Source organism: Syngnathus typhle, linkage group LG4, assembly GCF_033458585.1.
Source record: "Syngnathus typhle isolate RoL2023-S1 ecotype Sweden linkage group LG4, RoL_Styp_1.0, whole genome shotgun sequence".
In the NCBI taxonomy this organism is placed as follows: Eukaryota; Metazoa; Chordata; class Actinopteri; order Syngnathiformes; family Syngnathidae; genus Syngnathus; species Syngnathus typhle.
The window spans coordinates 5,625,716-5,747,611 of record NC_083741.1 but is presented as its reverse complement, the minus strand read 5'-3'; the positions used below and the strand labels follow the sequence as shown (position 1 = coordinate 5,747,611).

The 121,896-nt window shown below is 44.2% G+C and overlaps 1 protein-coding gene and 2 long non-coding RNA genes across 13 annotated transcripts; 2 read left to right on the top strand and 1 right to left on the bottom strand.

Annotated features, from left to right (window-relative positions):
* Window positions 1–277: 277 nt before the first annotated feature.
* Window positions 278–44,633, bottom strand: LOC133152900 (zinc finger protein basonuclin-1-like). 6 transcript variants are annotated; one of them, XM_061276866.1, is made up of 6 exons: window positions 39,170–39,307; window positions 37,422–37,500; window positions 34,969–37,079; window positions 29,755–29,857; window positions 24,957–25,192; window positions 278–4,641 (listed from the first exon to the last, which is right to left on the bottom strand). In XM_061276866.1, the coding sequence occupies exons 5-6, from the start codon at window positions 25,164–25,166 to the stop codon at window positions 2,617–2,619; spliced, it is 2,235 nt and encodes a 744-aa protein (XP_061132850.1). In that variant the 5' UTR covers window positions 25,167–25,192; window positions 29,755–29,857; window positions 34,969–37,079; window positions 37,422–37,500; window positions 39,170–39,307; the 3' UTR covers window positions 278–2,616. The 6 variants fall into 6 exon arrangements, with proteins under 6 accessions (XP_061132850.1, XP_061132851.1, XP_061132849.1 ...); XM_061276870.1 differs by lacking the exons at window positions 34,969–37,079; window positions 37,422–37,500; window positions 39,170–39,307 and adding an exon at window positions 43,719–44,633 and having other exon boundaries at window positions 279–833; window positions 4,063–4,154; window positions 4,241–4,641; XM_061276867.1 differs by lacking the exons at window positions 34,969–37,079; window positions 37,422–37,500; window positions 39,170–39,307 and adding an exon at window positions 43,719–44,633 and having other exon boundaries at window positions 278–4,286; window positions 4,557–4,641.
* LOC133152901 (uncharacterized) lies at window positions 39,344–43,264 on the top strand. Its single transcript, XR_009714202.1, has 2 exons — window positions 39,344–39,459; window positions 40,279–43,264. It is a non-coding gene; the product is annotated as an uncharacterized LOC133152901 (long non-coding RNA).
* Window positions 44,634–54,772: 10,139 nt separating the features above from the next.
* On the top strand, window positions 54,773–76,885 carry LOC133153183 (uncharacterized). Of its 6 annotated transcripts, XR_009714267.1 has the most exons (4): window positions 54,773–63,538; window positions 72,054–72,129; window positions 72,203–73,039; window positions 73,275–75,896. It is a non-coding gene; the product is annotated as an uncharacterized LOC133153183 (long non-coding RNA). The 6 variants fall into 6 exon arrangements; XR_009714263.1 differs by having other exon boundaries at window positions 72,054–73,039; window positions 73,275–75,895; XR_009714265.1 differs by lacking the exon at window positions 54,773–63,538 and having other exon boundaries at window positions 63,554–72,129; window positions 73,275–75,895.
* The last annotated feature ends 45,011 nt before the right edge of the window (window positions 76,886–121,896 follow it).

The window sequence follows — 121,896 nt, the reverse complement described above, 5'->3', positions numbered from 1 at the left end:
TCGTCCGTCCGTGTCTTCCATGTCTTGGACAAGTTGCTGGAGTCAAAAACACAGCGTCTGTGGAGCTTTTAGCTCGTCCATGCTGACGGTAGCTTGTCTTACAATACTAAGCGTTGCTAACTGTTAGTGCTGCACGTCTTCTCCAGTCAAAACAACTCGACACAACTCACCAAAAAAGTCAGGCAAAATCCTCTGTCGCTGTCACCAAGTTATAGTGTATGTGATTATAATAAGAAAACACGTCCAGCTTGTTGCGTTGTGCCAACTTGGTCAGCATTTATTGTACTAACAATTTTACAGTGTCAATTAATTCTCTCTTATTATTGCTTCAACTCTCTATATCAGTACGCATACATTTGGTACAAGTGATAACAACATTATATCATACTGTTATAGTGAGTGGAAAATTATTAATAACAATGACAAAAATATGAACAAGGAAATTAAGCTTCAAAAAAGTTAAATTAAGATACTTAACGACAATAAAAAAGTAATAAAGAAAGTTAATGATAAGTAAGTAATAATGAGAATGAATGAAAAGTAAATAATAAAAATGAATAGAACAAAATGTAATAAGGAGTAAAAAGGAGAATAAAACAAGTGTGGAGTTTACATGTTCTCTCCGTGTCTGCGTGGGTTTTTCCCGGGAACTCCGATTTTCTTCCACATCCCAAAAAACTTGCATAGTAGGCCGATTGAGAACTCCAAATTGCCCGTATGAGTGTGAGAGCAGATTGTTGTTTGTCTCTGCGATTGGCTGGCCACCGGTTCAGGGTGTCCCCCGCCTCCTACCCGATGACTGCTGGGATAGGCTCCAGCACGCCTGCGACCCCCTTGGGGACAAGCGGTACAGAAAATGGATGGTATTGTCATTATCATTATTATGTGATTGTGTCTGGCATTTTATTTGATTGATTCGATGGTTTGTGTTTGTTTGCATGTGGAGAAGCATTAGACTACCGAACACTTACTCACTTTGCATTGTCTCCAAACATGCATTCAGTCAAGAGCACATTATTTTGATTAAATTGCTTTTGTTGTATTTATTAAAATCAGAATGCAAAAGCACATACTTAGAAGTATCTGGTTACATGAACCAGACACGTCACTTGACAACGATCAATGACTTTTCCCACTCTGCATGTTAATTAGGTTTATATTTACAGGATAACATAGACTATTTTTCAAATGGATCTCTATAGAATTCACTTCTCATGAAAACTCCACAATCCAGTAATTAGGGCCGCATTAGACTTCACCGGGCCACTTTTACTCTTTTCAGGTAATGCATTGTGGCTTTGTCAGAAGTCTGGACAAGAGAATCAGCGTAATTTGAAAGTGCACAAGCCAGGTGTGTAAAAAAAAAAAAAATCCTTTAAGCACATATAGGAGAATTTTCAAACATTTATACTCCAAAATATATAAAACGGATTTGTTTTCAATTTTCCTTCACGTCAACTCAACTCCCTCTCAGCTCTTTGTCTATAACTTGGGATTCAATCTCATATCTGTCTGTAGCAGTATATTTAAAGAAACAAAGCGAGCCAACATTCATGCACTTATGTGATGGAATTGAATCATAAAATAATGTCAGTGCTATAATTTCCCCCCGAAAAAAAGATTTAATGGTATTTTAGAACAGATGAGCAGTGCACTTACTGAGGCCCGCTTTTTGGGCGGAGTCTGCTTGATTTGACACATCAGCCTGACTATGTCACAGAAGGAAAAGATCACAATTTCCCCCATTGGTAATCATTGTAAAGACTATCGCTTAAAATGTGCAAAAACAGCTGTCAGAAAAATGTATATGGACATCTCTACTTCTGACTACTTCAACAGATCACAAGGATTAGTCTCTCTGTTGCTGATTTAAGAGCAATAAATGAGGTCTTTCTTTGCTATTTTGAGAGCACCGGACTTTCAGCGAGGAGGCCAACCCTTCAGCTGAGTGTGCCGTTTAAAGCACCTCCTTTTCGGATAGACGACGGAGGTGGTAGCCCATATGTGGACTTCAGGGGAAATGTAAGTCTAATGAGCCCTTATCAATTTTAATTGAACATGTAACGATGTATGAACAATTCATCTTACATAAAGCGTCTCAGAACATGTCGTATTTGCGTATTTGCCAAAATAAATGGATAAAATAGAAAATGATAACTTGCTAAAACATGCTAACTTTTTTCATTTTCCTGATAAAAAGATACATAAACTGGGCTAGTTAATGACAAATGAACCATCCTCGCTTTCCCCTCCCTTCAAGGAACATATACATAACATAACATAACATAACCTATACTGTAGAAAACATTTAAGGGACACATATAAATGATAATTAATATAAAAAAAACAATGTGTGTCACACAATGTTGTTAGAGTGTACAGAGATGTGTCAGATCACATGGACCGGATGGATGATAATTTCAGAAACAAATGTTTAACTATAGAAAAAATTATTACCCCTACTTTGCTCACCACTCCACTTATGTATGAATCACAGCTGGCTTACGCTATTGTTAATATGCACTCAGTTAACAATTTCATGAATATGAAGCTACCGTACTGCACCACTTCCATTGCATGATTCAAAGCACTCGTCTACGTCCATTTATTTTATATTCACGCAAGATGCAGGCTTCTCTTTTTCTCACTGATCTGGCTCCTGCACAAGGGAAATATTGCACTGCAGCAGTGCATTGCACATGTACATCTTCTTATGGTGCACATTTTCGTAGTACAGCAGACACTGTCAAGGTTCTTAAAAGTCTTACCATAGATTTCATAGTGGGGTATCTTATCCTGACAATCTACACAGCCCTCAGATGCTTCCTTCTTGTGGTCTAAAAGAGCATTCTCATTTGTCAGCCAATGCCCACTGCATTGTCGCTTTGAAATTTGTTCATCTTCATATTTTGTATTTCTATACTCTTTGCCATCGATTTCCTCATTAAAGCTGAGTTCCTGACTGTCCAACTGATTGTTACAAAGGCTCTTGATCGAAGTGTTTTTTAAAGAAGAGGATGAACTAATGGTAGTTACTGTTTTTACTTGCTGTATGGTGTCATCCTTATGCTTTTCTATGGTCTGGTCTGACAAATACTTTTTACCTTTCCTTTCTTGAGCTTCATAAAAATATATTTCTTTCTCTTCGTGCTCAAACTTAGCCCCCATGAAAATAATTTCCTTTTTTGCTCTATGACAACCACGCGCTTCTTTATCTGGGTCCAGCAAAGGAATGTTCTTTTCAAAGTTAGTCCCCTTATTAGTCTGCTCATTTTGCTCCAACATCCCCTTTTCTATCTTTATGGGCATACTTGACTTTCGAGACTTTTTTTTTGGTATGGGGTCAGCATTACAGATGTCATGAACAGTAGTATGTTTTACAGACACCGAGGGTGACAGTAGGGGGAGTGAGGGTAGTATTCCTGTAGCATGGGCAATTTCTGCTGGTGTAACAAGGCTGCGATAGAAAGGCAGGACTGGCTGTACTGCCTTTAAATTGGGAAACAGAATGCCACGCTGGCCTGTACTGGGGAAAGAGCTCTTGTGTATCTTTAGGCCACTATCCACTTGCTCCACCGTGTAGCTATATAATGATCTGTGACGTTTTGCAGAGCAAGTTGGAATGGATGTGACTTGCTCAGACATTTTCTCTCCAGGATAGTATTCTTCAGCAGATAAAATGTTCTGTATGTATTTTTGTCTGTTGTTGCGATTCAAGGACATGTGAAGTCGTGGGTTAGGATTTGCACTGTGGCGGTTGCGACTGCGCAGTGAGCTAAATACCATATTGCATCCCTCAATTGTACACTTGTGCTTTATCTTAAGGTGCACTGCATTGTAATGGATTTTAAGTGTGCCTTTGTCATAGAATGTCTTCTCACAGGCATTGCAAAATACACGACCCTTCTTCAGAGCTCCTCCACCCCTACTTCCTATTGAAATCCCCAATCCAGTGTGCCCATTGCGCATCCTACCAAAGGCTGACATTTGAATCACATCAGAGATCATGGAGGGTGGGGGGAGGGCATCAGAGTAGTTGTCACTGGTTGAAAAATCTCCCACCTCAATCTTTGTTGTTGAGGAAAGACATTCCACCTGGTTGTCTTGAAGAGCAGTGAATGTGACAGAGTTGATACCGATATGGCTGCTGTCTGCTGAAGATGGAATTTGGGGGATTTTCTCATTAGCAATGTTGTCTTGCGCTTGATCACCTTGCCTTTGACTCTGGTGCTTTACTGACCCTTGGCATGACTCCTGGTGTTGCTCATGAAGCTGCTGGCATGAACCTGTTGGACAGCCAAGACATTGAGCTGGAAGAGAATTTAAGAGCTGGAAAGGCAATATGAAGGCCATGCTTTTAATAAGTTTCTCAAAGTGGTGCATGTTGTTGCCTTTCTGCTTCTCTGCTTTGGTTGTAGACAAGATAGCAGAAGAGCATGGCGTGTTTCGCTCAATGAATGTATGAATATCTGAGATGGTCCGAGTGCTGGGAACTAATACTGCTTGACCCTCCTTGTCTTGTAGAGCCATGAGTTCCACGATGGATTTGGTCTCACCAAAGCGCAGAAACTGCTGCAGGGTTGCAATCTCCTCCTCAAATGTCATAATAGCCCATCGATCCAGTACCTTTCCTGCTACATCCTACAGACAGAACAGGGGAAATAGAATAACAAAGTTATAAAAGTTACACGGAAAGGGTTCTTGGGTTGATAGATTAGTTTGATCCTATGCTTATGTTGGAATGTAACCTGTAATAATTAACCAAACGTATCCTGTCTTAACAAAGTAGTAGAACAAAGTGCTAAGATCCTTTGAACTGATTTGCAAGAATCCAAAGTCAGACTTCGATTGATAAATAAAAATCATATTAACATATATAACTACCGTAATTTTCGGACTAAAACTCGCTCCGGAATATAGGTCGCATTAGCCATAAAATGCACAATAACAAGAAAAAAAACATATATAAGTCGCTCCGGAGTATAAGTCGCATTTTGGGGGGGAAATTTATTTGACAAAATCCAACACCAAGAACAGACATGAACGAGCAACAACAGGCTATACGATAGGTATGCTAAGGGGACATAAACACAAGCGAAGAGCTGAGAACGGGCCTGACATTCAGAGTTATTAAAACAAACTATGACATAAATAACATGTTTATAAAACCATCTGTGTCACTCCAATTCATGAAATCCATCGATCGTCCTTTGTCAACAATGGGTGCGCGCCGCTGACGGCGCTAGCAAGTCAAACTATTCCACAGGCCCATATAATGATGTATAATTAAATATCAAATAACTATTATATAAGCAATAATATTATCAAACCATCTGTGCACTCTAAATCATTACATCCATCGATCAAATTCCTCGTCCTTTGTCAACAACGCCGCGCGTGCGCCCTGACGTCAGCCTCGTCGTTATTCCACAGATCTAGTATATACCGTTTTTTTCCATGTATAATGTACAAAAAATATATATTTTTATTTATTTATTTTTATTTATCCGGATATGATACGGAGGCCGGCATTACAGATGCGCTTTCTTCTCTGCTGTTCACTTCAAACACGCTCCATAGGAACACAATGCTCTCGTATCAGACGCTTGCTTGATCACCTGCTCGTTTGCTGTCACAATGTACCCTACACAAATCCGAAACATTTCTTCGCTATCGAGTTTGCTAGCGCATGCGCAGTGATACTGACCGGAAGAATAACATCCGGTTGTTCCCAAAGATGATCTTTTTTCTGAAAATTTTTACGTTTACGGACTCAAGTAGGAGTCAAAATTTGGGTGCGTAATATACATGGGTACAGGCTTTTTTCAAGCATCGACATGTCATTTTTAGGGTGCGTATTATACATGGGGGCGCATTATACATGGAAAAAAACGGTACTTACAAGTATAGTTGACCACTTCACATGTTATTTTTAGTATAGTTGATCACTTCACATGCTTTGATATCTTTATCTTGAACATATTCAAAACATGAAAAATAGAGAGAAAAAATCAAATAAAGTAATTAACACTTTAAAGCGCCATATCCTCTGGACATGCCCTCTGTCACCAGGATGACATAAAGGACGAGAAATTTGATCGATGGATTTAATGATTTGGAGTGACAAATGGTTTGATAATATTGTTGTTTATGTGATAGTTATTTAAAATATAGTTTATATATCGTTGTATGGGCCTGTGGAATAATTTGAACTGCGGCGACGCACACGGGATTGTTGACAAAGGACGATCGATGGATTTAATGAATTGGAGTGACACAAATGGTTTTATAAACGTGTTATTTATGTGATAGTTTTTTTTAAATAACTGAATGTTACGTCAGACCCATTCTCAGCTCCTCGTTTGTGTTTGTCACGTTAGCATACCGTATCGTTTAGCCTGTTGTTGCTCGTTCATGTCTGTTCTTGATGTTGGATTTTGTCGAATAAATTGCCCCCCAAATTACGACTTATACTCCTGAGCGACTTATATGTGTTTTTTTTTCCACAATTTTGGGCATTTTATGGCTGGTGCGACTTATACTCCGGTGCGACTTGTAGTCCGAAAATTACGGTAAGTAAGAAGAGAAAACCAAAATTTTGTAGAATTGTACGGGAAATTTAAAGGCAAAATTCTGAAATATTTGAAACGTGGCAATTTTGGTAATGTTGAAAATCCTCCCCAACATGAATTGAATAACCTAAATTATGTGAATTCCAAATGAGAAAGACGTAAACGTGAAATCTAGAATGTTCCATTAAGAATGAATGGGGAAAATTTGGGGGCAAAACCGTAAATTTTTCGAATGGAGGAAAAAAATGGAAGCGCTCCTCGCGTGAATATTTGGAATATGTTAAAAGGGGAATGAAGTGAATCGGATGAATTATGTGGAAGTAGTTAAGGGACAGAAAAGTGAGGAGAATACTGTAAAATAGAAAAAGAAGAAGAAAGTGAATTGTTGTTATTGTGTGAAGGCCTTCGCCTTCACACAGTAAAAACAATAAAAGTGGGCAGCAACTACGGTGCGGACCCTCACCGCTAAGAAACTAATCTTTGCTTTCGTGGCAGCAAATAAAATAGACTTGTGGCAATAAATTCATATTTTAAGTAGGACTCCGGAAATGTTCTTTTAAATGCAGCTTTCCTTTCTTAGAAGTGGTAGCCTCTTCTTCAGACTCTTCATTGTTTTTTTTTCCCTTTCCGAAGAAGCTTTCCAAACGTCTCTGTTTCTTGCTAATTTTTGCTTGCCTCGCGGGCTCGACTCGGGTGACATGTCACGTGACAGAGATGAGCGTCTTGTGTCAAGAGACACAGCGACGAATGTAATTGGGAGAGAATTGCCAAATTTTTTATATTTTTCAAAATAAATTCTTACTCATTTTTGCTAGCTTTGCGAGCTCGACTGGGGAAACATGTCACGTGACCGGGACAAGCGTCTTGACCAGAATGAATTGATCGTAGATAAAAAAATATATATATATATATTTCGTCCTGTGCGGCTTGGCGGCACGGTACCAAGTGACCCACGGACGGGGGGTTGGGGACACCTGATATAAACAACATCTAAAGGTTATTCCATAAAAGGTTATGGCCTTTAGAAGGTAGTAAAGCATTGATATTCAAAAAACGTTTTTGGAAAACAAATGCATTAAAAACAGCATTAAAAAAAACAGTTCACCAAAAAACTACTATCAGTGATTCTCATTAAATACGACACTGTTATTATGAATAACAGTTTCCATCACTTTTGCGCCTGCAGGTCAGATTTATGAAATATGTTTATATTAGGAGGCAAAATCACATAAAACGGCAAACATTCTGACCAAATACATCTAAACAAAGTAATAAAAAAACTCAAAACGGCAACACGGTGACGGATATCTGAAAATCAGAGCAGAGTTTTAACTCACAAACGCCTGGTGACGGAGGTGAGGAAACGGGAAACACTTCCTTTAAGTTGGCTTTAAGAACTTTAAAAGTTAAGATTAGTCACAAACAGTGACTGTTTGTGTCAATGTCCTTGACCATCCTGCATTGTTTGAAAATGAATGATTGATTGAAATTATATTCAAAATGCTTTTTTTTTTTTACACCAAACTTGAGAAACTCCCCTTCATTTTCAGTGGGAACAGTGTTGTTCGTCTCCCTTTTTTGCTAGTGCGTCATAGTCTGGAGTAAAATTTGTTGTGGCAATTCTTAGGATAGAGCCGAGGTGTTGGTCCGTTAACCTAGATCTGTGACGGGTTGATGTTGATGTTCACGTGGCTAAACGTCACGTCACGTAGGTCGAGCGAAATTGTCCACTCTTTTTTAAACACTCGGCACTCAGTGTCCGCCTTTCTTTTCCTTGGGCCACTGATTTTAATCGAAGGATTCCAGGGGAAGATTTGTGGGTGGCTTTAGCGTAAAACTGTATCTGAAAGCTCAGCGCGCGACTTACGAGAATGCTGACGTCACAGCCACACTCTAAATTCGGCACTGATAGAAATAGAGCGCGGAGTGCGCCGTGTCCGCACTACTGATTACGTACACGCACTTGTGAGTGTGCACCGAGCTTTCTGACACGGCTTCCGGTAACAAATGTGCGGGCGGGCGGTTCCCCATCTACTGGGGAAACGTAGTCATTGCAGGGAAAATTACCGAAAAGAAAGTTTAATAATACAATTTATTCAGGGTTGGCAGGGCGGATTAAACGGCCCTGTCGGCCGTAGTTTGCCCATGTCTGCACTAGATGGTGCTTTGCTAAAGGGAATGTCAACACAGTCAATGAGGTAAAGTCCAACTCCCTTTCTGTATGAAAGTGATACGCTTTGACTTCTTGGTCCAGCAACCCCACTCATTTTTATATGGTCATAAACTTTCTTTAATTTAATTTGTATTGCGATAAACCAGTCAATGAGGTATACAGTTAAACTTTATATACAAAATATGCACAATCACTAATGAGCCCTCAGTAAACAATCGCATTTCTCAAATTATCTCTTATAAAAGTGATCGGAACCGACTAAAGTTCGATCTAACACATTGGTACTAGGGGTGTAAATCGCGGGTTTTGTCACGATACGATATCATATCGATACAAAGAACTACGATACGATATTTGTCAATATCTTAAAGCCTGCAGCGATTCATTCACGATATATCGCGATATAGTGCTCTACGATCGATATTTTTTTTTTTTTAAATAAAAAATATAGAACAATATCCTGATTTATAACAATTCATACGCAAAATCAACAAGGTACTGCAAACTATTTAGGAAATTACAAGAGTATTGTAGTATACAAAGTGCTTATTTTAACACTGAACTTTGATGTCGTGTTTTTTCTTTAGATGTGCGGCGAGATTTGTGCTCCCTGAATATTTGATCACCGCATGGCAGGATTTACAAACTGCACGTGTCTTGTCCGTTGAGCCATCTTTTCTTTGGAATCCAAAGTGCCTCCAAACGAATGACTTGAAGCCTAAAGGGGAGCAAATTTCCTCGTCTTTTTGGACACTAGCCATAGCACCAGCCCGCGTACTAGTTCTCAACTCCCCTTTCACGTGCCTGCTCTGCTCACAACACAACAACGCCGCGCACTGCTCCCGGAAAGAGGAAGCAAGCAACAATGAACCGGATTTCAAAATAAAGTCGCGTCTAATGTCCGAGGTCAAACACGGCGATATAAATCGATGTTTACGTTTAGCATCGATGCCAATAAATCGTAGAGCATTATATCGATTAATCGATGTGTATCGATGAATCGTTACACCCCTAATTGGTACTGCTTACTTATGATTCCCTTCCATATCGATCCGTAAATTTACTTGAAACATTACTGTTAATGCTGCTCTGTAGCAGCCTATTTTGAAATGATGGAGCCTCGTGCGTATAGCAGCTATCATCATAGCATTAGCAACCCGCAAACTCCCATGAGCCTCAGCTCGTAGACTCCCATGAGCCTCAGCAAAGTGTCATGGCGGCCCTCTGTAAACAATCACGTTTCTCAAACTGTCTCCCATAAAAGTGATCAGAACCGACTAAAGACTGATTTAACACATTGGTGCTGCTTATTTATGATTGCGTTGCATATTGATCCGTAAACGCACTCGAAAACATGAATGGAACAGCATATTTTGAAATGTGATACCCTCGCGGGTACAACAGCTTTTCAGTGATGCCCTCTGACCACACTTGCCATAATGCTAAGAAGTAATGCGACCTTGTCATTTACTAGTCGTACCAAAACGTACTGAAACATTTTGGCAGAGCGCTGTGTACAACTAGTATGGATCAACAAATTCATCAATTGATCAATATATAAGGCGCTCTGCATGATAAGGCGCACTGTTTTTATGAGTAGATTTTAAGTTTTTAAGTGCGCCTAATAGTGTGGAAAGTACGGTAAGTCTGCAACACAGCAAGCGAAAAATATAGAACATAAGCTTGACATGCTAAAACTAAAATTGGTAAACTAATGTGAAATGCAGTCACGAAAAACAGTACAGTCTGAATAGTGTGTCTAGAATTGTGTTAGGCTAGCGAGAAAGTAAAACACATTAAAATACCTAAAATACACATATAGTGGCGCCTCGGTTTTCGAACGTCACGGTTCTCAAACAAATCGGTATTCGAACAAAAAATTTGAGATTTTTTTTTGCTTCGGAAGTCGGACGAAATTCGGTTGTCGAACCTCACTCGATGAGCCGAGAGGACCCGCATGCCAACTGACTCCATTCGTTATTACATTCTCGTTACTCTGAGGATTCAATCAACTCTAATCATGCCTCCAAAGGAAGCAAGTGAGAGCACTAAAGCCATCCTAAAACACAAAGACGCTCCTAAAGCAATGCGACAGTGAGCGCCCGGCGCGCTGCGGTTGCACTATCGGACCAAATTAAGCTCACTGCGCACTGAGGTCTACTTAAAATCTGGAAAGTCCATTAGGACTTTAAAGATATTTTCTAAATTTTAGCGACCGCTCTGTCACAATAATGCGACCAGCGCAGTGCAGTTGCGCGGTCGGCGGCACGCTACGGTTGCGCGTTCGGCGGTGCGCTGCAGTTGCGCGATCGGACAAAATTAAGCTCCCTGCGCACTGAGGTCCACTTAAATTTTGGAAAGTACATCAGGAAGCAAGTGAGAGCAGTAAAGCCATCCTAAAACAAAATCTGGAAAGTCCATTAGGACTTTAAACTATTTGTAATGGGATGACATGATTCGGAATTCAAACAATTCACTTCTCTAACAGCCTTCTGGAACGGATTGTGGTTGAAAACCGAGGCTCCACTGTACTATATTGTTCAGGGTCACCTCTGTAAATGCGTTGACAGGGAAGCCTTTATTGCATGACTTAGCATGTCAATATGGCGCTGCCTTCAATCCAAAGTATCATTAACTTTTATTCAAAGCCGGCACTACTTTACAGACACGTGTTTGCAGAACTCCATAATGCACATGTTTACCAGAACTTTTACCATGGACATCAAACATTAGTTCTGTTAGGTTTGTTCCCAGTTCTTTGTCTTTAATGCTCAATATGCTAAGAGAAATTACCAAGAGGCAGCCTTCACAGTTTAACTATTGTCAAGTGGCATGGTGGTACGAGATGGTGTAAAATCAGGTATTGAATTTGGCCCAGGCACACTGGCTATCCCAAAACATGTAGTAGTTCAAAATTCCACCAGGTGATGGTGTTAAAGCTTGACATAGGGGTGACCTGATGGAAATTAACAAATCTAATTAATTAAATAGTTAGCAATTGGGAGGATACGACCTGTTCAAACACGTAGCAACGCACAATTTTGGAATATGAGTTTGCTATGCCATAATTTTCAGATGCAACAGCTTGAGCAATATCAATATATGTGTTTAAGTTGGAGGAACCCATTATTGTGTTAAGTACTATTATGTGTTGAGATTGATCTTTGTTAGACAAGATATGTGATTCTTGTTGCAATGTTTTGTCCAACCTGTATTTAACATTGGTGTTCCATCCATACCTGAATGTATTAAGTTGATAGGAGACATTAAGGTCTAATAGTAAAAGAAAGAACGAGCAAAACAGGAAACATCTGCAGCCGGTGGTTGCTACTTGAAGCAAGGTTGCCAAGACAACCAGTGGTGCACCTACATATTACGATGAGGTAATGCCAGAAGCCTATAAATATGTTGCCCGGACACAGAGCGGGCGCGCTTCTTCCTAGTCAGAGCGATGGCCGTGACGCTGCCCGGAGTAAACGAACGAAGATGGATTTTTCATTATTTTTGAGATTGAACCAAACTCTACTAAGATGAATTTCCAGAGTCTTCGAATTGGACTTTGTCAAATTTTAAGCCTCGAGGAAGGCAGAGGAGACAGCCGCCCCGGGCAGAAAGGGGAAGTCGGCAATTTTACTTTTTTGGCTAGGCTCCTCACGGACAGACCTTTACTCTTTTTTAAACTCATTTCTGAGGCGCTTTTTGTTTGCTTTTCCCAGTCTTTTTCCCTCGTTTTGACGCGCTTTTGGTTTTTGCCTTTTGTCCCTCATCTTGAGGCGCTTTTTGTTTTTGTGCGGTCTTCCGCTTGAGAGAATAAAACACCTCTTGTTGGAACTTTGCATTCGAGTCCTCTCCCTGCTCCAAACCTGACAGAACACACTGGCCAGTCATGGATTCGGCAGAGTCGGAGCTGCTGGCCACCACAGTACGCTCCCAGGCGTCGCAGCTTGCCCAACACCAGAAGCAAGTAGATGCCCTGGGTGTTGGTGTCCAAGGGATTGTGAAGACTCAGGAAGACTTCAGAGAGGCAGTGGCCGCCCAGGTGGGAACACTGAGCAGGCAAATGCAAGACGTTCTCACGCTTCTGACCGCGGTACCAGCAGCGACGCCCAGTCCACCAGCTGCTTCCCCGGTGGATCGTCCTGGTCCCGCTCCCATGGCGATGGGCGTCAGACTGGCCCCCCCGGAACGATACTCTGGTGAACCCGGGCTCAGCAGAGCCTTTATCACTGAGTGTGAGATGCAGTTCGAGCGGTCCCCAGCCGACTTTCCCACGGAACGCTCCCGGGTGGCGTATATGGTCTCGTACCTGACGGGAAGGGCCTGGGCGTGGGCGACTGCAGAATGGGCCAGGGATTCCGCTATCTGTCATTCCCTCTCCTCTTTCATCGAGGCCCTGCGCACGGTGTTCGATCCGGTCTCCTCGGACCGAGAGAAGGCGCGGAAGCTGTGCCAGCTGACCCAGGGTCGAGAGACGGTCAGCGACTACGCGATCCGCTTCCGCACTCTGGCCTGGGAATGCGGGTGGAACTCGACGGCCCTGTATGATGTTTTTCTCAAGGGCCTTTCCGGACCCATCCAGGACCAACTCATCCCCCTCGACCTCCCCGCTGACCTCGACGCTCTCATCGTGCTGGCTATCCGCACGGACAACAGATAGCAGGACTGGAAGAAGCAGCGCGCAAGCCGGAGCGCGACCGCCTTCTCCCGCGTGTCAGTGGTCACCCCTCGAGACGCACCGCTAAAGGCCGAACACGGCTCTACTACCGCCTGGGACTGAACCTATGCAGCTTGGCCGGGGCAAGTTGAGCGAGGAGGAAAGGCAGCGCCGATGCCAGGAAGGCAGATGCTACTATTGCGGTGCGCAAGGACATATCCTCCTCTCCTGCCCGGTGAGGAAGAACCTGACAGTGAGCACCTTCTCCGTTGTCCAGCAGAAGGGTCGGGCCCTACCCATCGGCACACTTACCTGCCTAGGAAAGGTCACTAAACTTGGTGTGTTAATAGACTCCGGGGCTGATGAGAGTTTGATTAACTGGGCGTTTGCTCTGAGATTAGGGGTAAAGACCGAACTGCTAGATACGACCGTGAAGGCCAAGGTGCTCAATGGTCAAGCACTTTTTGATATATCCCTGGTAACTGAACCCCTCTCGCTGTCTTTCGGGAATCATCATGAAAAGTAAGACTGCATGTAGTAACCTCCCCCATGAATCCGCTTATCCTCGGGTATCCGTGGCTAAAACGCCACAACCCAACCATGGACTGGGAGTCCGGGGAGATAAGGGGATGGGGACCCCATTGCCAAGTGTCATGTATCGAACCTAACCCCCCGATAAACCTTACACGTGGTTCTAACCCCGACTCTGTTTCTCCTGTCCCAGACCCCGAAACCCCAGCTCTGACCGGAGTTCCCGTATGTTACCATCAACTCGCGGAGGTATTCAGCAAAGTCAAGCCTACCTCTCTACAGCCCCACCGTCCTTACGACGGCGCCATTGATCCTTTGCCCGGCGCCACAATACCCAAGGGGAGACTTTATTCCCTTTCGGGCCCCGAAAAGAAGGCTCTAAATAATTATATTGACGCGTCACTTAAAGCGGGGTTGATCAGACCGTCGTCATCCCCTGCGGGTGCCGGTTTCTTCTTTGTGGGCAAAAAAGACGGTACCCTACGCCCCTCCATAGACTACAGTCCCCTCAATCAGATCACAATTAAGAATCGATATCCCCTTCCATTCATGTCAGCTGTATTCGATCAATTGCCGGGTGTTCACCAAGCTAGATTTGCGCAACGCGTACCACCTCGTGCGCATTCGGGAGGGCGATGAATGGAAGACGGGATTCAACACTCCCAGAGGACACTTTGAGTACCTCATAATGCCGTTTGGCCTCACCAATGCACCCGCCATTTTATAGCCCATGATTAATGACGTACTGAGAGACTTTTTAGATCATTTTGTTTATGTGTATTTGGATGATATCCTGATCTATTCACCGGATTTGGAGACCCATGAGTCTCATGTTAAGACGGTACTGCAACGCCTCCTTGATCATCAGCTTTACGTAAAAGCCGAAAAGAGCGAGTTCCACCCTAATACTGTATCTTTCCTTGGCTTCATCATAGCCCCTGGCAAAGTACAGATGGACCCGGCAAAAGTAAGCGCGGTGACACAATGGCCTATACCTGATAGCCGCAAAAAAGTGCAGCAATTTCTTGGCTTTGGTAACTTTTATAGGTGGTTCATCAGAGGCTTCAGCGCCACAGCGGCTCCACTGCATGCTCTAACTTCCCCAACGGTTCCGTTCTGTTGGACGGTGAAGGCGGAAGCCGCCTTCCAGGAGTTGAAGAGGCGATTCAGCTCCGCCCCGATCCTCACGCTGCCCGACCCATCTCGTCAGTTCGTGGTGGAGGTTGACGCCTCCAGTCAGGGAATCGGCGCCGTCTTGTCACAAAGGGCCCAGGCAGACAACAAGCTTCATCCGTGCGCGTTTCTGTCCCGACGGCTGACGTCCGCCGAACAGAATTATGATGTGAGGGATCGAGAATTGTTGGCGGTCAAACAGGCCGTCGAAGAATGGAGACACTGGCTGGAGGGAGCCCAGCAACCCTTCTTGGTTTGGACTGACCACAAGAACCTACAATATATCAAGAAAGCTAAAAGACTAAATTCACGCTAGGCTCGTTGGTCCCTCTTCTTTAATCGATTCAATTTCACCTTGTCTTACAGACCGGGGGCCAAAAACATCAAGCCCGATGCGCTATTGCGCATCTACAGTCCAGATTCGGCGGCCAAGGAGCCCGAAGCCATTCTCCCCCCTCACTGTGTGGTGCGAGCAGTAACCTGGCCCATAGAAGGCCTGGTGAAGCAGGCCAACAGCGACGAACCACCCCCTAGGGGATGCCCAGAGAATCGATTGTTTGTTCTCCCCAGGCTGCGTTCCCAAGTTGTCCACTGGGTACACACCTCTCGGCTCGCCTGTCATCCGGGCGCGCGAAGCACAACAGAGATTCTGGTGGCCTTCCATGGGGGCAGACGTCAGGGAGTACGTTGCAGCCTGCTCCGTCTGTGCGCGGAATAAGAACACCCCCGGCGCCCATGTGGGTCTGCTGCAACCCCTCCCCATTCCCTCTCGACCATGGGCCGACATCTCGGTGGATTTTGTCACGGGGCTTCCTGCGTCAAAGGGGGAGACGACGATACTCACCGTGGTGGACCGGTTTTCCAAGATGGCTCACTTCATTGCCCTGCCCAAGTTGCCTTCGGCTAAGCGAATGGCAGAAGTCCTCATGGACCACGTTTTCAGAATACCGTTTTTTCCCGTGTATAGTGCGCAAAATTTAACTAATTTATTGTCCTAAAATCTGGGGTGCGCATTATACATGGGTACAAAAAAGTTTTAATTTTTTTTTTTTTTTTTTTTAAGTCCCAATGATCGTCACACACGCAGGGAGGCAATGGGTCCCATTTTTATAGTCTTTGGTATGGTCTTAACTAGGCTGGATGTAATTTTTTTTGTTGGCGTTGATTTCTCCGACTGCCCGTAAACGCACCACCGCGCACGGGAAAGAGGCGGCTCTGTATGGGAGAGACGTTGAAGAGGAATAAAAACACCCTTGGAAACCAAAACTTGCCCCTCGTCGTGACTGGGAGCCGCAACAAATGTTTCGGATTTGTGTAGGGTACATTGTGAGACAGCAAACGAGCAGGTGATCGAGCAAGCCTTGTCTGATACGAGAGCATTGCGGTCGCATGGAGCGTGTTTGAAGTGAACAGCAGAGAAGAAAGGAACAAGGCAAAGTGTTGTGAAATAAAATATTACCTGTAATACGGATTTAGGTAGAAAACTGAACTCTCGCTCTTTATATAGCTGACGTGTCTTGCGCATCCGTTCTGCGCATCTGTAATGGCGGCCTCCGTATGATATCCGGTTTGCGTGTGTGCGAGAGCGAGAGAGAGCGAGGGAGAGAGCGCGAGAGAGAACGCTCAACCGTAGCGCGCCGCCGACCGCCCAACTGCACCGCGCTGGTCGATTAGTGTGACAGAGCCGTCGCTGAAATTTAGAAGATATTTTTAAAGTCCTGATGTACTTTCTAAAATTTAAGTGGACCTCAGTGCGCACTGCGCAAGGAGCTTAATTTGGTGCGGTCGCGCAACCGCAGCGCGCCGGGCGCTCACTGTCGCATTGCTTAAAGAGCGCCTTTGTGTTTTAGGATGAACAGCAGAGACCAAAGGAACAAGGCAAAGTGTTGTGAAATAAAACATTATCTGTAATACGCATTTTGTTATTTGCTGATTGAAACTGCTAATTAAACTGTGAATTGAAACTAATAGGAAGAAAACAACTCTCGCTCTTTATATAGCTGACGTGTCTTGCGCATCCGTTCTGTGCATTTTATTTCACAACACTTTGCCTTGTTCCTTTCTTCTCTGCTGTTCACTTCAAACACGCTCCATGCGACCGCAATGCTCTCGTATCAGACAAGGCTTGCTCGATCACCTGCTCGTTTGCTGTCTCACAATGTACCCTACACAAATCCGAAACATTTGTTGCGGCTCCGAGTCACGACGAGGGGCAAGTTTTGGTTTCCAAGGGTGTTTTTATTCCTCTTCAACGTCTCTCCCATACAGAGCCGCCTCTTTCCCGTGCGCGGTGGTGCGTTTAAGGGCAGTCGGAGAAATCAACGCCAACAAAAGAAATTACATCCAGCCTAGTTAAGACCATACCAAAGACTATAAAAATGGGACCCATTGCCTCCCTGCGTGTGTGACGATCATTGGGACTTAAAAAAAAAAATAAAAAATTTAAAAAAATTCATAAAAATTGGGTGCGTATTATACATGGGTACAAGCTTTTTTCCAGCATCAGCATGCCATTTTTAGGGGTGCGTACTATACATGGGGGCGCACTATACACAGAAAAAAACGGTACACGGATTTCCGGGGGACGTCGTTTCTGATGGGGGTCCCCAATTTGTGTCCAGGTTTTGGAAAGAGTTTTGCAAGCTCATAGGGGCCACCGTGAGCCTCACTTCAGGCTATCACCGGAGGCGAACAGCCAGGCAGAGCACATAAACCAGCAGCTGAAAACAGGCCTCCGCTGCTTAGTGACCCAGAACCCCTCCTCATGGAGCAAGAATCTCACGTGGGTGGAATACGCCCATAATTCCCTGCCTACCACGGCTACCGGGATGTCTCCCTTCATGTGCGTATTTGGCTACCAGCCCCCAGTCTTCCCCGATAGTGAGCCGGAGGTGTCCGTTACCTCGGCGCGCGCCTTAGTGAGTCGCTGTCGTCGCATCTGGGCGGCGGCACGAGCCACGCTGGTCCGTCAAGGCGATAGGGTCAAGAGGATGGCCGACCGGAGGCAACGACCGGCGCCCGTCTTCCGGCGGGGCCAACAGGTCTGGCTGTCCACCCGGGACCTTCCCCTCCAGGTGGGCTCCAGGAAGTTGGCTCCCCGTTTTGTGGGTCCGTTCCCCATCTCCAAAGTCGTTAGTCCAGCCGCTGTACGACTCCGCCTGCCCCGGTCTCTTGCCCTGCATCCCACCTTCCACGTCGGGAAAATTAAGCCAGCCAGGGAGAGTGGGATGGTGCCGGCTCCCGCGCCGCCTCCGCGGATAGTGGGGGGTGGGCCTGCTTACACGGTCAAGGAGCTGTTGGACGTGCGCAGGAAGGGACGGGGCTGGCAGTTCCTGGTAGACTGGGAGGGTTATGGGCCAGAGGAGCGGCAATGGGTGCCACGAAGTTATATCTTGGATCCCGGACTGTTTGATGACTTCTACGCGGCTCACCCCGATGCTCTTGGCCCGTCTGGGATCCGGCCCTAGAGGAGGGGGTGTTATGTCATGCTGTCGTGTTTTGTGGGTTGTTTTTTGTCTTGTCCTATCCTTCGTATTGTCACTTCTTGTTTTATTTTTGTAACTCTCCTCTCGTTTCAGTTCGTGGGTCCTTCCTCTGCGCGTCAGGCCACTTGACTTCCCTGATCCCAACTGTGTGCACCTGTGTCGTTGGCCCTAATTGTCTGCACCTGTGTCCTCCTCCTTCTGTGTGTGTATATAGCCTGCGTCTTCCCCTTGTCTTGTGCCAGTGCGTCTTGCCCCGTCATGAACACTAGCGATCACATATGTCACAGCAATACCCGGAGAGTTATAGATAGAAGATACCCGTTGCCCAGCGTGAGCTCTGTGTTTTTTGTTTAGTTAGTTTTTTTTGCCATAGTTTTCCGTCATTTTTGAGGCGCTTTTTGTTTGCTGTTTCCAGCCTTTTTCCCTAGTTTTGAGGTGCTTTTGGTTTTTGCCTTTTGTCCCTCATCTTCAGGCGCTTTTTGTTTTTGTGCGGTCTTCCGGTTGAGAGAATAAAACACCTTGTTGGAACTCTGCATTTGAGTCCTCTCCCTGCTCCAAGCCTGACATTTTAACATTCGTTCTGAATAATCATTAAACACTAGTAAAACACAGTGTTCTGTGGCTTGCACGAGAGATTCTTAAACATTGTTGAACAAGGAGGGGGAAATGTTTCTATACAAAAACTTGGGCGGCAAAGAACAGTAGCTCTGATCATGTTGGGAAAGAACAAAACCTTATTAGGCATCAACATTGAATTCATAATCAGATGAGGAGAAAGCATGAACTGCCCAGGGACTAACAAATAAGGTATTTGGAATCACCAATGTTGAAAGATGTGGCTCGAATGACGTTTGCAGGAATGGACACTGTCCAAGAGACTAGCAGTATAGCAGAAGTCGTGTGAAAAAGGACAAGACCAACAGCCTCCACCTTCATAGAATTGTAGAGAGAGTAGGCAAACCTATATATTGTAAGGATTGCCTGAATTAGTATCCACTTTTGTAAACCTATTTCTGAATGCAGATTGTAATAATACAGTAGAATGAAATTTAACTGAATCTTGTGTAAGTTTAATTTGTGTCAGGGTGAATTTTCCTTAAAGGCATTACAGACGATCCAAGAGCTCAGTAACAAGTCTATTTGTCTATTTTTTTAATACTGCGCACGTGCAGGTCCCTCCTCCCCACCCTTCCCACGCATGCACACACACATACATATAGACACACACACATACTACCTCTACTAACGAACACCTATACATACAAACTTCACCAGATACAAACCGAAGAATAACCCTAACCCCCATTTTCTTTGCTCGGCCATTCCCTGTTCATCTCGGCGCATTAGCAGTATAAAAAAACAAGTAGTGTCGTCGAATATGTCTCCGAAGACAATCAATCTGAAACTCGAAATCAAAAAGAAGCATAGCCAAGGCATGTGTATCGTTGAGCTCATGAGGGACTATGACCGGTGCCACAGGAGGTGCCCCAGTGATCAATACCAGTATCATGGGAGCGTGCACACGTTGAGATTGAGCAAAAGGCGGAAGCTGTTGCCATGCGGCAGACAATACCAGGTTGTTTTCAATAAGTTCATTTACTTTTATTAGGTTCTCACTCGCGTTTTGTGCGAGGTGTGTTCAATGACCACTCACACAGTCGGAAAACTCATCAATAGCACCAAAAAGTACTAAAAGAGTACGTAAGCACATTGAAGCGAGTACGTGGAAGCATAAAATAATTTCCGTTTTCTGTCTTCTCAGAGATATTTTTAGCAAGTGTAGAAAAGTCAGGTGGTCAAAAATGTAGAGACGCTTATATTTTATAAGGTTTGAAAAAGCAAACAAAAAGGCGTTTTGTTTTTTTGTGTGTTTTACACAGACTAATACAGTGGTTCCCAAAGTGGGCGGTACCGCCCCCCTGGGGATCTGGGGGGGCGGTGAGGAAGAAAGGGGCGGTAGGGGGGCGGCAGTCCGAAGTCAGAAGTTTGAACGTTTGTTTGACGATTTGTACACAACACGTGCAGCAGGACGAGTCAGTGGACGACGCATCAGGGTCCGGTTACCACACGCCGCTCAAATTGCAGCATACCTAATATCAAGAAAGAGGTGTTTGTTTCCATATGTGTCTGGGGGGGGGGGGGGGGATTCCGCTAGGAATTCACTGGGGAGCCAAGGGGGCGCTAGCCTGCAAAAGTTTGGGAACAATTGGACTAATAGGACAAAAAGTGTGACTTTTGGGATAGTCCAGCACGCATTATTTGCTTTTAAACTGATTTCACTGGGAAACCTTGCTTCCACTTACAAACGCGTCTACTCACAGCGCCGAATGCAGAGACAATTAAGGTTCGTAGGTAGAGGTACCCCTCCGTGAGTCGTCACCTTATCGTGGTGGAGGGGTTTGCGTGCCCCTATGATCCTAGGAGCCATGTTGTCTGGGGCTTCATACCCCTGGTAGGGTCACCCATGGCAAATGGGTCCTAGGTGAGGGGCCAGACAAAGCACGGCTCACATTAGCCCCTTATGATTAAAAACATAAATGGATCTCGTTTTCCCTTGCCCGGACGCGGGTCACCGGGGCCCCCCTCTGGAGCCAGGCCTGGTGGCCAGGCCTTCGCCCATGGGGCCCGGGGTATACTTATCGCCCCCCCGGCTGGGCGCCTGCACTTTGGGGTTCACCCCGGTGAACGAGAGGGTAGCCTCCCGCCGCCTTCGGGTGGGGGGACGGGTCCTGACTGTTGTTTGTGTCTATGCACCAAACGGCAGCTCAGAGTACCCACCCTTCTTGGAGTCCCTGGAGGAAGTGCTGGAGAGCGCTCCTTCTGGGGACTCCATCGTTCTACTGGGTGACTTCAATGATCACGTGGGCAATGACAGTGAGATCTGGAAGGGCGTGATTGGGAGGAACGGCCCCCCGATCTGAACCCGAGCGGTGTTCTATTATTGGACTTCTGTGCTCGACACGGATTTTCTATAATGAACATCATGTGCAAACATAAGGGTGTCCATGTGTGGACTTGGCACCAGGACACCCTAGGCCGCAGTTCGATGATCAACTTTGTAGTCGTGTCATCGGATTTGTGGCCGCATGTTTTGGACACTCGGGACGAAGAGAGGGGCGGAGCTGTCAACTGATCACCCCTTGGTGGTGGGTTGGCTCCGATGGTGGGGGAAGATGCCGGTCCGACCTGGCAGACCCAAACGTTCTGTGAGGGTCTGCTGGGAACGTCTGGCGGAATCCCCTGTCAGGAAGAGCTTCAACTCCCACCTCCAGCAGAGCTTTTCCCACGTCCCGGGGGAGGCGGGGGACATTGAGTCTGAGTGGACCTTGTTCCGCACCTCCATTGTTGAGGTGGCGGACCGGAGCTGTGGCCGTAAGGTCATTGGTGCCTGTCGTGGCGGCAATCCCCGAACCCGCTGGTGGACACCGGCGGTAAAGGATGTCGTCAAGCTGAAGAAGGAGTCCTATCGGGCCGTTTTAGCCTGCGGGACTCCGGAGGCAGCTGACAGGTACCGGGTGCGGTTGCTGAGGCAAAAACCCGGGCGTGGGAGGAGTTTGGCGAGGCCATGGAGAATGACTTCCGGACGGCTTCGAGGAAATTCTGGTCCGCAATCCGGCGTGTCAGGAGGGGGAAGCAGTGCAACGTCAACACTGTTTAAAGTGGAGATGGCGTGCTGCTGACCTCGACTCGAGACATCGTGTGTCGATGGGGAGAATACTTCGAAAACCTCCTCAATTCCACCTACACGGCTTCCATTGTGGAAGCAGGGCCTGGGGACTCTGAGGCGGACTCTCCAATCTCTCGGGTCGAAGTCACTGAGGTAGTTAAAAAACTCCTCGGTGGCAAGGCCCCGGGGGTGGATGAGATCCGCCTGGATTTCTTAAGGGCTCTGGATGTTGTGGGGCTGTCATGGCTGACACGTCTCTACAACATCGCGTGGACATCGGGGACAGTGACTCTGGATTGGCAAACTGGGGTGGTGGTTCCCCTCTTTAAGAAGGGGGACCGGAGGGTGTGATCCAATTACAGGGGAATTACACTCCTCAGCCTCCCTAGTAAGGTCTATTCAGGGGTGCTGGAGAGGAGGGTCCGTCGGGAGGTCGAACCTCGGATTCAGGAGGAACAGTGTGGCTTTCGTCCTGGCCATGGAACAGTGGCCCAGCTCTTCACCCACAGCAGGATCCTCAAGGGTGCATGGGAGTTCACCCAACCAGTCCACATTTGTTTTGTGGACTTGGAGAAGGCGTTCGACCGTGTCCCTCGGGAGGTTCTGTGGGGGGTGCTTCGGGAGTACGGGGTACCGAGCCAACTGATAAGGGCGGTTCGGTCCCTGTATCACCGATGCCAGAGTTTGGTCCACATTTCCGGCAGTAAGTCGGATTCGTTCCCAGTGAGGGTTGGATTCCGCCAAGGCTGCCCTTTGTCAGATTCTTTTCAGAATTTTTATGGACAGAATTTCTAGGCCCAGCCGAGGCGTTGAGGGTGTCCGGTTTGGGGACCTCAGCATCGAGTCTCTGCCTTTTGCAGACGACGTGGTGCTATTGGCTTCTTCAGGCCGTGATCTCCAGCTCTCACTGGAGCGGTTCGCAGCTGAGTGTGAAGCGGTCGGGATGAGGGTCAGCACCTCCAAATCCAACTCCATGGTCCTCGATCAGAAAAGGGTGGAATGCCCTACCCAGATCGGGGATGAGATCCTGCCCCAAGTGGAGGAGTTTAAGTATCTTGGGGTCTTGTTCACGAGTGAGGGGGGGATGGAGCGCGAGATCGACAGGCGGATCGGTGCAGCGTCGGCAGTAATGCGGATGCTGTACCGGTCCGTCGTAGTAAAGAGAGAGCTGAGCCAAAGGCAAAGCTCTCAATTTACCGGTCAATTTACGCTCCTACCCTCACCTCTGGTCACGAGCTATGGGTCTTGACCGAAAGAACGAGATCCCGGACACAAGCGACCGAATTGAGTTTTCTCCGCAGGATGTCCGAGCTCTCCCTTAGAGATAGGGTGAGAAGTTCGGTCATCCGGGAGAGACTCGGAGTAGAGTCGCTACTCCTCCACGTTCAGAGGAGCCAGATGAGGTGGCTCGGTCATCTCATTAGGATGCCTCCTGGACGCCTCCCTGGGGAGGTGTTCCGGGCATGTGCTACCGGTAGGAGACCCCGGGGACGACCCAGGACGCGCTGGAGAGACTATGTCTCTCAGCTGGCCTGGGAACCCCTTGGGATCCCCCGGGATGAGCTAGATGAAGTGGCTGGGGAGAGGGAAGTCTGGGAGTCCCTCCTGAAGCTGCTGGCCCCGTGACCCGACCCGGGATAAGCGGAAGAGGATGGATGGATGGATGGATGGATGGATGGATGGATGGATGGATGGATGGATGGATGGATGGAGAGGTACCACTCGATATATGTATATTACCTTATTGAAGATTTATTAAATTTTCAGGTTTGTCTTTTCCCCCCCTAATAACTGGCCCTGAAAAACTGGACAAATGACGGAATTATAATGTCAGTCCTAAATTCGTGTGTTGAGAACACAAGAGTGTTCTATAAATTCACGGCAAAAACTGGAGTGTTAAAATCTACTATTTATCAGGTGGTTCGCGAAGGCAGCAGCTTTAGCAGGAAATCCCAAACTTTCCTATCCACTCCTTCCAACTCTGCCGGAAAGACCCCATGGCATTCCCAGGCCAGACATAGTCGAGCCAGCGTGTCATGTGTCCTTTCCGGAGTCTACTGCTGGTGGGACAAGCTCGGAACACCTCACCAGGAAGGCGTCCAGAAGGTACAGTAATCAGATGCTTGAGCCACCTCATCTGGCTCCTCTCAATGCAGAGGAGCAGCAGCTAGACTAAGTCCCTCCTGAATGACCAAACTTCTCAACCCATCTCTAAGGAAGGGCCTGGACTACCTTCCAAGGAAATCCATTTTGTTTGCTTGGATCTGGGATGTTTCTGCGATGACCCAGAGCTTGTGATCATAGGTAAGGGTAGGAACAAAACAGTGACCGCTAAATCGAGAGGATTTTGAGCTGGGGTAAAAAGGAAAATTCTTTTGAGTCAGCTCCTTCTTCACCACAACTGAAGTGTAGAAGGTACATGACAGCTGCACCAATCCGCCTGTCATCCCACACTCCATCCTGCCTTAATTCGACTGAATACTACAAAATATGAAAATAATTGATACAATTAACAAATGGCATGAATGAACAAAAAAGAGAAGCAAGAGAGATGATTGTATGTCGCATGCAAGTGTGTGTGTTTGTAGAATCGTCACTTTACAGACCACAAAATCCATTATTAGTCTTACTGAACAAAAGGGGAAACAAGTTAAGTTTAAAAGTAAAATCATGTAAGCAAGTGTAAGTCACTTGTGTTTACCTGCAGTACATATCCTCGTATGTAGTCCTGTAGTGTCCAGTCAAGTGCATTGAGGATCCTGATAACCTCTTCTTGTTTGAGAACAGAGAGAAGGCGGTCCAAAAGGATCTTAAGGCGTATGGGAATAGCGTGGGTCCCATACAGCATCAAGCTGCAGATGTCAAACACCACGTTGGTATGCACAATCTCCACCTGGCCATGCTGATACATGTCCTGCACCTTCAATTTACTAAGAGCTAGAACATAAAAATGGGTGGGGTTGGTAATGAGGGAGTCACATTCCCCAAAAGTTAAATTTGTAGTACAGTACCACAAAGTGAAAACAAAACACTTGTTACATTTGTTATTCATTTTTGACCAACGGGATTGTGAACTATCACAAATAAATGCATAAATGTTTACTAAAATATTGTTAAATTTGTATATTTGTACAGCCAAAATATGTTTTACAGCCCAGGAAGTTTATACAACTGTTATCTGTCGACTGTCAGTAATGTGTGCAGTGTTGTACCTGAACACGTTAAATGAATGAAAGTTCATCAACTTGGTAGGTCATATTTTGGTTCAAGTGAAGGTAGCGCATTTTTGCTTTGTGGACGGTTTTGTTTTTGTGAACGCGCTCATTCAAGGGTATTGAAGGGCAGTTCATTTTCTTAAAGGGTGCCATGTTTTCTCTTCTTATGTAGACTTAGATTTAGACCTCCTAAAAAAGGTGTAAATAAAGCTTAATTGGGCAGGGTAAAACTATTTGGCAGCACCGGCCACAAACAGTCGGATGGTGCGTGCGTCATCAAAATGTGACGTGTGCTTAGAGGAGCGAAGAAAGCGTGATGACACTTCAATCGATGTAAACCAGGGGTCTCAAACTCCAGTCCTCGTGGGCCGCATTCCTACATGTTTTCCAAGTGTCCCTCGTTAAACACACCTGATTCAAATGATCAGTTCATCCTCACGTTCTGCAGGAGCCTGATAATTGAATCAGTTGTGTTTAACGAGGGAATCTTGGAAAACATGTAGGAATGCGGCCCCCAAGGACTGGAGTATGAGACCCCTGATGTAAACTCAGTCGTGTGACAAGCATCCCCACTTGCACTTTCTTGGCAAAAGGCAACGGATGAGGTATCGTGAGAGTTTAGGATTCTATGAGAGCATTTAGGATTTTTATGATAGGTTGTCGTGCTCTCATTGGCGTTGAACCACAAATTACTCTTAGTGTTTTTTGTTGTTTTAGTAACTTATTTGGGCTTTGTGTCACGACTCGTCCCTGGTTTTATACGTAAATTGTCATGGTTTCTGTCCACATCTGTGTACTCGCCCCTCCTTTCCTGTGTCAACTCACAATCAATGTTCTAATCACCTGCCTCTTGTTACCTGTCTCTTATTTAAGTCCTGTCTGTGTGTCACTCCCCTGTCGGATCATTGTTAATGTCATGATGTATTTTTGGTTCCTGTCTTTAGTAATGTCACCCTGTCTTTTCTTTTCACGTCTTTTTCGGTCAGTCCCGTTGTTGGTTTTTGTTAGTGAGTTATGTCAGTTTACCGAGTCTGTATTTTGAGTTCCGCCAATAAACCCTGGTCCAAGCTGCACTTGGTCGCCCTGCTCCATTTCCATTCCCACCCGTGACACTTTACACCTTTACCTTTGCAGTTTTATATCACACATTCTAAAGGTTTTCTGGTTCTTTGAGGCAACAAGTTAGAAAATAATAAATTCACAGAACATGAAAAGTTAGTTATAGCAAATATAATGTTATTTTAAATGTTTTGCACATCCTTTGTTTCCTGCCTCAGTCTGACATCTACGGCAGATTGTTTGCACATTCTGGGCCACAGTAATATTTTTGTATTTGTTTTCTCTAGTAAACTGTAGGGTGATCGCAGCACCTGGTACTAGTGTGAATGGAATGAGTTAAAACAATGAGAAAATGCCGATATGCTATAGGGTATAAGCTCACAGCAACTTTTTTATTTGGGGGAAGAAAACAACTATGAACTTTTCGATTTTGAAACGGTGAACTTGAAAAAATTCAGTTATGAACTATGAATTGAACAAGCTCATTCTAAAATTTGTGAACTGAACTTTGAACTTGTTCATGTAGAAACTGAACTTTCCCAACACTGGATGTTCGTATTATTTAACACATTTTACTCTACATAATTTGGTACAAATGTCCTGTTCAAGGAGAGGGCAAAATATTTTTAGAATGTGCAAATTCAAATAATGTAAGTGGAACCTTAAGTAAAGAATGTCCTTTGTTTCATTAGTTTAATATATTTGGATTCTGGGCATGAATCTGTAGAAATTCTGATTTAGTGAGAAGTTGAGAGCTTTAAATGGTTACAAATTGAATCAGTCAAAAATGTCGAAATTAGATTTAAAAAAAAAAGAAAAATCTAGTTTAAATTGGAGGTAAAATAATTAAAATAGGGGGACAGAAAAGAAATCATACCATATATTTTTGAAAATTCATTTAAAACTAGAGCTCCACACAGCTTTAAAGGGCCCTTGCAACATTGGGGTGCTGACACTTTGAGGTACATTGGTACATTATTGTTGGTCTTTGGCTGTTTACACGCACCACCAAATTTTAGTAGATATACATGTAACGTAGAACTGGGGCTGCTAACAAATTTTAGGGGACACGGCTTGAGCCATTTTTTTTTTAATCGCATGATAAACTAATAACATATTGATGATTTTGCTTGCCCTGATGTGTGCAAAGTTTAATGAGTTTTTGTGCATGTTTACATAGACCATCAAATTTAATGTTTCAGAGACTTCTGAACCCTAACCCAATATAAAGTAGATCTTGTCGACCTGCGAGGAGAAAAACAGTAAAGAATAAAACATTTGTCTCCTGTAACCAGTGACACCACCAGGACAATGATATATAAGTTTATAGATGTCCTTCAGGCCTAAACTGTCATTTAATGTGCAAAATTTGACAAGATAGGATCCTGTGGGTAATGTTACAGCAAAGTCAAAGCTGTTTCTGCTCCACATTGATCCTGGAGGCTAACTTTCCACCACACACACTACAAGCGGCCACGCCCTCGCGCTAATCAGCGCTCATCGCTGTCACCTGTTCCTTATTACCCGCTCATCTGTATATTTAAATACCGGTCTCCCGTCACTCCTGGTCAGTTTGTCTGTGTTTCTATCCGTTCCTGCTTGCTAGATTTCTCACAACTGATCTCCGTTACTGAACCCTGTCTGGCTCGACCATGATTGATCCAGACCCTGCCTGACACGACCATGATTGCCTGTACCCGACTGTGAGTTTGCTGTGCCTTGCTTGACCCGACGACGTTTGTTCCTCTCTCCGGATATCCCCTGTTTGCCTGCCCAACTGCCTGCCCTGATATTTGCTGCCAGTCAATCTACCTGACTTTCTGCCTGTCTGCCTTCGACCCCGTGAACACCTAGCCGTGTCCTGACACCTGTCACCACCCAATTCCACCTTTTCCTTGACCACTGTCCAGACTCTCCTTCCGTCTCGGTCCTGTTTTCCCGTTGCTGCTACCCTGCCCAGAACTTCATTCTCCCACTTTCCTTTTCCTTTCCTACTAAACTTAAGTTTATGCTGCATCTGGTTGTCCTGCCCTGTTCGTGACAAAAGCCATACTGAATTTTAAAGTAAATTCAAAATGGCTGCCTTCCTGTTTGTTGAGCTTAAAGCCTTTTTGTAGGTCTTGGGCTGTCACATATACCACCAATTTTTCATAGAGCTAGTTCAAAAGTATAACCTAAGCTGGAATCGAATAATTGCAATTCCATTCATTTTAATGGGAAATATTACCTCGATTCATGAACATTTCAGGTTACAAATGAGCTCGTGGACCCAATTTAGCAACTTGATGTTACACTGTCATTAAAATGTAATTCAACTGACAGCAGGGCCCAACACAGAGCAAACTATGCATTTTCTGAATACACTCTTACTTTTACTGACTACATACTCCGGACTATAAGCCGCTACTTTTTGCACAAGCTTTGAACGGCTGCGGTTTGTAGTTTGGTGCGGCATATCTATGGTTGTGGACCGCTGTTGTGCGGCACCGTTTTGCTGGACAGAGGGATATGTGACCAGACACAGGGTCACTTGGGAGAAGAGCGGCGTGGCGATCGCATGTTGTGCTTAGTGCTTCACGATTGGCACGAACAAGAAACAGAACGAGATTAAGACGAACATTACCAGAGAAAGTAACCTTTCATAAACAAACCATCATTATGGGAGACAAAAGAAAATAGGGCTGCTGCATTTACTGTAGAGGTTTCCTCTGGCCACTAGACAGCACTGGGCTATTTTTGATGACATCTTGCTGCGTCACCCTTTTCAGTATTTTTTTTTTCCGGGTCATGTCTTCTCCGGAGCTTTATGTGTACCTTGAATTGCATTGCCAAGTTTACCCCTGTAAGTGGTCCTAATTTATTTATTATTAGTTGTATGTTGCTCGTGTTCCCTGCACATTAAGTCTCTTATAGTTGTCGCTGAGGTTATGCATGTTTGCATGTTTGCAGAGCTCCTTCATCCTTTTGCGTCCCCAAAGAACCATCTCTTTCCTGACAATCCTCTTTGTGTATATTCTATTACAAATGATAATTCAACAATAAAACACCTGTGGCTTGTATATGAATAAAACAAGAATTTCCCCTAATTTTAGCTGGTGCATTTTATCATCTGGTGCGGTTTATAGTCCAGAGATTACAGTACTGTCAATTAGGAATGGCCTGTCATCCATTTTCAGAGCTGTGGAACTCCAAGTCAATTGTATGAGAAAGCATTTCAGATCTTACCATGTGCAACCCAGCCATGCTTGCAGTTTTCACACTGACGTCTTTTCTGGTTTCCAGGCTTAAAGTTGTCACAGTTGCAATTCAACAAAGTGCAACAGATAGCCTACCAAACAAAGTATAAATGTCAAGGTTCAGAATGTTTTAAAAATGATCATTTTTCATGTGAACAGTAAAAACAGAGCAGTAAACATTTAGGTAAATATCTCATCTTAGCAATTTTAATCTTTTTAATTTTTAGCTCTGGCTTGTGTTCACCTTCTTTTAACTATGGTCAAGTAAAAAAAAAAAACTTCTCATCTCTCAGTAACAAAATTCATCAGTGAACAGCTAAAAAAATGTCCAATTCGGCTAATCCAAAACAATTCTGATGCTGCTTACTTTGTCACAATATACATCTCAAACAGGTGCACCAGAATGTTCAACAGGCAGAAACATACACCTTCTGAGATGCCCGCACACGCACACGAACAGACACAACCCCAACACACATGCATGGCGGCTGCTGGTCATTCAAAGAGAGGAAGGTAATTATTTTCCCAAGCCCACATTATAAATGTCTTTTTGCTTCATTAATTTCTACCCCCTCTTATCGTATTGGATGTTTTTGCTACTGAAGCCAGGCCTGCAGGTGGGGCTCGAAGGTGAGTGTCTGTTGGCCGGGCCTGCACACATGGAGTCCGACCAGGCAGCCTAAAAAGGAAACATGGGTCTTCCCCTTCAATGGGCCTAGTGAATTAGGCGCATAGTGGGCTAGGTGGCCGCCAAAGGCGAGGACTTTGGGGGTCCAATCCCCGATGACAGAAACTGGCTCTCGAGACATGGAATGTCACCTCGCGGGCAGGGAAGGATCCCAGGCTTGGGTGTGAGAAAGATAAAGTCCGACTAGACATAGTTAACACACAGTTTGGGCTGTGGTACGAGTCCTTTAAAGAGGGGTTGGACTTTTCCAAAAAGGAGTGCTGGAGAGTGATCTGGGGACTCCATCTTTCTACAAGGTGACTTCACTCACTTGGGCAATGCTAGTGAGACCTGGAGAGGTGTGATTAGGAGGAACGGGCCCCCCAGTCTGAACCCAAGTGGTGTTCTCTTGTTGGACTTCTGTGCTCATCCAAATTGTCCAGAATGAACACTCTTATTGAAGCATAAGTGTGTCCTTATGTGCACTTGGCACCTGGACACCCGAGGTCCTAATATCAAAAAGCTCTGGATGTTGTGGGGTTGTTCTGGTTGACACGCCTCTACAACATCCCGCGGACATCGGGAACAGTGAGTGTGGATTGGCAAACCAGGGTGGTAACACTAACCCTTTTTAAGAAGGGGGACAATTCATGGGTGCTGGAGAGGGTCTATCAGGATGTCGAATACTGAACCCACTGGTAAGGGTAGTTCTGTCCCTGTACCACCAATGTCAGAGTTTTGTCCACATTTATGGCAGTAAGCCAGATTTGTTTCTGGTACAGGTTTGAATCCGTCAAGGCTGCACTTTATCACTGATTCTGTTAAAACAAATTTATGGACAGAATTTCAAGGTGTAGCCGAGGCGTTGAGGGGCGGCCTCAGTATCGCATCTCTGCGTTTTGCAGACGATGTGGTGCTGTTGGCTTCTACAAATTGGGATCTCTCACTGGACTGGTTCGCAGCCGAGTGTAAAGTGGTCGGGATGAAAATCAGCACCTCTAAATCTGAGACCATCGTCCTCAATCTGGAATAAAGGGAATGAGATTTTGCTTCAAGTGGAGGAGTTTCAAGTTCAAATCTTGAGGCCTTGTTCACAAGTGAGGGTAGAGAATGCAGCAGGATATCGGATTGGTTCAATGTCTGCTGTGATGCGGACTCTGTATGAGTTGTGAAGGAGCTCAACTGAAAGGCAAAGCTCTCGATTTACCAGTAGATCTACGTATGTTCCCACCCTCACCTACTGTCACAAGCTGTGGGTCATGAGCAAAAGAACACGTTCCTAGATACAAGCGGCCGAAATGGGTTTCTGACGCAGTGTGTCCGCGCTCTCCCTTTGAGATAGGTTGAGAAGCTCGGTCATCCGTGACAGACTCAGAGTCAAGCCACCGCTCTTCCGAGTTGAGACGAGCCAAATGAGGTGGCGCAGGCACCTGATTATTACGCCTCCATGGTGAGGTGTCCGGGCATGTTCCTTAGGTAGGAGACCCCGGAGATGACCCAGGACACGCTGGAGAGACTATGTCCCTCAGCTGGTCTGGGAATGCCTTGGGATGCCCCGGGATCAGCTGAATGAAGTGGCTGGGGAGAGGGAAGCCTGGGCTTCCCTGCTGAAGCTGCTGCCCCCGCAACTTGACCCCGGATTATTGGTAGACAATGGATAAATGAATGGATGGATAATATTCTCCCCCATGTTTCATCCACAAAATGGTTGGATGGATAGATTTATACCCTATGGCCTATCCCTGCTGACTCCAGGCAGTAGGCAAAGGGTTGCCAGCTAATCGCAGGGTACACATGGACGAACAACCCTTCGCACCCACACTGACGGAAAATTTAGAGTGTTCAATCGGCCTACCGTGCATGTTCTTAAATTAAAGATTAAAGTCCCAATGATCGTCACACACACACCTGGGTGTGGTGAAATTTGTCCTCTGCATTTAACCCATCCCCGTGTGATTTTAATCCATCCCCTGGGGGAGAGGGGAGCAGTGAGCAGCAGCCGTGCCGCGCTCGGGAATCAGTTGGTTATCTAAGCCCCCAATTCCAACCCTTAATGCTGAGTGCCAAGCAGGGAGGCAATGGGTCCCATTTTTATAGTCTTTGGTATGACCCGGCCGGGGTTTGAACCCACAACCTTCCAGTCTCAGGGCGGACACTCTACCACTAGGCCACTGAGCTGGTGGGAGATAATTAAACTACTACTTGGAGCAAACCCCTGTAGGCATGGGGAGAACATGCAAACTCCGCACAGGAAGGCAGTAGCCAAACCGACAACCTCTATATCTATACTATTCCTTTTCAAGAAAATGACCCGGTCGAAAACATTCATGTTATTTGCCATTATGTGCAGCTTAGTTTAGTTGTATTTTCCAGCATTTAAATATGTCTATGGCAGTGATTCTTAACCTTGTTATGCCGAACCCCACCAGTTTCGTATGCACATTTTTTTTAAATTCAAGACACAGAATGTAATTATTGTTTTAAATGTTGGTGCACAAAATGAGCTGTGCGTGAACATCACCTTCTTCAAAGAACAAAACCAACAGAATTCATGAATTGCCCTGTTTTGTGATCAGGTAAGCAACTTCGTACGATCCTGTGAGGATTGGTTTGTTAACAGCAATAAATCCAAGAGCAGGCAGAGTGGCCCTTTTCATTGAATTTGGCTCTCTTCACCTTGAATTCAACAAGTGTTGTGTTCATGTATTCTGTGTTTCCATGCAGCTTCAAAAAGTGCTCCTTTAGTTTAGCCGGTCCGAGAAAATAGTTGCTCAACTTGGCTTTGCAAATCATGCAAATAGGACGCTCACTCCCGTCACATTCCATGTGAATCTGTGTTGTATACATATTCATCTGACTACTTTCTTCTTTTGGCTGACATAGTTAGTATGGAATAAAATATTACAGAAATCACATGACTTACTACCACGACAGTCACACGTTGACTACTGAGCGCACTAAAGTCCCTGCAGCACTGATTGACCAAGCGTCTTCTCTCTCCGCCTGTTGGCCAGCTGATGGGCCGTCCGCGCTAAACCTCAAGGGTCACCACTACGATCACCAAGTTATAATCCTAAAGTTAATCAATGTACTTTGTTTTTGTAAACCCATTAAATATTAAATACTGTACTAATGTCACATAATTTTTAACTTAAGGGAACCAGCTACCAAAGATCTGTTTATGGTAAGTGCACTCTTTACAATATCATAAGCAGAAATGTTAATTTAATTGTCCCATCTTCCTATACCTGTACTTTTTCTCATTTTTAAGAAGATCTGAACCTTTGAAACATTACAAACTTAATCATTCTATTATATTACAGTGTGACAAAAAAGTACCGTATTGGCCCAAATATAAAACGACCCTGATTATTAGACGACCCCATCTTTTTCAAGACTCAAGTTTGAAAAAGACTTTTTGAACACCAAATTTAATTTTTATACAGAAAATAATTACAGTACATCTGAAACAAACAATTATAACAATATTTTCGAGAGAAAAAGCATGTTATTTTGCCTCATTCAAATCATGCAAAAACTGTATCACATCTTAATATCTGAACATTTAAATATGTAAACTAAAGTGCAATCACATTTTTAAATGAATGGCTTCTGGTTTTTGAAATGTAAATAAACCTATCTTCTGTGATAAAACAAACAAATTGCAATAACTGCATTAACCAACAAAGTGAAGTCTAACTAACTGTAGTCTTGAAACAAATTTGAATAAGGAAAAGCATTGCAATAAAATAATGCAAACTGCTACCGCTATTGTTGGGGAGCCTGAGGACTGTATAGGGAGTTGGCTTGGATGTTATGCTCTTTTCGCCCCCGGGTGTCGGTCAGAACACAAGAGGGAAGACGTGGTTCAGTTTTGATTGCTTTACTGAATTGTTGGCAAAAAAGTAACAGGCACTGTGGCTCATAGGGGCATACAGGCAAACTGGCAAAAGGGTATAGGCACACGTTTGGTCATAAGGATCTGAGAGCACGTGTGTGTAGTGTACATGGGTGAGTCTTAGGGTGTGTGAATTTGATTATTGTATGAAGCGTGTGAAGTGTGTGTGTGTGTTAACATTAACAAAGCAGCCTATTTTGACATGAAATAGCCTTGTGCGTAAAGCAGCTATAATTATAGCATTACCCACCCGCAAACTCCCATGAGCCTCAGCTCGCAGACCCCCATGAGCCTCAGCAAAGTGTAAACAATCGCGTTTCTCAAACGATCTCCTATAAAATGATTGGAACTGATTAAAGTTCAATCTAACGCATTGGTACTACTTACCTATGTTTCCCTTCCATATCGATCCGTAGATTTACTCGAAACCTGAACAGAGCAGCCTATTTTGACATGAAATAGCCTCTCGCGTATAGCAGCTATCGTTATAGCATTAGCCATCCGCAATTTCCTATGAGCCTCAGCTCGCAATCTCCCATGAGCCTCAGCAAAGTGTAAACAATCGCGTTTCTCAAACGAGCTACTATAAAATGATCAGAACTGACTAAAGTTCGATCTAACGCATTGGTACTACTTACCTATGTTTCCCTTCCATATCGATCCGTAGATTTACTCGAAACATGAACAGAGCAGCCTATTTTGACATGAAATAGCCTCGCGCGTATAGCAGCTATCGTTATAGCATTAGCCATCCGCAATTTCCTATGAGCCTCAGCTCGCAATCTCCCATGAGCCTCAGCAAAGTGTAAACAATCGCGTTTCTCAAACGAGCTCCTATAAAATGATCAGAACTGACTAAAGTTCGATCTAACGCATTGGTACTACTTACCTATGTTTCCCTTCCATATCGACCCGTGGATTTACTCGAAACATGAACAGAGCAGCCTATTTTGACATGAAATAGCCTCGCGCGTATAGCAGCTATCGTTATAGCATTAGCCATCCGCAAAAACCCATGAGCCTCAGCAAAGTGTAAACAATCGCGTTTCTCAAATGAGCTCCTATAAAATGATCAGAACTGACTAAAGTTCGATCTAACGCATTGGTACTACTTACCTATGTTTCCCTTCCATATCGATCCGTGGATTTACTCGAAACATGAACAGAGCAGCCTATTTTGACATGAAATAGCCTCGCGCGTATAGCAGCTATCGTTATAGCATTAGCCATCCGCAAAAACCCATGAGTCTCAGCTCGCAATCTCCCATGAGCCTCAGCAAAGTGTAAACAATCGCGTTTCTCAAACGAGCTCCTATAAAATGATCAGAACTGACTAAAGTTCGATCTAACGCATTGGTACTACTTACCTATGTTTCCCTTCCATATCGATCCGTAGATTTACTCGAAACATGAACAGAGCAGCCTATTTTGACATGAAATAGCCTCGCGCGTATAGCAGCTATCGTTATAGCATTAGCCATCCGCAATTTCCTATGAGCCTCAGCAAAGTGTAAACAATCGCGTTTCTCAAACGAGCTCCTAGAAAATGATCAGAACTGACTAAAGTTCGATCTAACGCATTGGTACTACTTACCTATGTTTCCCTTCCATATCGATCCGTAGATTTACTCGAAACATGAACAGAGCAGCCTATTTTGACATGAAATAGCCTCGCGCGTATAGCAGCTATTCGGTGACGCCCCCTGACTACAGTTACCGTAATGTTGGGAAGCGATGCAACCTTGTAATTTACTAGTCGTACTAAAACGTACTAAAACATTTTGGCAGAGCACTGTGTACAACCAGTATGGATCAATAAATTCATCACTTGATCCATATATAAGGCGCACCGGACTATAAGGCGCACTGTTGACTTTTGATAAAAATTTAGGTTTTAAGGTGTGCCTTATAGGGCGGAAAATACGGTAAATTTACGGATCGATATGGAAGGGAAACATAGGTAAGAAGTACCAGTGTTAGATCGAACTTTAGTCAGTTCTGATCATTTTATAGGCGATTGTTTGAGAAACGCGATTGTTCACAGAGGGCTCATTGGTTATTGGCTAGTGGATGCATACCCCAACCCTAGTCAACCTCAGTTTGTTGCAGTGTAGCTTCTATTTTATGCGCCTTTTAATCCGGTGCGCCCTATGAAATAATTTCTAAAATAAAAAATTCAATGAGGGTGCGCCTTTTCATCCAGTGCGCCTTTTGGTGCGAAAAATATGGTAATTACTTCAAATTAGGGCATAAAATATAGTATATGTATAGGTCGGTTTTAAATGACAATAATTGAAGGTAAAACGCAGAGGTTACACCAGTTGAATAGTTTTTAGATTGATTGACGCCGAAATATTGACCGTGACGGATTACCTCAATTTTATTTTTTTTGTTAATTACGTTTTTTTCTTTTTCAGTCTAGGTTACCTTTCAAGTATTAAATAATAAAATAAAATACTGTGTATCATAGTGCATATAGCATTTAAGTATAAAAAATAATAATACTGTGCTTATTTACCAACCAATTGCAGTATATACTAGCCTTCATCAAGTATTAAATAATGACGTGAACCATGCATATGAATAGAGTAACTTCCCAATCTAATTTCTTTGCTTGATGTGAAGTCAGGATCATATTTTGTGCACTTCTGAAAAGCATCCTTTATTGTTGGATGGGTATGATGATGCGCTGGCTTGGCTCTGGTCTGTCCTCCCCGTTGAAGTCCTCATCTGGCTGATACTGTGAAAACTTTTCGAACATTGAGACTTAATTTAGTAGGTATACCTTATTGACTGTAGAAAAACAGCAGAGGCTGTACTAACACATGCACACGTATAGATTGCAAGCAGTAATTTACAGACGTATTGTGGTGAACAATGTTGGGAAACATTGATTTTAAAAAGTAATGTTACATATAGTCACTACGTTTTCAAAAATGTAACTGAGTTAATAACTGAATTACTTTATAACAAAAGTTACTCGTTACCAGAGAAGGTTACTATTTGCGTTAGTTAAAAAAAAAATGTACACGTTGTGTGCATGTTTTTGCCGTTAACCTCAATAAATTTGAAATAATGTTTATATCGTCACCTTGAAAATGTTTTCATCAGCTTGCTCCTGTCCTTGCATTTCTGCCTCTTCTCCGTTTGTGTTGTGTGTGACTAGTGTGCTACGAGAAACAAAAAAAAATAAATAGTGTGCTTCGCCACGCATATTGAAACACTGACACGTGTTAAAACACTGGCCTTAACCAGTTGCTTACTGACTTGAGTTAACCCGGAAACTCCTCACTTGTCTTGGCTAGGATCCGCTCGAATTACTGTTAGTTTATTGAATCGCTGTTCATTTATTCAATCACTGTTTATTCACTGTTAGTTTATTCAATCAATAACATCAACGGCGTTGTTGGGACAGGGAAAGTAATTATTTTATCCCCTTACTGAGAAAACAACACCATTGCCTAACGCTGTTTTTTTTTAACACAGTTCTTTGCACCACTGATGGTGAAACTGTTTTTGTGATGTCCTATTTAAAAAATTTGAATGACAAAAGGATAATGAATGATAGTCTATTACAACTGGATGCACGCACACACGCACACACACACACAATCAAAACAACTAATAACGTTTGATAACATGCATTATTTCAGGGTTGTTTAACGTTACGTTAAGCGATTCAGGAAATGGTTGCCTGGCAACGTTACCTAATTATTATGCTATACCAGGGGTGGCCAACCCGCGGCTCGCAAGCCGCATGCGGCTCCTTGCTTGGTTTCATGCGGCTCCTTTACGTTCCCCCTGCACCCTGCAGCACAACAACCCCACACCCAGTCACCCCCCCCATCCCCTTGCACAGGGACTCTGATCACTAGTCATCCCCCGCCCCAGTGGAATCACCCCCTCACCCCCCCATCCTGTATTACCTGCATAGACTGTCCATATCTGCACATAATTACTGCATTCCTATCCTATATTTGTATTCATCACTCTTACTCCCCTTGTACATATCTGTTCATATCTGGTTACTGACACTATGTTGCATATTTATAACCCTATATTTATAATTTGCATTCTAGAACCGCCTGCAAATATCTGCTCTACTGCACCTTATTGTACACACTTAGCTAGTCATATCCGTACTCGTCCCTCATGTATAATATCCCGCATAGAATAACACACCTCATATTTACCTGATTGCACTTTACCTATTGCTCAGTATTACTTTTTACTCTGCATTTTACTGGTTTTTGCACTTCTGGTTGGTTGTCAAAGTTCTTTTCGCTGTACTGTACTTGTGCTGTACAATGACAATAAATTTGAATCTAATCTAATCTAAATGTCAACATTTGTGGGGGTTTTTCGTGGGTGTTAGTTCATGTGTGCTTGTGTATGATGTGTCTCTTTGCGGTAACACAAAATAATGCGGTGCTTAGTCTCTGACTGGTTGGGGGGTAGTTCATGTGTATGATGTGGCTCATTGTGGTAACACAGTAAAAATTGTGGTTCTTAGTCTGGTTGGCCACCCCTGTGCTATATATATATATATATATATATATATATATATATATATATATATATATATATATATATATATATATATATATATATATATATATATATATATATATATATATATATATATATATATATATATACACACACACACACACACACACACACACACACACACACACACACACACACACACACACACACACACACGATGCTGGACATAAAGTTAACGGTACATCGCCAAGCAGCTCATAAAGGCTAAACTTGTAGCAATGTTATTAAATGTGGGCAACAACGGTAACACAGGAATCAAAATGCACTCACCTTGAATTCTTTGTACAAGTCTGGATGTTGTTCTTTTAGATCAGAAAGATTAATGTCAGTGCGGCCCGCAAGATTGATATAAATGACACTTGACGTGTGCGGAGCTGAATGAACCAATCACGGTGAGGTATATGGCTCTGGGGGTCCGGACATCGCCTTGCTCAATGCTCACTTATTCATTTCTCCAGTCAGCTGGGCGGAGGAGAAACCGTGAAGCCGCTGACTCAGCTCGGCGCCCACAGTCCTCCAATTAATTGAAGGCGCGTCGCGAGTGAAACTTAAACTTAACAGTAAGTGCATTTACATTACACTTGAGAAATTCGGTTAACTGTCGTTATCCGATACGATCTGCCCCTTTCTCCGATAACGATCGGAGAGCGAAAGTGCGCATGCGCCACAGCCCTGCGCAACTGAAAGTTAAAGTTAAACCCGAGACTGACTCCAAGTGGAATCACATATTACAGAGCCCCAAAGATGTCTCTTTTAAAGCCTGCAGTGAAAAGAAACGTCGGTGATGCGCACAGACAATTTCAGGAAAAGTGGGGAGTGCAATATTTCTTTGTTGAGCACAGAGGCACCCGACGTGTCATTTTTGCACTGAAAAAGTTGCGGTGCACAAGGAATACAATTTGAAACGTCATTATACAACTAGACATGCTGAGGAGTACGAAAAATACCAGCGAGATGAGAGAGGATTGGCTCTCTCATCTCCCTGGTATTTTCGCTTGCCAGTCTTACAAAACGTTTGCTGAGGCAACACGATTTCTTTACGAAAGCAACCACAGAGAATAATGCAGCAGTCGAAGCTAGCTACGTCGTTAGTGAGAATATTGCTAAAGCAGGATTTTTTATTTATTTATTTATTTTATTAATTTTTTAATTTATTTAATTTATTATTTTGTGTTTAAAAAATAAAAATATTTGAGAACATTGGAATGTTTTAGCAGCGCTTTTCTCGTCAGTCAATATGTGGTTTCTTCAGTCGTCTGTATCTGCTGTATGATCATTATTTTATTATTACAGATTTTATTCATTTTTCATTTATTTATTTAATTCATTATTTTGTGTTAAAAATAAAGATATTTGAGAACATTGGAATGTTTTATCAGCGCTTTTCTTGTGGAAATCCTGATGCGGCCCAGCCTCACCCAGACTCTGCCTCCACTGGCCCCGAGGTAAATTGAATTTGAGACCCCTGTTTTAGATGTTTCGCTCAGTTGGATGTGTTTCCCTTCTTGTCTAGAAAGGCTGACGGCATCTTTCGCATACAGATATTTGAAAATTAACGATTAATCGCCGTTCATCAACCCCAAATGCAAAGTACCCTAAATGCACAATACCTTACTGTTTGGTGTTTTTATTTTCAACAAATGGAGGTGCTGCTATTGATGCAGTTGTAGATGACGCCAATGCGCGTGCCACTGCCATGTTGCATGCTGTGAGAGCACATGTAGCAGGGAACCACGTCATCAGACGCTGTGTGGGTTGCTAGATAACCGCTCATTTACACCCCCCTGAACAAAACAAAAAAGGCAGCCTCATCTCCCGCCTTCCTTTGTTACCAATGTTACTTCGGGCATTGCCGAAAAGGCAGTACCGTCATTTTTTAGAAAATTGCCTTCGACTTGGTACCAAAGTATCGGTTCTCATTACAACCTAGTGGCGAGAAGGAAAAAATTGTTGACGTGACCACAGAAAATCTTATAAATTAACAATGGTAAATATGAAACTTTTTTAAATTTATGTAAGTGAAGGGTTGCCATATTGGCCAGGGCCAGCCTTGCAAAATAACCACAATGTTCTCTACGCCAAATGTTTAGTGTTTCTTTTACACGTTTGTGATAGACTGATATATTAATTTTTCAAGGCCGATACTGATTAGTAACTGGGCCCAATAACTGATGTTTGGAGCCAATATTTTTTTGCGGTACAGGGAACATTTTGCCATTAACATTTTTAATTATTCAAACGACTTAATTTCCTGTAAAAGCACATGTAAATGTTTGTTTAATACAATACAATTCAATCCGTAGAGAAGATACCAACTTTTAATTGTAACACAAAGCACTGGGAGCTGCAAAGCTCAGCAGCATGTCTTATAAAGTTAAATGAAACTGTAACAAATGAATAACTCCCTAAAATGTTCCAGTCCAACTTAAGTTTTAAAACATTCAATACAAGTTAAATTTTAATCTCTCAATTACAACTATTATCTTTGAATGAAGTACACAAACAATTTATCCCCAAAGCAGCTACTGGCCAACAGGTCACCAGTGTGATGTGCATTTAGACATCTTAACATCTCAAGTAACCTATTCATGATTATTTATCAGACTTCAGATTAATATTAAAAATAAAAGTCGATGCAAACATGAACCTAAATGTGGCGTATTCGCCCCGATAGGCTGATTATCTATGACTAACATTGCAGCATTTGCATTGGGGCTATGTGGAGTTTCCATGTTTTCCCTGAGTCTGTGTTGGTTATCTCTGGGTTCTGCGGTTTTCTCCCACATTCTAAAAATATGCATGGCAGTGTGCTGGCATCCATTTCGCATTCCATTTCTCATCTAAAGGTCAGCTAGGATCGGCTCCAGCACACCTGGAACTTTAGTGAGGCTAAGTGGTACAGAGAATAAGATAAGCATGACAATATTACAATTTACAGGTACCAAACATATATTCATTTTTAGTTCACTTCGAGATGATATAAAATTGGATTGTAGCTATTTTCCTAGAAAAATTAAAAGCCCGATTCAATAGAAGTTAATGGAATAAATGGTTAAGAATAATAAAAAGGAAATATTCGAATGTGTATTAAAAACCTTTCCTGAATGTAAATTAGATGCATGCGTCTGGCATCAAAACGTAGCGATCCGGCTATTTAAACGGTCATGTGGTCAGTTTGTATGAATTGATATGGTCACTTTTTCAACATCATATTTTGATGGGTAGTAATTAATAACTTGAATTTTCTTTTTAATATAGTGTAAACAAAATTATTTTGGTTAAACAGTATGTATATTGTGCATATCCATAATTTAATTTCAAATAACACAATGACTGCTATAGAATTTCATTTCTCTTCTAAAAGTCAGCTAGGATAGGCTCCAGCACACCTGGAACTTTAGTGAGGCTAAATGGTACAGAGAATGGATAGATGAGATTATGAGCATGACAGTTTTCCAATGTACAAGTACCAAACATGTATGCATTTTAGTTCACTTTGAGATGATAGATAAATTGGATTGTAGCTATGATTATTAACGTATGACAAAATACATTCAAATATAGAGATTGTTCTAGATAAATTTAAAGCCCGCTTAAATGGACGTTAATGCAATAAATGGGTAAGAATAATAAAAAGGAAATATTGGAATGTGTATTAAAAAAACTTTCCTGAATGTAAATCAGATGCGTGCATCTGGCATCAAAGGGTAGCGATCCGGTTATCTAAATTGTCATGTGGTCAGTTTATATGAATTGATATGGTAACTTTTTCAACAACATATTTTGATATGTAGTAGTTAATATCCAAATCTCTTTTTAACATAGTATAAACAAAATATTTTTGGTAAAAGCAGTGTGTATATTGTGCATATCCATAAGTTAATTTATTGACTGCTATAGAATTTCATTTCTCATCGAAAATTCAGCTAGGATAGGCTCCAGCACACCTGGAACTTTAGTGAGGCTAAGTGGTACAGAGAATGGATAAATGAGATCATGAGCATTACAGTGTTACAATGTACAAGTACCACTCCTGTGTGCATTTTTAGTTGACTTTGAGATGATGAGAAATTCGATTGTAGCTATGATTATTAACCTATAACAAAATACATTTAAATATAAAGATTGTTCTAGATCAGCGGCTCTTAACCTGGGTTTGATCAAACCCTAGTGGTTCGGCAAAGCCTCCACAGGTCCGAACACACCTGATTTATCGTGTAAATATGTGATGACGCATATCTAAACTGGTCTCTCAAACGCAACAGCAGAAGTCACACTTATTTGCAGGTATGTAATTTGTTTTCAGTTCATGCATTGTGTTGGTTTTGTACTTTGAACAAGGTGATGTTCATGCTTGGCTCATTTTGTGCGCCAGTAAAAAACAATGATGTCTTGAATTTGAAAAAAAAAAATTTTCTTTTTAATTAAAGAGGGGTTCAGTGAATGCGCATATGAAACTGGTGGGGTTTGGTACCTCCAACAAAGTTAAGAACCACTGTTCTAGATAAATTAAAGTCCCGCTTAAATGGACATTAATGGAATAAATGGTTAAGAATAATAAAAAGGAAATATTGGAATGTGTATTTAAAACTTTTCCTGAATGTAAATTAAATGCGTGCGTCTGGCATCAACATTCATGCCAGAATTTAGAATTTCAAATAGGGATAAAAATTAATGAATGTGGCAAATGTACTCATACATCCAAAAAAGCCAAGTTGTACCTGTCAGGGATCTACACAGTTTTACTTCAGTTTACCTTTATCAAACTTGCTTCACTGCAGTGTGGGAATAAAATGAATTTATGAAATTATCATCTTACCTCAGCCATCTTCATTATCTTCAGTCAGAAGTTCCCAAGGGTATCTTCCCTGTGAGTCCTGAAAACAACTGCTCCCAACTTCCTTGTTCGCACAAGTACTAATGCAAAAATTCCATCACACCACACTCAGCAGTTTCTCCCGCTACAATAACCACGTATTCTCTCTCTCTCTCTCTCTCTCTCTCTCTCTCTCTCTCTCTCTGTCTCTCTGTCTCTCTCTCTGTCTCTCTCTCTGTCTCTCTCTCTCTGTCTCTCTCTCTCTGTCTCTCTCTCTCTGTCTCTCTCTCTCTGTCTCTCTCTCTCTCTGTCTCTCTCTCTCGCTCTCTCTCTCGCATGCACACACACACACACGCACTGACACAGGCACACACCCTCTTAGAGTCACACGGCAGTCCCCTCACAGCTGGCTGGAAGAGGGCATGAAACTCATCTTTCACAGATATTTGATCAAAAGGTACCACAAATGCTTGAGGCTCTTCTAATGCAGTCAGAGTTACGGTTATTAGGTTCATATTGGGAGGAGGTGGATATGAACAAGCTCCAGTGAGCTTAAACTGCTGTACCACAGAGTTCTTATCAAATTTGACTCCTGCATTCCTGCTCTGCATAATTGTGCTGTTGGTTCAGATCTACGCCGTTTGTATTCACACCTGAAGCGAACCGCACCAGAATTTGTTTGGAAGCGAACCATTTTTGTGGTCTAAATCCGGTTCTTTAATCCGCACCAGGATTTCAAGATTCAAGAGTTTTTACTCGCCATGTTTGAGCGTGCCAAACAAGGAATTTGACTTCGGTAAATCACACCTTCTGTTCAAATTTTAGGTGACTAACAACACTCAGGACATGTGAAAAATGGCAAATATTCTCAAACATCCCCTGATCTTAAACTCCCAAAAGGGCAAGGAAAAACTCAAAACTCCAGCTAAGGGAAATGAGAAACCTTGAGAAGAGACCACAGATGGGAAAGTCCCTCTTCCAGAATGACCAGGCTGCAATGGATGCAGAGAGGACACATAGTACAAACAGTGTAGACAAATTCAAAAAAGGTGTGGAGAGCAGGATGTTATTGCACAGTAATGACTCTGAGACTCTAAGAGTGGTGTGAATTCATCAGAGCAACAGCCTGGGGGAAGAAGCTGTCTCTGTGTCTGCTGGTTTTGGCTTACCGAGCTCTATCACACCGTCCGGAGGGGAGTAGTTCAAACAGACTGCAACCTGGGTGAGAAGGGTCTGTAGAGATGTTCCTTGCACGTTTCCTGGCCCTGGACAGGTACAAGTCTTGGATAGATGGGAGGTTGATTCTAATTATCTTTTCTGCAGTCGTGATTGTTCGTTGCAGTCTGTGCTTGTCTTGTTTGGAGGCCGATCCAAACCAGACAGTGATGGAGGTGCAGAGGACAGACTGGATGATGACAGTGTAGAAGGGCTTCAGAAGCTCTCTCGGCAGGTTGAACTTCTTGAGCTGTCTCAGGAAGTACAGCCTGCTGGGCCTTCTTCCGGACAGAGTCTATGTGGCCGGTCTTTTTCAGGTCCTGAGAGATTGTGGTTCCCAGGAACTTGAAGGTGTCTGTGGAGAGAATAGTATTACTGCGGATAGTGAGGGGTAAAAGTGGTGAAAGGTCACGCCTGAAGTCCACTGTCATCTCCACGGTCTTGAGCGGGTTCAGCTTCAGGTGGTTTTGGCTGCACCAGTGGACCAGCCGCTCCACCTCCTGTCTGTACGCAGTCTCATCACCGTCCTGGATCAGTCCGATGAGTGGTGTCGTCTGCATAGTTCAGGAGCTTCACAGGAGAGTCATCTGAGGAGAAATCGGTGGTGTAGAGAGAGAAGAGCAGTGAGGAGAGGACGCACCCCTGAGGGGCTCCAGTATTGGTGTTCCGGGAGTCAGATGTGATGCCCCCCAGCCTCACACGCTGTTTCCTGTTGGTCAGGAAGCTGGTGATCCACTGACAGGTGGAGGCAGGCACCGCAAGCTGGATGAGCTTCTGTTGGAGGATGTCAGGAGCGATGGTGTTGAACACCGAGCTGAAGTCCACGAACAGAATCCTGGCGTACGTTCCTGGGGTGTCCAGGTGGTGCAGGATGTAGTGCAGTTGCATGTTGACCGCATCATCCACTGACCTGTTTGCCCGGTAGGCAAACTGGAGGGGGTCAAGCGGGGGACCCGTGACATCCTTCAGGTGGTTCAGCACTAACCTCTCAAAAGATTTCATGACCACAGATGTCAGTGCGACAGGTTTATAGTCATTCAAACCTGTTATGGCGGGCTTCTTGGCCACTGGAATGATGGTGGAGCTCTTGAAGCACGAGGGCACCTCACACAGCTCCAGAGAACGGTTGAAGATCTGTGCAAAGGTGGGCGCCAGCTCCTCAGCGCAGATTTTCAAGCAGGAAGGTGACACGCCGTCTGGGCCCGGTGCCTTCGTGGTCTTTTGTCTCCGGAACATCTGGCACACTTCCTCCTCGCGGATCTGGAGTGCGGGCGCGGCCTCTGCAAGAGAGAGAGTGTGGACAGAGCAGTTGTGGGGAGAGGTGAGTATGTAGATTGTGCTCCAGGAAGTCCCGTTGTGTGGGAGGACCGATCAAACCTGCAGTAGAACCTGTTTAGCTGGTTAGCAAGCCTTGGGCTGTCCACAGTTCGTTTCTTGAAGCCCGTGATGCTCTGCAGACCTTTCCACACTGTTGAGGGATCAGGATTGGCAGAGAGGTGTCTCTTCAGGCTCTCTCCGTAACACCTTCTGGCTTTCCTGACCTCTTGGTTCAGTGTGTTTCTGGTCTACTTGAACAGGTCGCGGTCACCGCTCCTGTAGGCCTCCTCCTTGACTTTGCGCAGCCTCCTGAGGTTCGGTGTAAACCAAGGTTTGTCTTTTACGACGTTGTGTAAACAAAGCAACTTTGATTGCTTCCTCTGCAGCTAGTCAATCAGTTCAAAAGATCTTAGCACTTTGTTCTACTACTTTTGTTAAGACAGGACAAGCTAGTTTAAGTGTTACAGGTTACATTCCAACATAATCATACGATCAAGATAATCTGTAAACCCTAACATATCCCTCCTGTTTTATCATATGATTATGTCAACCCCGATCAATCAAACATAAGTAAGAAAATACTACAATGACAGCAATAATTTCCAGTGAAGATGAGGTTTTCCCTCAATACTCCAGTCCGAATTTTGTGTGTGAGTGAAAAGCCTGCGGCTAGATTACTGCAGGAAAAGAGTCACACGGTCCCTCTGCCTTAGGCGACCAGAATGCTATCAATAAAAAAAGAAAAAGAAAAACACAGAAACAGTATATCTTTGTATCCATCACTTGTAAGGCATTTTCGATGGTCAAATCATCAAGTTTCTGTAGAACATGCTCAGCTAAAGATCTACGCAATCCACGTTTCGCAGCACATTATAGTCATCACATCCGTCATGTCTGAGAAGTTGTATATGCACTTGTGCAGCACAACAAGCACAGGTGTCACCATTTTTCTTCCAGCAATGTTCAGTGCTGTGGGGGTAGTCAGCAAGACTTGGAATGGTCCCTCCCACCATGGCTGGCCCAGTTTGTTCTTTATGATGACCTTTATGTCGTTCGTCTCAGTCTCCTGGCTTGGGGCGGTTGTTGACCTGTGGGGAAGAAAGATCAGGCGGCAGTAAATTTGCATTTGACACATCTTTCAGTTTGAGTGCTCTGATCATGCCAAGGACTATTCTTCATCTGTTCTTTGCAGCTCTTGTAGTCAATTTTATTGCCCTTTTGAACTGGGCAGATAGGAGTGTTTGCGAGAAGAGTTTGAGCACTTCCTAATGATTTCTCCTAACCAAAGACCATTTATGACAGGGGCTATCCCATTTATTGCCTCCTGTTTTAAAGGAGATTCTCTGGTCTTGGTCGGATCTGGGCTGGGGGAATGGGTGTTAAGTCCTGTAGCAAATGGTTCCTTTGATCAGTCAAACAAATGTTGATTAGCCAGGGAAGCGCCTAAGCACGTGCCCTTCCAAACACATACACCACTTCCTAATAGCTTCTTTAGTAATTTTTCAATAATCTTCCAATTGTGTACAGCAAAAGTTTGAAAAGAGCGAGAAAATTTTAACTTAATGGTATGATGCCAAGCGGCTCGGTGTCGCACTGGGTAACACGTCCGCCTCACAGTTAGGAGGGTGCGGGTTCGATTCCACCTCCGGCCCTCCCTCTGTGGAGTTTGCATGTTCTCCCGGGCCCGCGTGGATTTTCTCCGGGCACTCCGATTTCCTCCCACATCCCAAAAACATGCTTGGTAGGCCGATTGAGCACTCCAAATTGTCCCTAGGTGTGAGTGTGAGTGCGTATGGTTGTTTGTCTCTGTGTGCCTTGCGATTGGCTGGCAACCGGTTCAGGGTGTCCCCCGCCTACTGCCCGATGACGGCTGGGATAGGCACCAGCATGCCCGCGACCCCCGTGGGGACTAAGCGGTACAGAAAATGGATGGATGGATGGTATGACACCAAATGTATTAGAGAATCCATATGTTCTAAAGTGTTGTATTTTTACTATCTTTCACTATCTGTCCTACTCACTGCCTCCTCCTGAGGCTTGGCAACGCCCATGCCTCACACCTTGGCAAACGTTTTTGGAAGATGTGTTCTTTACTACGTGATTCTATATATCATCATTTAATTTGACTTTCTTTCCAAAACAATTCTCAATTTCCCAGTTCGCACATCTTCTGCATGTGTTACTGGTTCTCCAGTTTTTAATAATCAGAATTTTTTCTTTGTTTTTAAATCAATTATTCCTATTAAATGTAGCATTACAATGTCTTAAATTCACAATTTTTCTTCTTCCAATTCCTGAAAGCATGGTCTGTCGTTTTCTTTTTTTATTTTCTTTTTTTTTTTTTAATTACTCATGAGGGCTCTACACTTAACATGCACTAGTGTGGATCAGTTTCTGCTCGCAAACAGATTTCTGTCTTTTCCTCTCATTTTTATCTTTCAGAATCGTTTCTGTTCTGCGGAGCAAATTGGATAGACCACGGTCTACCAAATTTCTTTACACTAAACGTTTAGCCAATTTCATCATTTTAACACATACGCACACACATGCACAGCTCTCGCGCGCGGAAGGTAGGTCCCAGCACCAATGATTCGTCACAGGCTGGCGATTTCCTGTAGTCGATCATGAGCTGGTTCCTCCCACGCACACAAGGACAGCACATACTAATTTCTTATGTATCTTCTAGAAGCAATTTGCATTTATTTTTTAAGTCCTTTTAGACACCTGCAGGTGGAGAGTCATTCATCGCTGTGCGTACAGTGATGATCAAATGAGGTCTCACTCAGGCCCCTTGCAGGAGCATTTTTATTGAGAGAAACAGAGTGGGGGTGAGAGTGGACAGGATGGGGTTGAAGCCCCTGGCCTGCTGATCAAAGCATAGCAGGGGGTCTTTTACAACGTTGTGTAAACAAAGCAACTTTGATTGCTTCCTCTGCAGCTAGTCAATCAGTTCAGTTCAGGTTAATTGTTACAGGTTACATTCCAACATAATCATACGATCAAGATAATCTGTAAACCCTAACACTAGCGACCATTCTCATTTTCAAACAATGCAGGATGCTCAAGGACATTGATGCACCACCTGTTTGCGACTAATCTTAACCTGTAAAGTTCTTAAAGGCTTACTTTAAGGAAGTGTTTCCCGTTTCCTCACCTCTGTTACCAGGTGTTTGTGAGTTAAAACTCAGCTCTGATTTTCAGATACCCCTCACCGTGTTGCCGTTTTGATTACTTTATTTGGATGTATGCTTTCACCGATTCTTCAAGATGATATATTGGTCAGAATGTTTGCCGTTTGATGTGGTCTCATAAGATAAACATCTTTCATTAATCTGACCTGCAGGCACTGAAGTGATGGAGACTGTGATTCATAATAACAGTGTCGTATTTTATGAGAATCATAATAAATGCATTTGTTTTCAAAAAACATTTTTTGAATATCCATGCTTTACTATCTACCAATGGCCAAAACCTTTTATGCAATGACCTTTACAGGTCGTTTATATTACTTCACACAAACACTACATCCATCTGCTCCTGGTTCGGCCCTCCGGTCCAAATTTAGAACTCAGTTCGGCCCGCAAGTCAAAAAGTTTGCCCACCCCTGGACTAATCCAATCCAATTTGGGACCACATACCGTATTTTTCCGACTATAAGTCGTGTTTTCTTTCATAGATTGGGTGGAGTGGCGACTTATACTCAGGAGCGACTCATATGTGAAATTATTCACAAATTTTCAAAAATCTGCAATGTAGTGAAACAACGGTAAACGAAACGCAATGTAGCAAGGGATTACACACGGCGGTTGTTTACATAAAGGACAAAGGATTCGATCACGGAATTTAATGACTTGGAGTGACAGAGATTGTTTGATAAAATTGTTGTTTATAATTATATGAGTCTGTGGAATAATTTGAACTGCAACTGACAACTCCGACGTCAGCGGCGCAGCGTACACGTGGCGTTGTTTACATAAAAGACGAAGATTTTGATCAATGGATTTAATGTTTTGGAGTGACACAGATGGTTTGATAATATTGTTGTTTATATAATAGGAATTTGCTATATACAGTCAAACCTTGGTTTTCGACCACAATCCGTTCCAGAAGGCGGTTCGAGAAGCCAATCGGTCGAATTCCGAATCTATTTTTCTCATTACAAGTAATGGAAAAGAATTTAATCCGCTCCAAGACCAAAAAAAATGCCTTTTTTAAGCATTTTTTGCGTTGCGCAATTTGTCCGATCGCGCAACTGCAGCGCACCGCCGAACGCACAACCGTAGCGCGTCGCCGACCGCGCAACTGCACCGCGCTGGTCGTATTATTGTGACAGAGCCGTCGCTGAAATTTAGAAAATATTATAATATAGTCCTAATGTACTTTTCAAAATGTAAGTGGACCTAAGTGCGCAGGAAGCTTAATTTGGTCCGATTGCGCAAACGCAGCGCGCCATGCGCTCACTGTCGCATTGCTTTAAGAGCGTCTTTGTGTTTTAGGATGGCTTTACTGCTCCCACTTGCTTTCTTTGGAGGCATGATTAGGGGTTAATACAATCCTCAAAGTAACGAAAATACAATAACAACGGAGTCAGTCGGCATCCGGGCCGCGCTGTCTGGTTTTCTCGGGTCCTCCCGGCTCATCTCGCGAGGTTTGACCTCCGATTTTTGTTCGATAACCGAAGTAAAAAAATCTGAATTGTTCGAGAACCGGAACGTTCAAAAACCGAGGTTTGACTGTACTTTATATATCGTTTTTATGGGCCTGTGGAATAATTTAAACTGCAGCTGACGAGTCTGACGTCAGCGGCGCACACTCGGCGTTGATTCCATAAAGGCCGATCGATGGATTTAATGATTTGGAGTGACACAGATAGTTTGATAATATTAATAGGAATTTGATATATACTTTATATATCGTTATATAGGCCTGTGGATTAATTTGAACTGCAACTGACGAGTCCGATGGATTTAATGATTTGGAGTGACACAGATGGTTTGATAATATTGTTCTTTATATAATAGGAATTTGATATATACTTTATATATCATTATATGGGCCTATGGAATAATTTGAACTGCAACTGACGAGTCCGACGTCAGTGGCGGACACGCGGCGTTGATTCCTTAAAGGACGATCAATCGATGTGATAATTTGCAGTGACACCGATGGTTTGATAATATTGTTGTTTATATAATATGAATTTGACGTCTACTTTATATATCATTATATGGGCCTGTGGAATAATTTGAACTGCAACCGACGAGTCGGACGTCAGCGGCGCGGCGCACACGCGGCGTTGATTCCATAAATGACGATCGATGGATTTAATGATTTGCAGTGACACAGATGGTTTGATAATATTGTTGTTTATATAATAGTTATTTGATATATAATTTATATATTGTTATAAGGGCCTGTGGAATAATTTGAACGGCAACTGACGACGAGTCCGGCGGCGCGGCGCACACGCAGCATTGTTTACATAGTGAGTGACACAGATGCTTTGATAAAGGTGTTATTTATGTTATAGTTACCGTTTTTTTCCGTGTATAATGCGCAAAATTTAACTAATTTATTGTCCTAAAATCTGGGGTGCACATCTTCGTTTGTGTTTACGTCACGTTAGCATACCGTATCTAAACGATACTGTTGTTGCTAGTTCATGTCTGTTCTTGGTGTCGGATTTTGTCGAATACATTTTCTGCAAAATGCGACTTATACTCTGGTGCGACTTCTATATGTTTTTTTCACTTTATTGTGTGTGCATTTTATGGCTAATGCGACGTATTTTCCGGAGCAATTTATAATCCGAAAAATACGGTATGTTTACATTATAATAGCAAACAGTATTCTGTAGGCCTTGATCAATAAGTGAAAATGCTCAAAATCGGCTTTGATTTTTGGGGTTGTCTTTTCTGAAAATGCTTGGTATTTAAAGAGTTAATAAGTAGAATAGAATTTTCTGTTTGGAAAAAAATACATTTTACATGGGCAATACATATCAGAATAGTGCAGCTCTATCTGTGCGGGTTTTGTATTGTTTTGATTGACTGACCAACCGACTATTATACAGCACTTCCATTTAAGTGCTTCTCAAATAGTGGGGCGCGTTGCGATACCAAGGGGGGCGCGTGTGACACCAGGGAACATACTTTTCTTTTGGCTGTACTAAATTAAAGGGTAATTAGACATCCAATGCAGTAGGTGGGAGTGGCGGTATCACTGGATAGGCAAGGAATAGTCGCTCTACAGCAATGGTTCCCAAACTTTTGGAGGCTGGCGCCCCCTTGGCTCCCCAGTGAATTCCTAGCGCCCCCCCACACACACACAGACACATATGGAAACAAACACCTCTTTCTTGATATTTGGTATGCTGCAATTTGAAAAGAGAAAGGTTAAACACAAATGTGTATTTCACAAATAAAACCCAATTTAGTAAACCAATTTATTTTCTAGCAGTTTTAACTGTTTCAGCAACATAGAATGGTAAATAAACATTCCACCAGTAACCTTCATTGTCTCACACTTAATATTAATGGGATGGATGTGCTTGGTGCAGGGACATAAGCTTCTCAACATCAGGCTGAAACTCACTAAGAAGAAGTCGTAGATCCCCGCGGTCAGTAACCGAAAGTCGGTTTCTTTGCTTGGAAAGAAGCAAGGCGACTGCACTGAAGCCCCGTTCTACTAAATATGATGTTGGGAAGGCAATAAAGTACATCTGACTGGGCCAGAGCGGCGTGTGGTAACCAGACCCTGATGCGTCGTCCACTGACTCGTCCTGCTGCACGTGTTGTGTACAAATCGTCAAACAAACGTTCAAACTTCTGACTTCGGACTGCCGCCCCCCTACCGCCCCTTTCTTCCTCACCGCCCCCCCAGATCTTTCCACCGCCCCCAGGGGGGCAGTACCGCCCACTCTGGGAACCACTGCTCTACAGTGTAGAGGAGTGTATGGAACAGCACAGAGCAGGCAATAAAAAGTGCAGTGGGACACCATGGAAAAAAATTTAACAGGGTTGAAAAGAAGGGCGGAGAGAGACTGAGATAAGAGAATTGAGAGTCACACGAAAGCTAAGACAAGGAAATATGACGAAGCATACGTAGCACTCGGCTTCAGTGCGACTACGATGGGAGACGAGGAAAGACCGGTGTGTATACTGTGCTTTACAATGTTGGCAGCGGACAGTACAAAGCCAAATAAATTAAGGCGGCACTTATAAAGTCATTGCACCCTAATCACGCTGATAAGATGCTTAAGGTTTTTCAGCAAAAACGGGCTGAATATTGCCAACAATCATCCCACTTTGTGAATGCTACTTCAGTCAATCAGCAAGCACTGTAAGCATCATATTAAGCAGTGTAGCCAGAGCTGCACGCAGCAGCAGGAGTCAGTGTTTCAGCAGTGGGAGCAGGGTCTGTGATGATCGCGGGGCCGGCTATTTGGCACGAGGCCCGGCAAAGCCGCGGGTCCGGTGATGCTGGGGTGGAGCCCTTTGGCGGCCGCGAGTCTGATGGCGCCGGGAGGCACTCCGATGGCGGCCGCGGGTCCCGCGTCACGGCAGTGAAGTCCGATCGCGGCCGCGAAGCCGCTGGCGCAAGAAGCACTCCGATGGTGGCCGAAGATCCGGCGTCGCGGCAGCGAAGTCCGATGACGGTTGCGGAGCCAATGGCGCCCGGGGGAACTCCGATGGCGGCCGTGAGTCCGGCGTCGCTGGAGCAAGATCCGATGGCGGCTGCAAGCCCATGGCGCTGGAACATACTTGGACGACGGACATGGATTGGGCGTCGCTGACGGGCGCTGGTGGTGGAGGAAGGTCCAAGCCCTGGTTGCTGTGATGGTCGGATCATTCTGTCACAAATCAGAGTGGAAATGGAGCAGGGCGACCAAGTGCAGCTTGGACCAGGGTTTATTGGCGGAACTCAAAATACTGACTCGGTAAACTGACATAACTCTCTAACAAAGCCAACAACAGGACTGACCAAAAAAGACGTGAAACAAAAAGACAGGGTGAGATTATGTACCAATGACAGCAACAAGACAACAGGAACCGAAAATACATCATGACATTAACAATGATCCGACAGGGAGTGACACACAGACAGGACTTAAATACAAGACAGCTAACAAGAGGCAGGTGAGAATGATCACACTAATCATGGGCACACAGGAGGGGAGGGGCGAACACACGGACAGAAACCACGGACATGATCGGGGACGAGTCGTTACACCTGAACTAATGTTGCTGATTACTTTGGCTTGAATATCGTTTATTGCTGTTATTTAATTTAATATTATGTATGTTTATTATTATTTTATTGTTTTTTCCAGCATAAAATGGCATGAATGTTTATAGTTTAAATAATTATAAATTATTTTTAATTTCAGGCAAAGTGATGCACATTGAATCTGTTCTGTGACAGACTAAAAAACAATGTTATTAATAGTAGTTATTCTTTTATTGTAAGTTGATCTTTCTTTTTATTTATATTTTGTTTTCTTTAATGTTAATAACATGGGGGGGGCGAAATCTTTTCTTCTTCCTAGGGGGGTATCACAGAAATTTATTGAGAAGCACTGATTTAAGCTATGGAAGCATGCACTCTTGTGTGAATTAACATTACATGTATCCTCCAAGCGTTGGCCTGTTTTTCTTCACTGCACTTCAGCTGTTATGTCCTTATTCCTTACATAATGTCTGTGCCAAGCTGTGGCTACTGTATCAAATAGTGGCGTAAGTTGTCTTTGTGTTTCCAAAAAAGCACAATATAAATGTTGTGCAGTATTATTATGATGTTTATCTCATATTCCACAACATTATTCAATTATTACACTCTCACTGGGTCACTGTAAATAAAATTGACAGCAGAAACTTAAAAATGACTGTTTTAATTTAAGTATGAATTCATCTTTATTGACAAACTTTCATATTTTAGGCAGCTATTGTTATTAAAGATTATAAAACCAGCTGGTAACTCATGATTGTGTAGATAGTAGAGTCATGCAACAGTACATTTATGATTGGGTTCAAAAAAGAGTACCTTGAAACAAGAAAAAAAGCAGAGAGCACTTTCAATGTGTAGCAAAAGATTGCTCGTTTATGTGGGAGGTACAGGGCTTTCAGAGATTGCTTTTATATATAACAGCACAAGTGTAAGTCAAAATAGCTACTGAGTGCTCTTCAAATATTAACACCGTACTAAAGGTTATTTGTGCCTAATACGGATACATTTTCAATCTACTTATGTGGTAGAGTGTGACCACATGTAAAATACCCATTGGTAAGCTCAAAACCACAAAAAGTTAAATAAATTCTTGACTCGATTTAAACAATTTTTTTTAATGCTAAAACATATTACCTACCCAACTGACTTTGTGTGTGTGTGTGTGTGTGCGTGTGTGCGTGTGTGCGTGTGCGTGCGTGCGTGTGTGTGAAGGGTGGTATAATCATGTTTCAGTGAAGCTACATGAAAAATGTACACCTGTATTGGAGATTCAACAGTATTTTTGGAATACTTGGGTGGGGGGGTGCAAAAAGTATTATCCATTTATTCATTCATTCATTCATCTTCCGAAGAGCTTATCCTCATGAGTGTCACAGGTGTGCTGGAGCCTGTCACAGGTGTGCTGGAGCCTGTCCCAGCGGTCTTTGGTGGGGTAGACCCTTAACTACTCGCCAGCCAATTGAAGTGCATACAGATAAACAGTTACAATCACATCTATGGACAATTTACAGCAGACATGTCCAAAGTCCAGCCCTCGGGCCAAATGCGCCCCGTGTCTAAATTTAAACTGGCCCAAAGCATTGTATCAAATCAATAATAAGTGGCCCGCTGGCACTGTCGCGGGAACCTGCACGCCCCAGAGCGAGCCACAGAAATGACACTCGTCCTAACGGGAACGCGCACATGACCCAGCGCTCATGATCGGTTGCGAGCGTGTCTCCTCCGTCCCTTCCCAGTTCACGTGCACACAAGTGTCCATTTGCAAGATAATCAGTGACACAGACACTTCCTCATTCAAATGTCCACACTCTAAGGCGCCGCTAAAATCAGAGATGCTGCATAGGGAAAGGCAAAAAAAAAAAAAAAACCACGGACTACTGGAGAGAACTGTCTACTTCGTATTAACTCTTCACACTACTACGCATCTGCGCTGCACACTCGCAGTGATCGCAAACAACTATTAAACTAAGACTATGGATTATTTTGTGAATGAATTCAATGCGACATTGTTAAATGCCATTGACTCTGTGGCGCCGTTACGTCTGAAAACTCGCCGTAGAGTGCCTACTCCGTGGTTCACAGATGAAACACGTACGCTTAAGCAATTATGTAGAAAGCATGAGCGCAGATGGCGTCTAACCAAACTTGAGGTTTTCCATCAGGCATGGCAGGATAGCCTCCTGAAATATAAAGATGCGCTTATCTTAGCAAAAACTCGGTATTTTTCGCAAGTTATTAATCTCAATAAAAACAATCCGAAACACCTATTTGATACAGTGGCAAAGCTGACTCTGCGCCACCCGACCCCCGATAGTTCCTTCCACTCAGCTGTTCATGAAATTTTTTGCTCAAAAGATTGAATCCATTAGGGATGAGATCAAGAATACCATTCCAATCGCTCGGTCGAGCCCGCCGTTTACCAACGCTGATGATCATGCAACAACCCTCTCAACTTTTAAAAGCGTGTCTCTTGAAAGGCTTACACAATTGGTTAGTGCGGCTAAACAAACAACATGTTTTCTCGACCCTCATCCAGCTAAACTACTTAAAGAATTATCTCAAATTTTTAGGAAACCGCTATCATTAAACCGTTACTTAAGCGACCAAATCTTGACCCGGACTGTCTCCGTATGTATAGGCCAGTTTCAAACCTCCCATTCATAGCAAAACTTCTTGAAAAAGTAGTAGCGCAGCAGCTTACTGATTACATGGTCGCCAATAACACTTTTCAGTCTGGTTTTAGAGCTAATCATTCCACTGAGACAGCACTTGCTAAAGAGACTAACGATCTCCTCATAGCTACGGATTCAAACACTTCGTCTGTACTGTTACTACTCGATCTTAGTGCTGCCTTCGACACTGTAGACTTCGATATTTTATTAGGGCGTCTTAAAAGTTGTGTTGGTATTTCAGGGTCAGCACTAGGCTGGTTCCATTCCTATCTATCAAACAGGACGCACTGAGTGGTCCATGGTAATGTGTCCTCGGAGCTCTATAATGTTACGTGTGGTGTCCCACAGGGATCGGTTCTCGGACCAATTCTTTTTAATATTTATATGATTCCGCTTGGGGACATAATATGTAAATATAATATTAGTTTTCAATGCTATGCGGATGACACCCAATTATATATGCCGTTATCGATGACAGATCCGCGGGATTGTTGTAATCTTGAGGTGTGCCTTGCGGAGATCAAGCAATGGATGTCTCTCAACTTCCTTCGTCTTAACCCAGATAAAACTGAGATGTTGATAATTGGTCCAACTCGTTATCAACACTTATTCAAGGAAACCGCTGTAACTATAGATAACCGTACTATCACTCAAAGCGATACTGTAACTAATCTCGGGGTAATATTTGACCAAACTCTCTCCTTTCAAAAGCACATTAAGAATATAACCAGAATTGCGTTTTTTCACCTTCGTAATATTGCAAAGATTCGTCCGATCCTCTCGACCGGTGATGCGGAAACTATTATACATGCGTTCGTCACGTCGCGCCTGGACTACTGTAATGTACTATTTTCGGGTCTTCCTAAGTCCCGCATCAAAAGTCTACAGTTAGTACAAAATGCTGCTGCAAGGCTGCTCTCTCGGACAAGAAAATTTGATCACATTACCCCAATACTAGCCAACTTATATTGGCTCCCGGTCCATTTAAGATGTGACTTCAAGGTTCTTCTATTAACCTATAAATCACTGCATGGCTTAGCGCCTTCATATCTCGTCGACCTAGTTGTTCCTTATGTTCCGTCTCGTAACCTTCGTTCGCAAAACGCTACCCTTTTAGCGACACCGAGGGCCAAGAAAATGTCTGCAGGCTCTAGAGCATTTTCTATTCGGGCTCCAGAGCTTTGGAATGCCCTACCAATGGATATTAGGACTGCTACCTCAGTAGAAACATTTAAGACGCGTTTAAAGACACATTTCTATGACATGGCCTTTAACTAACCTGTAGTGGCCGATTCGGCTGGAGTTTGTTTTCTTTCCCTCTCCACCCCCTCCCCGGCCGGGGAGGTGGTTAGGTGGCACCCATGCTGACAGCGGCTATCTGGATTCTCGTGGGCCAATTCAGGATGGGGGAACTGCAGCTCAACCTCCTCGAAGACACTGCCAGGACAATTGAGGGCTCCTTCGGCAGCCTTCTGCTCTGACATGGACATCCACTTTTTATTTCATTGACTTTCATGTTGTATCATTTGTGCCCTCTCTGCATCCATTTCAACCTGGTGATCCTGAAAGGGGGATCTTTCCATCTGTGGTCCCTTCTCAAGGTTTCTCATTTTCCCCCGGTAGGGGTTTTTCCTTGCCCTTTTGGGAGCTTAAGATCAGGGGATGCTTTGAGAATAATTGTCAATTTCTGTCTATGTGAAGCCCTTTGAGACTGCTTGTGATTTAGGGCTATACAAATAAACTTGACTTGACTTGACTTGATTATGAAGTAATTTGTTGTGTATGATAAAATGGAAAATTATTTCGTTTGGATTAAAAATCTGATATCAAATCAATTTTCATTTGCCAAGTTTGAGCATGCCAAACAAGGAATTTGACTCCGGTACATCTCGTTCTCTGTACAACATTTAGGTAGCTAACAACATTCAGGACGACATGTGCAAAAATTGACAATTATTCTCAAACATCCCCTGATCTTAAACTCCCAGGAGAGCAAGGAAACACTCAAAACTCCTACTAGGGGAAATGAGAAACCTTGAGAAGAGACCACAGATGGGAGGATCCGTCTTCCAGGATGACCAGGCTGCAATGGATGCAGAGAGGACACATAGTACAAATAATATAGACAATTCAAAGATGAAGCGTCGAGAGCAGGATGCTCTGCTGCCCCTGTGCCTCTCCGCCGACAGCGTGAGGAGGATGCTTGCCGCTAGCAACATCCGTAAGGCGGCGGGCCCTGACAACATCCCGGGTCGAGCGCTGAAGGACTGCGCTGGTGAGCTGTCTTCACAGACATCTTTAACACTTCCCTGCAGCAGGCCATCGTCTCATCGTGTTTCAAAGCTGCCACCATCGTACCTGTGCCGAAGAAACCTGCTCCGTCCTGCTTCAATGAGTACCGCCCCGTGGCACTTACGCCCATCATCATGAAGTGCTTTGAGCGGCTTGTCATGGAGCACATCCGTTCCGTTCTCCCCCCCACCATTGACCCCTTCCAGTTTGCGTACCGAGCCAAGCGGTCCACTGAGGATGCCATCTGCTCTGCCCTCCACTCGGCCCTCACCCACCTGGAGAGAAGGGACTCGTATGTGAGATTGCTGTTTGTGGACTTCAGCCCTGCCTTCAACACCATTGTGCCACAACGTCTCATCAGCAAACTTGACAAGCTGGGCCTCAGTACCTATCTCTGCAACTGGCTACTGGACTTCCTCTGTCAGAGGCCACAGGTAGTACGTGTTGGCGAAAAAATCTCCGCCAGCATCACGCTGAGCACGGGGGCCCCCCCAAGGCTGCGTGCTCAGTCCGCTGCTCTTCACCCTCCTGATGCATGACTGCACTGCAACCTACAGCGACAACCGTATAGTGAAGTTTGCTGACGACACGACTCTGGTGGGTCTCATCACCAAGGGAGACGAGACTCAGTACAGGCTGGAGGTTGACCTTCTGACCAGGTGGTGCAGGGACAACAACCTCCTGCTGAACGTCGCCAAGACCAAGGAGGTTGTTGTTGACTTCCGGAAGGGTCACACCCAACACCTGCCGCTGTCCATCGACGGTGCTGTGGTGGAGAGAGTGAGCAGCGCCAGGTTCCTGGGGGTGCACATCAGTGAGGATCTCTCCTGGTGCACCAACACCGCATCACTGGCGAAGAAGGCCCAGCGCCGCCTGTACTTCCTGCGGAAACTCAGGCGAGCGAGCGCTCCTCCGGGCGTCATGACTACATTTTACCGTGGCACCATTGAGAGCGTCCTCTCCAGCTGTATTGCTGTTTGGGGTGGCGGCTGCACTGACTACAACTTGAAGGCCCTGCAGCGCATAGTGAACACAGCTGGTAAGATTATTGGTGCTTCACTCCCCTCCTTGAAATACATTTACATCTCCCATCTCACCCGCAAGGCGACCACGATTGTGAGTGACGTGAGTCACCCCGCTCACTCTTTGTTTGAGCTTCTGCCCTCTGGGAAGAGGTATCGGAGCCTGCATTCCCGCACCACCAGACTCAACACCAGCTTCATACTCCAGGCTGTTAGGATCCTGAACTCGCTTCCCCTTTCTGTGTAGCGTCCTGTACTTTTGCGCTACGCTTACTGTCTGCTGTAGGCACACTGGCTTCGTTTTGCTCCTCTTATTTATTGTGTTATCTGTTTATTTATTATTTATTATTTATTCATCATTCTTATTATTTATTGTTTATGCCTTCTTGTTTTTATATTGTGTCGTTTACTTGTATGTCTATCGTGTAATATGTCTCGTCAGCGTGGGATAGAGAAAACGTAATTTCGGTTTCTTTGTGTGTCTTGACGTGAAGAGATTGAGAATAAAGCTGACTTTGACTTTTTTGACTTTGAAATCCACCCAGGCATGGGGAGAACATGCTAGCTCCATATAGGAAGGCTGGAGCGGGAATCAAACAACAACAACCTCTGCACTGTGAGGTGGACATGGTAACCAACCACTGTGCCACCCCTCCCTATTGTCATTGTGTTATAAATGCTCAACCGTGTCCTTCTTAATTTAGTCCATTTGATTCAGTATGGTACTGTTTAGCATCCACAAGAGATCTCTTTGACCCTGCTCTAAATGTATTGCTATTTAATTATAAATTTATTTTCAAATAGACTAGACCACTGGTGTCAGACTCGCGGACCAACTGCGACCCCCGGGACGATAATTTGCGGCCCCGTCTTAATATGAAAGCTTCACGTTAGTGCGGCCCGCAAGATTGATATGAATGACACTTGTTGTGTGCAGAGCTGAATGAACCAATCATTGGGAAGTATATGGCTCTGGAGGGCAGAAGATCGGCCGGACTGTCCAGTGCCTCGCTCACTTATTCATGTATTCCTCCAGTCAGCTGCACGGAGGAGAAGCCGTGAAGCCGCTCGGAGGGCAATCGGAGAGCGAAAGTGCGCATGCGCCACAGCCCCGCGCAACTGAAAGTTAAAGTTAAACCTGAGACCTACTCCAAGTGGAATCACATATTACATAGCCCTGTAGTGTTTTGTACTCACGCAAGGTACAAAATGTATAAGGACGACGACATCCAAAACTAATCTTTTAATGAAGATTGCGGGAGCAGGAAAACATGCTGCATTCAGGAAGGCGTATGCTTCCAACATCCGGCTACGTCACTACGTGCTGCGTAGTCCTGATGCTACGGACCAATCAGGACAAGACATTTGGTAGATACCCAATACGATAGGCTAACGTTACTGGACTGGCAGTCTGGACATATTCTAAGAGAATATTACAAGCCCCAAAGATGTCTCTCTCAAAACCTACAGTCAAGAGTAAGGTCTGTGATGAGCTCAGACAATTTCAGGAAAAGTGGGGAGTGCAATATTGGTTGACCACCCGACGTGTCTTATTTGCACTGAAAAGATTGCGGTGCACAAGGAATAACATTTGAAACCCCATTATACAACTAGACATTCTGAGGATACAAAAAATACCAGGAAGATGAGAGAGCCAACCAGGTTGCCAGTCTTAAAACATGTCTACTGAGGCAACAAAATTTCTTTAAGAAAGCAACCAAGGAGAATAATGCAGCAATCGAAGCTAGCTACGCCATTAGTGAGATGATTCCTAAAGCAGGAAAGCCATTCACAGAAGGTGAATTTGTCAAAGAGTTGTCAAGTGGCATGGTGGCACAAGATGGTGTAAAATTGGGTATCGAATTTGGCCCAGGCACATTGGCTATCCCAAAACATGTAGTAGTTCCAAAATTTCACCAGGAGATGGTGTAAAAGCTTGACACCTGATGGAAATTAACAAATCTAACTAATTAAATTGTTAGCAATTGGGAAGACACGCCCTGTTCAAACACGTAGCAACGCACAATTTTGGAATATGAGTTTGCTATGCCATAATTTTAAGATGTAACAGTTTGAGCAATATTAATATATATGTTTAAGTTAGAAGAACACATTATTATGGTTAAGTATGATTATGTGTTAAGATTGATCTTTACTAGACAAGATACCGTAATTTTCGGACTATAAGTCTCACCGAAGTATAAGTCGCACCAGCCATAAAATGCCCATAAAAGTGAAAAAGAAAAACATATATATGTATATAAGTCGCTCCTGAGTATAAGTCGACCCCCCACCCAAACTATGAAAAAAAAACGCGACTTATAGTCCGAAAATTACGGTATATGTTATTGCATGTTGGAATGTTTTGTCCAACCTGTATTTAACGTTGGTGTTCCATCCATACCTGAATGTATCAAGTTGAGAGGAGACATCAAGGACTAATCGTGAAAGAACGAGCAAAACAGGAAACAGCTGCATCCGGTGGCGGAGTACAGTCATGCGCAGTGGTTGCTGCTTTGAGCACGGTTGCCAAGACAACCAGTGGTTTCCAGGTGACCTAGACAGGGATCAGCTAAGGAACATTCTCGAAACTTCCAGAAATTTCCACAAAGGCCACCTCACGTGCCAATGAGGTAATTCCGATGAGGTAATGCCAGAAGCCTATAAATATGTTGTCCTGACACAGAGCGAGGCGGTTCTTCCTAGTCAGGGCGATGGCCATGACGCTGCCTGGAGTAAAGAACGTCGTTTAGACGAAGATGGATTTTTCATTCTTTTTGAGATTGGACCAAAATCTACTAAAATGAATTTCCAGAGTCTTCGAATTGGACTTTGTCAAATTTTAAGCTTCGAATTGGACTTTGTCAAATTGTAAGCTTCGAGGAAGGCAGAGGAGACAGTCGCTTCGGGCAGAAAGGGGAAGACGCCAATGTCACGGTGTTGGCTAAGCTCCTCGTGGCCAGACCATTCTTCTTTTTTAAACAGAATTCGGATTTTGGAACAAAGGAGAGCCGATCACTTGACTTGTTAAACCAAATAGGATTTTAGACCTTTTGTCTCCTCTTTTGTTCTGAGACGGGTGAGTGGAATTCATTAATGTAATTTCGACTTGTATTTCTTTTTCTTTTTTTTGCTTATTCATTAAATTATTTCTTAAACCTTAATTTGGTTATCAATTATTTCGTATTAACTATGTTGAGCATGGTTTTATATGCAGTAATTAGAATTTTTAATTTTCTTAATTTCCCTATCATAGTCATTCTTTCAATCCGTTCAATTATTTTTAAAGTGAAGACAGCTTTAATCCTTAACATCAGGAATTGTCAGATCTGGTTCGAAGTAGTTATCTTGAGCTCACCTGCAGCGAGTGCGCTCTAGTAAATCAACGAATCCCTTCGGTCTTACTAAAGACAGATAGATTTATCCGAGCGATAACAAATGCTTCAAATCAAAAAAGGGGAAGGAGCCGCTGGTAAAAAGGGCGCGGTCATCTTGATTCTGGGCCTCGAGTGGTTACTCTGCACTGGTTTCAGAGTGACTTTAAAGGGATTGGCGTCCTAAAAAGAATAAATGAATTCTATCCGAATTGACATCTTAGAGGCGGTTAGACTCGGACGAATCTTTCCCCGCCCCGACCAGGAAACTCTCGTCGCCCTATGAGGGCTGCGTTACAGCAGCGGGGTCGAAGAGGAGTTTAACCCTTTAAACGGAGGGTTGGGTCACTTACGGTCGATAAGTGCAAATTTGTCAAAGTGCATATTGCAGGCTGCACATATTGTTTGTCCTGAAAAGAAAGGTCAGTTTAACAACATCAGCCTTTCTGACAACACTGTGGCAGAGCGCATTTCTGACCTGTCAAGTGACATATATGATCAACTGTGAAAGCAGAATGTTTATATATAAGTAACTCTCGATGAGACCACAGACATCACAGACACTGCCCAGCCGGCAATAAATGTCCGTGGTGTTGATGACAATTTTGAAGTGATGGAGGAGTTGCTCACAGTAATTTCAATGCATGGCCAGACCACCGCTAAGGAATTTTTTCACCAGCTTTGTGATGCCATTGAGAATGTTACATGTCTTATGCGTTGCATTCGATTGCTTACATCAGGGGTGTCCAAACGTTTTGCAAGGAGGGCCAGATTTGATAAAGTGAAGGGGCCCGGGGGCCAATAGTTTTTTGGGACATTTTCTAACTACAAAAATTTCATGCAAATACACATTGTTATAAAACAAATTTCATTGTCCCAATTGTCTTTATTTTTTAAATGACAAAATAACCAAATATAAGCCACTCAGGCAGATGTGAACAACTCTAAAAACACAAATTCTGCCTTTCATTCATATCTGAAGTCAGATAACATTGAACAAACTGTATGAAAGACCTTAAATTTACATGAGTTTAAAATTACTTTTGCCTAATGAACATTCTATACAGGAGTTATAAGTAATGCACAGTTGTCTGTTATTATTAAACCAAGTGAATTTTGCTCTTGTCATTTTTCGGACTATAAGTTGCGTTTTTTTCATAGTTTGGGGGGGCGACTTATACTGAGGAGCGACTTATATGTGAATGTTTTCACAAATTTCCAAAATTCAAAAAAAAAAAAAAAAAGGTGAAACCGCGATAAACGAACCGCTGTGTAGCAAGGGATTACTCTAATTTTAATTTCAAGTGACGTCAGCAGCGCGGCGCGGCGGTTGTTTACATAAAGGACAAAGATTGATCACGGGATGACGAAGATGACGAAGGGCCCCACCTACTACCGGCATCATTAGCGGCTTTGTTTGTAAGTGACACGGAGTACGAAGAATTTGAAGGATTTAATGATTTGGAGTGACACAGGAGGTTTGAAAAACGAGCATGGCTTTTACACACGCCCGGTTCTACTCTACGGAGCTCTCTTTCACCTTCGTGGATGGAAGTCGGGGGCCGGCGCTCGGCCGGGTGGCTGTCCGGGGGCGGTGGATGGGGCTCGGACATGGCTTTTACGCACGCCCGGTCCTACTCTACGGAGCTCTCTTTCACCTCTGTGGATGGAAGTCGGGGGTCGGCGCGCGGCCGGGTGGCTGGCTGGCGACGGTGGATGGGGCTCGGACATGGCTTTTACGCACGCCTGGTCCTATTCTATGGAGCTCTCTTCAACCTCCGTGGCTGGAAGTTCCACCTCTGGGGATGGAAGTCCATGCCGCCACACACCTGGAAGTCGACGCCAGTGCTTGAGGCTGTGTGGCGGTGAAGTATTTATGTTATACTTATTTGATATATTTTATTTTATGTAGCAACTTGTATATATTTTTATCGTTACAGTTCAGTAGTTGTTGGCTCGTTGAACTCTTGTTTTTTAAATAAAGAGCCGTTTACCAAACCCACGTCTTTCCTTGTACTTTGTTAACGCTATAATATAGTTATATACTAGATCTGTGGAATAACGACGAGGTTGACGTCAGGGTGAACGCGCGGCGTTGTTGACAAAGGACGAGGAATTTGATCGATGGATTTAAGGATTTGGAGTGACACAGATGGTTTGATAATATTATTGCTTATATAATAGTTATTTGATATATAATTTATATATAGTTATATGGGCCTCTGGAATATTTTGAATTGCATGCGCTCTCATCTTGCGCGCACCCGGCTGGCATTGTTGACATAAAGGGAGATCGATGGATTTAATGATTTGGAGCGACAGATGGTTTAATAAAATTATTGCTTATATAATAGTTATTTTATATATAATTTATTTATCTTTATATGGGCCTGTGGAATATTTTGAAGTGCAACCGCCGTCAGCGGCGAGCACCCGGCCGACATTGTTGACATAAAGGACGATCGATGGATTTAATGAATTGGAGTGACACAGATGGTTTTATAAACGTGTTATTTATGTAATAGTTATTTGAATAATTCTGAATGTTACGTCAGACCCATTCTCAGCTCTTTGTTTGTGTTTGTCACATTAGCATACCTATCGTTTAGCCTGTTGATGCTCGTTCATGCATCATGCAACACCAAAATTCTTGGTGTTGGATTTTGTCAAATAAATTTCCCCTAAACTGCGATTTATACTCCGGAGCGACTTATAAAAAAATATATATATATATATATATTTTTTTTCATGTTATTGTGGATTTTATGGCTAATGCGACCTATATTCCGGAGCGACTTTTCGTCTGATAAATACGGTAGTTTGTGTCACGTCTACAGGTTCATAACATCAACAGTATTAACATGGCCACTTCGTAATATTTAATATTAAGTAATATTTACTTTTCATTTAATTTTGACTCAGCCCCGTGTGAAGAATAGCTGTTGTGATGCCAGTTCAGCTTGGAGCTGCTTCACGTCATCAGCGCGGTCACTCCCTGTTAGCTTGTCGTATGTGTTAGCATGTTTAGTTTGATAGTGTCTCTTTAGGTTGAAATCCTTAAACAAGGCAACCGACTCTTTAGAAATTAGACAAACACAATTGCCTTGATTTTCAGTGAAGAAGTATTGTAATTCCCATTTCTCTTGAAAGCGACGGTCCTCATTGTCAACTTTCCTTGTTTTCTTTGCAGTCGCCATGGCAGAAATGAGCGGAGAGGGGTGGTGCTTCCACCTTTTGGCAATAGGAGGAATTATAGTTTCAAGTTTCATGATTTTTTTTTATTCAGTTTGACAGTGCAGGCGGGCCATGAATAATACATTATAAGACCGAAGCTGCGGGCCGTATGAAATCTGACAGAGGGCCGGATTTGGCCTGCGGGCCGGACTTTTGACATGCCTGCCCTAGGTGCTGTTACACGCCTGCTCACCAGGTAATCAAGTCGATCACCCACACCTGCCAGCTGCTCGTTAGGCGTCCTATTTAAACCCTGCGATCCCATCTCTTCCCTCTCAGTCTGTATATTTTCTCTGTTCATTGTTGATGTAACCTAACACAACTTTGCTGTCTGAGTAGAAAGTGACAAGAGTTCATGTGCAGGTCCATGCTACTCACTACAGTCTCAGCTATCTCGACAGCAAGGATGGCTGCACAGAGTTCGAGTCTGGCGATTGTAGTATCTTTCAAAGGTGTCAGCTTTGCTTTCCCAAGCACAAATCCAATTTCAGAGTGTCCATCTTCGTCGGTCACCTTCAGGTAGGCAGCCGCTGCAATTGCTTTGGTTGACGCATCCGCGAACACACACAACTCTCTCGATCTTACTGCAGAGGTGGGGAGAGATGTATAGCAGCAGGGAATCTGTATGTCTTGAAGGCATTGTATGGAGGACTTCCATCTCTCCCACTTTGCTTAGGGGTGTTCAGGTAATGGTGAGTCACACGCACCATTTCCATGGTTAACTCTCTCAGCAATGATCTCCCTTGTATGGTGACTGATGAGAGAAAGCCGAGTGGGTCAAAGATACCTTTTATGGTTGAGAGCACACCTCTGCATGTGTAGGGCTTGTCGACACTCTGCACTTTAAAGGTGAATGTGTCTGTGACTGTTCCAGGTGATTCCCAGGCTAGACTGTATGGGAATCTCATCAGTGGTAAAGTCCAGCTCTTTGATGCTGCTTGCACGGTCCTCAGGGGGGAATTTAGCCATGAAAGCTGCACTGTTTAATGTAATCTTGTGCAGCTGGAGATGGTTGTAGGAGAGCATCTTCCGTGCCTGCTTCACCGCACTGATGGCCTCTGACTCTGTTACAAAGGACTTAAGGGCATTGTCCACATAAAAGTCGCTGTAAATGAATGCTCTAACATCAGAGCCGAATTCAGATTCTGCTTCTCTTGACGCTCTCCTGAGGCAGTAGATCGCTACGGCGGGAGATGGTGTGTTGCCAAACACGTGCACACGCATCCTGTAGTCGATGATATCTACTGTTGTTGCGGAACCATAGAGACCTCAGGTAGTCTCTGTGCTCCTCCTGGACTACAAAGGAGTAGAATGTGTTGAATGTCTGGAGTCACAGCAATTTTCTCTTTTCTGAACCTGATGAGGACACCTAAAATCAGGGCCATTTAGCGGGACAAAGGATGATGCTAATCTTGTGCCCATTTTAAAAAAATGTGGTGCTATTGTTCCGTTCTTCCGTCACAGTCCAAAAGCAAGAGACCGACTGAAAGATGGACAAAATCTGTGGTTGGTTTTATTTAGGTTCAACTATTGTTTTGGTTAATTTTAATATCAAAAGGTGTATTTATATCTGCAGCTGACATAAGAATGACTGTTACTGGAACCTATTTTATATTAAAAAATGTAAATTTTCACACCCTAGACCAGAATGGGCAAACTACGGCCCGCGGGCCACATCCGGCCCAAGGGGCCGTTTAATCCGCCCCGCCAAACCTGTATAAATTGTAGTATTAAACTTTTTTTTGGGTCATTTTCCTTGTAATTACTATGTTTCCCCAATAGATGGGGAAGCGCCCGCCCACGCATTTACTCCCGAAAGCCGTGTCAGAAAGCTCAGTGCACACTCAAGTGCGTGTACGTATTAAGTAGTACGGACCCGGCCCCACTCTGCGCTCTATTTCCATCAGTGCCGCATTTCGTGTGGGCTGTGACGTCAGCATTCTCGTAATTCGCGCTCTGAGCTTTCAGATACAGTTTTACGATAATGCCACCCACAAACCTTGCCCTGTAATCCTTCCATTAAAATGATTGCCCCGAGGAAAAGAAAGGTCGACACTGAGTGCCGAGTGTTTAAAAAAAGAGTGGACAATTTGGCTCGACATACGAGTGTGAGCAGACGTTCAGCCACATGAACGTCAACCCAGCCCGTCAGATCTTGGTTAACGGACCGACGCCTCGGTTTTATCCTAAGAATTACCACAACAAATTTTACTGCAGACCATGATGCACTTGCAAAAAAAGGAGACAAACAATACTATTGATTTCTTTACTACTTTATTTAGATGTATTTTTTTCACTGATTCTTCAAGATGATGTATTTGGTCAGAATGTTTGCCGTTTGATGTGATTTCGCCTCATTAGATAAACATATTTCATAAATCTGACCTGCAGGCGCTGAAGTGATGCAAACTATTATTCATAATAACAGTGTCGTATATAATGAGAATCACTGATTTTTTAAACTTTTTAATATCCATGCTTTACTACCTACTAAAAGTACAAATCTTTTATGCAATGGCCTTTACATGTCATTTCTATTACTTAGATAGATAGATAGATAGATAGATAGATAGATAGATAGATAGATAGATAGATAGATAGATAGATAGATAGATAGATAGATAGATAGATAGATAGATAGATAGATAGATAGATAGATAGATAGATAGACACTTTATTGTCATTTTGTAAACACTCGGTGCACAAACACTACATCCATCTGCTCCTGGTCTGTCCCCCCGGTCTAAATTTAGAACCAAATTCCGCCCGCCAGTCAAAATGTTTGCCCACCCCTGCCCTAGACCATCACTAACCAAATGCATTTTCACAACATCATGGAACTACAGTGTACCTTACAGTGTAGTTACTACACAAAGGTAAGGATCACAGGTTAAATGTATTGAAGAGAACCTCAATGTTGAATAGACGTCTAGATGTTCAAACGATCACTAGCTATTAGCGCTAATCGGGCTAATCACTATTAGCCATCATTCGAACGTCTACCCAATAAACGTCTAAAAAACTTTCACATATAGCCGTCTAATAGAGGTCTAATAGACGTCTATCCCGTAGACATCTAAAAAACTTTTACATATAGACGTCTTTGCTATAGACGTCTATGGCATAGACGTCTGTATTTATTACACTTTTAAAGCATTTTTAGACGTGTTTTAGCCGAGACGTCTGGGTAGCATATAGACGTCTAATAAACGTCTATTAGACGTCAAAAATGCTGGCAGGGACTTAAGCTATTAGAAGAGGTCACTTGGGAGGTCTCTGCCGACCAGTAAGTTTCCAAAATCATTATTTTGGTGTATTTTCTTCAATTTTCTGCAGGACAACAAATAACTAACCCTGTGGCTCGTGCAGCTTTAGGACTCTCGGACCACTGTCTAGTTCAGCGGTGGGCAAACTACGGCCCGCGGGCCACATAGGGCCCACGGGACCGTTTAATCCGGCCCGCCAACCCTGAACAAATTGTATTATTAAACTTTTTTTTTTTGGTCATTTTGCCTGCAATGACTTCGTTTTCCCAGTAGATGGCGAAGCGCTCGCCTGCGCATTTACTACCGGAAGCCGTGTCAGAAAGCTCGGTGCACACTCACAAGTGCGTGTACGTACTCCGTAGTACGGACTTGGCGCACTCTCGCTCTATTCGTATCAGTCCCGAATTTAGAGCGTGGGCTTTGACGACAGCATTCTTATAATTCGCGCGCTGAGCTTTCAGATGCAGTTTTGCTCTAAAGCCACCCACAAACCTTCCCCTGGAATCCTTCCATTAAAATGAGTGGCCCGAAAAAAAGAAGTGAGTGCCGAATGTTAAAAAAGAGTGGACAATTTGGCTCGACGTACGCGACGTGACGTTCAGCCACATCACCATCAACCCGTCACAGAGCAAGGTAAACGGACCAACACCTCGGATCTCGCCTAAGAATTGCCACAACAAATTTTACTCCAGACTATGACGCACTAGCAAAAAAGGGAGACCAACAACACTGTTCCCACTGAAAATGAACGGGAGGCTCTCAAGTTTATTGTAAAAAAATGCATTTTGAATATGATTTTTACACATAGCAGGGATTGAAACTAGCGACCATTCTCATTTTCAAACAATGCAGGATGCTCAAGGACATTGATGCACCACCTATTTGCGACTAATCTTAACCTGTAAAGTTCTTAAGGCTTACTTTAAGGAGGTGTTTCCCGTTTCCTCACCTCTGTTACCAGGTGTTTGCGAGTTAAAACTCTGCTCTGATTTTCAGATACCCCTCACCGTGTTGCTGTTTTGATTACTTTATTTGGATGTATGCTTTCACCGATTCTTCAAGATGATATATTTGGTCAGAATGTTTGCCGTTTGATGTGATCTCATAAGATAAACATCTTTCATTAATCTGACCTGCAGGCACTGAAGTGATGGAGATTGTTATTCATAATAACAGTGTCGTATTTTATGAGAATCACTGATAGCAGTTTTTTAGTGAATTATTATTTTTTTAATGCTGTTAATAAATGCATTTGTTTTCAAAAAAATTGTTTGGAATATCCATGCTTTACTACCTACTAAAGGCCAAGATCTTTTATGCAATGACCTTTACAGGTCGCTTATATGACTTCACACAACGCCTACGTCCATCTGCTCCTTGTCCGGCCCGCCGGTCCAAATTTAGAACCCAGTTCGGCCCGCGAGTCAAAAAGTTTGCCCACCCCTGGTCTAGTTCATCTGATCCCGGCCTACAGGCAGAAACTAAAAACTTCTAAGCCTGTGGTGAGGACTGTGAGGAACTGGACAGTGGAGTCAAGGCAGTACCTCCAAGCCTGCTTTGACTGCATCGATTGGGGAGTTTTTGAAGCTGCAACTTCAGACCTGCATGAACTCACTGACACTGTCACATCATACATCAGTTTTTGTGAGGATCTGTGTGTGCAGACTAAGACCTTCTGCATGTACAACAACGACAAACTTTGGTTTACACCGAACCTCAGGAGGCTGCGCCTACAGGCCTACAGGAGCGACGACTATTACCTGTTCAAGCAGACCAGAAACACACTGAACCCAGAGGTGAGGAAAGCCAGGAGGTGCTACGGGGAGAGCCTGGAGAGACACTTCTCTGCCAAACCTGATCCCTCAACAGTGTGGAAAGGTCTGCAGAGCATCACGGGCTTCAAGAAACGAACCCCTCCTGTGGAGACCCCAAGGCTTGCTAAACAGATTCTACTGCAGGTTTGATCGGTCCTCCCACACAACGGGACCTCCTGCAGCACAATCTACATACTCACCTCCCCCCACTACTGCTCTGCCCACTCCTCTATCAACGTTGTCACCCACTCTCTCTCTTGCAGAGGCCACGCCCACACTCCAAATCCGCGAGGAGGAAGTGTGCCAGATGTTCCGGAGACAAAAGATCAGGAAGGCACCGGGCCCAGACGGCGTGTCACCTTCCTGCTTGAAAGTCTGCGTTGAGCAGCTGGCGCCCACCTTTGTACGAATCTTCAACCGTTCCCTGGAGCTGTGTTAGGTGCCGTCGTGCTTCAAGAACTCCACCATCGTTCCAGTGGCCAAGAAGCCCGCCATCACAGGTTTGAATGACTGTAGACCTGTCGCACTGACATCTGTGGTCATGAAATCTTTCGAGAGGTTAGTGCTGAACCAACTGAAGGATGTCACGGGCCCCCTGCTTGACCCCCTCCAGTTTGCCTACCGGGCAAACAGGTCGGTGGATGATGCGGTCAACATGGGACCGCACTACATCCTGCACCACCTGGACACCCCAGGAACGTACGCCAGGATCCTGTTTGTGGACTTCAGCTCGGCGTTCAACACCATCGCTCCTGACATCCTCCAACAGAAGCTCATCCAGCTTAAGGTGCCTGCCTCCACCTGTCAGCTTCCTGACCAACAGGAGACAGCGTGTGAGGCTGGGGGGCATCACATCTGACACCCAGACCACCAATACTGGAGCCCCTCAGGGGTGCGTCCTCTCCCCACTGCTCTTCTCTCTCTACACCAGTGCTTCTCAAATAGTGGGGCGCGCTCTCATTGTTACTTCTGTCACGTTTGCGACAGTGCAACATTTTACGACTTACAAGACAAGTTAGGATAGTCACGGTGGGGAGGGGGGGCGCGAATAGTTTTCTTCTTGCTAGGGGGGGGCGTAACAGAAAATAATTGAGAAGCACTGCTCTACACCAACGATTTCTCCTCAGATGACTCTCCTGTGAAGCTCCTGAAGTATGCAGATGACACCACTCTCATCGGACTGATCCTGAGACTGCGTACAGACAGGAGGTGGAGCGGCTGGTCCACTGGTGTAGCCAAAATCACCTGGAGCTGAACCCGCTCAAGACCGTGGAGATGACAGTGGACTTCAGGCGAGACCCTTCACCACTTTTACCCCTCACTATCCACAGTAATACTATTCTCTCCACAGACACCTTCAAGTTCCTGGGAACCACAATTTCTCTGGACCTGAAAGGGACCGGTCACATAGACTCTGTCTGGAAGAAGGCCCAGCAGAGGCTGTACTTCCTGAGACAGCTCAAGAAGTTCAACCTGCCGTGAGAGCTGCTGAAGACCTTCTACACTGCCATCATCCAGTCTGTCCTCTGCACCTCCATCACTGTCTGGTTTGGATCGGCCTCCAAACAAGACAAGCACAGACTGCAACGGACAATCAGGACTGCAGAAAAGATCTTTAGAATCAACCTCCCATCTATCCATTACTTGTACCTGTCCAGGACCAGGAAACGTGCAAGGAACATCTCTACAGACCTTTCTCACCCAGGCTGCAGTCTGTTTGAACTACTCCCCTCCGGACGGCGTTATAGAGCTCTGTACGCCAAAACCAGCAGACACAGAGACAGCTTCTTCCCCCAGGCTGTTGCTCTGAACTCACACCACTCTTAGAGCCAGAGTCATTACTCTGCAATAACATCCTGCTCTCCACACCTTTTTTGAATTGTCTACACTGTTTGTACTATGTGTCCTCTCTGCATCCATTGCAGCCTGGTCATCCTGGAAGAGGGACCCTCCCATCTGTGGTCTCTTCTCAAGGTTTCCCATTTCCCCTAGGTGGAGTTTTGAGTTTTTCCTTCCCCTCTTGGGAGTTTAAGATCAGGGGATGTTTGAGAAGATTTGGGACAACTGGTGGGATTTTAAGAATGCACTTTAATGCACCAGGATTGTACCTTTTGGCTACATGCAACAAGAGATTCTGGTTAAGGTATGTCAAACTTTGGGCAATGTAGGAGCCTAGCGCAAGTAGGCTATGTGAATGTATGAGCGTATGTGTGTGTACTGTAAAGCTCCATAGTATGTATTTATTCAAATTATCGACCATATTCTAATAATCACCCACTGTGTGTTAGCGATGACATAAATAAAAATCATTGATACCTCTAATTATCGCCCATGTTGCTAAAAATTCCCCCCAAATCTTACGTTTTCCTCCGCGACCGCATGCCGACGTCATGGCGCAAGTTTAAATATGACTAATTGACAGAACGTTGAATGTCCCTTTTAAATTGTTTGTCTCCATAAACTATGATACAATTACACTCGTCACTCCGCTACAATATCCTCACACAATTACGTTATCGGGGCGCGCGCTCGAAGAAGACGATCGCGATAACATAACATGACGTGCGCAACATGTGATGTGCGACGGTAACGTGTCGCATCGATGGAACGTCAATTGACGCACCCCGCTGTTAGATTAAAAGGTAGATCAAAACAGCGGCTGTTCCAGCGTTAAGAACACCAGTGAGATGCAGGTATTGCATACAACATAAGGAAAATATACATATTATCGCCCTTTTCAGTGCCCCTTGACGATCGGACAAAAAGTGTTCTCTATTAATCGCCCCCCCTCCTGTTGGACATAAACCTTCTCTAATTATCGCTCTGGCTTTTATGCTTTTTGGTGGGGGCAACTGACGATGGAAGTGCTCAAAATAGTAGTGACAGACTGACAAGTGCAGTTTCGTTCGACTTGAAAAAAAATTGCACAGGTGGCTGAAGATTTATGACGGACCGGTAAATTTACTGATTATCATTATTTTTTTGCATTTTATACTAATGCAAAATAGTTGTTTTAAACTAAACATGTTTATACGTATGTACTGTAAGAAATCAAGAATGCATTTTTTACTACTTAATGTGTTTAGTTTTACCAAGTGTAAAACAAAGTTGTTTAAGGCAATCACATGAGAATTTCTAGTCTACTAAATCCTAGCTTGGGGTGCAGGTGTCATGTGGTTTAGTGTGACACATTGTCTGCTTGGATTTTTTGGGGGAGGAAATAACCAAACCAGAGAAAAACAAGGTAAATATTTCCAATCATCCACAAAAAGTTAACACACGAGGGTTCAGATTTTCAGACTACTAGCATAGTCATAACCACTTTTCACCTCACCTAACAGAGATATGTTAAGGAGAACCTGTTACCGACACTCCCATCAGGTGCTGATGCCAATGAAGCAGTCTCCTGATGCTTACCATTGATATGCAATTTATCTAGCACAACTTGCTACGCAGCCTTTTTCTTGCCATCTTCCAGCATTAAGTGCCTTCAATGCCAATTACTACATTTTTTGTAGTTGTGGTAGTTAGAAAAATCCAACTGTTGTCATCAGAGGTGTGCTGGAGGTCAGATTTATCAGCTCAGTGACTCTTGGTTTCTGTAGACGTGTTTTTGTCAAATCAAGTGTACAAAGCGAATGTAACAGAATAAACCACATAAATCCTGACATTAATCTCTACATGTGGTGTGGTAGGACTATATATAAATACAAGTGCAGTAATTCACAGTTTTTTTAAGGGCTGAATAGGTTTGCTGCAAAAATCGAAGACATCTAGTATTAATTTCTTGGACTGGTTATTGGCTTTGCTAATGCTGCCAATGCCTGTTGTGTTGGCCCTTCAGGGAAAAAAACATGTTTACTCTGACATGTGGTGTGGGAGGACTATATATAAATATATAAATACAAGTGCAGTAGTTCATTTTTTTTTAGGGCTGAATAGGTATGATGCAAAAATCAAAGACATCTAGTATTAATTTCTTGGACTGGTTATTGGCTTTGCTAATGCTGCCAGTGCCTGTTGTGTTGGCCCTTCAGGGAAAAAAACATGTTTTACTCTGAGCCAGATCAAAGCAATGCAACTGGGATCAAAGACCAGCATTGGTAGCTTTGGTTACATCTGTGGTGTTTACATGGATGCTGAAGGCAATTACATCAAATATTACAAACTTTGAAAGATAAATCCAAGTATTTTGTTGTCCCGTTTGAAGTATATCAGTGCATTTAGGGAGCCTGATTTGGTAACAATTTCACAACAATTTAAAAAGCCCTATAAATAGCGCTGTGGGTATCTCGCTAAATAGCTCCATTTGTGTTCATAGTGTCGATGCATGTAGACATAACCAAGCAGGATCAGAACAATTCCATCATTCCTTTTTCAAATGTGGGGAAATATTCGAATAATAATTAAAAGGGATGTATGCTGCATCTTTTTCTAACATCAGATATTATCTTCTCTGTAATCTTCCCAACAGGTCACACAGAGTGGGAGGTGAAGAAGAGGGACTTCAACTTGCCTGCTGTTATGCTATAGGCTCAACACCCACTCAAGCACCGACTCTCCTTTTTACTTTTACCCCTAACCAGGCGTTCCCTCAAATTTTTCAAGTGTCTGTGCAAACACACAAGGTCACTGTGTACACTGTGGACCACTTTGTGCAACACCAGATTAAACAATAAATGAATAAACAAACAAACACCTACCTACCCACCTACCTACATAAATAAATACATAAATACCTACCTACCTACCTACCTACCTACCTACCTACCTACCTGCCTACCTACATACATAAATAAATAAAATATTGTCAAGGCGAACTTTAGCTTGCTCGGTGGGTCGGATTTTGTTTTGTGTGACAGCTCGTTCCTTTTCTGTCGGTCTTTTGCGCTCTCTCGCAATAATGTACCGATCCCCTGTCCCATCTTGAGTCTTTGTACAATTCCAACAGCTTTCAAATGACATTTCTGCTGAATGTGACGCTTGGGGTCATCCAACTTCCATCCCTTCCATATTTTTCCCTCCGTAAACTCGCCCATCACTTTGGCTTCACTACATGTTTTGCAGAGGAGACTTTTCTCATTCGAAAAAATCTCACCCATTTTCACCGTTTCCTCTTGTACTTGCACACACTCCGACAGCCATTCAATCTCACAAGAACTGCCGCACCTCTTATTTATTTTAGCTTGGCCAGTGGATGTGTCGCTGCTCATTCGTTTCGCCACGATTAACTAATTTAGCATTTGCTTCGCTTGAATCCGCCGCACTGTCGTTAGATAGCTAACCTGCGCGGCACGGATCGGCAGAACACATGTTCAAGCACTGTCAATTCTATGATTGGCTATGTAGCATAAGTGAACCATATATCGTTGGCAGGACTCCTTTCAATTCCTGAAAGCACAGAAAGATAATCATTCGTTCCCTTAATTGGATTAGATTACGTCTAACATTAGATATTAATCAATCAGTTAAACAGATTTGTTTTTGTGTGCACAGCATGGAGTTTCTTGTGGGCGAACAGTGCGCAATTGTGCAGCTGCGCATCTTAGAGGGAACACCGCCCCTAACTCAGTGTTTCTCAAACAGTGGGGTGCGCCCCCCTGGGAGGGCGCAGTGCGATACCAAGGGGGGTGGGTGTGACACCAGGGAACATGCTTTTCTTTTGGCTGTACTAGATTAAAGGGTAATTAGACATCCACTGGAGTAGGTCGGAGTGGCGGTATCACTGGAAGAGTTTGCGCAAGGAGTAGTCGCTCTACAGTGTAGAGCAGGTGATAAAAAGTGCAGTGGGACACCATGGAAAAATATTGAACTGGGTTGAACAGAACTGCGGAGAGAGACTGAGATAAGAGAATTGAGAGTCACACAAAATCTAAGACAAGGAAATACGACGAAGCGTACGTAGCACTCGGCTTCTGTGCGACTACGATGGGAGACGAAAGACCGGTGTGTTTACTGTGCCTTACACTTTTGGCAGTGGACAGTATGAAGCCAAATAAATTAAGGCGGCACTTATAAAGTCATTGCACCCCAATCACGCTGATAAGATGCTTAAGGTTTTTCAGTGAAAATGGATGTTGCCAACAATCATCCCACTTTGTGAATGCTACTTCAGTCAATCAGTAAGCACTAAGCATCATATAAAGCAGCGTACCAAATTGCTCAGTGCAAGAAAAAAACACATCATTGCAGAAGAGCTGATACTCAAAAGTCGAAAAAGTCAAAGTCTGCTTTATTGTCAATCTCTTCACATGCCAAGACACAAAGAAATCGAAATTACGTTTCCACTATCCCACGGTGACGAGACATAGTACACGATATACATACAAGTAAAAAACACAAAATAAAAACAAGAAGGCACAAACAATGAATAATAAGAGTGATGAATACATAATAAATAAACAAATAACGCAATAGATATGAGGAGCAAAACGGAGCAAGTGTGCATACAGCAGACAGTAAGCATAGTGCAAAGAACAGGACGCTACGCAGAAAGGGGGAGCGAGTTCAGGATCCTAACACCCTGGAGTATGAAGCTGTTGGAGAGTCTGGTGGTGCGGGAGCGCAGGCTCCTGTACCTCTTCCCAGAGGGCAGAAGATCAAACAAAGAGTGAGCGGGGTGACTCACATCACTCACAATCGTGGTCGCCTTGCGGGTGAGATGGGAGGTCTAAATGTCCTTCAAGGAAGGGAGTGAAGCACCAATAATCTTACCAATCGTGTTCACTATGCGCTGCAGGGCCTTCATGTTGTAGTCAGTGCAGCTACCACCCCAAACCGCCATACAACTGGAGAGGACGCTCTCAATGGTGCCACAGTAAAATGTAGTCATGACGGCCGGAGGAGCGCTCGCACGCCTGAGTTTCCGCAGGAAGTACAGGCGGCGCTGGGCCTTCTTCGCCAGTGACACTACTTGCAGCCGTGGATATGGTCTCCGTCGTGCTGCCTCATTTTGAGACAAATTGTTTTATTCATTTTTGTTTTGTAGATTAAAATGTTTTATATATTGTGCTGAGTTAATGTTGCTGATTACTTTGACTTGAATATTATTTATTGCTAGTATTTACCGTTTTTTTCCGTGTATAGTGCGCCCCCATGTATAATACGCACGCTAAAAATGGCATGCTGATGCTGGAAAAAAGCCTGTACCCATGTATAATACGCACCCAATTTTTATGAATTTTTTTTAATGAAATCTTTCTTTTTCTTTTTTTTTTTTTTAAGTCCCAATGATCGTCACACACGCAGGGAGGCAATGGGTCCCATTTTTATAGTCTTTGGTATGGTCTTAACTAGGCTGGATGTAATTTTTTTTGTTGGCGTTGATTTCTCCGACTGCCCGTAAACCAGTGCTTCTCAATTATTTTCTGTTACCCCCCCCCTAGCAAGAAGAAAACTATTCGCGCCCCCCCTCCCCACCGTGACTATCCTAACTTGTCTTGTAAGTCGTAAAATGTTGCACTGTCGCAAACGTGACAGAAGTAACAATGACAGCGCCACTGCCCCCTGTTGTAGTAAATGCGCAATTACACTTTATTCTAGTACTGCCAAAAAAAAAGCCTGTTCCCCAGGGTCACACGCGCCCCCCCAGGAATAGCACCGCGCCCCCCAAGGGGGGCGCGCCCCACTATTTGAGAAGCACTGCCGTAAACGCACCACCGCGCTCCGTGCGCGCACGGGAAAGAGGCGTGCGGACGTGAAAAAGGCGGCTCTGTATGGGAGAGACGTTGAAGAGGAATAAAAACACCCTTGGAAACCAAAACTTGCCCCTCGTCGTGACTCGGAGCCGCAACAAATGTTTCGGATTTGTGTAGGGTACATTGTGACACACAGCAAACGAGCAGGTGATCGAGCAAGCCTTGTCTGATACGAGAGCATTGCGCTCGTATGGAGCGTGTTTGAAGTGAACAGCAGAGACGAAAGGAACAAGGCAAAGTGTTGTGAAATAAAATATGACCGAACTGTAATACGCATTTTGTTATTTGCTGATTGTATTAAACTATCACATTCATTGTCAGTCAAGAAGAGAAGAGGACTATATTGCTGAAGCCTTCGCTGTATCAAATTGATTTTTTTTCTTCCTCCAGTCTTATGTTTGACTCATTGACGTCAAATTGGCGCGCAGCTGCCCTATTGCCTAATTCTTCTGCCACTTCAATGACTTTCTTTCGAAATGCTACAGTATAACTTGCTCTCTTATCCATTCTGATGAAACTGCTAATCAAACCGAACTCTCGCTAATTAGGAAATAGCTGACGTGTCTTGCGCATCCGTTCTGCGCAGCTGACCCATAGTGCGCATGCGCAGTTATACTGCTTCCGCGCATGCACAGTCATACTGCTTCTGCATGACGTCCGGTCCGCGATGGAGATTAAAAAACAAACAATATTTGACAGTAACACACCATCAAGGATTGCACCATCGCATCAAACGATGTGTCGTCAATCATGGATTTTTTTGACTAAGTGTGTTGGGACAGGATGGCTGAATGCGATGCCCGATTGACAACAAACAAGAAGAAAGGTGATTACAAGTTTTATTTCGGGGGAGATTTGTCATGTCTTGTCCCCAGTTTTGCTATGTGTCTAGGTTGCCATAGTTTCTGTTCGCGTCGCCCCTCTCTTCCTGTGTCACCTCAATCGATGTAACGTGTTTTGTATTTAAGTCCTGTCTGCCCCTCGCTCACCGTCGGATCATTGCATGTGTTACTGTCATGATGTCTGTTTGCTTTCTGTTCCTGTCTTTGGTAATGTCACCTTGTCTTTTTGTTCCACAACTTTGTCGGTCAGTCCTGTTGTTGGTTTTGTTTTCTAAAAAAAATTAAATAAAATTTAAAAATAAAAATTTTTTTTTAAAAAATTTAAGAATTTTTGTACCCATGTATAATGCGCACCCCAGATTTTAGGACAATAAATTCGTAAAATTTTGCGCACTATACACGGAAAAAAACGGTAATTTAATATTATGTATATTTATTATTATTTTATTGTATTTTTCCAGCATAAAATGGCAGTTGGTCAAGAATGTTTATAGTTTAAAAAATTATAATTTATTTTTAATTTCAGGCAAAGTGATGCACATTGAATCTGTTCTGTTACAGACTAAAAACAATGTTATTAATAGTTATTCTTTATTGTAAGTTGATCTTTCTTTTTTATTTATATTTTGGTTTTCTTTAATATTAATAACATGGGGGGGGCGCGAAATGTTTTTTTCTCCCTAGGGAGATCACAGAAAATTATTGAGAAGCACTGCCCTAACTGGATAATAGACTCTGATACGCCCCTTGAATCTATGTACGTGTGTGTGTGTGTGTGTGTGTGTGTGCGTGTGCGTGCGTGTGTGTGTGTGTTTGTGTGTGTGTGTGGGAGAGAGAGGCCTTCCACATCCGCTGCCTGCAAAGGATCCTGGGTGTGTCTTGGGAAAACAGGGTGCCCTATGTTGAGATCTTCGACCGGACCCACACACTCAGCATTGCCCTGCTCCTTGCGCAGAAACATCTACGTTGGGTAGGTCATGTGATCCCTATGCCTACTCACCGCCTCCCTAGGCAGATCCTCGATGACAGGGGTGGCCAACCAGTCAGAGACTAAGAGCCACATTTTTACTGTCATCGCAAAGAGCCACATCATACACATGAGCACACATGAACACCCCACACACACACACGCACGCACGTACGCATGCACACACACGCACACATGTACGCACACACACACACACACACACACCCCTCTGCTCAGCCAAATTTATAATGTGACATTATTATGTCACGCACCAACATGATAATGACAAATTGATTCCTACAGTACTAAAACCACAGACCAAAGAACACATTTTCAACAATGAACATTGTGTGCATTGTCTCACACAGACAAACTCTCAGTTCAACAAATTCCACAAACAAAAACATAAGTTTTTTCACTTACTATGTGTGGCGGGACAGACCATTCGTTTTAGTTTGTCGTTTTCAGGAGACAAGATTTCAATAACGTCACTACGGCATATTTTAACGAACGCCACTTCATTGTATGGCTTTTTAGCCCGTGCAATGTTCCAAGCCAGTTAAAACAATGCAAGCGTGACAGTCTCTGAGTGCTTCGTAATTTTTTTGAAAAATTGTACCTATTTTTCTGCCTGACTTTTCAAAGTGTCCAAACTTGCGCTTGCGCAATTCAGTCCCTTTTGGAAAGTCCTTATCGATATTAGCATGAAGTGAGCTGAAGTGGCGCTGAAGATTTGAAGCTTTTGAATGCGCTAATCACGTCCGACATATCAGGCAGAATGGCCTGCCATTGCGTTCAACAAAAAACAACTTTAACTCTGTTAAAAACGTCCTGTGTTCATCGTCATATATTCGTTTAGCTGTGCATTTTTTCCTTGCCATTTTGAAAGCGAAATTGACACTCCTCGAATGTGTTTGTCCTTCCTCCTTTACGGGATTTCACCTCACGCGCATGCACGTTTGACCAAAATACCATATTGAACTCAAGCGAAGCAAATACGCACGAAAATAAACACAAATGTTGATATGAACGTAAAAGAGCCGCATGAAACCAGGCAAAGAGCCGCATGCAGCTCGCGAGCGGCGGGTTGGCCACCCCTGCTCTATGGCCAGCTTTTGGGTGGTCAGAGATCTGCAGGGGGCCAGAAAAAGCGCTACAAGGATCACCTCAAAACCCTCCTGAAGAAGTGTGACATTACACCTACATAACTCAAGTCCCTGGCTGCTCCTCGCCACACCTGGAGTTCCACCTACCACCAGGGTATTACTCACCTTCAGGAGCAGGCCACAGAGAGGAGGATACAACGCCATGCACAGAGGCATCAGCGTGCTGCAAGGCCAACACCCTCCAGTACCACATACCCCTGTCCCTCATATGGCAAGACCTGCTGATCACGCATCAGCCTGCACAGCCACACGGCTATGCACCGCCGCAAAACACCCCAATAACTGTCCATACTTTTAATCTGGAGCAACGTCATCATCGAAATCAATGGACTGCCCCTAAGTGTGTGTGTGTGTGTGTGTGTGTGTGTGTGTGTGTGTGTGTGTGTGTGTGTGTGTGTGTGCGTGCGCGTCTGTGTGTGTGTGTGCGCGTCTGTGTGTGTGTGCGTGTGCGCGTGTGGGTGTGTGTATACGTGTGAAATTTACCAACACAAAAGTGTCAGCTGCTTGTGGCCCAGCCAGAAGGCTCGCCCCCAACCGCATCACAACACCCGGAGGTCAAGTCAAGTTTATTTATATAGCCCCAAATCACAGACAAGTCTCAAAGGGGTTCGCATGTATAAAATTGACAATTTATCTCAACAGCTCCTTATCTTAACTCCCAATAGGGCAAGGAAAAACTGAAAAACCCCTACTGGGGAAAAATGAGAAATCTTGAGAAGAGATGGGAGGATCCCCATTTCAGGATGACCAGGGCAGTACATAAAGCCTCTCAGAACGTGTCGCGTTTGCGTATGTTGGTGACTGGTGAAAAGAAATAGACGTGAGAGGGCACTTCATCTGCAGACAGGCTGCTCATTTCTTTGCTGTTAAATCAGCCACGGAGAGACTCACCCTTGTGATATGTTGAAGTCATCATAAGTAGAGAAGTCTATGCAAATTTGGGTGCCAATAGATAGCTGTTTTTGTACATTTTAAGCGATAGTCTTTGCAAAGATATCCAATGGGGAAATTGTGATCTCTTCCTTCCATGATGTAGTCAGGCTAATGTGTCAAATCAAGCAGACTTCACCCATAAAGTGGGCGTACCGCCCTTCTGTTCCAAAATACCGTTACATCTCTTCTGATAATTTTTTAGGGGAGAATTGTAGCGTTGACATAATTTTTTAATACAGTTCTATCACATAAATGCCAATGTTGGCTCGCTTTACAGTCCCTTTTAAGTACAATTATTTTCGGTTAGGCAAAGGAAGTGTCATTCCCATGCCAGAGCACCCCATACTTGCATGGCATTGACCCCCACTAGATTCCGAGCAGTAATCTGCTCAAAACTGGCAAAGGTCGATAATCTCCTGCTTCTAAAAACAATAGTTTCCAAATAATAAAACGCAGGAAGCAGTTGAGGGTAATTGCAAAAAAGAATTGTGAGAAGCGCTTTGAATACTTAAGGTAAAAAAGGCACTGTACAATACCATTTACTATCTTGGACTGGGATATTAGGCATACTATGTATTCTTGCGCCCAAGAAACCCCAAGTCTGGTGGCCAATAACGGAGTGAGAAATTAGGCATTCTCCATATGGCATTCTCTCTCCAGGTGCTCCAAATGCCCACATGCGGCAGCCATCTGGGATAGCGATATTTGATGCATCCGTAATTCTAACCCCTAGGTCAGGGGTGTCCAAACATTTTGCAAGGAGGGTCAGATTTGATAAAGTGAAGGGGCCCAGGGGGCAATAATTTTTTTGGACATTTTTTAACTACAAAACTTTCATGCAAATACACACTGTTATAAAACAATTTTCATTGTCACAATTGTCTTTATTTTTCAAATGACAAAATAACCAAATATAAGCCACTCAGGCAGATGTGTACAACTCTAAAAACACAAATTCTGCCTTTCATTCATATCTGAAGAGTCAGATAACATTGAACAAACTGTATGAAATACCTTAAATGTACTTGAGTTTAAAATTATTTTTGCCTCAAACATTTTAGAATAGAATAGATCTTTATTTGTCATTGTAACATGTACAAACAGGAGTTATAAGTGAAGTGAATTTCAGTGAAGAAGTATTGTAATTCCCATCTCTCTTGAAAGCGACGGCCCTCAAATTCAACTTTCCTTGTTTTCTTTGCAGTTGCCATGGCAGAAATGAGAGGAGAGGGGGTTGCGGCACGGATGTCGACTGATATTATTAAAGCGGTGCTGCTACCTTTTGGTAAAAGAGGAATTACAGTTTCAAGTTTCATTTTTTTTTTATTCAGTTTGACAGTGCAGGCGGGCCATAAATAATACATTATAAGACCGAAGCTGCGGGCCGTATCAAATCTGACCGGGGATCGGATTTGGCCCGCGGGCCGGACTTTTGAAATACCTGCCCTCGGTGCTGTTACACGCCTGCTCACCAGGTAATCAATTCAATCACCCACACCTACCAGCTGCTCGTTAGGCATCCTATTTAAACCCTGCGATCCCATCTCTTCCCTCTCAGTCTGTCCCTGGATGCCACTCGCTAGCTCACTGTGCTCTGTCCGTCTAACTCCCGTTGCCGACTTTGTCCGTTCTCTGACCCGCCTTGCCTGCCGCCGGTCCTGACCACCTGCCGGTTATCGACCATATTGTGTTCGCCGCCCATCCTGACTCTTCACCTGTCTCTGACCACGATTACCGCAAGCACCCTGCCGTGCTACGACCTTGCTTTTCTGCTCTCTCCACCAGGTCAGCTCCTGCCTACTGGGTTCCCAGTGTGCCGTGGAGCGCGTTCCTCCACAAAGCCGTTGGCTCCAGCCAACATCCACGCCATGAGCCGATCACCATTCCATTCCAGCCTGAGCTCCAGCACTCGCATTCCCCTTCCCTCATCCTCAAAGTCTGCACTTGGCTGTCCTGTCTGATCTGTCACAGGTGCACCTAGTGCGGCAGCCATCTTAAACAGGGACATTAGGTGAATGCCAAATTCTTCCTCTGGTGACAGTTTTCATCTTTCCTTGCTCACTTTACACGTTCACTTTTCTTCCATTTTTCTTCCCTTCCTTTTTCCCTGCTTCCAAGTTTCAATCCATGTCTTTCTTCTTTCCCTGTTGTCTTGATTTCTCCTTTGTCATGCCTCGTCCCCAGTTTTGGTTATGTGTCATCGTTTCTGTGTCTGTGTGCTCGCACCTCCCTTCCTGTGTGCCCTTGTTTAGAGTAATCACACGCACCTGCCTCTCGTTACCTGTGTTGTATTTAAGTTCTGTTTGAGTGTTACTCGCCGTCGGAGCATTGTGCGCGTAAGATGTGGACAATGCATGTCTCACGGTCACGGTTTGTTTGGTTCCTGTCTTTTGTTTCACGCTTTGGTCTGTTAGTCTTGTTAGTTTGTTGTTCAGTCACGTCAGTTTGCCGAGTCTTTTTGAGTTTGTTGCAATAAACCCTGGTCCAAGCTGCACTTGGTCGCCCTGCTCCATTTCTCCACTCCGCACCGTGACAGAATGCTCCGACCATCACAGCGACCAGCGCTTGGACCAACTCCACCATCAGCTCCCGTCCGCGACGCCCGATCCACGGCCGTCGTCCGAGCAGGTTCCAGCACCATGGGCTTCGCGGCCGCCATCAGAGTTCCTCCCGGTGCGACCGGCTCCGCTGTCCATCGGACTTCGCCCATCGGCGACACCAGACTCGACGGCTGCCATCGGACTTTGCTCCAGCGACGCTGGACCCATGGCCGCCGTTGGTCCTTGTGCCAGCATCGCCCGAACCTGCGATCATCACCCGACATCTAGGAAGGCAACATGCTTGACTCGTGCCGCTGCGCACAACTCCGCCTCCCCGAATCCCGCCGATTGCGGTATGGACTCCCCGAGTTGTCGCCGATAGCGGATCTGTTTCCCCGAGTTGCCGCCGATTGCGGATCTGTTTCCCCGAGTTGCCGCCGATTGCGGATCTGTTTCCCCGAGTTGCCGCCGATTGCGGTTTTGTTTCCCCGGGTGGCCGCCGATTGCGGTTTTGTTTCCCCGGGTGTCCGCCGATTGCGGTTCCGTTTGCCCTAGTCACCGCCCGAGTGCGGCTCTCTGCCCCTAGTCGCCGCCCGAGTGCGGCTCTCTGCCCCTAGCCGCCGCCCGAGTGCGGCTCTCTGCCCCTAGCCGCCGCCCCAGTGCGGCTCTCTGCCCCTAGCCGCCGCCCGAGTGCGGCTCTCTGCCCCTAGCCGCCGCCCGAGTGCGGCTCTCTGCCCCTAGCCGCCGCCCGAGTGCGGCTCTCTGCCCCTAGCCGCCGCCCGAGTGCGGCTCTCTGCCCCTAGCCGCCGCCCGAGTGCGGCTCTCTGCCCCTAGCCGCCGCCCCAGTGCGGCTCTCTGCCCCTAGCCGCCGCCCCAGTGCGGCTCTCTGCCCCTAGCCGCCGCCCCAGTGCGGCTCTCTGCCCCTAGCCGCCGCCCCAGTGCGGCTCTCTGCCCCTAGCCGCCGCCCCAGTGCGGCTCTCTGCCCCTAGCCGCCGCCCCAGTGCGGCTCTCTGCCCCTAGCCGCCGCCCCAGCGCGGCTCTCTGCCCCTAGCCGCCGCCCCAGCGCGGCTCTCTGCCCCTAGCCGCCGCCCCAGCGCGGCTCTCTGCCCCTAGCCGCCGCCCCAGCGCGGCTCTCTGCCCCTAGCCGCCGCCCCAGCGCGGCTCTCTGCCCCTAGCCGCCGCCCCAGCGCCGCTCTCTGCCCCTAGCCGCCGCCCCAGCGCCGCTCTCTGCCCCTAGTCGCCGCCCCAGTGCCGCTCTCTGCCCCTAGTCGCCGCCCGAGTGCGGCTCTCTGCCCCCCCGCCCCCCCCGCGTGCCGCCGTGGGGGATTGGATTTTTGGGACGTCGGGAGCTGTCCCTCGTGGGGGGGGGTTCTGTCATGCCTCATCCCCAGTTTTGGTTATGTGTCATCGTTTCTGTGTCTGTGTGCTCGCCCCTCCCTTCCTGTGTGCCCTTGTTTAGAGTAATCACACGCACCTGCCTCTCGTTACCTGTGTTGTATTTAAGTTCTGTTTGAGTGTCACTCGCCGTCGGAGCATTGTGCACGTAAGATGTGGACAATGCATGTCTCACAGTCACGGTTTGTTTGGTTCCTGTCTTTTGTTTTACGCTTTGGTCTGTTAGTCTTGTTAGTTTGTTGTTCAGTCACGTCAGTTTGCCGAGTCTTTGAGTTTGTTGCAATAAACCCTGGTCCAAGCTGCACTTGGTCGCCCTGCTCCATTTCTCCACTCCGCACCGTGACATCCTTTTTACCTTCTGCACATTTTTTTTTAAACATTCAAAATAAGTCGGAATTTAATATTTATTTCTTCTATACTACAATTCTACTTCCTACATTATTTACTGTTTACTGTTTCAAGCCATTCTGCCTTAACATTTCCTGTGAGGGAGGGGGCATGGCTCAGTGTTGGAGTAGTCATCTACTAAACCAGAAGTTGGGGGTTTGATCCCATTATGATTATGTTGAGGTATCTTTGAGCAAAGTATTGAACCTCAGTTGCTCCTGAATCTGAGTCATCAGTAGATTATTGAGGAAGTCAGTGTGAAATGGGTTGAGGACATTATTGGGTGGAAAAGCAAAAGTGAACCACATTTACCACATGTTTAGCTCATTCCAAATCATTGTATATTATTCTGTCATTCAATACCATTCCACATCATTCAATAAGATTAAGATGTAGTTTAAGATCAGGGGATGTTTGAGAATATTTGCCATTTTTCACAAGTCCGGAGTGTTTTTAGTCACCTAAATGTTGAACAGAGGCAGTGATTTGCCGAAGTCAAATTCCTTGTTTGGCACGATCAAACATGGCGAATAAAAACTCTTGAATCTTGAATATCATTTCAAATTCTCAGACCAAGTGCAATTTCTCCAGAAATTGCATTTCCTAGTTCGATACGTATTTGTTTTTTTGTAACAGAAAACATTTGAAAAATATCAGTACTATATAAGGTAAATAATGGGAGCAACTCTATCTAAATCACTACAAAGGAAGAGGACACCACAGTTCAGTTCACATAACAGCTCAGTGCTTCAAGGTTTTCTGCTGTCTGACAGTTTGTGCTCACAGGGTTGAGTGGCTTGGACATTTCATATGCAAACCAGAGCTAGTCTGGCTAGTTTCATCTGTCATAAAGAGCACTTAGCAAGGATCAAGCAGCCGCATCAGATGCGGTATGACACTTCTAGACCCTCGAGCAAAAACACCACAAGTGCTTGTTCAGGGAAGTGGAAGAGGTGACAAAACACATCAGGTAATTTAGTGTTTTTGTGATTGTTTACCCTTTCCCGCCATAGATGTTCCTACATAACATTCATGGTCATTAAAAGTGACAGGAAATAAAGACAAGCTATACTAAAGATATTACGAGTACTCCCTGATCCCTTGCCCCATTCAATTCACCAATAAACCTTGCGCACGACAAAATGTTAACTTTTTCATATGCGCCCGGATGTATGCCCGCTGGTTTCCGCTCTATAGAAATACATGGTGAACTGCATGAGTAAAGAAAGGTTTTTACATTGTTAATGTTGATTTGAGTGGGCTGTTTATGGTGTAGAAATGAGAAAAACAACTTTTTTCCGCACTATTTTTATGTGGATGAGGCTAACGCCAAAGTAGCTGGTAGTTCAGTTGATCGCGAGCGCATTGCGAGCACATCTAATTCCGTGTTCCACACAAGTTAATACAGAAATATACCCTAATTCTAAATCAAATGTGATATTATTGTGCAATTCACATTATATTTAAGGTTAATACCTATAAATATTATCTTTGATGTTACAATTCCCCTTTACTATCTGTGTTACATCTTAAATTGACATGGAATAAACAAAATTTAAAAAAGTAATCTTGTCACAAAATGTCAGCAAAGTTATTGTGTTGCAAATGGCCTTACTTTACACTGCTGCATCCCTTTATGCACGGCATCTAGAAATATAATAATGTTCTAAGTTCTGATTGTTTTCCATATGACCCAAACTATGCAGTGGCTTGTCTAAATTAAAAGGATAGGATTTGCTGTGACAGCAAACACCACAGTGTGTATCATGCACTTTGAGAAAGGACAAATACTTACTTTACCTATCGTCTGCTGCCACATGCTGTCCCGACCCTATTCAAGTGCAATAATCACAAGGGGTTATCCGACAAATTGTGAACAACAGTCGGACTCAAATGAGGCAGGAGCGGCCTCTCATGCCTGGAGGTCCAATCCTCACAACAAATATTTTCTAAGTGTCGCACCTCACGATGCTGTCACAACAGCTTGTCTGAGAACGGTGCTTGTCAGTCGGACTCAAATGGCGAAGAAACAGCCTCTCCAATCCGAAGAGCCAGTACTCACGGGAAATATTTTCAGTGTTGTCAGCCAGACCTCAGGGGACCTCCGCCTGTCCCCTTCCACCCACTCCGACGAACTGGCACTCATGACCCGCCTACGTAACAATAGTTTCGAGACCCTGTAATTGGAATGAGCGCAGTCCAAACCCTTGGGTGAGAACCTGTTGGAGGGTAAGTCTGGTGCTAGCAGCTGCGGTAATTCCAGCTCCAATAGCATGTCTTAAAGTTGCTGCAGTTAAAAAGCTTGTAGTTGGATCTCGGGATGTGAGCTGACAGTCCGCTGTGAGGCGCAACTAGGAATGATGGAATAGGACCCCGGTTCTGGGGCATACATATTGCACCACTTGAGGTGAAAGTCTTGGACCGGCGCAAGACAGGCCAGGGAAAAAACATTTGCCAAGAATGTTTTCATTAATCAAGAACGAAAGTCAGAGGTTAAAAAATTATTAAATATAAAAATTAAAGGAATTGATGGAAGGGTCACCACCAGGAGCGGAGCCTGCAGCTTAATTTGACTCAACACGGGAAACCTCGCCCGGAGACGGACAGGATTGACAGATTGACAGCTCTTTCTCCATTCCGTGGGTGGTGGTGCATAGTTGTGGGTGGTTGTGCATGGCCGTTCTTAGTTGGAGCAATTTGTCTAGTTAATTCCAATAACAAATGAGACTCCGGCATGCTAAATAGGTCGGCGGCCCCCGAGCGGTCGGTGGGCAACTTCTTAGAGGGACAAGTGGTGTTCTGCCATGTGAGATTGAGCAATAACAGGTCTGTGATGCAGACCAGTGTGTACCAATTTCTTGTGTAACCATATGAACCCCTCTCGTGATAGGGATTGGGAATTATTTCCCACCAACGAGGAATTCCTAGTAAACACGTGTCATAAGTCGGCGTTGATAAACTCCCTGCCCTTTGTACAACACCGCCCGTTGCTGCTATTGGATGGCTTAATGAGGTCTTCGGATGGGCCCCACCGGGGCCGGCCTCCATGCCAGTGGCTGGATCAAGAAGACAATCAAACTTGACTATCTAGAGCAGGAGTGGACAACCAGCGGCTCGCGAGCCGCATGCGGCTCTTTGCCTGGTTTCATGCGGCTCTATGACGTTCATATCAACATTTGTGTTTATTTTTCATGCGTATTTGCTTCGCTTGAGTTCAATATGGTATTTTGGTCAAACGCGCATGCGCGTGAAGTGAAATCCCGCAAAGGAGGAGGGACAAACCCATTCGAGGAGTGTCAATTTTGCTCTCAAAATGGCAAGGAAAAATGCACAGCAAACGAATATATGACGATGAACACAGGACGTTTTTAACAGAGTTAAAGTTGTTTTTTGTTGAACGCAATGGCAGGCCATTCTGCTGATATGTCGGACGTGATTAGCGCATTTAAAAAGCTTCAAATCTTCAGCGCCACTTCATGCTAATATCGATGAGGACTTTCCAAAAGGGACTGAATTTCGCAAGCGCAAGTTTGGACACTTTGAAAAGTCAGGCAGAAAAATAGGTACAATTTTTCAAAAAAATTACGAAGCACTCAGAGACTGTCACGCTTGCATTGTTTCAACTGGCTTGGAACATTGCACGGGCTAAAAAGGCATACAATGAAGTGGAGTTCATTAAAAAATGCCTCAGTGACGTTGTTGAAATCTTCTCTCCTGAAAACGACAAACTAAAACAAATGGTCTGTCCCGCCACACATAGTATGTGAAAAAACTTATGTTTTTGTTTGTGAAATTTGTTGAACTGTGAGTTTGTCTGTGTGACACAATGCACACAATGTTCATTGTTGAAAATGTGGTCTTTTGTCTGTGTACTGTAGGAGTTAATTTATGTCATTATCATGTTGGTGCTTGACATAATAACATCACACAATGAATTTGGCTGAGCAGAGGGGTGTGTGTGTGTGTGTGCGTGTTTGTGTGTGTGCGTGTACACACGTACGCACACAGGCACAAACTAAAATGGCATCACAACACTATTTTCTCTGACAGAGCCAATCCAACACTAATCACTTCCCCGCCCCCCTTACTTTGCGGTTAATGGATTTTTATCACGGTGACAGTATTGTGGCTGCTTTTGATGAGTCCCAAGATTACTCTCCAATTCCTTTTGAAATCCTTTAATCTGTATGAGTCGTATTCAAGCAGCCTGAGGCCTTAACCCTCTGGGATCACATTGTTATTATTACCTCCAAGTCAAACCACATTTTCAAATTCAAAACAGAGGGCCAAAATGTTGATGTATTAAAGTTCTGACATAATTAGTCAGTGCAGCAACTGCTGCGAGGTCAATATTTCTTTTGTAGAAATTCTTCCTATTATTCATTATTATTATTTGATCGATGAATAGATTTTTTTTTTAGGGCCTAAACAATTTCTACATTTTGTAGAAATGTTTCCTATTTATTATTATTCTTTGATCAATGAATATATTCTTCAGGGCATAAACATGCATGAACACTAACCAAATTCTGCACACACTAAGAAAAATTTTGATATTTGAAAATCATAAATTATGAATACAAAATGTTTTGATAGCACCACCTATAATGGAAAAACAAAAACCTCACAGTACTTTTGACCAAGGCTTCTGAAAATAGGCAGGCACATGCACCCTAAGACAAAAAAATCCATTGCAGCTGAATGAACAGGATAAGAGAGAGAAAAAAAGCCACAACTGACCAAAAAGGCATAGGCTAAACCTCACACTTATTTTCGCCTACCCTTTTTACGTGATCAACCCATTCAGAACAATTAACTCAACCACCACACAATAGCAAAATAAAAGTAACACAAAGAAACATGTAGACATCAATTTTCTTACTCGTATTTTTCAATAAACATTTGAACTCCAACATTGTTTGGCAATTTTTCAATTCATTATCAACATTATTCCATACTTTCAAACTGCTTACATAAATACATGGATCTTTTATTTTTGAGCTAGATTTTATTTTCTCAACATTTTGCTTAACTCAAAACTTTTATCAAGATTCCCTTTTCTTAATTATATTTTCTATATTACTAGACAACTGATGATAATACAATTGATACCTCAGTGCTATTATATAAATCAATACTACCCCACATTACACCGCTCTTAATAAACAATCCATTTGATGGTTCTCGATACCGTATTTTTCGGACTATAAGTCGCGATTTTTTCATAGTTTGGGTGCCGAAGCAGTTTTGAAGGCTTCATTGCCTTGTTAGCTCGCCTGTCACCACATAATATGCAGAGTGGGCTTGGCGCGTCAGTCACCTGTGGCGATAAAGCCATATTTTAAGTAGGACTCCAGAAATGGTGTTTTAAATGCAGCTTTCCTTTTCTTAGAAGTCGTAGCCTCTTCTTCTTCCGTCTCCTCATTGGACTTATTTCCATTTCCGAAGAAGCTTTCCAAACATCTCTGTTTCTTGCTCATATTTGCTTGCTTCGCGGGCTCGACGGAGATGACATGTCACGTGACCGAGACGTCTTGACCTGAACCGACGGATGTAATTGGGAGAGAATCATCAATATTTTTATATTTTTGAAAATAAATTCTAACTCATTTTTGCTAGCAAGTAATCCATGGACCGGTACTGATCCGCGGACCGGGAGTTGGGGACCCCTGACATAAAGGACATAAAGAATTCGATCGATAGAGTCGTTGATTTGGAGTCACACAGATGGTTTGATAAAATTGTTGTTTATATTATAGTTATTTGATATATAGTTTATATATCGTTATATGGGCCTGTGGAATAATTAGAACTGCAACTGACGACGAGTCCGACGTCAGCGGCGCACCGCACACGCGTCGTTGTTTAGAGAAAGGACGAAGAATTCGATCGATGGATTCAATGTTTTGGAGTGACACAGATGGTTTGATAAACGTATTATTTATGTTAGAGTTATTTGAAAAACTGTTAATTTTACGTCAGCTCCTTGTTTGTGTTTATGTCACGTGAGCATACCGTATAGTTTAGCCTGTTTTTGGTGGTTCATGTCTGTACTTGGTTTTGAATTTTGTCAAATAAATTTCCGCCAAAATGCGACTTAAACTCCGGTGTGACTTATATACCGTTTTTTTCCATGTGTAATGCGCAAAACTTAACTAATTTATTGTCCTAAAATCTGGGGTGCGCATTATACATGGGTACAAAAAAAAATATATTTATTTATTTATCTTTTAATCCGGATATGATACGGAGGCCGCCATTACAGATGCGCTTTCTTCTCTGCTGTTCACTTCAAACACGTTTCATACGAACACAATGCTCTCGTATCAGATGCTTGCTCAATCACCTGCTCGTTTGCTGTCACAATGTACCCTACGCAAATCCGAAACATTTCTTCGCTATCGAGTTTGCTAGCGCATGCGCACTGATACTGACCGGCAGAATAACATCCGGTTGTTCCCAAAGATGATCTTTTTTCTGAAATAATTTTACGTTTACGGACTTAAGTAGGAGTCAAAATTTGGGTGCGTATTATACATGGGTACAGGTTTTTTTACAGCATCGACATGCCATTTTTAGGGTGCGTATTATACATGGGGGCGCATTATACATGGAAAAAAACGGTATGTCCCCCCCCCCTTTATTATGCATTTTATTGCTGATGCGACTTGTACTCCAGAGCGACTTTTAATCAGAAAAATACGGTAATTCGAATTTTTTATATTGCTTACAGGTAACGTCATTAAAATGAAAAATGTTTTTTTATGAGTGGGATATGCATTTTCTCATATTTCTAAACCATATGTTATACAGGGTACAACAAATGAATAATACAAAATGGACAATGCATGTTGGATCAAGAAATCATTCCTTTGTCATGAATCGGAATGGAGCAGGGCGACCAAATGCAGCTTGGACCCTGGTTTATTTAGGGAAAAGGGAATTGGAATGGAGCATGAAGGGAAAACAGACAGGAACTGGCAAACAAATTTAACAGCATCACAAAACACCAGCAGGACTGACTGCCCGACAGGGATGGCAAACGGAAAACAACCGAGGCAAAAACAGAAAGGCAGGAACGACGAGAGACAAGAAATAATCCGACAAGGTTGTGACAAACAGACAGGATTTAAATACGCGACAGGTAACAAGAGGCAGGTGAGGAGGATCACACTGATCATGGGCACACAGGAGGGGAGGGGCGAGCACACAGACACATGGACAGAAACTATGACAATATGGACACGATCGGAGACGAGTCGTGACAATACCCCACCCCCACCCAAAAGGGACGGCTCCCGACGTCCCTAAAAACCCAAACCCCCACATGGAGCGGGGGGGGAGCGCACCAGCCAAATGACCCCCACTGGTTGTGACAAAGTCCGAACCACGCTCGGCGGCACATGGAGAGTCCGAACCTTGCTCGGTGGTAACTGGGGAAACAGACACGCAATCGGCGGAAACTCGGGGACAGAAATGCACTCGGCGGAAACTCGGGGACAGAACCGCACTCGGCGGAAACTCGGGGACAGAACCGCAATTGGCGTAAACTCTGGGACAGAACCGCAATCGTCGGAAACTCGGGGAAAGAACCACAATCGGCGGAAACTCGAGGACAGAACCGCAATCAGCGGAAACTCAGAGACAGAACCCCAATCAGCGGAAATTCAGGGAAACAGAACCACACTCTGCGTCAAACGGAGAATCAAAACCGCGCTCGGCGGCAACTAAAAAGTCAAAAGTCAAAGTCACACAAAGAAATCGAAATTACGTTTCCACTATCCCACGGTGACGAGACATAGTACACGAAATACATACAAGTAAACACCACAAAATAAAAACAAGAAGGCACAAACAATGAATAATAAGAGTGATGAATAAATAATAAAGAAACAGATAACACAATAAATAAGAGGAGAAAAACCGAGCAAGTGTGCACACAGCAGACAGTCAGAACATAGCGCAAAAGTACAGGACGCTACGCAGAAGGGGGGAGAGAGTTCAGGATCCTAACAGCCTGGAGTATGAAGCTGTTGGTGAGTCTGGTGGGGCGGGAGTGCAGAATCCTTTACCTCTTCCCAGAGGGCAGAAGATCGAACAAAGAGTGAGCGGGGTGACTCACATCACTCACAATCGTGGTCGCCTTGCGGGTGAGATGGGAGGTGTAAATGTCCTTCAAGGAGGGGAGTGAAGCACCAATAATCTTACCAGCCGTGTTCACTATGCGCTGGAGGGCCTTCATATTGTAGTCAGTGCAGCTACCACCCCAAACAGCAATACAACTGGAGAGTACGATCTTAATGGTGCCACGGTAAAAAGTAGACATGACGGCCGGAGGAGCACTCGCTCGCCTGAGTTTCCGCAGGAAGTACAGGCGGCGCTGGGCCTTCGTCGCCAGTGATGCGGTGTTGGTAGACCAGGAGAGATCCTCACTGATGTGCACCCCCAGGAACCTGGTGCTGCTCACTCTCTCCACCACAGCACCGTCGATGGTCAGCGGCAGGTATTGGGTGTGACCCTTCCAAAAGTCAACAACAATCTCCTTGGTCTTGTTGACGTTCAGCAGGAAGTTGTTGTCCCTGCACCACCTGGTCAGAAGGTCAACCTGTATTGAGCCTCGTCACCCGTGGTGATGAAACCCACCAGAGTCGTGTCGTCAGCAAACTTCACTATGCGGTTGTCGCTGTAGGTTGCAGTGCAGTCATGCGTCAGCAGGGTGAAGAGCAGCGGACTGAGCAAGCAGCCTTGGGGGGCCCCTGTGCTCAGCGTGATGCTGGCGGAGATTTTGTCGCCAACACGTACCACCTGTGGCCTCTGACAGAGGAAGTCCAGTAGCCAGTTGCAGAGGTAGGTATTGAGGCCCAGCTTGTCGAGTTTGCAGATGAGTCATTGTGGCACAATGGTGTTGAAGGCAGAACTGAACTCCACAAACAGCAATCTCTCGTACGAGTCCCTTCTCTCCAGGTGGGTGAGGGCCGAGTGGAGGGCAGAGCAGATGGCATCCTCAGAGGACCGTATGGCTCGGTACGCAAACTGGAAGGGGTCAATGGTGGGGGGGACAATGGATCGGATGTGCTCCATGACAAGCTGCTCAAAGCACTTCATGATGATTGGCGTCAGTGCCACGGGGCGGTAGTCATTGAAGCAGGACGGAGCAGGTTTCTTCAGCACAGGTATGATGGTGGCAGCCTTGAAACACGACGGGACGACAGCCTGCTGCAGGGAAATGTTAAAGATGTCCGTGAAGACACCCCTCAGCTTCCCAGCGCAGTCCTTCAGCGCTCGACCCGGAATGTTGTCAGGGCCCGCCGCCTTACTGATGTTGATAGCGGCAAGCGCCCTCCTCACGCTGTCGGCAGAGAGGCACGCTCGTGTGAAGGGGAAGTGGCCTTCAGCGGGCAAGTGCTGTTCTGAGCGTCGAAGCGAGCAAAGAAGCGGTTAAGATCATTGAGCAGACGGACGTCACCTTCACAGCTCCGCGACGCGGGCTTGTAGCCCGTGATGGTCTGAATGCCCTGCCAAAGGCTCCGTGCGTCCCTGCTGTCCTTGAAGTGGGCGGTAATCTTGCAAGAGAACGCCCTCTTCGCTTCCTTGATGCCCCGGGACAGGTCGGCCCTCGCTGTCTTCAAGACAGCCTCATCCCCCACTCTAAAGGCTTTGTCCTTGGCCCTCAGCAGCCTGAGGACAGCCCCTGTCAGCCATGGGTAAGAGGTGGAAGCCGCGTGCAGCGGCAAGAGTCACAGCCGCACACACAGCGGCATACGAGTAGCCAGAGCTGCACACAGCAGCAAGAGTCAGACGCGTTTCTGCAGTGGGAGCAGGGTCTCTGATGATCACGGGTCCGGCATTGTTGGCACGAGGCCCGACAATTCCGCGGGTCCGGTGACCCTGGGGTGGGGCTCGATGGCGGCCGCGAGTCTGATGACGCTGAGATGAGGTCTGACGGCGGCCACAGTTGCGGCACCGCTCGAAATAAAACTTGAAATCACCTTTCTTCTTGTTTGTTGTCAATCGCGCATCGCATTCAGCCATCCTGCCCAACACACTTAGTAAAATTCATAATTGACGACACATCGTTTGATGCGATGGTGCAATCCTTGATGGTGTGTTATTGTCAAATATTGTTTGTTTTTTAATCTCCATCGCGGACCGGACGTCATACGGAGGCCGCCATTACAGATGCGCAGAACGGTTGCGCAAGACATGTCAGCTATATAAAGAGCGAGAGTTCAGTTCTCCACCTATTAGTTTCAATTCACAGTTTAATTAGCAGTTTCAATCAGCAAATAACAAAATGCGTATTACAGGTAATATTTTATTTCACAACACTTTGCCTTGTTTCTTTCGTCTCTGCTGTTCACTTCAAACACGCTCCATACAAGCGCAATGCTCTCGTATCAGACAAGGCTTGCTCGATCACCTGCTCGTTTGCTGTCTGTCACAATGTACCCTACACAAATCCGAAACATTTGTTGCGGCTCCGAGTCACGACGAGGGGCAAGTTTTGGTTTTCAAGGGTGTTTTTATTCCTCTTCAACGTCTCTCCCATACAGAGCCGCCTTTTTCACATGTCCGCACGCCTTTTTCACATGTCCGCACTGATCGCAGTGGTGCCTTTACGGGCAGTCGGAGAAATCACTGCCAACAAAAAAAAATACATCCAGCCTAGTTAAGACCATACCAAAGACTATAAAAATGGGACCCATTGCCTCCCTGCGTGTGTGACAATCATTGCGACTTAAAAAAAAAAAAAAAAACTTAAAACAAATAATAAATAAAAATTGGGTGCGTATTATACATGGGTACAGGCTTTTTTCCAGCATCAACATGCTATTTTTAGGGTGCGTATTATACATGGGGGCGCATTATACACGGAGAAAAACGGTAGCATAAAAAATGACCGGAGAGCAGCGGCAGCAAGTCGCACCACCGTTCACTCACATCCGGTAAACACAATTACAACATATTATCAGGTTAAAAAACGTGACCTACTTATACACTATGTACAAAATAAGCTGCTTTATTTTAGCTCAGGCGCCACGCAGCAAGTTGGCGTGGGCCATGCGCGTGTCGCCGCTGAGGAAATTGAGCTTGGTCTGCACCAGCTCGGGCAGGTCATAGTCGTGCTTCCAGGCCCAGTCCCGTTTGGCGTTGGAGTTGTCAAAGTCCATCAGCCAGGAGTCGGCGATGGCCTGCCGGACGGGGTCCACGTTGTATGAGACCTCCAGCTCGGGCACGTGCTTGCACAGCTCCCAAACCAGCTCTTCGGGCGAGAAGCTCATGACGTTGATGTTGTACGTGCGCATGCTGAGTGTGTCGGCCGGTGCCTCCAGCACCTCCAAGGTGGCGTGGAAGCAGTCATACAGGATGGGTCTGATATGGTCGTATTTGCACACTTTCATCAGGATCCTTGCAAATCTGTTTTTGATATATTAGAGCTTTTGAAGGCCCTTGCCAGGGATCCCGATGAGAAGTGTGTTGCAGTAGTCGAGCCTGGAGGAGACAAAGTTGTGGACGGGTTTTTCACGCATCCTCCAGTGACAGGGTGGGGCGGAGATTGGCTATGTTTCTGGGGTAAAAGATTGATGTTTTGCAGATGTGTTTGATTGATTGATTGATTGATTGATTGAATATTTATTGATCCCAGAGGTGGGGAAATTCAGGCCCCAGCAGTATCCATACCACAGAGTGGGTATACAAAAGACACACAGATGGCATGAGCGCAACTCAATAGGCTCTCATAAGGCTGCCACACAACGGCGGCACAAAGAAAGTCAGAAAGTGCTCAAGATAAAAGCCATCAAAGCAAATTATAGCTAAAAGACAAAGGAAAAAACGTAACAGCTGCCAACCAGCACCCCTCCCCTCACCCCTGGGGATCAATAAATATTCAATCAATCAATCAATCAATACAAGAGAAAACCCCAAAACACACAAAATAGCCTCCACGGGGTCCATAGACAGGTGTAAGGGCAGTCCAGTTCAACGACGCCCAATGGACCGTGGTCGTGAATCGGTGAAAACAAAGCAGGCAAACGTGTGAGCAGCGTCCTGGGCACCCAGTCGGGGCACGTGCAGATGGTCACCACGGGGCTAGCATGGCGAAAGTCGTTGGTTCCGACGAGCACGAGGGAGCGGACTCCCCACAGGGGTTGCGGCTGCAAGGCCAAGGCGAGGGTTAGGGTAAGCCGGAAGGGTAAGCAGGAAGCCGTCGTAGAGTTACGCCGGTCTCGACCGATGATCCCGGTCCCAGGAAGAAAAAAAAAAAAATCCGATCCGAAGAGATACCGACGTGCGGTAGAAGGCACCAGCATCGCCGAATGGACAAAAAGACAGAAAGAAAAAGGAGAAAAGAAGGAAATAAAGAGTTAAAGAGAGAACACTGCTGGGAGGCACCCACTCACGGCGCCAAATGGAAAAAAAATAAAAATAAAAATGTGGGCCTCGTAATCGAGGCGGGGGTCCATTTACTCATCGAGGTAGGTGACGACGGATGACAGCGGGATGTCCTGACCATAGAAAGTGATTAGGGATGATTTGACCTGGTGTGGAGTGCAGATGAAGATGGCTTCTGTTTTGCAGCTGTTTAATTGCAGGAAGTTTTCTCTTATCCACGCTTTTATTTCATCCAGGCAGATGGTGAGTGCAGTAGAGGTTGAATGAGGTGTTTGGTCCAGTTTTATGTCGAGCTGTGTGTCATCATCATGGCAATGGTAGGAAAAACCAACGGCCAAGCGGTAACAGGGTGAAGAGGGTGAGACCGCGTACTGATCCTTGATGGACACCACAGGTGATAGGCTGGGTCCGGGACTTTGCACCTCCCAAGGATACACACTCGGTTCGTTCAGAGAGATAGGATATGAACCAGTCCAGAGCAGTGTTCCCTCTAAGCGACGCAGCTGCGCAATTGTGCACTGGTCGCGCAGTCTCTGCGCACAAGAAACTCCATGCTGTGCACACAAAAACAAATCTGCATAAACTGATTGATTAATATCTAATCTTAGACGTAAACTCATCTAATTAAGTGGACGAATGATTTTCTTTCTGTGCTTTCAGGAATTGACACGTGTCCAGCCAATGATACGATATGGTTCACTTATGATACATAGCCAATCATAGCATTGACAGTGCCTGAACATGTGTCCTGCCCATCCGTGCCGCGCAGGTTAGCAAGCTAACGACAGTGTGGCGGAGTCAAGCGATGCAAATGCAAAATTATTTAATCGTGGCGAAATGAATGATCAGCGACACATCCACTGGCCAAGCCAAAATAAATAAGAGATGCCGCAGTTCTTGTGAGATTGAATGGCTGTCGGAGTGTGTGCAAGTGCAAGAGGAAATGGTGAAACTGGGTGAGATTTTTTCGAATGAGAAAGGTCTCCTCTGGAAAACATGGAGCGAAGCAAAAGTGACGGGCGAGTTTACGGAGGGAAAATACAGAAATGTCATTTGAAAGCTGTTGGATTTGTACAAAGACTCAAAATGGGACAGGGGATTGGTACGTTATTGCGAGAGAGCGCAAAAGACCGACAGAAAAGGAACGAGCTGTCACACAAAACAAAATCCGACCCCCCGAGCAAGTTAAAGTTCGTATTGACAATATTTTATTTATAACAGCCCAATTAAATTGCAGCACATTCAAAGGCACAGATAGAATGCCATCATTTTTTTCAAACAGGGCAAGGTTTATCATTGGAAAATGGTTCATTTGAATCTTGCAGCTAACATTTGCTTCATTCATCAACAGCTAGGAAGTGAGTGTGAAACGCCAATGTCAGCGAAAAGTAAGAGTTTTTTTGTGGACATTAGTCATCTAAAAAGAGATCATAGCTGCAGTAATGTGAGTTTTTTACTTCTATTTCTCTTTATTCTCAGAGTTTCTGAAGGTCATCATGGAGCCCTTTCTAGCAGTGGACAGTTGCCCATGACTGATCTGGAGACCTTTGACATGATGTCCAAGGAAATAAATGACAAACAGGATGCAAAAATGAATGACAGAATAATTAAGCTTGGAATTGGTTAGTCAAAATTTTGGATGTTGTGGTCCCCTCTTCCCGTTTAGTTTAATTGCTGTACTGTTTGTTTGTTTGTTTGTTTTTTTTGTTTGTTTGTTTGTTTGTTTGTTCTCACATACAAAAACATTCCAAATGTACATAGATTAAATAAATGTGATGGAGAATGTCTAAAAAACCCTCCAGGGGCTTGCCAAGTGGCATTCTCCAGAAATATGAATATATTTAGGGTAAAATGTCAATGGATAGAAAAATATGCATCCTAATACATGTCATACAGATGAAAAAAAAAGAAAAAATAATAACAGGGATAAGGCATACAACATATAACAATAGGGAAAAAACACACCAAAACTATAATTAAAGAGAATAATGAATGGATCCAGGTTCATTTAGCATACCACATGGAAAGTATTTAGTGTCTAAGAGAAGTGATTTCAGAGCCTTCTTAAATTGGTGAGAAGACAAGTCCCATAAAAATACTGGCAGCAAATTGTAAATCTTTGACCCTCTGTAGCCGATGTTAAATTGACTTTGGGCTGTACGGGCTATTGGTGGTCTGAGGTCATTTGAGCTGCTTGTGGGGTAATTATGGACCTGAGAATTATGTCTAAATATGTGAACACGGCTGGTAAGAATATTGGTGCTTCACTCCCCTCCTTGAAGGACATTTACACCTCCCATCTCACCCGCAAGGCGACCACGATTGTGAGTGATGTAAGTCACCCTGCCCACTCTTTGTTCGATCTTCTGCCCTCTGGGAAGAGGTACAGGAGCCTGCGCTCCCGCACCACCAGACTCACCAACAGCTTCATACTCCAGGCTGTTAGGATCCTGAACTCTCTTCCCCATTCTGCGTAGCGTCCTGTACTTTTGCGCTATGTTCTGGCTGTCTGCTGTATGCACACTTGCTCCGTTTTGCTCCTCTTATTTATTGTGTTATTTGTTTATTTATTATTTATTCATCACTCTTATTATTCATTGTTTGTGCCTTCTTGTTTTTATTTTGTGTTGTTTACTTGTATGTATATAGTGTACTATGTCTCGTCACCGTGGGATAGTGGAAACGTAATTTCCATTTCTTTGTGTGTCTTGGCATGTGAAAAGATTGACAATAAAGCAGACTTTGACTTTGACTTTAAATAAGTTCTGAAAAAATAGGGGAAGGGTTCTCCCAAATGAGCCATGAACAAAGACACCAATTTGAAGATGATTGACTTGAAAAACAGTGAGGATACCTACCCGAGTAAAAAGAGGCTGAGATGAATGTTTCGGATGTACACAACATATTACTTTTAGACCTCGTTTCTGGAGACGATATATAGGCTCAAAATTGGTCTGGTGAGTACTAGCCCAAGCGATATTACAATAGTTACTATACGGATAGATCATTGAATAGTATAGCATAGTGGCTACCTCGGAGCTGATTAGATGACGGGTTTTACGTAAAATACCAATGCTCTTGCAATATTAAGTGATAATTTGTTGCACCAAAACCAAATGGACAGTTTACCAAGTTCTTCATTTAAGACCCTTATAATGGTGTTGCGATCTTTGTGAGAGTACAGGACACTTGTGTCGTCTGCAAAGAAAATTTTGGACAGTTTATCTGAGACATTTGACAGGTCATTAATTTATATAAAAAATAACAAAGGCCCAAGAATTGATCCTTGAGGCACTCCGGATTGCATATAAAGGAAGAATTGGTTCCATTGTAGGATACAAACTGTTGTCTGTCTTGTAGATAACTGAACCAGAGAAGCGCATTATTTTTACCCCAATATGAAACAGTTTTTGCAATAGAATATGGTGATTGACCGCGTCAAATGCCTTGGATAAGTCGAGAAAAATACCTATGGTGTTTTCCGTTCTATTCCTCGCACTATATATTTCATTTACTAAATGTAAGAGGGTCATGTAAGTCGAATGTTTTTTCCTGAACCCATACTGGTCTGTATATAAAATATTGTATTTGCTGAGATGTTCAATTAATCAATGGTAAACAAGTTTTTCAAGTATTTTTGATATAGCAGGCAAAACAGAAATAGGTCTATAACAGTCTTGGGCAAACTACGGCCCGCGGGCCACATCCGACCCACGGGGCCATTTAATCCGGCCCGCCAAACCTGTATAAATTGTATTATTTAACTTTTTGGGGGGTCATTTTCCCTGCAATTAGTGTGTTTCCTCAATAGATGGGGAAGCGCCCGCCCATTTACTCCCAGAAGCCGTGTCAGAAAGTTCGGTGCACACTCACAAGTGCATGTACGTACTAAGTAGTACGGACCCGGCGCACTTCGCGCTCTATTTCCATCAGTGCCGAATTTCGAGTGTGGGCTGTGACGTCACCATTCTCGGAATTTGCGCGCTGAGCTTTCAGATACAGTTTTATGCTAATGTCACCCACAAACCTTCCCCTGAAATCCTTCCATTAAAATGAGTGGCCCGAGGTTAAGAAAGGTGGACACTGAGTGCCGAGTGTTTAAAAAAAAGAGAAGACAATTTGGCTTGACCTACGTGTGTGAGCAGACGTTCAGCCACATGAACGTCAACAAAGCCCGTCACAGATCTAGGTTAACGGACCGACACCTCGGGGCTCTATCCTAAGAATTACCACAACAAATTTTACTCCAGACCATGATGCACTAGCAAAAAAGGGAGACCAACAATACTATTGATTTCTTTATTACTTTATTTAGAAGTATTCTTTCACTGATTCTTCAAGATGATGTATTTGGTCAGAATGTTTGCCGTTTGATGTGATTTCGCCTCATTAGATAAACATATTTCATAAATCTGTCCTGCAGGCGCTGAAGTGATGGAAACTATTATTCATAATATCAGTGTCGTATTTAATGAGAATCACTGATAGAAGATTTTGGTGAATTATTTTTTTTAATGCTTGTCAATAAATGCATTCGTTTTCTAAAAACTTTTTTTGAGTATCCATGCTTTACTACCTTCTAAAAGTACAAACCTTTTATGCAATGACATTTACATGTCATTTCTATTACTTCACACAAACACTACATCCATCTGCTCCTGGTTCGGCCCCCCGATCAAAATTTAGAACCAAATTCGGCCCGCCAGTCAAACAGTTTGCCCACCCCTGGTCTATAACAGAGATGGGGACTCGAGTCACTGTGACTTGGACTCGAGTCGACTCGAGTCGCTGTTTTGTTTAATATCGATAACACGGTAGGAGCGCAGGCTGAGAATGGCGTTGTCATGATTGGATCACTACCCTTTCAATCAATCAGTCGTGCCCTCTCTAGCTACCGAACGTGTTTATTGGAGAATCACCCCTCTTTATATCAGACATGCGCGAACATGTCAGCGGGAGCGGGAGCCCTACCGCGAGTCATCACCTTCGGCAGACGTTCATTTGTTTAGATTGAGCTGTCAATAAATCATTGTATGAGGTAATGTCTTTTTTGTTTGATTTCATGGTGTATTTTACTGATTATCAGTAATTACAGTGCAAATCCAAATTATCGGATTATTATTATTATTAAATATTTTTTAAACTGGTCAGACACATTGGAAAATGATTATTACTTAAAGTTACTGATATCTTGTCTTTTCACGACTAAGATCAGATTCTATGGGTAAAATTGCAATAATAAGGTGACTTGACTTGGACTTGACTTGACCTATTTAAGGACTTGACTTGACCTGTTTACGCACTTGACTTGACTTGGCTTGCCGAAGAAAAAAAGGACCTGGGACTTATTTGAGACTTGAAGATCAAGACTTGAGACTTACTTGAGACTTGCACATGTGTGACTTGGTCCCATCTCTGGTCTATAATGATTGAAAATGGCTGGGTCATCATCTTTATGAATTGGGATAATTTTGGCTATTTTTAGTTCAGAAGGAACTTGTCTTGCGAACCTCATCTTCAGAAACAGCTGAGAAATTCATATGATCTAGGATAGGAGAATTCATTATGGTTACTATGTGGGATCTTGGAGGCCAGATTAGGACCAATTTCTGAGAAAAAATTATTGGAATTGTTTGCAATTACTTGAGGGTCAGAAATGAGCCCTCCTTTAGCCTTGAATTCTTTAGATAGTTTCTTGCATATTTTTGTTTTTGTTGAGAATACAATTAATTGTTTCCCGCAACATAGTCATGTTACTTTTTTGTTTAGAAAGCTCGTCGTTGCAATAATGTTTTTTAGCTTCTCTAATAATGTGATTTAATTTGTTTCTATAGTTTTTCAATTGAGCATGATTAAATGGTGTTGGACTAAGAAGATATTTTTTGTACAATCTATGTTTATTATTTACAGATTTGATGATGACTGACGTTATCCATGGTTTGGATGGGTTATGATGATGTTTGGAAGACACCAATCGAAGGGGAAAACACAGGTCATAAGCTTGAGAGATACATTGTGAAAACAGAGTGTAAGATTATTGTGGGTCAACAGAATGAAGGATATTGGTCCATGGATGGTTGCTGATCACTGACTTCAATTTAGCTCTGTTTGTTACATTAACTCTTCTCTTATATTTAGAAGATTTTGATGTTGGCTCAATGTGTTTCTTGGATATTATTAAGAAAATTGGACAGTGATCAGCAACCTCCATGCACAGAACCGCTGACTTACAGTTGACACCCAACTCATTCGTAAAAATATTGTCTATCAGAGTGGTAGACGTCTCTGTCACTGTGGTTAGAACTGATATCATAGGATGAAAATAATATGAACACGTTGTATCAATAAATTCCTTTGTTCGATTATTCTTCATGTGGTCTATAATGTTGATATTTAAATCACCCATTAAATAAAATGTTTTCCCTTCTTTAGAAATAGTGTCAAGAACCTTAGCGAAGTCACTATTGAAATCAGACAGGCTAGAGCTAGGTGGTCTGTAGATACATGCAATAACGGACTGGTCAGTTTCAGCAAAGACAGCTTCAGCAGAAGACAAAATAGTTTTCAATGTCAGATCTTTCTTTATATACCATTATAGAGTTAAGATATAAGGAGACGCCTGCCCCAGTTGGTCATTTCTGTAACTATAAATACGGCTATAGTTACTCAATTCATACAATTCGGCAGTGTCATCATTCAACCAAGTTTCAGTTAATCCAATTACTTTGAAAGAGAAATCAAGACTAGTCAAACATAGAGCTAAAGTGACATAATTTGCCTTCAGGCTGCGAACATTAAAGTGAATGATGGAAAAGTTACTATTCATATTTTGGTGGGTGACAGAGGATTTAAATTCATTCTCAGAATAGTAGTCAGATATACAAATAGAACCTTGTTTAAGCTGAGAAAAACAGTTTTTCTCCAGGTCAGTATTATATAAAATGTTCTATGTCATGTTAATCTGTTAGGGAGAAAAAACAAGTTAAAAAATTAAAAAAATAAATCATTGATATTTGGATACATAGATTCAGTCCTCCTTTGGCTTCCGTGGTTTGATTACCAGACGGTCATAATTAATGACAGCATAGTTTCCATTTTCCCTGGCTTGTTTTATTGCAGGAATGACGTCAGCTCTCTTGTTCCTTAACAGATCAGAGAAGTCCTCATTTACATAAATCGAAGTGTTCTTAAGATGGGCTCTTGCTTTGGTTATGATGAGTTCTTCGTATTTGTATCTTAAGAATTTCACAAACATTGGCCTTGGTTTTCCAGAGTTCTGTTTCGCAGATCCAGTACGGTGGGCTCTTTCAATTTCAATAGATTTAGAGTCAATTACTTCTCTGGTTCTTCTATATCAAACAAATTTGTTTTAGGTTCATTTACCTGACATGTTTCGGCGGAATCTTCCGCCTTCATCAGAGTCAATTTTCAGTTTGATGCAGAAGAACTCTCTGACCTTCTGCTCACTGTCTGCCCAGAACTCATAGGAGTTGTCCTGTTGTAGACCATCAATAATGACATTGTTTCGTCGACTCTGATTTTCTGTATAGTCAATTTTGGAAATTATGTCATTGTTTTCATAGTTTGTAGACTGAGAAGGTAGAGCTTGCAGCTGTGTTTCAAGAGAGCAAACTTCAATCTCTCTCAGGTCATCAATTTGGCCTTGAGAAAACTAAAGACTAGATTTTACCTCCTGAAACTCTTTCATGAGTCTGTCAATTCTAGTACCGTAATATTCGGAACATAAATCACGTTTTTTTTCATAGTTTGGGGGGGGGGGGGCGACTTATACTCAGGAGCGACTTATATATGTTTTTTTTCCCCAAAAATTTTCAAAAAAAGTGAAACCAATAACGAACCGCAATGTAGCAAGGGATTACTGTAATTTGAATTTCAAGTGACGACAGCAGCGCGACGTCACGTGAGCAGCAGCTCCGTCGAGTCAATCTTTGTCCTTTATGTAAACAACCGCCGCGCTGCTGACGCCTCGCGGTGCCTCGTCGCGCTGCCTCGTCGCGCTGCCTCGGCGCGCTGCCTCGGCGCGCTGCCTCGGCGCGCTGCCTCGTCGTTATTCCACAGATCTACTATATAACTATATTGTAGCGTTAACAAAGTTCAAGGAAAGACGTGGGTTTGGTAAACGGCTCTTTATTTAACAGAACAAACTTACAGGCGTGTGGCGGCGTGGACTTCCAGCCACGGAAGTGGAAGAGAGCTCAATAGAATAGGACCGGGCGTGCGTAAAAGCCATGACCGAGCCCCATCCACCGTCCTCGGACAGCCACCCGTCTGAGCGCCGGCCCTCGACTTCCATCCACGGAGGTGAAAGATAGCTCGGAAGAGTAGGACCGGGTGTGCGTAAAAGCATTGTCCGAGCCCCATCCACCATCCCTGGACAGCCACGCGGCCGAGCGCCGGCCCCCGCCCGACTTCAATCCACGGAAGTGAAATAGAGCTCCGTCGAGTCGATCTTTGTCCTTTATGTAAACAACCGCAGCGCGATGTCGCGCGTCACTCGGCGCAGCTCTCTTTGTTTGTTGAACTTTGTTAACGCTACAATATAATTATCTAGTAGATCTGTGGAATAACGACGAGGCTAACGTCAGGGCGCACGCGCGGCGATGTTGACAAAGGTTGAGGAATTTGATCGATGGATTTAATGATTTAGAGTGCACAGATGGTTTGATAACATTATTGCTTATATAATAGTTATTTGATATATAATTTATATATCGTTAGATGGGCCTGTGGAATATTTTGAAGTGCAAGAGCCGTCAGCAGCGCGCACGCCTTGTTGACAAAGGACGATTGATGGATTTAATGAATTGGAGTGACGCAGATGGTTTTATTAACGTGTTATTTATGTAATAGTTTTTTGAATAACTCTGAATGTTACGTCAGGGCCGTTCTCAGCTCTTAGTTTGTGTTTATGTCACGTTAGCATTAGGGGTGTAACGATTCATCGATACACATCGATTAATCGATATAATGCTCTACGATTTATTGGCATCGATGCTAAACGTAAACATCGATTTATTGCGCCGTGTTTGACCTTGGACATTAGACACGACTTTATTTTGAAATCCAGTTCTTTGTTGCTCGCTTCCTCTTTCCGGGAGCAGTGCGCGCGGCGTTGTTGTGTTGTGAGCAGAGCAGGCACGTAAAAGGGGAGTCGACAACTAGTACGCGGCTCCTGGGCTGGTGCTATGGCTAGTGTCCAAAAAGACGAGGAAATTTGCTCCCCTTTAGGCTTCAAGTCATTCGTTTGGAAGCACTTTGGATTCCAAAGAAAAGATGGCTCAACGGACAAGATACGTGCAGTTTGTAAATCCTGCCATGCGGTGATCAAATATTCAGGGACCACAAATCTCGCCGCACATTTAAAGAAAAAAACACAACATCAAAGTTCAGTGTTAAAATAAGCACTTTGTATACTACAATACTCTTGTAATTTCCTAAATAAAGAGTTTGCATACCTTGTTGATTTTGCGTATGAATTGTTATAAATCAGGATATTGTTCTATATTTTTTATTAAAAAAAAATATCGATCGTAGAGCACTATATCGCGATATATCGTGAATGAATCGCAGCAGGCTTTAAGATATCGGCAAATATCGTATCGTAGTTCTTTGTATCGATATGATATCGTATCGTGACAAAACCCGCGATTTACACCCCTAGTTAGCATACCTATCGTTTAGCCTGTTGTTGCTCGTTCATGACTGTTCTTGGTGTTGGATTTTGTCGAATAAATTGCCCCCCAAAATGCGACTTATAGTCCGGAGCGACTTATTTATGTTTTTTTTCACTTTTTTGGGCATTTTATGGCTGGTGCGACTTATACTCCGGTGTGACTTATAGTCCGAAAATTACGGTAGTTTTAGATTCCATGATCATCTTGGTGAAGTTCATGAAGGTTGTTTCTTGTCTGTTGGGCATTTCCACATAGAACTCCTTCTGCTGATCCATCATCTCTTTCAATGCCTCCGCGGTGACAAAATCCCCATCACTACTGATGTTTTTTTTGTTGCGCCGGGACATGTTTATTCGCTGGTTCCGGATGAGATGAACTTTGTGCAGTGGGATAAAGTCAAGTCAAGTTTATTTGTATAGCCCTAAATCACAAGCAGTCTCAAAGGGCTTCACATAGACAAAAATTGACAATTATTCTCAAAGCATCTGATCTTAAGCTCCCAAAAGGGCAAGAAAAAAACTTTTAAAAAAACTACCAGGGGAAAATGAGAAACCTTGAGAAGGGACCACAGATGGAAGGATACCCCTTTCAGGATCACCAGGTTGAATGGATGCAGAGAGGGCACAAATGATACATCATATGAAAATCAATGAAAAAAGAAAGTGGATGTCCATGTCAGAGCGAAGGGCTGCCGGAGGAGCCCTCAATTGTCCTGGCAGTGTCTTCGAGGAGGTTGAGCTGCAGTTCCCCCATCCTGAATTGGCCCACGAGAATCCAGATAGCCGCTGTCAGCTTGGGTGCCACCTAACCACCTCCCCGTCCGGGGAGGGGAGGAGGTGCCGGAGAGGGAGAGAAAACAAACTCTAGCCAAATCGGCCACTACAGGTTAGTTAAAGGCCATGTCATAGAAATGTGTCTTTAAACGTGTCTTAAATGTTTCTACTGAGGTAGCAGTCCTAATATCCATTGGTAGGGCATTCCAAAGCTCTGGAGCCCGAATAGAAAATGCTCTAAAGCCTGCAGACATTTTCTTGGCCCTCGGTGTCGCTAAAAGGGTAGCGTTTTGCGAACGAAGGTTGCGAGACGGAACATAAGGAACAACTAGGTTGACGAGATATGAAGGCGCTAAGCCATGCAGTGATTTATAGGTTAATAGAAGAACCTTGAAGTCACATCTTAAATGGACCGGGAGCCAATGTAAGTTGGCTAATATTGGGGTAATGTGATCAAATTTTCTTGTCCGTGAGAGCAGCCTTGCAGCAGCATTTTGTACTAACTGTAGACTTTTGATGCGGGACTTAGGAAGACCAGAGAATAGTACATTACAGTAGTCCAGGCGCGACGTGACGAACCCATGTATAATAGTTTCCGCATCACCGGTCGAGAGGATCGGACGAATCTTTGCAATATTACGAAGGTGAAAAAACGCAATTCTGGTTATATTCTTAATGTGCTTTTGAAAGGAGAGAGTTTGGTCAAATATTACTCCGAGATTAGTTACAGTATCGCTGTAATGTGATAGTACGGTTATCTATAGTTATAGCGGTTTCCTTGAATAAGTGTTGATAACGAGTTGGACCAATTATCAACATCTCAGTTTTATCAAAGTCAAAGTCAAAGTCAAAGTCAGCTTTATTGTCAATCTCTCCACATGTCACAACACACAAAGAGACCGAAATTACGTTTTTCTCTATCCCACGGTGACGAGACACATAACACGATAGACATACATGTACGCGACACAATATAAAAACAAGAAGGCAAAAATTCTACCAATCAATAGTAAGAGTGATGAATAAATAATAAATAAACAGATAACACAATAAATAACGGAGCCAGCAAGCATAGCGCAAAAGTAAAAAACATCATAAACAAAAAGGCACAAACAATAAATAAGAGTAATAACAAATAATAAATAATAAGAGCCAGTGTGCATTCAGACAGTCCAGACAGTAAAAGTACAGGACGCTACGCAGAACGGGGGAGCGAGTTCAGGATCCTAACAGCCTGGAGCATGAAGCTGTTTGAGAGTCTGGAGGTGCGGGAGCGCAGGCTTCTGTACCTCTTCCCAGAGGGCAGAAGCTCGAACAAAGAGTGAGCGGGGTGACTCGCATCACTCACAATCGTGGTCGCCTTGCGGGTGAGATGGGAGGTGTAAATGTCCTTCAAGGAGGGGAGCGAAGCACCAGCAATCTTACCAGCAGTGTTCACTATGCGCTGCAGGGCCTTCAAGTTGTAGTCAGTGCAGCCGCCACCCCAAACAGCAATACAGCTGGAGAGGATGCTCTCAATGGTGCCGCGGTAAAATGCAGTCATGACGGCCGGGGGAGCGCTCGCTCGCCTAAGTTTCCGCAGGAAGTACAGGCGGCGCTGGGCTTTCTTTGCCAGTGATGCGGTGTTGGCGGACCAGGAGAGATCCTCACTGATGTGCACCCCCAGGAACTTGGCGCTGCTCACTCGCTCCACCACAGCACCGTCGATGGTCAGCGGCAGGTGTTGGGTGTGACCCTTCCGGAAGTCCACAACAATCTCCTTGGTCTTGTCGACGTTCAGCAGGAGGTTGTTGTCCCTGCACCACGTGGTCAGAAGGTCAACCTCCAGCCTGTATTGAGTCTCGTCTCCCTTGGTGATGAGACCCACCAGAGTCGTGTCGTCAGCAAACTTCACGATACGGTTGTCGCTGTAGGTTGCAGTGCAGTCATGCGTCAGGAGGGTGAAGAGCAGCGGACTGAGCACGCAGCCTTGGGGGGCCCCCGTGCTCAGCGTGATGCTGGCGGAGATTTTGTCGCCAACACGTACTACCTGTGGCCTCTGACAGAGGAAGTCCAGTAGCCAGTTGCAGAGGTAGGTACTGAGGCCCAGCGCGTCAAGTTTGCTGATGAGGCGTTGTGGCACAATGGTGTTGAAGGCAGAACTGAAGTCCACAAAAAGCAATCTCACATACGAGGACAGAGAGAGGTCGCTGCGTATGCACGCGCCGCCATCTTGAAACAAAGACAAAGGAAGTTGAGAGACATCCATTGCTTGATCTCTGCAAGGCACGCCTCAAGATTACAACAATCCCGCGGATCTGTATCTGATCTGATTGATAACGGCATATATAATTTGGTGTCATCCGCGTAGCATTGAAAACTAATATTATATTTACGTATTATGTCACCAAGCAGAATCATATAAATATTAAATAGAATTGGTCCGAGAACAGATCCCTGTGGGACACTACACGTAACATTATAGAGCTCTGAGGAAGCATTGCCATCCTCCTTGGGTATTCTCAGTCAGACTGCCTTTGTCTATGGTTCAGGCTGGTTCTGCACAGCAGGTGTGTAGGCCGAGGAAGAGCGAATCCACCAAATATCAGGAATCACAGAAATCACCCACCAGTATTGTTTGCATATGCTCTTTGCTAGTTACTGAATTGTTGAATAGTCCTTTAAACTAAAAACATTAGAATCCGTAGTATAGAGTTATAGTTAAGAAAACAGGTGGAAGTGCCAGGAGCCAAACTTTTCAGCAGCCAGACAGGAAACAGGAAACAAGAAAAAACCTCTCCTGTCACTGTACTGTACTGTCAAAGTTACAGACTTTCTGGTTATTTTTTGCTTGATTTTCAGGAAAAAAAGTCATCAATTCAATTTTGTACACTCTTAATTCCACTCTTCTGAGACGCTGTTCATAATTCCTTGTATACAGATTGCAAAGCAGTCTTGTGTTGGGAAGGACCGATTAGAAAACCTGCATGTTTCCAAGAAGACCATAGACAGGTATGATTAGTTTGACATCTGTACTGTTGATTAAAAAAGACAACAGTGAAGGCTCACGATGTGGTGGCTGCTCTCAATGTTGACATTTTTTTTCTGTTGTAGACTCTACACAAATGACAACGTTCAATATGCATGCTTGTGTGACTCATGCAGAGGGCCTTCAGGAAGACTGCTCCAATAGCACTTGTAAATAAAAAAATATATATATGCTCGTTCCTGTGTGATTGCTTCATGTTCGACATGGGCGACTGACATGACATGCATCAAGGAAAAAACATTTTACAGGTACCGTTTTTTTCCATGTATAATGCGCCCCCATGTATAATACGCACCCTAAAAATGGCATGTCAATGCTGGAAAAAAGCCTACACCCATGTATAATACGCACCCAATTTATTTATTTATTTATTTATTTATTTATTCATTCATTCATTCATTCATCCATTCATCCATTCATTCATTCATTCATTCCTTTATTTATTTATTTATTTATTTATTTATTTATTTATTTATTTATTTATTTATTTATTTATTTATTTATTTATTTATTTATTTATTTATTTATTTATTTATTTATTTATTTATTTATTTATTTATTTATTTCCCAATGATCGTCACACACGCATCTGGGTGTGGTGAAATTTGTCCTCTGCATTTGACCCATCACCGTGTGATTTTGATCCATCCCCTGGGGGAGAGGGGAACTGTGAGCAGCAGCGGCCCCGCGCTCGGGAATCATTTGGTGATCTAACCCCCCAATTCCAACCCTTAATGCTGAGTGCCAAGCAGGGAGGCAATGGGTCCCATTTTTATAGTCTTTGGTATGGTATTAACTAGGCTGGATGTATTTTTTTTGTTGGCGTTGATTTCTCCAACTGCCCGTAAAGGCACCACCGCGATCAGCTAGGTTCCAATGAAAAGTGCGGACATGTGAAAAAGGCGGCTCTGTATGGGAGAGAAGTTGAAGAGGAATGAAAACACCCTTGGAAACCAAAACTTGCCCCTCGTCGTGACTCGGAGCCGCAACAAATGTTTCAGATTTGTGTAGGGTACATTGTGACAGCAAACGAGCAGGTGATCAAGCAAGCGTCTGATACGAGAGCATTGCGTTCGTATGGAGCGTGTTTGAAGTGAACAGCAGAGACAAAAGGAACAAGGCAAAGTGTTGTGAAATAAAATATTACGTGTAATACGCATTTTGTTATTTGCTGATTGTATTAAACGATCACATTCATTGAGGACTATTCGCATCGGATCCATAGTGCACATGCGCAGTGATACTGCCTCCGTATGACGTCCAGTCCGCGATGGAGATTAAAAAACAAACAATATTTGACAATAACACAGGTTTCTGTTCCTGTCTTTGGTAATGTCACCCTGTCTTTTTGTTCCACGTCTTTGTCGGTCAGTCCTGTTGTTGGTTTTGTTAGAGAGTTATGTTAGTTTACCAAGTCTGTGTTTTGAGTTCCTCCAATGAACCCTGGTCCAAGCTGCACTTGGTCACCCTAATCCTTTCCACACTCAACCCGTGACAAGATTTTCTTCAAAAATTGTTGTACCATGATTTTCTTAAAAAAATATATATACATAAATAAATTTAAAAATAAATAAATAAATAAATTGTACCCATGTATAATGCGCACCCCAGATTTTAGGACAATAAATTAGTTTTGCGCATTATACATGGAGAAAAACGGTAGTCATTTTTTTCATGTTCACATTTCTTTTACAGAGTAATCCCAAGGTCTACAATGGTTGGTGCCCGATGTCCATCAAGTTCATCTTTGTAGAAGCTGTTGGGGACACGCACAAAGAGGCCACGGATGATGAAACAAGGACAGCAATTACTTTAAAATTAAAACAGGATCCAGTGCTGAGTAGCAGAGGAGGCACAAGAGACAGATGTTTATTTTGTTTCCCCCTTGTGTTTGGCCAAGCAGGTTTATGTGATTTATTTGTTTTATTTGTTTATTTGATATTTATTCATTGATATTGTTTATTGATACGCTAATCGCGCTAATAGCTATTAGCCATCATTTGAACGTCTACGCAATAAACGTCTAATAATCCTGTAGACGTCTAAAAAGGGTTCCCATATAGATGTCTAATAGACGTCTATCCTATCCTGTAGACGTCTATTGCATAGACGTCTATTAGACGTGATATGTGAAACTTTTAGGCGTCTACGGGATAGACGTCTATTAGCTGTCTGATAGACGTCTATCCCGTAGACGTCTTACGGGATAGACGTCTAAAAACTTTCACTTTTAGACCTTTTTTAGCCAAGTTTTAGCCTTGACGTCTCGGTAACTCTATTAGACGTCTACTAGACGTCAAAATGCTGACAGTGCACTGCATGGGCACCGAGGGACAACGGATTTTTCAGTCTCTCGGGCCAGCGACAAAGTAAGCCCGACTGTGTTGCCTTGCTCTCCGCACATTTCGCTGCCCCACAGAGCGCCATGGTACGGCGGATCGTCTTCCATCAGCGCCGGCAGCGGCCCGATGAGTCGGTCCACCATTACGTCACCAATCTCCGCGGTTTGGCCAGCCTGTGTAAATTCGGCGTCTTGGAAGAGGAGATGAATCGGTATCACATGGCGGAGCATAAGACCGACACGAGGCTCGTGAGAAGCCTGTTTATGTCAGACGATACAACGCTGTCTAAGGCGGTGGACATAGCCTTCCAGCTCGAGTCGGCTGCCATGCTCGTGTCCCGGCTAGCAGCTCCGGACCAGAGCCCCTCCCACCCCGCTCCGCTAGCTAAGACGATGGCTTTAACGGCCCCATTCTCCGAGCCTACCTCCGACGAGCTCGAGGTTAACGTCGCGGGGCGACAGGGCACCACACCAAGTCAGCACTGTGGGAATTGCGGCCCTTCGTCACACCCCACCCGCGCGGATGCTTGTCCGGCCACAGGACAGAGGTGCCAGCGATGTGGTAGGTTAGGGTGGTAGTTAGCAGTTATCCAGAGTGTGCCTCACTGCACCCACTCCTGCCTGCCCCAAGTCTCGCTCATCCACTGCCTCTAGCCACACCACCATCCACTCTGTGGATTCCAGTGCAAAGCCGTTTAAGTGGTGCACAGTGGAGCTGGATGGTGTGTGTCTGCCACTATTGCTGGACATTGCGGCCTCCAGGTGTCTTTTGAACATGTCCACGGTCTGTCGGCTCTTTCCCTGACTGACGATTGAGCCAAGTGCAGAGGACCTGTACGGCTATGGGCAGGTTAAGATTGGCATGGTTGCTACTGCCACCTTTGCATTGCATGACTCCCTGCATTCACCTTTCGGGTGTCTCGCCATGGGACCAACCTCCTCGGGTTCGACCTGTTTTGTGCCCTCGGCTTTTCCATCACGGACAGCTTGGGCGCCACCATACTGATGGTGGCCACGCCCTGGTTGAAACGCTGGCCTTTGACTACCAGCCGCTGATGTATTCTGCTGTGACTCCAGTCATCCAGCCTCTACGCTGCCTGCCCCTCGCCCTGCGCGACGGGGTCACGGCCAAGTTGCAAAAACTCCTGGACGCAGGCATCATTGAGCGGGTGGACGCATCACCATGGATCTCCCACCTGGTGGTGGCACCTGCATTGATCTCAGGCAGGTGAAAGAGGCGGTGATTCCGGATAAGTGCCCGCTGCCCACAACAGAGGAGCTCTGAGCCAAGTTTCACGGCTCAGCTGTCTTCTCTAAGCTTGATATCTGCCAGGACTACCTGCAGGTTCCTCTGCACCCAAAGAGCCGCAACCCCACCTCTTTTGTCACTTACATTGGGGTCTTCAGGTACACACCTTTTGGACTTAGCTCTGCCCCAAGCTGTTTTCAGAAGATCAAGGCCACTATCTTCGCTGGCATCCCTGGTGTGGTCGTGCACCTGGATGACATAGTGGTTCATGGAGTGTCGTCAGCCCTACACGACGACCGCCTCTCCAAGGGTTGGATGTTCCACCCCGCTATGACCTCACGTTGAACGCTGAGAAATGCACCTTTTCTGCATCCACCATCGAGTTCGTGGACTTCCGTCTGACCACCGACTGTCTCAGCCCGCTGCACTGTATGGATAATGCTGGACACTAAATTTTCCCCTGGGATCAATAAAGCATCTCTCCCTTTCTGTCTCTCTCTTCCCCCCTCTTTCTCCCTCTAGTGGAGATGGGGCGCTGCTGACCTAAACTCAAGATATTGAGAGTCAGTGATGAGAATAGAGCTCAATTCTACTGACAAGCTTTCTATAGAGGAAGAGTCTGAGGTGGGCTTTTATGTCTGGGATTATGTTCTCTCTCTCTCTCTCTCTCTCTCTCTCTCTCTCTCTCTCTCTCTCTCTCTCTCTCTCTCTCTCTCTCTCTCTCTCTCTCTCTCTCTCTCTCTCTCTCTCGCTCTCGCTCTCGCTCTCGCTCTCGCTCTCTCTCTCTCTCTCTCTCTCTCTCTCTCTCTCTCTCTCTCTCTCTCTCTCTCTCTCTCTCTCTCTCTCTCTCTCTCTCTCTCTCTCTCTCTCTCTCTCTCTCTCTCTCTCTCTCTCTCTCTCTCTCTCTCTCTCTCTCTCTCCTTCATTTGACAGTTATGAAACCTGACAACAATAGGTCTTGTTCATTCGCCTTGAGTGCAGTCCAAAACCGGGGTAGTTGGGTATCTTCGTCCATGAGGTCACGCAGGAACAAGGTGAAAAAAGTAGTTCTCGATCGAGGTCATGTAGGAACAACGGGAAAAAAAGTAGTAGGTTGTGTGCTCTCGATCAATCCTTGGAGCCCAATAATGCAAATATTGTTGCGGCAGCTCCACAATTCAAACTCCAAGGCTTTAGCTTAACGTAGCATTTCTAGTGGTCCATAGATAGCCTCTAAACAATCCAAATGGTCACTCACAGAGTTTGCCGCAGAAAGAAACTTTAACTTTACTTTTTAACTTTTAACCTCTAAAATGAGATGACTCGTCTTAAAAAGTATGTTATGTGGAAGATAGCGCTCATTGCAGCCTTGCTGTCATGTCATGTTTGATTGCAACACTCAGTAACAAAAGTCAAGATCCTTGTGCCTGACCTTTATTAAATAATGCATACATATTATTTTGTAATGCAATAAACTGTCTTTTACAGCGTTGGTAGAACACTAATGCCGCCTGACGATCATTCCCTGCAGCCTTGCTTGTGGCCTCCAGGAAGAGTCACTATTCCTTGTGATTGACAAGGTCAAAACGATAAGCATTCCCACTTCTGTTTTTTTATTTTGTCAACTGGAGCCTTGGGATTCAATTGTGAAGGATGAAACAGTGACTTTGACAACAAGAAACAAAGGACTTGAGGATGGCACGTGTGATTAAAAATTCTAGGTTGGTCCTCAAGAACTGGAATGGGCAGAAGACAAAAGTTGAATTGTTTGAATTGGTCATATAATGTTCAGAATAAAAATATTAATATTTTAAGATGAATGAAACTAAGACTGTTGAGCATGGTGAGAAAAAAAACCCAATGCATTATTTTTGGGGGGGATGAAAAATTGGTAATTTTTGTTATGTGCAAAATGGTTCCTACGGTGAATTAAATAGTTAAGTTAAAATTAAAGTCCTAACGATCGTCACACACACTGGGTGAGGTGAAATGTGTCCTCTGCATTTAACCCATCCCCGTGTGATTTTGATCCATCCCCTGCGGGAGAGGAGAGCAGTGAGCAGCAGCGGTGCTGCGCTCGGGAATTATTTGGTGATCTAACGGCCCCATTCCAACCCTTGATGCTGAGTGCCAAGCGGGGAGGCAATGGGTCCCATTTTTAGAGTCTTTGGTATGACCCGGCCGGGGTTTGAACCCACAACCTTCCAGTCTCAGGGTGGACACTCTACCACTAGGCCACTGAGGATGAATGCAAAATGAGCAATTATGAGAAGATTGTAAATTCTTGAGTCAGAAAAATGGAATCCGTAAGTTTTTTTTAATACATTGACGTTTGAATAAGTTTAACGAATTTAATATAAAAAAGATTGACAATGTCAGTGTGTCCCAAAGTACTGGGTAGAAAAAAAAGAAACAATAGTGTAGTAACACTCGCAAATGCAATTTCTGAGACATTGTTTGTAAAGGCTGAGGAGCTGATTTGAAATTATTTTGAATAATGTGGACTGATAATGAATGAGCATTTAAGACAATGGCAATGTTTACATTGACAGCATTTCTTCAATCCGATCAGAGTTTGGATTAAAGTTGTGTTCAGATGCACAATTTTTATGAACACATCACACTTTCCAATGAGAGAAGTACGTTTGACATGCACGGATTTCCCAATGATGCCGAAAACAGAAGTAAAAGATGCCAGAGCGATGTCCGTGCCAACAAAACATCACTCGATCAATTTCTACTTTAAATGTTAGTCTTGTTGCATAAACTACCCCTCTTATTCTGAATAAAATCTTGATCGGAAAAGCCTAGATCCAATCAGAATATTCCGAATGGGTTAAGCAGATGAAGCATTGTTATACCCATTTGGTTTTCAAGTCAAAGTCAGCTTTATTGTCAATCTCCTCACATGTCAAGACACACAAAGAAACCGAAATTACGTTTTTTCTATCCCACGGTGACGAGACATATTACACGATAGACATACAAGTAAGCGACACAATATAAAAACAAGAAGGCACAAACAATAAATAATAAGAGTGATGAATAAATAATAAATAAACAGATAACACAATAAATAAGAGGAGCAAAACGGAGCCAGTGTGCATACAGCAGACAGTAAGCATAGCGCAAAAGTACAGGACGCTACGCAGAAAGGGGAAGCGAGTTCAGGATCCTAACAGCCTGGAGTATGAAGCTGTTGGTGAATCTGGTGGTGCGGGAGCGCAGGCTCCTATACCTCTTCCCAGAGGGCAGAAGATCATACAACGAGTGAGCGGGGTGACTCACATCACTCACAATCGTGGTTGCCTTGTGGGTGAGATGGGAGATGTAAATGTCTTTCAAGGAGGGGAGTGAAGCACCAATAATCCTACCAGCTGTGTTCACTATGCGCTGCAGGGCCTTCAAGTTGTAGTCAGTGCAGCTGCCACCCCAAACAGCAATACAGCTGGAGAGGACGCTCTCAATGGTGCCACGGTAAAACATAGTCATGACGGCCGGAGGAGCGCTCGCTCGCCTGAGTTTCCGCAGGAAGTACAGGCGGCGCTGGGCCTTCTTCACCAGTGATGCGGTGTTGGTGGACCAGGAGAGATCCTCACTGATGTGCACCCCCAGGAACCTGGCGCTGCTCACTCTCTCAACCACAGCACCATCGATGGTCAGCGGCAGGTGTTGGGCGTGACCCTTCCGGAAGTCAACAATAATCTCCTTGGTCTTGTCGACGTTCAGCAGGAGGTTGTTGTCCCTGCACCACGTGGTCAGAAGGTCAACCTCCAGCCTGTGTTGAGTCTCGTCTCCCTTGGTGATGAGACCCACCAGAGTCGTGTCGTCAGCAAACTTCACAATGCGGTTGTCGCTGTAGGTTGCAGTGCAGTCATGCGTCAGGAGGGTGAAGAGCAGCGGACTGAGCACGCAGCCTTGGGGGACCCCTGTGCTCAGCGTGATGCTGGCAGAGATTTTGTCGCCAACACGTACCACCTGTGGCCTCTGACAGAGGAAGTCCAGTAGCCAGTTGCAGAGGTAGGTACTGAGCTTGTCAAATTTGCTGATGAGACGTTGTGGCACAATGGTGTTGAAGGCAGAACTGAAGTCCACAAACAGCAATCTCACATACGATTCCCTTCTCTCCAGGTGGGTGAGGGCCGAGTGGAGGGCAGAGCAGATGGCATCCTCAGAGGACCGTTTGGCTTTGTACGCAAACTGGAAGGGGTCAATGGTGGGGGGGAGAACGGAACGGATGTGCTCCATGACAAGCCGCTCAAAGCACTTCATGATGATGGGCGTAAGTGCCACGGGGCGGTAGACATTGAAGCAGGACGGAGCAGGTTTCTTCGGCACAGGTACGATGGTGGCAGCTTTGA

Bases quoted from the DNA above. Each gene is read 5' to 3' on its own strand.
- LOC133152900 (XM_061276865.1), bottom strand. The intron at 25,193-29,754 runs GTAAGATCTGAA...TTTATGTTCTAG, and splicing joins GCATGGCTGGGTTGCACATG to CTCTTAGTAAATTGAAGGTG. The intron at 4,642-24,956 runs GTAAACACAAGT...TTCTGTCTGTAG, and splicing joins TACGAGGATATGTACTGCAG to GATGTAGCAGGAAAGGTACT.